Below are 130573 nucleotides of genomic sequence, written 5' to 3' on the forward strand. Positions count from 1 at the left end.
GAGGCTCCGGCCCGTGCTTGGTCGTCAATTACCTCATTGTGGATCTGCCAGGGCCAAGGTGGCCGAAACTGCCCGGGTGCTGGCCGAGGGAGCATTTTGATCATCTTAAAGCGGGGAGGGGAAAAAAGACACTGATTTTTTTAAAAAATCGCTGTCGGGATCGCTCTTCTGCCTTTATTTTATTGTTTTGGACATTTTCGAGTGCCGTGGTTTGGACGGCGCTTTTTGTCTCATTGCTGGGTTTTAAGGGTTTTTTTTCCTTCTTCATCCCTCTATGACCACTATGGAATTCTAATTTGAATCATGTTTGGATTGAAGCCGCCTCTGTATTACTTACCAGGTAAGTGAGCTGAGCGCCTCCCCGAGTCCCGCGCGGCGCCGGCGCGTCCCGGACCGCCACCCCACCCAACGCCCCCCCGCCAGACGCCCCCGAGCCTGGGTCAGCGCGGTGGGCCCGCCGAGCCCCTCGCGGGCTGGCGCGCGCGGCCCGGCTGCTCCCGCCGCGGTCCAGCCGGCGGTGTGTGTGCTACGTGCGGCGGGGAGCGCCCACCCGCCCGCCACCCCCACCGAGCTGCTGCCGGGGGTTGCGCGTCTCGCTCCTTTTGTCTGCCCGCCCGCAGCCGGCTCCGCGGCGGCGGCGGCGCAGCGAGCGGCCGGGCACTCAGACCTTCCGAGGTGAATTAAGCAGCGGGTGTGAAGTTACTTTCCTGCAGGCCGACGCGATCGGGTGGCATGCGCCCTCCCCCGTCCTCAGTCCCGCGGCGTATTTTCCTCTCCTTCCAGCCAGCCCCGCGCGCGGTCTCTGCGCGCACCCGCCCCCGCCCCCCTTCCTGCCCGGGATTCCCTGGAAGGTTCTGTGCCTGCCGAGGTCGGAGGAGGGGGCCGGGGGAAGCTCTGGAGGGTGGTTGGCGTGGCTTCCTGTTTTCCTAACCTTCTTGCGCGCTGACAGAAGCCTGCCCAGTAACTTTCTGTTTCGGGGCAAGTCGAGCTTGCAACCCAAAGGGGAGCAGAGGGGGTGACAGCAGGGGGTTTGGGGGAACCTCTCTTGAACTCACCTTAGTTGAACTTTGAAACCTTAAAAATAATGACATGTAGGCTAAAGGGAAGCAGGCGAGCTAGGGGTTTCTGGCGAGGGAGGTGGGAGCCTCTGGGATACCAGGGCCCCACCCGCCGCCCTGTTGTCACTCCCCTCCAGACCCTCCGGGTCGGAGTGACTCACCAGGCTTGCCCCCGGCAGGGCCACGTGACCTGCAGGTCAGGAAGGCAGGTCTGTGTGCGACCTTGTTTTAGGAATGAACTGTTTTTATTTTCCCTTCCTTAATTTGCGAGTTTCTTTCATCTTTCCTGGGCGTTGACACAGTTCCTATGGAAGTTAGAGCACCCATGGATCTGGGGGTGGGGAGACCTCCTGTTAGGGCTTTTAAAATTCTGCAGAAGGGGCCACAGTGGAGGTTTGTGCCTGAACTGTTTTGCTGGGGAACGTGGTGCACGTGGCCCTGGTGTTGGGTTTTGGTTCTTTCCCTCTGTGTTCAGAAGCCCCTGTGACTTTGGCTGAGGCTCCCACAGGCCCTGGAGTCCCTGGGGCGTGGGGGGAAGGAATGGGCCTGGGCAGGACCCAGCTTTGCTGGATCTGGCCCTGGCTGCCCTGAATTAGGGCAAGCATTTTCACCAAGTTGAGAGTGCAAGAGGAGGGGGGGGGGGGGGCGGGGGAGTAGGAAGGACTTTTCTCTATTATGTGTGAAATGTGGACACTTACTCTTTCTGAGTTTCTTTGTGGCCGTTTTAGGTCCCCTGCCCTTTCCAGGAACTGACAAGGTCTGCATTTCATGCTTAGTGTGTACACATCGCTTTTGTAGGAAGGGTGTTTTTCAGGGTCTCCACTTTCTTCTGCATCTCTTTTGCCTTCACTGCCTGAATGCAAATCCAGCATTTGTCTCCCCCCCCCCCCCAAACACACACACACACACACACACACACACACACTGCCCTTAGCTGATTTGATCCAAATTAGAACTGGAATCCCCAATTGACAGGAGGGTTGTGTTCTAACCCGGGGCCCAGTCCTTCCCAGCTCAGAGCCTGATCCATGGGAGCTGAGCTGTTGGAAAGCAGGGACAGTTCTTTCCTCTTTCTATCTGCAGCGCTGCCTCCCTCCAGCCCCCACCCCACACGCTTGCCTTGCCTTGTAGACACCCCAGCACAGGTTTGTGGCAAGAATGAATCTTCTGAAGTACAGGGCATCTTAAAAGCACAGGTGCTTGTAGTCTACATCCCACTTCACCTGCCGTTGGGTGGCTGCTGGCGCATATTTATTCATCAGGTGACCGACCACTTTTCTGTTTACACTGGGACTCTCTTTAAGAAAAGGAGGAAGTGTCAGGCTAGGAAATTCAAAAGCAATGAAGGGAAATCAGCCCTGGCTGGCGTCCTGGCTGGCACAAACCCTCAGCAGCGGGACTGGACCTCAGGGAGGTCAGGAGTGTGGAAGGTCAGGGCGGCCTAAGTCAGTGTCTGCCTGGAGCAGGAGGTGTGTCCCCCACTAGAGTCTTCTCTTTTTTAATCCTCCTCCTAGGATTTTGGACTTTATAATTTTGATATAATAGTGTACAACAGTGATTTTCAACCTTTTTTTATCTCATGGAAACACACACACACACACACACACACACACACACACTAGTTACTAAAATTCTGCAGCACACCAAAAAATACATCCTTTGCATATCTGACCAAAAAAAAAAATAGGTATAATTGTGATTCATTCACATGGATGGCTACTGGTGTGTTGACTTTGCCATTTTTTAATCTAAGGGAAAAGACGTCAATGCCCCTGACTAAATAGTCAGGTGTTGCGTGTTTTAAAAGATCTTGCGCACACCATTGTGCCACGGCACACCGGTTGAAAATCACTGGTGTAGAAGCTTGACTGGGAAGAGCCAGGGTCAAGTACTGTTGCTTCTTGGGCTTCAGTTAACTCATCTCAGAGTAGTAGCTGTAATCGTGAAAGGAGCGGCCTGTTTCTCTTGACCACTGTCTGCCCCCCTGGCCAGGGCTTCACAGGAATTTCTCCTGTAAACCCCTCTCTCCCTCCGAGATAGGTGCTGGTGCCTGTCCATTTCACAGAGGGGGAAAGTGAGGCTCAGAGGAGCTCAGTGACCTGCCCCGCTTGGAAGTGGCGAGCTAGGACCTGAAGCCGGCTGCTGCCCACCGTGCCGGCCAGCCCAGGTGCTGTGGCTCTGTGGCCTCAGGGAGGCAGGGCCTTGCCTGCGGAGACCTGATGCCCAGGTTCTCTCCCTCTGGGACCTGGTCCTGTCCCCAAGGCCAGCTCCCATCACAGAGTCTATAACTCAGGGAGCCAGGGCCCAGAACCTGCCCGTCCAGTTGCTCTCCCCATGGCGGTTCCCAGTCGGGCTGGCACCAGGCACAGGACTAAGGCTGGGCAGTGGAGGTTTGAAGTTCAACTCTGACTCTTTAAGACATGACATTGGGTGACTTGAGCTGCTTGCGCCTTGATTTTCCCGTTTGTAAAGTAGGATCCATAATTGTATCGGCCTCAATATCAGTGTAAGGCAGGGGTTGGCCCTCCGAGGCCTGCTGCCTGTTCTTGTAAATAAAGTTTTATTGGCACACAGCCACGCCCATTCTTTTATGCATTGTGTGTGGCAGCCTTTCTGCTGCAACAGCAAACGTGAGTGGTTGCAACAAGGCCTGCCATGCCTAAAATATTTATTACCTGGCCCTTGACAGGGAAAGTTTGCTGACCTCTGGTTAGGAGATTAAGTGAGTGAATCCTTGCAAGGCACTGAGGACAGTGCCTAAGACGGAGTTAGTGCTTAGCAAGCGATAACTAGAGTAATTATGATCATGAAGGCAGAATTATTTTCAGAGAATTATGGGCTTCTTCGTGGCTGAGCCAGGACTTGAAGTCAGGTCTTTCGACTGGGCTCCTGGGCCTCACAACAGTGTCTAGTCCAGCCGTGGGCAAACTACGGCCCGCGGGCCGGATCCGGCCCATTTGAAATGAATAAAACTATTGAAAAAAAAGACCGTACCCTTTTATGTAATGATGTTTACTTTGAATTTATATTAGTTCACACAAATACTCCATCCATGCTTTTGTTCCAGTCCAGTTTAAGAACCCACTATGGCCCTCGAGTCAAAAAGTTTGCCCACCCCTGGTCTAGTCTCTGTGTGTTCACATTCACTGGTTGGGGCGGAGGGAATTGTTATCCAGCCAGGAACACTTCCTGCGTCAGGAGAAGGAGGCACGGGCTCTGGTGAAGGGAGCTGGGACCAGTGGGTGGGTGGGGTCTCTAATCTTCTCAGACTTTCCTCGGTGCACGCACCCAGTTACCCATTTTCCTGAACTCCACCAAACTTCAGGCTCCAGGGCAGGCAGGGACTGTGTGTGTGTGTGTGTGTGTGTGTGTGTGTGTGTGTGTGTCCTTCATTCTTGGCTCAGCGCCAGACCAATAATAACAATATTAAAAATAAAAATAATGAGGAGGAAGAATCAGCTACTTCTTATATGGTGCCTGTTCCAGACCAGACATGCTGTTAATGTAATCCCACTTGCTAAAGAAACTGAGGCACAGAGGTTGAGGTCATGCAGGCAGGCAGTAAACGCCGCGGTCGGGCTCTGACCCCAGGCAGTCTGGCTCCAAGTCCCTGTTTAATAAATATTTGTTGAACGAGTGAGGGAGGGAATTGGCCGTTGGTGTTGGCGGTGGCGCCCTGGCGGTCCCCTTATCTTGTTCCTGGAGTTCGTGAGGGAGGGCTCCTCAGCTGTCAGCTGACCCCACCCCAGCCCCATGCTGAACTCTGGATGACCCTGATTTCCCCAAGGGATTGACTGTCCACTACGGGAATCTTCAGTAAGGAAACTGAGGCCCAGAGAGGGCTGGGGCTTGGCCCAAAGCCACACAGCCTGTTGGTGGCTGCTCTTGGAGAAACTGTGTCTCCCCAGAACATTTTCCCTTTTACCCAGCTGCCTCCCAAGGGTCAGCCTGGCCTGAGCCTGTCTCTGCACAGTCTTTGACCTGCTTTCGAGAACATTGGTCCTCCCCTGCCTGGAGCTGAGGTGCCTCTGAGAAGTGAACCTTGGCCCAGACGGCCTGTGGGGAGCTGTCTAGATTTTTTTTTTTTTAACCCCCCAGATTGTTTCCAGAAAGCCCCAGTGTGAGGCTGGGTGTGGGTCTCTGGTCAGGCCCACCTGGGTTAGAGAGGCAGGTGAAGGTGAGGACAGGCCGGAACCCCGAACTCCTGACCTCCAACTGCTGGCTCTGAAGTCCCCTGGTGTCACTTGGGGAGCTGAAGCTAGGAGGGGTGTCAGCGGTTGCCAGCTGTGACCTAGCTCCTGCCCAGCTGGTCCTGGGAAGCTGCTGGGTCCTAAGAAACCCGCAGCCATGGGCGGGCTCCGGAACCACCCAGGCCAGTTCTGGGAGCAGGTTGGGCCTAATGGGATCCGAGTCAGATAAAAGGACAGCATTGCTATTTCAGTTGTGATTGAGAAAGCTGCTTATTTACAGCTCAGAAACTCAGCGGGGACAAGCATTTCAGCGCTCATCTAGCACTTTCCAGCCAGTCACTAATTAATCTTCCGATACCCCTGAGAAATGGGGAGGGGCCGCCACATTTCCATCTGTCAGGCTGGGAAAGCCAGGAGCCCTTTTGTCCCAGCTTCAGCCCAGCCCTTCTCCAAGGGGCCTGGTCTGGTTCCCACCCCCCTGCTCAATTTGGTTCTCATTAAGATTTTTTTCTTGCTTAAATGTGTTGTTCTTACTTCATGGGTGGGAATCTGATATCACCCCATTGGAAACTTTCCTGCTCCTTATCTTCTTGACTCTTGGAGTCAGAAGTTTCTTTTAAGCTCTCGGAGCAAACAGTCATTATGATACCTGGATTCCTGCCCTAGAATGAGGCAAGGATGGTTCTCTTCCTTCTGTGCAGGAGGAAGTGGGGCGGGGGGGGGGGGGGGGTCGGAGGGGCAGCTGGCCAGGGCCACCCAGCTCCCAGAGACAGAGCCAGCAGTGGGAGGAAGTGTCTGGACTTGGGCTCCTGTTCCAAGGCCAGTGCTCCGTGTCACTTGTCCATCATCCCCCAGATGTGGACATGTGTGAATGGAGCAGCCCCACTGTGCTTCCTTCTCTCCAATGTCAAGTGCAAATGGGCCCTTTCAGCCATCTAGTCTACCCTGGCATTTTTCACCTAAGAAGACAGAGACCTCGCTGACTTCTAATTCTCTTCCTTAGACTTTGGCAAGATTATGTCGGTAGATGTGGCCTCTTCATCTCCTAGGGCAGTGGTCGGCAAACTGCGGCCCCTTGAGTGTGGCTCTTCCACAAAATACCAGGTGCGGGCGCGCACGTACAGTGCGATTGAAACTTTGTGGCCACACTCAAGGGGCCAAAGAGCCGCATGTGGCTCGCAGGCCGCAGTTTGCCGACCACTGTCCTAGGGTATATCCTGTCATACTCTACTTCTCAGGAATAAAAGTCAGGCTTTTATAACTCCTAAAAGCACGCCCCTCTTAGGGGTCCTCTGCAAAGCAGTTTTTCATCCCTATTTGGAACTGCCTCTTCTTGGTGGTCTGTCTAGCTACACAATCAGAAATTTTGAAGGCTTGGGTGGAGGCTGGGGGAGTACGTTAGAAGGGAAGAGGGAATTTGGGGGTGAGGGAATAAAAATAGATGCAGTGCTTTTTTTTTTTTTAAAGAGCTCCATATAGATTTAAAGTCTTTTTGTTAATTTAGGAACATAAAACCGTGTGATGTATAGCTTGGTTTGCTCGTAAAATTACTAAGTGTGGCATATTTAGAGCTGTGAAAGCTTGGGGTAAAAGGGAAAAAAAAATCAGTGAGAAATTTTTTACAAGTCTTTTGGGAGAAATGCATTTTTCTGGCTTTTTCCCACCAATGCCAGGCCCTCCACAGCTCAGGCTGGGGTTGATGGTTGCCCTGAGCCTGCATTATAGCTGTGGTGGAAGCTGAGGGCAGTGTTGGGGTGGGGCTGCCCGGTTTGAGTTAAGCCAGGCCCTGCTCTCAGCCCCATAGTGTCCTGAGGCCAGGCCGCACCTGAAGCCATGACCTTGAGGGCTCAGTACTGCCCTGTCTTCCTCCCGCTCCTTCCCGCAGCGAGACAGGAAGCGCCCTCTGACCAGGCCTGGACTGCTGCCCAATGGGCAATTGGCCACTTGCTTAATGGTCTGTGGGGTTGGGAAGTCATGGAACATTGGGCTCAGAAGGGACCTCAGAGGTCAGATGGCCACCCCCCTTTCCCTTCTCTTGATTTGGTGGTCTCTTAGGCGTCTCCTTCCTGACAGACCTGTTATGTCACCATAGGTTGTCAGAATGTTGCTTTTTACACAGAACACACACATGCATTAGACCTAGTTCTGTGCTCCTGGGACACAGAACAAACACATCTGTCCCCTCCTAGGTAGCAGCACCCACCTTCTTCACAGGGTGCCTGGCCTTGTGCTGTGTTGACCAGGCAGGAGCAGGGAAGGAGATCTGTATCTTATCTTCAAGTTGCTTCAGGAGCAAATAGGGCTGGAGATGAGCAAGGACAGATTGCTCTGGGATCTCTCGGGACTACCTTGGTGGAGGAAATCTAGGAAGGCTCCATAGAGGAGGTGGCATTGGTGACGGGCCTTAGAAGTGAGGAGCGCTCTGGGGAAAGGAGGCAATACAGTAAGGAGGGATGAACAAGTATAGTGAAGCCACTCTGAAAATACTCAGCATGTGAAGTTCACATCAGGCATGTGGAGAGCTGGGTGCTGGGCCATCCTGCCCTGTTGGGGGTGTTGTGGATTGAGTAATCCAGGTGACAAATGCTGGTGCTGAGGGGCCTGTGTAGAATTTTCTGGGAGTGCAGAGGAGGGGATGATAGGGTTTGAGGTTGTCGTGGAGGTGGTGTCCGAGAGGCCACAGAAAGGAGGTGACATTGGAGCTGGCCTTTCTACTCTGGGGGAAAACCTGAGACCTCCTTTACCCTTGCTATACCTCCACTTGAGAAGCAGAGCCATTGCTTCCACCCTGCTTCTCAGCAGCTCCCTCTAGTGGCAGGGCTCTGCATCCTTGAAAGAGTCTGAGCAGGGCCCCTTCCAGGCACTGAGCAGCCAGGACGGCACCTCAAGCAGAAGAAACGGCATCACTCGCCATCAGCAGCTCTGAGCTCTTGGGTCTTTCTCCCATTGTGCCCGGCCCTGGAGGCCAGACAGATGCATCAGGACCTGTCCTTGGCCTCCGAGCGCAGGCAGGGCAGACAGGGCCCAGCTGGTGGGAAACAGAGTTAATCCCCACAGGGGGCTGGGCCAGGGCCCTGGGAGATGGTGGCCTTCACACTGGGCCTCCCAGGAGAGGCAGGAAGGATAGTTTTAGGGGGAGGGGAGAGCTTGGCCAGAGTAGAAAATGAAGCCCATGGGTGGATGTGAGTCACATTCTGGAGGGTCTTGAATGCCAGAAGGCTATTGACACGAATTTGATTCTGTTGTAAGCGGGTAGGAATCCCGGGCTTTAAAGCAGCCATCTGATTATTCAACACGTGTTTATGACATGTGGGCACTGGCCCAGGCACACGGAAATGTAGCTGCAAAGCCCCCAAGGGCCGCACTCCTGTGGAGCACCTGTTGCAGCAATAAACACATTGAGCTTTGTCCCACAAGGCAGGCTCTGGAGAAGAGGAGAGGGGAAGAGCAGGGGTCACTGGAGTGTGGGCAGATGCTGTTTTATCCAGGGTGGCCGGAGACTGGAAGAAAGGGAAGTGTTAGCCCTGACAAGATCTGAGGGAAAGTGCCCAGGCAGAGGGTCAAGCATATACAAAGGCCCTGAGGCCCCGAGGATGTCTGTGCACCCTTGTGGCCGCAGGGGTATGAGCCATGGGGAGAGGGGTAGGACATAAGATGGGAAAGCTGGAAGCAGAGGAGGCAGAGATGTGACTTGCCCTTCAGTGGGCCCCTTGTCTGGCTGTAGGGCTGAGATAGATTCCAGGTGGTCAGCGGGGCAGCAGGGAGACCAATATGAAGGCTACTGTCATTCCCCGGATGAGATGGGCCACAGGCTGGATCAGGTTGGCAGTGTGGGGTGGGGGTGGGAGCCTGGAGGTAGAGATGGGCTGTCCTGTCTGTTTTAGGAAGGTGGCTCCAACAGCCTCCCTCGTGGAAGCAGTCAAGGGTCTCCTTACAGTGATGGGGTCCTGCAGGAGGAGGGCTAGGGCAGGAGGCCTCTGAGCGTGGGGTCTGTGAGGGAGAGCATGAGTGCTTGTCATGGCTGAGGACCTGGGATGGTGAGTAGAGATAAGGTAGAGAGAGCAGAGGCTGAATGTGGGCTAACACCTCGGTGGTTCCCAGACTGGGGTTCCCGGGCTAACAGCATCGGTAAAAGCTGGAGCTGTTTGAGGTGCAAATTCGCAGGACCCTTTTGAGACTGTGGTGGGTTCCGTGGGGCCCGGCAGTCTGTGTGCTCGCAAGCCCTCCAGGGGATTCTCATCTCCAGGGGATTCTCATCTCCAGGGGATTCTCATGCTCGCTCAAGTGTGAAAACTGGTCTAACACTTTGGCCTGACTGCCGACACTGAGCTGGGGTGACAGAGCCTCTAAGAAGTTGAGAATGGGGTTGTAACTTTTAGAGGAGTCCTTGGTGAGTGAAAGAGCAGGGATGTGAGATACCTGTAAGGCAGTGGTTCTCAACCTGTGGGTCGCGACCCCCTTGGGGCCGAATGACCCTTTCACAGGGGTCGCCTAAGACCATCGGGAAACACGTATATAATTACATATTGTTTTTGTGATGAATCACTATGCTTTAATTATGTTCAATCTGTAACAATGAAAATACATCCTGCATGTCAGATATTTACATGACGATTCATAACAGTAGCAAAATTAAAGTTAATGAAGTAGCAACGAAAATAATTTTATGGTTGGGGGTCACCACTACATGAGGAACTGTATTAAAGGGTCGCGGCATTAGGAAGGTTGAGAACCACTGCTGTAAGGCCTCAGGCCAAGGAGGGAGGGAGGAGAAGAGTCAGGAAAAGTCCCCTAGAAAGGAAGTGGTAGGTGGGGGCTCGAGGCCCGTATTTCAGGGGGAGGTGGGTAATAGGCCGTGGTTCCTGGGGTGCCAGTGCAGGGTCAAGGTCAACAAACTTCTCCGATGCTGCCCTGCTGGTTAGGAGCAAGGAGGCTAGAATAAGAGCACTGGATTCTATCCTGCCTCTGCTCCTGATTGGCTGTGTGGCTCTAGGCAGGTTACTCACCTTCTCTGGACCTCAGTTTCCCGGTCTGTTCAGTGGAGCCAGTAGTGCCTCCCTCCTGGGATTGTTGTGAGCATTTGATGAGTTAATCTGCGGAAGCCCAGGCCAAGCCCTGTAGACCATTAGCTTGGATTACTGTTTGGATTAATAGTTCCCAGCTGTGGGCTTCATGCTGCCCGTGTCCTGGATTCTGGGCTGGTGTCAGAAGAGGGGGCCCTTCCCGAGGGGCCTGGCTGAGTCCTCCCTGACAGGGGTTGGTGGCTGAGGCAAGGCAGACATTGCCCATGAGGCTGGGAGGCCAGTGAGGGTCGATTTGCTCAGACTCCCGAAATGGCTGTCAGCCAGCGGGACTGTGCACAGCGCCCTGGTCACAAGATGGCAAGTTCTAAATAAGTAAAGAAGAAATGGAATCGCCTTGATTAGATCATCCTGGCCCCTTTCCCACTGCCCCTCACGTCATAAAAGCTGAATGGGGTGAACCCCCGCCCCTGAGTCTAAGTGAATGGCGGGTGTCATTGCCCCACCATCTTCAGTGGAGTTTCACTTTAATGAATTCCTTCTTCAACCTCCCCACCCCACCCCCCCAAGGACTCCAGTGTCACCCTCAAGCAAGTGACAGACCCTGCCGCCAGCACCCCGAGGCAGACAGCACCTTGTCTCATACACTGGGGCCGGCTTTGAAGCTGCCCGACACTGGTCCCCACCCCCTTGTCACTCTTGTCCTATAATTCATTTAGGATTAGCTTTCAGACCTCCTCGACAGTCCTAACTTCTGTTGTCTTGGTAACTGTGTCAACCGTTTGCTGGTTTCCCGTGATTATCTGACAAGAGAAAGGGGGGCAGGCAGGGAACATAAAGGAAGGGGAGGAGGAGATAATGCCTGGGTCTTAATTGAACTCACTGGAGGGGCCCAGTGGGGCTGCCTGCTGGAGAGCAGTGGAGAAAGGCCTGGGTGAGGTGAGCAGGCCAGCAGCTGTGTGGAGAGGGGGGCAGCTCACACAGGCGTCTCACCGCTGAGGAATGGGTATCAAAAGTATCATCAGCCTTTATCTTGGATCTTACGGGCCCAGGGACAAAGGTGTCACCCCCCTCCTCTTCATTTCCCTTTAGGGACGTTTTGCTCACAGGCAAATTTCAACCACTCTTTCCTTCAGCAGTAACTGCCTGCCCGTGGGTAGGCAGGCCAGATGAGCAGTTGCAGGCTCATGGGTGGGTCTGCAGGGGACCAGGACACCCCGGGGTGGAGGGAGACAAGCATAAAACAATGTCATTTGATAGTGCTCACAGATGCAGGAATTCAGAAAGGGCTCGGTGGGACCCGGCTGGTCTCTGCGCCATGATGCCGGGGGCCTCAGCGAAGGTATTGGAGACGGGAGGGGATGCTGACGCTTGGCTGCGACCTCAGCTGGGCGCTCAGTCCGAGCACCTCCATGTGGCTGGGCTTCTTCGCAACATGGTGGCCTCGGGGAAGCGTGTACTTCTGACTTGGCAGGTCAGGGCTCCAAAGAGGAGGAAGCTACAGGACCTGTAGGACCTACCTCAGAAGTCCCCTGGTGTCGCTATGCCACGATCTGTCCGTTACAACTGCGGGCCAGCCCTCCCACATTCACTTGGAGAGGAGCTAGGCTCTGCCTTTTGATGGGCATAGCAAGGGGTTAGGCTAGGCTCTGCCTTTTGATGGGGCATAGCAAGGGGTTAGGCTAGGCTCTGCCTTTTGATGGGCATAGCAAGGGGTTAGGCTAGGCTCTGCCTTTTGATGGGCATAGCAAGGGGTTAGGCTAGGCTCTGCCTTTTGATGGGCATAGCAAGGGGTTAGGCTAGGCTCTGCCTTTTGATGGGCATAGCAAGGGGTTAGGCTAGGCTCTGCCTTTTGATGGGGCATAGCAAGGGGTTAGGAGAGCATGAGGGATGGAGACGGCGTTGATGCTGCCTCTTTGGAAAATGGTCTGTGACACACACCCCACACACCTGCCCTCTCCATTTCCAGGTAGAAAATGGCCTTGCCTTTACCAGAGAAGATTCTGTTCTTTTCCAGGCACAGCTTCCGAAGGGCCCCGAGGATGCATGTGGCGGGGCTGCAGGCACAGGCCTTGGTGCTCTGGTGGGGCAGCTGGGAGGCTCCCGCCAGGTGGTCTCCCTTGGCAGGGAGGTCCCCGATTTCAGGTTCACCAGCCAGTGCTGTACGGACAGGGGTTCTCTCTCAAACTGAGGGCATTGTTTCTTGTCGATGAAGAAAGTCCAGCCCCTCACCAGAATCAGTGGGAAGACCAGAGTGCCTTTTGGGGTGCTGCTAATGAGCTATGTCTGATTTTCATGAAACTCTGTGGTAAATTATTAATTGGTGCCAGAAATGAAAGTGTGGAACTGGATAGGGTCATGAATATTCATCTGGACTTCAGCACGGGGCGGGGGCGGCAGGGGGGGGGGGTTGATCAGTGGCTAGAGCAGTCAACTAGACTCGTGACCCAGATACAGGCGAGTTACCCAGGAGGAGGAACCTGTCACTCTTCTCCCTCGGGTTCTTGGTCCAGAGATGGGGCTGATAACTCACAAATCACTAGCACAGTTGCATCGAGACCATACTGGGACCTGCTTGAGAGCGGGGAGTATCAGCCAGATGCTTCCTGGCCCCCAACTTTCACAGCAGACTGTTGGCGTTGTGGAGTTACTGGTGATGGTGATGCCTGCCTGGAAAGACTGGAAGCCCCCATCCCCCTGCCTCGGTTCCTCTCTAAGGCCTCCTGAGGCTCAGTACCGGGGACCCCATAGAGAGGAGGGTCCCCTTTTGATGAACCTACTCTGCATAGCAAGCTAGCATCTCCAGCGTGGTTCTGCTGGGGTCCGCTCCTCCTTGACGGAACCAACTTCCTTGGGAGTCAGCGCCCTGCCCATCTGTCTGCCTGACCTCTGCCTCTCCTCTACAGGCTGTTTCCGCTGCCTGGAATGCCAGCTCGAAAGTCTGGAAGCCTTTGTGGGCTAACCCCCTTTTGACTAGCCTTTCCTTCCTCTGTGATTTTAGGTTATGATAATCAGGAGCGACTTTCCAGCCTAACTCTTGGTTTATAAGGCAGCATAGCGTGGTCGCTGAGCTCATGAACTCAGAAGCCATTCGCTTCTTGTGAGGTCTCAGACAGGCCACTTAAACTCACTGTGCCTCAGTTTACTCATGGCTCAAGTGCAGAGGGTTATGTTTCCTGACTGTGAAAGTAGGTTCTCCGTGCTCACCTGCTAGGGATATTGTGGTTAGTGTGATTGTGATTGTCATCGTCATCTTATTTCCTTCGGGGATCAGAGCTCTGGGGCAGGCCTCCCAGGCACAGGGCCCTTTGCTGGCAATGGCCGTCTTGTGTTAATGTGCGTTTTCCCTGCTTCTTGGGAACTGATGACTTCAGTTCCTGCAGCCATCGTGACCTGCCTTTGGGGAAGGCCTCCGAGCTGCGCCGGGCTCCTGTGGGTTTTGACGGGGCTATCACCTGCTCTCATTTGTGTCACAGCCCCTGGAGACGGCCTCGGTGCGGAGCTGAGGCCACTTCCTGCCTGAGCGCTGGGGGTGGAGGCAGAGGTTTCGATCCCCCGCCTAGCAGAGGAGGACACAGAACATCGAGGTTTCTGGCAGCTTCCGGGGTTACAGCCAAGAGAGAACTGTGGCCCTGGGCTCCCAGACTGAACTGACTGTTCCTTGCAGTGAGCTTTACAGAGAGAAACGGCTCTCGGGCAGGCTGGGTGTCCAGATGGGATTCAGTGTCGCCTGTGTGAGTCCCAGACACACAGGCTGGTTCTGGGGGCCGCCTCCAGGGTGGAGCTGTTCTGGATGGCCTTGGCACTCGGTCAGTGTCTGCCTTTGAGGCCTTGGCGTCAAGAGAGATCCTCAGAGCCCGGAGTCGTGGGAGGCTGCCAAGTGTGTGGTTGTGAGAGGGACCACCACGCTGGGGGAAGAGAGGCCTCCCACTCGGCCCAACTTTACCAGTGATTCGGGGGGGTCTTTGGGGTCCTGCAGGTGGGCTGTTAGCAGGCTCTTGGAGAACTGACACCTGCTGTGTGGAAAGCGGTGGCCCTTAATCCCTGCCTGCAGAGAGGTTTGTGAAAAGCTTGTGAGGTTTTACGTGGCTTATTGAAACCAATAACTCCACCTGCCCGCCTTTCATCCTGGTGTTTCATGCCTCTGACTCGGGGCTCTGTCACCTCCCAGGTGCTCAGGCTAGGAGAGAGGCCAGGCAGCATGTCAGACCGGTGGGGCAAGCCGAGTGGAAGGAATAATAAAGCAAATAGCCCGCAACCAATTTTGTTCTCCTTGCCCTGGTTTGGAAAGAGATGTTGGCTTCTTGCAACTGCAACTGCCAGGGCATTCCCGTGCACCTGCTCAGGGTGCCAGGCTTGGGAGGGGCTGAGAGGAGGATCGAAAGTAAGTCACAGGTTATGCCTTCCAGGCAACTCCTGGCCACCTGGGGAGGGGCAGGGCTCAGCCATGAGTGGGCTACACGCTTCTGAGCTTTGGAAGGATGCAGATGGCTCTAGGGGCTTTAGAGGATGGGAAGTTCCCATTTGGCTGGAACAATCAGAGAGGGCTTCCTGCAGGAGGTGGTATGAGAAGCAGGTTCTAAAGAGCTGGTGGGTTTGAAAAGGGGAAAATAGGGGAAGTGTGAAGGGAGGAGACAAACTGTACTGTGCCCTCAAATGACCTGGGACTGTAAGGGGCAGGTTTTGATTCAAGTGGGCCTAGGTGGGGCCTGACAAGCCACACGGGGACTTTCCCTCCCTTAAGCTGCTGAGGTCATCTGCACCCTCCCCAGGTCCAGGTGGCACTGCTGTGGCTGGTCTGTAGGCTGCACTTTGAGTAGTGAGGGTCTAGACAAGGAGTGGGGACACTTTTTTCTGTCAAGGGCCATTTGGATATTTATAACATCGCTCGAAAGCCATACAAAATTATCAACTTAAAAACTAGCCTGCTGCATTTGGCCAAACGTTTAATTAACTCACCCCCAATACCTTGGCAGGGCCAGACCAAATGATTTCTCGGGCCTTGTACGGCCCTCGGGGTGCACATTCCCCACCCCTGGTCTAGACCTAGCCACATGTGACCGTTGAAACGTAAAATTAAATAAATTAAAATGAAACGAAATCAGAACTTCCGTTCCTCAGTCACACAAGCGCCCCATTTCCAGTGCTCGGTTGCTGTGTGGGGCTGGTGGCCACCACACTGAGTTTGAGGCCATAGGGAACCCCTGGATCGAGGAGTTGTCCCACCCATTACACTAAACGCAGGAAGAACTGAAGCAGAGGGCCAGTTCGCAGGTGACAAGAGCCCAAACAGGCGAGGTAGGGCCGGAGCCATTATGGAGGTCTGGCTGGCCGTGTGGTGCCAGGGAGGAGGTGGAAGTGAGCGACACGTGTGGAGGCTGGAGGGCCGGTGTCAGTGCCCATCAGTGAAATGGGGAAGTGACTTGGGATGGGGGTGGGGCCAGAAACCACCAAGTGACAGTTTGACGAAGGAAAGAGTGGTTTCTGTCGTAAAATGGCATGGGATTTGGGGGCCTGGTGGTCGCTGGAGAACAATCCTACTGATCTCTGCGTGTATGTGTGTACACACATAATCTCCCGAAGCGAGGTGCCTCTCTCACACACACATGCACATGCACACCCTGGGAGGCCCAGGAGGACAGGGCACCCTTTACTGTCCAGGGCAGAAGACGTGATTTGTCAGGAGCACCACCCTGATAGAAGCTGTTCTGGAACCCAGCTCGTCTCCCTTAGTTTCCAGGGGCTTCCCCAACCTCAGGGGTCCCCACAATCTCAAGATCTCAGTGACACCTTCCAAGTGCGAGAGAAGATCCAGGATAAGCTACCTGTGAATCATCTGGCGAGGGGGCCTCCTGGAAGGGGCGTGGGGCCTGTCATGTCAGGCATTCCACACAAGCAAAGGCCTGGATGCCAGGGGAACTTGGACTGAAGAGGAGGTTTAAAATATATATATATATATATTGATTTCAGAGAGATGAAGGGAGAAGGAGAGAGAAACGTCAGTGATGAGAGAGAATCATTGACTGGCTGCCTCCTGCACATCCCCCACTGGGGATCAAGTCTGCAACTCTGGCAGGTGTCCCGACTGGGAATTGAACCCTGACTTCCTGGTTCATCGGTCAACACTCAACCACTAAGCCAAGCCAGTCAGGCAAGAGGAGGTGTTTTTGTTTGTTTGCTTGCTAATCCTCACCCGAGGATATATTTCCATTGAGTTTTAGAGAAATTGGAAGGGAGGGAGAAGACAGATAGAAATATCGATGTGAGAGGGACACATTGATGGGTTACCTTCTGCATGCGCCCCAACCGGAGGTGGGGATCGAGCTGAAACCAGAATCGTGCCCTTGATCAGAATCGAACCTGGGACACTTCAGCCTGCAGGCCAATACTCTATCCACTGAGCCAAACCGGCGAGGGCCAAAGGAGGTTTTGATTGTGTTAGAGACAGGCGGGGTTCTGGGCATGGCAGGTCTGCTCATGGGGTTGCCTGAAATCGCAAGCAAGGAGCTTAAGTGGCTCCATATGAATGATTCATCCAACCTTAACAATCCCTGTCAAACAAGTACTGTTATCACCAGCCCCGTTTGCAGAAGAGGAAACTGGGCCCAGAGAAGTTAAGTGAGTTGCCAAGGACACACAGCTAGGCAGTGGTAGAGCCAGGATTTGAATGTCGATGTCCTGATTTCAAAGGCAATATGACTTCCCTGTGTTCCAGCCTCTCCATTACATGCCCCTCTACCCCAATATCATGGCACAAAACACACAGAACGTAGAGGCAAACATACCTGCTCGAGTATGGAGGCTCCCAGCGTTTGACCTCACACAGGTCCTTTCATTTCTCTGAGTCCCTCTTGGGTTTTTAAAAATTATTGAGATAAAATTAATACACAATAAAAGTCACACTTTAAAGTGAAATTCAGTGGTTTTTAATTCAGTCGCAAAGTTGTGCAACCATCACCTGTCTAGCTCCAGGACAGTTTTTCACCCCAGAAGCAACACTGTACCCATTCGTAATCACTCACCATTTCACTCCATTATCCAATCCCTGGACAAACCACTAATGTACTTTTCATCTCCATGGATTTACTTGTTCTGGGTAGTTCATATGAGTTTGCACCACAGACTGTTTGTGGTTGTCTGTTTCTGGCTTCTATCACTTTGCATAATGTTGTCAAGGTTCATCCCATGTTGGAGGTGAATCAGGACTTCATTCGTTTCTACGGCTGAATGATATTTCATTGTATGGGTGGACCACATTTCGTTGATCCATTCTTCATTGATGGACATTTGGGCTGTTTCCACTTTTTGCCTATCTATACTAATAAAAGAGTAATATGCTAATTAGACCAGAAGACCTTCTGGAGACCTTCTGGACGTCCTTTCAGACAAAGCTATGGTGGTGGGGCTGAGGCAGAGGCAGTTAGGGGCGATAGGCTGGCAGGGGAGAGCAGTTGGAGGCAATCAGGCCATCGGGGAGAGCAGTTAGGGCAGCGGTTCTCAACCTGTGGGTCGCGACCCCTTTGGCAGTGGAACGACCCTTTCTCAGGGGTCACCTAAGACCATCCTACATATCAGATATTTATATTATGATTCATAACAGTAGCAACATTACAGTTATGAAGTAGCAATGAAAATAATTTTATGGTTGGGTCACAACATGAGGAACTGTATTTAAAGGTCCAGAAGGTTGAGAACCACAGAGTTAGGGGGATTAGGCTGGCAGATGGAGGCGGTTAGGGGCGATCCAGCAGGCAGAGTGGTTAGGGGTGATTAGGCAGGCAGGCCAGCAGTTAGGAGCCAGTGGTCCTGGATTGCGAGAGGGATGTCCAACTGTGGGGTCGGGCCTAAACCGGCAGTCACACATCCCCCAAGGGGTCCTGAATTGGAGAGAGTGCAGGCCCGGCTGAGGGACGCCCTTACCACCACCGTGCATGAATTTTGTGCACTGGGCTTCTAGCCCTATATAATAAAAGCATAGTATGCAAATTGTCTCTTCCACCCGGACTTCGTCCGGGAGTTCCACCAGGGGGTGGGGCCGGCTAGGGGAAGGGAGGAAGTACCTGGCCAGCAGCCGGCAGCTGCTAGGGACCCTGTCAGTGCACAAATTTCGTGCACTGGGCCTCTCGGTATGAATAATGCTGCTGTAAACACTCATATACAAGTGTTTCTGTGGATGTATGTTTGTATTTCTCTTGAGTGTATACCTCAGAGTAAAGTTTCTGGATTAGATGATAACTCTACATTTAAACTTTTGGGTAGCGGCCAGACTGTTTTCCTGAGCCTCCGTTTTCACAGCTGTAAAATGGGGCCATGTCCCTCAGATCTACTGTTTTTCTGCATCGAGTGACACGTGTTAATTGGAAACACTAAGGAGCTAAGTGAAGACTTTTCATTGCTGTTATTGATAGCAACACCAGGGCCATCTCCGCAGGGGAGGCCAGAGCAGCGGCACTTGCTTTGCCCATCTCTGCCCGGGAAGCATTTTCTCTCCTTTGGCTCAGAATGGACTCATTGTAAATGTCATCCTTCATGTGATTCTGGGGAACTTCCTGGGAATTCAAGGGAAATTTCTCCAGAGCGGAGTCCCATAGAAAAAGGAGTGAAGGCTGGGACACAAAGGTGACCTCTGCCACCCTCCTATGGGTGGGATTTTCTGGACAACTTGGGCAGACGCAGCATTGTCTCCTTGGCCAGGGCAGCATCAGTTCGCCCCAGGAGCTCAGGTCCCGGAGGGCTGGTTTCGGAGAGGCCTGGTCTCCATGGGGGGAGAAGGCGCCCAGGCCTCCTCTCTGCTTCTGACACGCAGCCCTGGAGCCTGAGTTTTTCTTGGAGGGTGTCCAGCTAGTGCAGAGCTGGCCTGGCCCCTGTGCTCTTGTGGGACAGAAAGGAAGCTATTGAGGGCCGGCCATGGAAGTTGTAAACGGGACAAATGGCCCTCGAGAATGCTTTCCCTCAGCTCTACTATGAGCATCCAGCCTGGGAAAATCCCAGTATCTGTTACTTAGCTGTAGCCCAGAGAGGGCAAGTGACTTACGCAGGGTCACACAGCAAGTTTGAGCACAGTGAGGAAAGCTTCTCCTGATACCATTCTGTGCCTTTTAGCAGCTGCAAAATCCTCTCCTGCCCTCTGAGATAGCCTCTTCTATCCCATTAAAACCCCAGGCGTAATCCCTACAGGTCAGCAGTGGCCAAAGTCCACGAAGCTGCCCCTGGCTCATCCTGACACGGCCTCAGGGTCAGGGGGCCACCGAGTGGCCTTACAGAAGAGATCCTGAAACTACATAGTTCCTTTCTGGGCCTCTCTGCCCCGCCTCGGAAGGCTCCTCAGCCGTGATACCGAGAGCCCGCTGGCGAGCAGGTTTGGGAACATGGCAGATGTTCTTTAGAAAGCACTTGCCACAAGGTTTCTGGGCCATTAAATAAAATGGAGATTGGAAAAAAGAAAAAAAAGAAAGAATGAAAGCACTTTCCAGCTCTGCTGAGGTTTGGGTGGGTTTCTCTTTTGCTTCCTAGAAGGTGGGCCCCGAGGGTTCTCCTCACCCATCTGCAGCTTGAGTGGGAGGCAGCCTGGCATTTGTCCTTGCCACCGTGGAGACCTGCCATTGCCCCCCCCCGCCCCCCCGCCCTCCTTAGCCTGACAAGGTTATCAGGATCTGCTGCGGGGAGGATGTAACCCCAGGGCCCCCCTTTAGATTTATCAAAGTGCTCCCTCCTGACAAGGCCTGCAGCAGCCCCTTGCCCCGGCAGCCTGCAGCTTGCTTAAAAGGTTAATCCCCTCCCTCTGTGGCTGCTCCCTGCGTCCCCTCTCCCCCCTCCCCAGCTTTTTACGCTCCAGTTAATTAAATGTGGCTGACTATTGTCAGAAGACAAAGTTGGATATTTATTACACCTTGGCACTCCCGAATGTCAAAGGCGCACACAGTTGGAAGAAATACTGGCAGGAATAAGCCGAGCATATGTCTGCAGGGTCCAGGGCGGGCGGGCTGCTGCCACCGCGGGTGACCTGCAGTTCTTCCAGACCTGGCTGCAGCTAACCGCTCTCCAGCACCGGGAACCCCCCCACGTGGGCTTTCCTGGGGGCTCTGGCGGAGCCGCAGGGAGCTCCATTATCCGCATAAACATCCTGGCTCCGGAGATTATTTCCCTGGGAGGAATTAAAGGTGCTGTAACAATATATACGGACCCTCTTTTCGGTCATCTGGTGCCACCAGTGCGTGTGGTGTGGGCGAGGGAGTCGTGCCCTCGTGCTGTCCCCTGCTTGGGCCTTGGCACTCTTGCTCTCTCACGCGGGCACTGCAAAGCAACACGGCTGCTACTGGGGTTTTTTAATCATGGAGGGGGGATATGAACTTGTTCCTTGTGTAGGTCTCCCCCTTAATAATAATACTTTAAAGATGTTTGACATCTGTAACTAACAGCTGGCATCCTGTTATGGAAGAATGTCCTTTTATTTCAAAGCAGGTTGAACTGTCATTAATAGTATAATTAGGTGATTATCACTATATAGCAGAAAACTGCTTAATTGCAGAGATCGCTTTTCTAGGATTCCGGTCTTTTTTATGGTTATATTTGTTTTCGCTGTTTGAATTTTCATGATATTTTAGCATTTGGTACGTTGCCTCGTCTGTGTGTGTGTGTGTGTGTGTGTGTGTGTGTGTGTGTGTTTTCTTCCTATTTTTTAATGTGTCTGACAGCTGTCTTGGGAGCAGTTGGTCCCAAGGAATCTAGTATTAAAGCAGCGATATGTTGGGGGCAGGGGGGTGCGGGGGGGAGGGTAGGCTACCTGGAAGAGGTTTCTTACCCCAGGCCCTGTTTAACCTGCTCTGTGCCAGACTGCAGTCCTGCGGGAGCAGGTCCGGGTCCCAGGTGTCCTTTGATTTATCTGCTCTCGCCGAGGATCACAGTATGAAATTAGACATTTAACCCCAGAGCCAAGGTTGTCTGTTAAGGGGCCCCTTTTACAATGCAATTTATTTTTATGGCATGTCCTTAATACACAACGTTACCGAATGTGTCTGAGTCGCATGGATTCCAGAATGAAAGGCACGTCTGAAGGGAGGTGGTCTCAGATGTAGCTGGAATTTGCAAACAAATGAATGGGTTTTATGAATCCAAGAAGAAAGAGTTCGCCTTTCTGAAAAGGACTTTGAATGAAAAAGAGGTTGCCTTTTAAATCAAGCAGAAGCCGGGCCCTGGCCCTCTCTCTGTGGACACCCTTAGTCTTGGGCTGTGTATGCACAGTGCTGGGGGGCTGGATGCGCAGAGTCTTGAGCTGACCTGAATGTCTTCAGCCCCAGTAGACCCTTCTGCCCCTTTTCCAAGACCCAAGGGTGTGTGATGGGTATGAAGGCAGTTTTAATGCCTGCTATAGAGTTTGTGTGTGTGTGTGTGTTTTAATATTTTTTTTATTGATTTGAGAGAAAGAGACATCAATGTGAGAAACATCCACCGGCTGCCTCTTGCACGCCCCCTACTGGGGATCGAGCCTGCAACCCAGGCATATGCCCTGGCCAGGAATCCAACAGGTGACCTTTTGGTGCACTGGACGATGTTCAACCAACTGAGCCATACCAGCAAGGGCTGATATAGAGTTTTAAAGCTTCTCTCTTTCCTAAGGTAGGAAGAGAGCTGATGGCAGTTGTGTCCTGGGGTTGCAACTTGGATTCCCGGCTTGCCTTGGCCACACCCGTGTGACCTTGGGAACCTATGCTTCTGCCCTGCTTGGCCACTGCGACCCCAGGGACATGCGGCAGGGCCCCTGGTTTGTCACTGGACTTCCACTGCATCCCCAATCCCTTTTGTGCAAAGCTGCCCAGTTTATACAAATGAGCAGGCCCCTCCCTGACGTCAGGTCCTGGGTGGACACGGCTTTGTCACTCCAGCCGCGTGTCCTGGAAAAAAATCATAGGTTCTGGAGGTGGGATGACCTGCTCCACCGCCAGCCAGGAGCCCAGCTAGTCGCAGACACAAGTCCCCCCTCTGAAGTCCTTTCCGTCACACATGGTGGAAGCAGAGATGCCAGCCTGCCCAGTGATGAGGGCCTCAGGACAGGGACAGCAGGACCATGGCGAAGAGCCTCCAGGGAAGTGGGCTGTGCATTCAAGGCACTTCCGCTTCTACCTGCTGTCACCGGCATAAGGCCCTCTGAGGGCCAGTGAGAGAGAGCAGAGCAGGCGAGAGGGGTGGCTGTAGGGAGGACCCCGTCCTCCTGCCCCCAGCCCTGCCTTGGCAGCTGGGGACCTCTGAGCACCTACTGTACGTCCCCTGCTGAGTTGTTAGCCCAGTGTGTCCTCTCACCACCCCAGCATTATCTCATTTCACAGAGGAAGGAGTTGAGATCGGAGAGGCAAAGTCACCTGTCCAGGCTATGACAGTGGCACAAAGGTCTAGGGTCACTTGGCAGGTCCACATCACCCAGCTCAGAGAGCGGAACCCTTCAACAGGCAAGTCGAGTTGCGGGCACTGCCTTTGAGTCGGAACTGATCTTCCTTTTACCTTTGCTCAAAATTTTGGGGGAGGAGTCAGAGTCCCCCCCAGCAGATTGGATAAAGGCAGGGATTCAAGGTTGTTCCTGGCCTATCACACAGCCCCTGGGGCCTCCAGCACTTTGTAATTCTCAGCTGAGCCTTGCAAGCTGATCAGAAGCCCAGTGGGCCGACTGCTCATGGCAGGAGGGCCGTTTGCGCTTCGCTTTGTTCCCTGGGGGCAGCTCAGGACTCTGCACGTCCAGCCCCCAGCAGTGGCACATGCAGCCCAAGACTAAGGGGAGCCTGGGGTTAGCACCAACCACGGATGTCAGATTGCTGGTGCTGTGCTGTGTGACTCTAGGCGAGTCCCTTCCCCTCTCTGAGCCTCTCTTTCTTAGCTGTTAGCCACCTGGTGTTGGGAGGCTGCCGGCCTTTGTTCTCCTGGGGCCCAAGAGGCTGGTGAAAGGCCCTGTGATTCCTCAGATAAGTGCCGACTCCTCCCAGCCCCCCTCCTGTTGGCACCCAGTGGGCTGTGATGATAGGCAGGAGCCTCTCCCAGGACTGTTGACACCTGGGAGGGTAGCTGGGACAGCTGCTCCCGCACAGCTGCCCCTGGGTTTTATGGCCAGAGGATAAATAACCCTAATCAGTTTTTTTCACCTTAATGCGGTTGATAAGATCCATAGTATGGCTGCGGGTGGCCCCAGGGTAGACCAGCTGTAAAGTCACTTGAGGCCACAGCCAAGCACCTCAGCTCCCAGATGACAGACAAAGGCACAAGTTACCTGGCCTGTGGTCCCTTTGTGCCAGGGCTGGTGCCCATTTTAAAGCCAGGCCAACGGAGGCTCAGAGAGCTTTCCCCCACTGCCTGCCTTGTGTGCTCACCCTGTTGCTGACGTTCTCTCCTTTGTTCTTCACAGCAAGTTCCGTGGTCACTGGTACTGTTTTATGTTGCAGGGAGGAACAGAGGCTTGGAGGGCTGACTGCCTGCCAGTGAGAGGAGCAGGACATCAACCCAGACCTGCCATTCCCTGAACTGCAGGCTAAGCTGACCCTTTAGTCCAATCAGGTGGCTCCCCTGTCCCAAACTCTCTTTAGAATAAAAGCAGTCTTAACGGCACCGCTGTGCTCCAGCCACACCCTCACCACAGGTGGGCCCACTCAGGACCTTCACACACACTGCTCCCCTCCCCCCCCCCCCCGCCTGTGTTCTTCACACACCTGACTTGCATTTTTTTAAAAATATATTTCTTTATTGATTTCAGAGAGGAAGGGAGAGGGAGAGAGAGAGAGAGAGAAACATCAATGAGAGAGAATCATTGATCGGCTGCCTCCTGCACACGCCCCCCCACTGGGGATGGAGCCCGCAACCCGGACATGTGCCCTTGGCCGGAATCGAACCTGGGACCCTTCAGTCCACAGGCCAACGCTGTATCCACTGAGCCAAACCGGCTAGGGCTGACTTGCATTTTTTGTGTATTTCATGGTCTCCCAACAGGACTGACTATAAGCTCTGCCAGAGCAGGGAGAGATCTGGTCTGTCTGGTTCACAGAGCGCCCTGGTGTTAATGCAGTGCCGGCCTGCAGTAGCTGCTCAGTAAATGCCTGCAGCTCACAGTCAGTATGTGGCTCCACATTTGTTCTCTCTGCCTGTAGGCTGCCCAAGAGGGGGCCTGGTGATGCCAGTTTGCAACCTCCTGGGCTCAGGGAACCAGAGTAGGCCAGGGGGCGGAGCCGGGGGGCAGGAAGACCCTCCTCTTGGGTGGGGCTTAGAGAACTAGAGAGCCCTCCCCTGGGCAGGGCTTCTGCTTTGTGGGTAGAATGGAGGTTTTTACAAAAATCTAACCCACCTACTTCCTTTGAAATTCTGGTGGGGGCCAGCTTGAGGGGGGGCAGCAGTCACAGACACTGCAGCCTTTGTATCCTTGGAATCCTTCTGAAGCCAACTTGCTGGGAAGGGTGCTTTGTATTGTAAATTTCCACAGAGTAATTATGTCTTAATGTATGATAATCCGGCCTGGCCCTGTTGCCAGGCAGCCTGTGTCAGCTGTGAGCCTGGGTCGCTGTGGGCATGGCGGCCAGGGTCAAAGTGACATGTCCTGGAGATCTGGGGACATCAGGGGTCTGGCAGGGTCCTGCTGTGTCACGACCTGGGGCTGGGGTTTGGGAGACCCACTAAGGGTTGGTTTCTGGCATGGCCGCTCATTCCTCATCCAGGTGCAGAGGACATCCCCATCTCAGCTGCTGGCCCAGGGTTCCCGTGGCAGGTTTGTCTGTGGTCTGGGCCATGAAGAAAGTCACAGAACTACCAAGTCTTAGGTCAGAACCGGCGCTGAAAGGTCATCCAGGCTCAGCTTAAATACCTCCATGGATGGGGAGCTCATTCCATTTCGTGGATAAATAGTTATTGAATATTTACTGTATGCTGGGCACTGGGGATCCAGGACTGAACAAAGTGGGGAAAAGTTCCCGATCTCCTGGACCCGACATAGTAGTGGGGGGCAGGGGGGGGGGTAGACCATAGACGAGATAAGTAAGACACCTGTCAGATGGGATAACAGAGAAGTGATACAACAGGGAGAGGGGGTGGGGGATGGGTGGATGGAGGTGTTTTGACTGGACAGCCTGGGGATGTCTCTTTGAGTAGGAGCCTTGGTGAGAGTGAGGGTGCCACCTCCAAAGCTTCTGGGGGAAGAGCAGGCAGTGTGAAGGGAATGTGCAAAGGCCCTGTGGCTGAAACTTGGCCCAGCTCCTGGACTACTGTTGCCAGGTCCCCTGGCTATAAATGTCCCTTTTGTAGATGTTTGTAGAGCTTCTATAAGCCCAGGGGAAGCAAAGACAAACAGGAGGCAGTTTGGGGCCGCACTGGTATTCCAGCCCCGCAGTAGAAAAAATTGTGAGAGGGAGACAGAGATGAGCTCAGATAGAGGAAACAAGAAAGGAGTGTAGGCAGGAGCCGTTGGGGGCCCTCCTTAGAGATGCGAGAAGGCCTTGAGCAGCAGATGGTCATCCCTGGAAGCTGGGCAGCGGCTGAACCCCAGGGCAGTGTCTCTCTGCCTCCCTGTTGAACTTGGGTCCTCCTGCCGATTCTGCCCCTACGGGATTAAGGCTAAAGGAAGCCATGAGGGTGCGGCCTTGATTCCATCGGATTAGTGCCCTTAGGAGAAGAGACACCAGAGAGCTCCCTCTTCCCCTTGCGTGAGGGCACAGAGAGGTGGTGGCCTCTGCACTCTAAGGGGAGAGCCCCCCCAGACACCAGTCCTGCCTCCAAACTGGAGAAAACAAATGCCTGTTGTTTCAGCCCCCTCCCTAGTATGTGGTTTTTTAGTTAGTTTGTTTTTTAGTAATTTTACTAGTTTTTTAAAAATTTATTGACTTGAGGAAGAGAGAAGGGGGGAGAGAGACATCGATTTGTTATTCCACTTATTCATGCATTCGTTGTTGATTCTTGTATGTGCCCTGACTGGCGATGAAACCTGCAACCTGGTGAATCGGGATGACGCTCTAACCAACTGAGCTGCCCAGCCGGGCTGTTTGTGGTATTTTGTTATGGCAGCACTAAGGCCTGGAGATAACCCTGTGCATGTCTCTGTGTCCTGCCAGGTGGGGTGTGTGTGTGTGTGTGTGTGTGTGTGTGTGTGTGGTGGGGCGGGGAGGGCGGAGCTGCCTCTGCCTCCACCTGGGCCTGACCTGGAGAACAGTTGTAATAAGGATTTGGTGAAACACCTGTCGCCGGGATGGCGGCCTCTCCTCTTCCCAGTCCCTCTCTGTTCTCCATTAGGAACTGGAGTTGGGGGGCAGATGCAGGCCGTGCCCTGAGAGGGGAGCTCTTAAGGGGAAAATGAAGCCTCCTTGCCCGGCCCCTCCGTGTGGACTTGGCATTCACAGCATTGGTGGCAGATTGCGGGGGTCCAGAATGTTCAGGAATGGACACAAGGCTGTCTTGGCCGGGCCGGGGCCAGTGCCCTGGGAGCCCACAGAGCCTGGGGCTGGGACCAGAGGCCTGGGCCTCCCCAGCTCTCTGCTGAGTCTGGGTGGGATGGCACTCACGGAGGCCAGGATACATCTTCGAATTTGGGGGAGCTGGGAGGGGCCGGGATGGTGGGCCCGCTCCTGTGTCTGAGCCACTGTTGTGGGAAAGGACCCAGGCAGGTCGCTGGAGAGCCTGGTCCTGAGGGGTCTTTGTTCCCTAACTTCATAGAAGTGTGTGTGCGTCTGCATGTAGGCGACAGGGACAGGCATCGCCAGCTACTGTGGCCGTCCAGTGGGACTGAGCCCTGCTTCACTTCCTGTCTGATCACAGGGACTAAACGCAGTGAGTCTGGGAGCTCGTAGACTGCCCCGATCTTTCTACACTGAAGTTGGTGAATTGGTCCCACCTCTCACCTTCATTCAATGGGCCCTTCCCTCAAGCAGAGGGGATGGGATCCAGTCCCGCCAGTGGTGCAGGAGTCACTGGCTGAGCTTCCCAGACCCAGCTGGCTGCATCCGAACCTGGTTTGAAAAATACACACCCAGCCCCCACCCAGGTCCCCGACCACCCAGCAAATCTGAGGCCCTGAGTCTGCACTTCTCAAAGCCCCCCACCCCGAGTGGATGATCATTCAGATTTAGGAAGCGGATGCTATCAGGGTGGGGATGCCTGGGGTTGGGTGGGAGACTTTGCTCAAAGTCTGTAAACCAGCCCTGGCGTCCTGTGCTCACTCCTCCCTTCCATTAGTGGGCTGTCCGCACAGATCAGCAGGGAAGGGGCGGGCGGGCGAGAGCAGACACAGCCTTTTCTGCGGGAGCCCTGGTGTCATCTCACTTAGAACTCTGAGCCTGGCAGATGTAAGAGGATGCACTTAGCACCCCGAACAGGGCTCTGCAAACACAGTCCCTGCTCCCCTAGGTGTCAGCACCCCCCAGATTAATGTGTCCCGGCAAGAAGGGAACGTGCCAGGATTCCCCGGGACCTTGGCTCCTTGGCACCTGCGGGGTGGAACTCTGCTGCAGAAATTGGCCGGGATTCAGGGGGGGTCAGGAAGCCCCCACGTGTGGGGCTGCTGCAAGTGCCAAGTGCAGGAAAGGAGATGGTGTTCTTCGGGCCTCTTTGGAGGCTGGCCAGAGCCCTGTCACTTGGGCAGGGTGAAGCTTCTTTGGCCCAGAACCAACCAGGAGGACCCCCTTGGTTAAGGGAGGAGTCCCTTCTGGCTTGCACTGTCTCTAGGGGGCCTTCGGGAGCACTGCCCGCCATGTACCTGCCCAGGGGCGCCCTGAGCCCAGGCCTCCCCGTACTGATAAATTGAGCTTCTGTTCTGCACGGTTCAGGGCGCTGGGGATGGGGAGAGGCCATTCTGCACAGCTCCCCCCTTGCCTTTTAATGCCTTTTTACCCCCAGAGCCCGTCTGCAGAGCCTGCGGTTGGTCGGCTGCCTTGTCATTTAGCTGTTCCGAGCCAGCGATCGGGAGGCAGCACAAACTGTGGCATTTGCTGAGCATAAAAATTCAATTAATTCCAGAAGGCAGATTAAATATAAGTGAGTTTTAATAATTTGCTGTAAAGTCGGAGGATTACTGCGGGCAGGAGGAGGGAAGCCACACATGCGTGCGGGAGCAGGTTGGCACAGCGGTGGGGATGCCAGCTGGGGACGCTTCCTGGAGCCCCTAATTCCTCCCAAGTCGTGTGTGCCCCACTGCCCTGCAGCCACCTTGGGAGCATGGTGTCAGGGGGACTCCAGTTGGAATTCTAGAAGACAGCGGGCGAGGCTGGCCCAGGCTTCCGACACCCCCACCCCTCATTCCCCGGGCTGTGCCGGGGCATCGGGCAGCAGTCCTCAGCCGGGGTGTCTTTCCAGAATCCCCACCAGTGACGATGTGTGCCCAGCATGGGCAGCTTTGGCCACATGTGCCCTGAAGTCGGCAGTTCTTCCAGCAGCCCCCTTTCACCCTAATTTCACATTTCTCTGCCTGCCTCTAAGGCCCCTCAGTCCTGGACCAGGGGGTTTTGTTGTCCTAACTTTTTATAAAGTAAAGTGAGATCTAAAAGGGCCTGTGGACTCCTTAGACTGTAAGGCTTTCAGTCCCCTGGCACCCCACCAACACACATATACATACACACATGCACACATCTCACACTCGCACATACATGTGGTCACACCTGCACTCACACGTGTAGCCACACACGTATTCAACTGCAGCCATACTTATCCATGCACACACATGCTACATAGTCACACACATGTGCATGCACACATGCATGGTCCTGTCCGAAAAAAATAAGTTAGTCACCTTCCCAAGTTCCCTCTAATTCAGATGCATCTGGGAGAAAGCATGCTTTTCATGCCTGCCTTTTGTCTTTTCCCACTGCCAAAACACGCAAAAAAGGGAGGCCTAACCCCCTCCCCATTTTCCTTCTTGTGCCACCAGAAATGAGGCCTGACCCAGAAAAGGCAATTGGTGGAGGGGGTTGTCTGGAGCCTGCCTCCTGGCCAGCCGCCTCTGCCCCAGGGGAGGGAGGGAGAGAAAGGAGGCAGGCAGCTTTTATGTAAAGACAGTGATGGTCCAGTGAGTACAAAATGCTATTTCAAAGCCAGCGTTCATCACTACCACTTCCCACTGTGATCTCCATAGATTTCTTTGTCTCCTTCAATTGGCCCTAATTATGGAACGGAGGCTGCCTGATCAGTTTCATTCTTGTCATGAAATCCTGAGGGCATGCATGGGGATGGGGACACAGGCTCGCCAGCTGCACAGCCTGCAGACCGGCCGGGGTCTTTGTGTGCGTGCCTGTGTGTGCACGCCTCTGTGTGTGCGTGCACGTGTGTGCTCCCCCCACTTGTTCCCCAGGATGCCTGGCTTGTCTGGGCCCCTGGCTCCCTCTTTTTGGGCAGGAGGGAGTTCCCAGTGGACCTCCCAGCTGAGAACTGGCTAGTCGGGATGTGCATATGGTAAGCAGGCTGGGATGCTGGCTGCCACCGAGATGAACACCTGCAAAGATGAAAGCCACAGCCAAACGCGGCATACCCTGCCTTCCCTCCGCGCTCCCTCTAATGCCCTAATTATGCCGTGTTTGTTTCAGTAATTTACACGCTCTGGGTACTGATCCATCAATAATGAATGTATTACCTGTCTCTGGGTAAGGTTTGGGAGATCCAGGATGCTGCTTTGAAAATGTCTGCAAAGCAGGATGATCGGGGAGGCAGAACAACCCGCCCCACCCCCCCACCCCCAGCCCTTTTCTCTCCAAACGCACATTCTTTCTCGGATGGCAGTATATTTGGCAAAAGCCGTCTGAGGCTGGTACTTGGTACTGCTTTTCCATTCCCCCTTCATTTTATGCCTTTTTAATATTTAAAGCCATCATTGGGCTGCGCAATAAAATTCTTTCAAATCAAATTTTATTCTCCAATCTCATGCTCTGGCTTCCCTCTGGCCGGAAAAGTTGGTGGGGGCCGTGCTGGCTGAGCCTGGGTGTGGGGGGCGTTCTGTTTGAATGAAGCTTGTGCCAACGCGGAGGCTGCCTTACCTCTTCCCTCCCCCCTCTCCCCTCCCCCCATCCCACATCCGCCCCAGACCCTCATGGAAATAAAACAGTGGGGTCCACAGGATCTGGCTGTCACTAGTGACAGGCCCACCCAAGACAGACCGAGAAGGGCTCATCTTTTGTGGGGTGGGATCCTCTCCCCTTCTTTTTGCTGATGGGAAAGAAAGATTTCCCGGGCATCTTTTCAAAGGCGTTGGGGCTAAGGCGTGATGAACCATGAGTGGTTTGATGAAAGAGGGGAGAGCCGTCCGGTCTCCACCTGCTGTTGCCTTAGGAGGACAGGACAATAACATGCTCAGCCCCCAGGGCGCCGTCCTTCGCAGCTCTGCCTGCCAAGTCCGCGTGATGCTGTCCGTGTGCTGCTGGCATCCTGGGATCTAAAGGTCTGTCCCCATTGGTCCCCCAGGGCTGCGGAGATCAGAGGCCTGTCCGGGATGCTCTGCGCTCTGCCCTGCTGCTCTGGCTCTCGAAAGGGCCTGGTCTGCCTGGGGCTCTCCTTCTCCCTTTCCCCTTCTCGGAGGCCCTCCTGCATGGCGGCCAAGGGCATCTTCAGGATACCCAGGGATGGAGCCCAGCGTGGGGGACCTGTGCCAGGGGACACATTTAGGGACCACAAGGACTGCAGGATTCCCCACTGTGTTGGCGGCAGTTGCTCCAGTCTCTTGCTTTGGCACATGGTTAGTTTGGGGTGTTTTTCTGCCCAGCTGTATCTTTACTTGGGGTTGGAGTGGAAGGCCATATTTTTTTTCACCTTGTTCCAGCCCAAGGCAGGCATCAGGAGAGCCCATCCTGGCTCTGCTGCCTGCCTCCCATGTGGCCCGTCCCTGGGCCTCAGGTGCCTCTTTGGAAAGCTGGAGGTGACGACACCAGCAGCAGTCCTTTTGGCCCCTGAGCTACACCTCTCTTGGCTCAGGGGTGCGGTGTGGTCCTGCAGTAAGGAGCACGGACTGGGAGCCTGCTGGGGTTCACCCCTGGCTCTGCCACGTGTCTCCTGTGTGACCTTGGGCAAGTTACTCAGCCTCTCTGTGCCTCAGTTCCCTTGCCTGTAAACTGGGGGGAATGGAAGAACCTAGCCCATGGTGGGATTTGAGGCTTTGCAAGAACTAAATGTAAAGTGTCTAGAACAGCAGATAGCCATGCTATCAACAATAAATTTCGCACCCATTACCTGTAGGGTAAGATTTTACAGGGGAGGAACCCGAGGCTTACCCAGCTGCTAATTGGTTTCAAATCGGATGGCAAGAAAGGGGCCAGTCCGCTGCATGAGCGTCCTGGGGCTGCCATAACAAAGTGCCACAAACCGTGTGGCTTAGAAACAGAACTGTATGGTGTCACCCCTCCAGGCAGGAGTCCACAGTCAAGGTGGCTCTCAGTGGGCTTGGTTCCTCTCGAGGGCTGTGAGGGAAGATCTGTTCCAGGCGTCTCTCCTACGCTTGCAGACAGCGCCTTCTGTTTCTCTCTTTACATCATCCTCCCTCTGTATGTCTGCGCCTAATTTTGTCAATAAGGGCCCAGTCACAAGGGACTTGGGCCCACTCTGCTCCACTATGACCTCCTCTGAACGAGTAATTACATCTGCAGGGACCCTATTCCCCTAGGAGGTTACATTCTGAGGTCCTGGGGGTTAGGGCTCATAGTTCAGCCCATTGCCTTAGACCAGAGGTCCTTCCAGCTCAGGGTTCCGGCCAAGGACAGTTGTCCCAGTGCTGGGAGAGGGGAGACCTTCCCCCGGGCTCCTCTCCTGCCTGCTCTTTCTGTGATCTCACCTGCCTCCCTGTGGGCTCTGTACCAGCTGGCCCTGGCGGGAGGTGGGGGGGCAGGGGGTGCGTCTTTCAGGGGCTCTGGAAGGATGGATTCCCTCCCTCTGGGAGCCAGGCCACACTGGCTGTCCCACCAGCAAGCTACATGGCCAAGAGTCAGAGCTACTCCCAAAAGGTGCTCACAGGCCCACTGGGCTGTCTTCATGCCCACTGTCCTGCCAGGGCTTCACATATGCAAAGCATCCCCTCTGCCCGCCTCTGAGACTGTGCGCATGAAACCCTGGCCAGAGACCTGCGAAGGGGCCGCTTTCTCCTTGTGTTGCAAGGACCCTTCAAGCTCCTGCCCCCTCTCTTCTGTGCAAGTGAGCCACTCCTGTCCCCGGGCCCTACTGAGGCACCTGCCCCAGATCACTCTCCCGCCTGGGGCGGGGGTGGGAGAGTACCGGAGCTAACTTTTTAGTTTTAAATAATTCCAGTAAGCAGCAAGGGAGAACTCGTGCCTACAGCCGCCAAGGGTCTGGGTCTAGCTGGTTTTTGTTGAGCTGCCTCAGTGCAGAGTGTAAATTGGAGTCTCTCTCTCTCCTTGGGCTTGCGTGACCCCTCTGGGCATGGAATTGGGAGGGCACCTATACCACTTACTGCCTGGAGAGGACGGAAACAGGTGCCCTTGGCCGGGGTGGGGGTTGCAGGCTCCTGGTCACAGCCTGGATGCTCTGGTGGGATGACTAAACCCCACTTCTGCCCGTGGCTGGAGGGCTCTGCTGCAGAAAATGAAAAAAATAAAATAAGAGCGTGCTGGAGAAATAAAGGGGAAAATAGCAGTGTGGAGCCCCAATTGCTAGCAGATGGTGCTGGTATTAGGAAAATGAAAATACATGCAGTAAATTTGCTATTTGCCAGTGTTAATTTCTTATCCCAAGGTAGAGCCTTCCCCCTGGCCCTAGCCATGCCATCTGCATGTTCATAAAATACATTACAGTGGAATTGATGGAGCGGCAGTGTGCATGTGGGGCTCCGGGTGGTCGGGCTCTGAGGGGGGTGCGGGAGGATGCGGATGCACCTGCCGGGGTCCTGGGGACAAGCCTGTGTGCTTCCTACCTTCCCGTGCACGTGGGTGCAGTGGGGGCTGCTTAGGTTAGGCCCCTGGTTGGTTTTACCCCTTCACTGAGCAGAGGTGGGGGGCGGGGTGGCAGTTAGGACCCACGGGCTCCAAGGAGACAGTACTACCAGGCTGGGCATACGTGGCCTTGGTCCCCATCTTCCCCACCCAAGCCTTCCTGGATTCTCCCTTGGGTCCCTCCCCACGACGGCTGCATGTCTGGCAGATAACGAGTTAAGGGTTTGCAGGACAGGCAGCCTCAACCCGGCTTCGGCCTCTGGCCTTGCTGGACAGATTGTTCAATATCTTTGTCATCCCTGTAGCTGCCCCTCTGTAACCTGTCACCTGTCATCCCCCCGGCTCTGGACAGAGCGGGCTGTCCCCCTCCCTCTCCATCTCCCCCTTCCCAGCGGCCAGGAGGGTAACTGGTGAGCCCACCTCTCTGGTGGCAGGACGGTCCTCACCAGCTGCTGTTCACGGGGCGCCCCTCTCCCCAACTGGTTGCATTCCTCTTAGTTCCCCATGGGGGGGGGGCGGGTAGACCCAGGCGGCTGCCAGGGAGAAAGGAGCCCCTTCCACCCGCTTTTCAGGGCATAGCGTCCCCAGTGGGGCCTCGGGGCCTCCGTGCAACTGCATTGAGGGTGGGCCTTTGAGCCCCTCCGGCCCCTGGACTTGAGGGGACACAGCACACACCCAGTGGATGACCAGTGTCCCCCCATCGTCCCACCACTCCCCCCGCTCCCTGCTGTGTGCTCTGGGGGCCGGTGCCCCCGCCTGGGCCGCTCCGTCTGCTAATTACCAGTGTGGGAACAGCGTTATGGTCCTCCGGGGCCCTGGGAGAGCCCCCCACATCTGGTCAATTAATGCTGAATCTGTAATTCGGATGACATACAACCCCGGCCAGCTCTCCAAATGAGGCGATTAAAAGGCTCTTCCCCTCCTTCGCTGGAGAACAAGCAAAACGGGGCCTTCTTTATTCCTCGGGATTGATGGGCCCTGCCCGTGACCTTTGCTAGGACAAGAAGTATTATCAGGAATACTTCTGTATTTCCCGACTGTGCAGGCTGCATAAATCTCCTATCAACTCGGGCAGGCGGGGAGAGCTGCCGCCGCTGTTATTAATACGCGCACTTTCCTGGAGGAGGACGGCCTTTGTCACGGGAGCCCAGGGTCGGGGAGCAGGAGGGCCAGGGGCTCCGGTGACACCCTCCCCCAAACCACGGTCACTCAAGAAGGGGCACAGTTGCCCTGACACTGGCTTCCCTTCCCCTGTCCTCCGGGGTGCCCTGCCTCCCCTCTCCTCCCTCCTCCGCCCTGCCCCCACCCTCCTCACCAGAGCTTAAAGAGCGGCTCGCCCCAGATGTCTCATCTCAGGGTTTGGGCTGGGAGGCTGCTAGTGCCTGCCCTGAGGGCGAGATACCCAGGATGCTGCCCTGTGCCTCCTGGGGGTGGCTTCTAGGTCAGGCAGCACCCTCCCTGTTTGTGGCGGGGGTAGGGAGGTGGGGGAGGCCCATGTCCGCCACCACTGAACTGCAGACCTGCTTATGGGCTGAATTGGGTGCAATTCAGTTGGGTGCAAAAGAGAGGGCAGTGGGCCAGACGCCTGGCCTGGGTGGGTGGGGTGGCTGGGCTCGGTCATCTGACTCTGGAGGAGCCTGGCCAGAGCCTGGTGCGTCCGTTTCCCTGGCCTCTGGGGAAGGGTGGGCCCCTGCTATTTGTTTACCGATTCTCAGGGGAATAACACGTACGAAGCAGCATGTGTGGGCGTGTGAATGAGCATGTGGAAGTGTGTGTGTGACTGTGTGGTTGTCAGTATGTGAGTGTGACGGGGGGGGGTGTGCGTGTGTGTGGGTGGGTGGACAGCATGTGGGGAGCCCAGAGGACAGGCACCGGAGTCTGGCTGTTGTTCCTCAGTGGAAAGCAGCAGCCCTCAGGGTCGGGTCGGGGTTCACGCCCTGACCCCACTTCACCGGCTCGGTGGCCCTCAGCAGCTCGCTTTTCCTCTTCCCCTGTTTTCCAGCCTGTAAAATGGGGACACTGGTATCCCCGCGGGCCCACAGGGTACAGTGGGATAATACTGCACAGCTCGACAGTGAGGGGCCTTAGGATGGTATTCCTGGGGGACGGGACAGGTTCACAGACCCGGACTGAGGATGGTACGAGGCTGGGTGCCCTTCTGGGGACGGTGTGAGGCTTTAGCCAGGCCCTTGGGACAGTCCCTTTGTCCTGGTATTTGAGGCCAGAGCCAGGTCACACCCTGGGTCGCAAGGGCCACCTGAGACCCAGCTGGAGAAGGGGCCCAGCCGCCTGCCCTTTCTGCCGTGTTCTCCCCAGTGCGTGAAGACCCTCTGGTTGATGGCACAATTGGGGTCATCCTGGCCATCTGAGCAGGAGGCCTCTTACTTTCATCAGATCTCAAGAGAGCGCCTGACCTCAAAGTGCAGGGCCCTGGGCTGGTTTATTCCAGGGATCCTGGAGATACCCTGGGAACTGGAGATACCCTGGGAATTGCCAGTTTCCCCTGAACTTACTAAGCTCCCTCCCCTTGCCCCACCCCACCCCAACCCCCTACACACACACACACACACACACACACACACACACACACAGAAACTGAGGGCCTGACTTGGGAAAGGACAGGTGAGGACAGACAGTACAGATGTGAGATGAGTCTGGGACCCCCAGAACGTCCCTCACTCCTCCCCTGGTTCCAAGGGCTGCAGAGTTTTGTTAGGAAATTGGCTTCTTCATAAAGGGAGCCATCTCTCTCCTCCTTGTCTCACCGGGTCAGGCGCTGGGGAGGGTCCTGGGCAAGGTCTCCCGGGCCTCCCAGTGCCACGGAGCTGGCTGTCGGTGGGAAGGGCCTCCCTGCTGGGTGGGGCAGGAGCTGTGCCCCCAGAGCCTCAGCATGGAGGTGGGCCCTGGCCTGGCCTTGGCAGGCTGGGTCAGTGAAGCCGGCTGCTGGCAGCGGTGCAGGGAGCACTCAGACTTCCCCAGGACCTGTCTGCCACTCACACAGCACTTGGTTCTTAGAAGAGGCACTTCATCCATCCATTCCTTCCCCGAGTGAACAGCCAGGCGCTGCTCTGGGTGCTGGGTATGCATCCCTGAGGTCCATTTACCATGATAGAATGTTCTAGATCTGTGATGCCCGAATTGGTGATGATTGAGGACCCAAAATGTGACTCGTGTGACTGAGAAAGTGAAGTTTTCCTGGTTTAATTTATTTCCATTTCAATTTGTGGCACCTGTGGCAGTGGCCACACCTGGACAGTGCAGCTGCACTGGGAAGAAGAGCGGTGGTAGGAGCAGGTCTTCGTGGTTTTCCCTTTCTGACCCCCCAGACCGCGTCACAGGGACCTTCCCGTGTGTCTGTGGGAGGGTGTTGCTCCGGGCACCTGCAGGGGGGGGGATGGGAGGAGCATTTCTGACCTTAGCCCCCTCCTCTGCTTAAACACAGATGCACAAAGTCACTCGCTGCAGCAGAAGGCAGCTCCTGGAGTTGGGACCTTCTCTTAGGATGGTTTTTATGTTTAACATCCAGCCCAGAGCTTGGCATTTCAGGAGCCGCTCAAATATCTGTTGAATGAATGAATGAATGAATGAATGAATGACAGTCCCAGCTTTGCCATTGACCAGTGGTGTGACTTTGGGCAGGTTACTTAACCTCTTCATGCCTCAGTCAATGAGAACAATAGCAGCGATTCACAAGGTTGTTGGGAGGCTTAGGGTAGGACACCCAAGCCTTAGGAGCCGGGTCTGGCATGGGCACTCTGTAAGGTTTTGCTTTTATTAGTAAGAGAGGGAGCCAGTTTGAGTGGTGGGTTCAGAGCATCTCCACCGGCCACCTCTCTCTAGGTCCCTCCTTCCCCCACTCAGCCATCTGGGAAGACCTGGATCGCATGTGGATATTAATGAGTGTCACCTGCACTTTTATAGCTGCAGGGAAATGAGCGATCCTCACCTAGTCCCTTTGTTCGGAGACTGAGCCCAGAGATTCCAAGTGACCTGGCTGGGGACACTCAGCTTCTTGGTCCATCCCGGAGCTGGGACTGACCCTGGGTGTCTCGAGTCCTGATCTAGTGGGTCATTGTTGATGGCTGCCATCTACTTAACCAGACCAGTCCTCACTGGGCAGATCTGCCAACAGCCTCCTGCCCAGCGAGGGCAACCCTTGGGAGGGACAGGCTCAGAGACCGTCAGAAACACCCTGCCCTGCCCGCTCCAGCAAGGAAGCTGCCCTGGCAGCTGGGAGCGCAACGCAGCTCTGGAGGTTGGCCTGGCCTAGTCACATCCAGCCCTTCCAGCCTCTCGGCAAGAAACGTAGCCTCACTGAGCCTCGGTTTCCTGATCTGTAAAACGTGGCCACTTCTTGCTGTCTCAGAGGTGGCAGGGAAGAGAGAAGTACTTCACTGCAGAGCGCTGAGACGGGCTGTGCCGCGGGAACCTTGGGGAGGTCGCCAGGATTAGAGGGCCTGAGTGGAGGTGCCCAGTCCCCTCCCCTCCCCTTCCCCTGACTCCCCAGCCACCCCTCACAGACCTGGAGTGGGGCTGCCCATGGCCTTCCAGTCACCCTAGGGATGCCTCCCTCAAGGGCCTACTGATGCCTGGTTCTCTGCAGCCTCTGTCAGGCCACCAGCCTTGACTTCCCCTCTCCCAGGGGCCTGATGTCATCACATAGGAGCAGCCTGGCAGCTTTGAGGAGGGGAGGTACATTCCCACAGCCAGACCTCCTCCCTCCCTCTCGCCCCCTACCCTTTCCCCTCCATTCTCTCTCTCCTTCCTGCTCCCCACCCTTCCTGTCCCCCCTAGTCTCCCCTCCCTCAGGCCCTTCTGCTCCCCCCAGGGCTGCCCTGTGCCAGCTCCTGCCTGTGTGAATGTCTAATCTCCAATTTTATTCGCTGGGCTCTAGCCCATTTGCATAATCCACATAGTCACCCTGGTTTTAATTGCCCACAACTCTGCAGAAAGATCATGTGGTTAAGTGGTAAATCATAATTAGATAAATAATTGGTTTGGCCACAGCAAGCTGCTTTTGTTACACCTGCCATCTGCTGGACCCGTTTTTTCTTCTGGCCAGAACAATGCGGTTCTGATGACAGGGCATGCTGCTTCTCTCTTACGGGGGTGGGGAGGGGGGCTGGAGGAGGGCCGGCGGAGGGGGGTTGAATGGAGGGGCTCGGAAGCAGAGCCTGGAAAATTGCCCGGTTGCTGGGGTCCCGCCTGGCCTGCGTGTATCTCTCTCCCTCTGCCTGAGCTGGTGCACCACACACTCGCCATTCATTACCCGGCTTGGTTAATGCATCAGAGTGGCAAATTTGACTTCTTCGCAGAAAAGGAAGGGAGGGAGGAGAGGGGCGTAGGGGAGGAAGGGAGCAGCAGGGGCTGCCCTAGACCTGGCCTGCCCGAGGCTTGTCCAGTGGCCCTGACAGCCAGGGCAGGAGGCTGGCTGTGGTGGGCCTGGGCCCAGTCCCAGGGGGCTGGCAGGGCAGGTGGGCAGAGGTCAGAACCCTCAGATCTCCCTGCCCACCACCGTCAGCTTCTCCATCTGCTCTTCGCTGGAGGGGTCTTCATTATCCGTGTTCCAGGCCCCATCTGTGAACCCAGGAGGCTCCAGGGGACCTGGGATCCTCGGCTGGCCAGGTTGCCCGGCTGGGGCCTTCTGCAGGGCCTCACTCACTGCCTTTCTCCTGTCTCTTCCACTGAGCTCGCCCCCTGGACCACCGGGGCTGCTGCAGATTGTCCTTTGTTCACTCGTTGCTGCGTGCATTCATTCAGTCATTCAGCAAACGATTGCGTAAAGACTAGAATTCACGCCTGCGCGTCAGACCGGGCTGTGTGACAGTTTCGTGACCGCTTTCAGGAATTGCCGGTGTCATTTACAACATGCTGAAGAAAGGGCCAGCGCTCCAGCGGCTGAGTGGGACACCAGACCCCCTCACATGGCCCCTGGCCCCCTCAGCCATCTCAGAGGACAACTGCAAAGGCGAGGGGAGTGTGTGTCCCGGCTAACAGGCAGGGAAGGGGCTCCTGGGCAACCCCCGCTAGAGGGATGCTCTGGGGCTGGGGCAGCTCCCCACGCAGAGGAGGGGTGGCCTGGCTGGTCCCACTTTGGAGATCTGTTCTTCCCAAAGTTCCCCCCAAGTGGGCCCACTCATATGTGTCGTGCCCACGTGAGGTGTGGAGTGAGATGTGCCAGCCCAGCCACCTGCCCCAAGATCAGTGACAAAGCCGCGATGCTGATTGGGGGTAACCTGGCAGTAGGCGGTGCCCCCAAGCCCCTCCCCACCCCTCCATCCTCCTACTCCCCTAATTATTTTTCTTGGATGTTGTGAATTAAATCTTCCAGGAACCACAGGGGACGTCTCTGGGTGAGGCCCGCTCGCATCTCGCGTGCCGATAGAAGTTGTTAAATGAATAATGCTGACTTACGCCGGGGACCCAGCTCTCTCTGAATATAATTCCCCTTCCAGTTACCCGGAGCTTCCTGAGGAAACTGTAAAATAATAAACACACCTCCATCAGAGGCTGGTAATGTCGCCACGAATTCTTTGGGGGAGAGAGGCAGGGAAGAAATAAATTAATTTTTAAAAGAGGATCATGCCACAAGTCAGATGACAAAGCCAGCTGGTATAATGGGGAAGGGGTGAGCCCCAGGGCCCCCCTCAGTGGGGCTGTGGCCACCTGTTGTCCATGTCGATTCCTGGGCTCCACCCCAACCTCCCCCCAAGTTAGAATGTGGGTGATGGACAAGGGGGCGGGGGGTGGCCCCTGACACTCTGTTTTAACCAGGTGCTTCTTGTGGAGGCGAGGTTGGGGTTAATAGGAAGAACAGTGGATGAGTCTTGAGAACTGGCCTCCTGTCCTCCTGTCCGAGATCTGTCCTGGCCAACTGACAGCCGGCGCTCGCATTTCACTTCTCTGGCCAGCTCTCCATCTGAGAAACTGCCAGAAATGGGTGGAGGCGGCGGCGGAGTTGGAGAAACACTTAGAGCGCAGGCCCCTCCCTCCCTCTTCCTCCTTCTCTTCCTTCCTCCAAGAGCCCAGCCAGCCCTGACCATCTGTGATGCTTACAGGCTTGTCACCTGTAAGACAGGTGAGCTTGTCGCCCCAGCCTGCGGGCAGGGCTCTGAGACTCGCCCCTCTATAAAATAGTTTAGGGGGGCGGTCCTCCCTCCTGTGACCGTGGTCTGGCTGGTGCTGGACAAGGTCCCCTCAGGAGCATCTGGAGCTGGGACCACGCCCGAGCTCCCTGTGCCTGGGAGGGAGGGGCTCCGGGGGTGTTGGAAGCATGTCCTCCCCCAGCTCTGTGCTGCGGCCAGAGAAACACGGGTCGCCTCCGAACAACAACAACGCGGCTTCCAGCAGGCCCTGCTGTGCCTGCCACCTCCACCTCGGATTAACAACAGGTGGGGTCAGGCCGCGTGGGGACCTTCCCAAGGTCACGCAGCAATTTGCCCGCCGAGCCAGGAATAGAACTCCTGAGCTGGGCTGTGCTAACCCTGGGCTCAAATTGCTAGCCAGGCAGGTCTGTGCTGGAGGGAGGGAGCCCGAGTCCTATACTATGTGGGCCAAGGGGAGGGGCAGGGCGCTGTCATCCGGAGTTGTTGGTGAAGGCCAGCCCAGAGCTTTCTTCTGTGTCACTGTCATTCCTGGGAGAGGGGACTGTTTTGAACTCTGGGTGCGAGGTTGGTGTTGAGTGGGGATGGCCGAGTTCTGAGCTGGCAGGGCTCTCGGGTGTGCCTGTGTGTTTCTCTTAAGATCATCAGGGAGTCGTTAAAACAAAACAAAACAAAAACCCAGCATTTGTTTTCCTGGTGACTCTTTGCAGAATACTCTAGCTGCTCATTGGGGGAGGGGTTGGCGTGGCATCGCAGATGAAGGTCTCTGTAGGGGCTGATGGGAAAAACCTCTGGGCATTCCAAAAGGAGAGGCTCCAGCACGCATTCCAGGCGCTTCCTGCATCCTGGTTTTGGCTGGATTTATTTGGGGGTGGGGGGATGCAGTAGCATTTGTTGCCAATGAAGGTTTGTGTCCTCCCAGGGCAGTGGTTCTCAACCTGTGGGTCGCAACCCCTTTGGGGGTCGACCGACCCTTTCCCAGGGGTCGCCTAAGACCATCGGAAAACACATAGATAATTACATATTGTTTTTGTGATTAATCACTTTGCTTTAATTATGTTCAATTTGTAACAATGAAATTGGAGGTCACCACAACATGAGGAACGGTATTGAAGGGTCGCGGCATTAGGAAGGTTGAGAACCACTGAAAGGGCTTGTGAAGGTCCAGAAATAAGCAAGGCTTGTTTCCTCTCCACCAGTGGCTGGGCCTCCTGAGTGCAGGGCAGAAAGTAAAGAATACTAAAGTCACCCCTCTCCCCCCCCTCCCCCATAGGAGGCGGAAGGCCAGCTTCACCAGCAGTCTTAGTCCCACAGAGCCACATCCAGGAAGGCTACCTGGAGGAGGTGGAATTTAGGCCAGGGCCTGCGTGGAAGAGGTATGCAGCAAACAAAGAGGGTTTGGGAAGGGTTGGGGAGTCTGCACCTGGCATCAGGTGCAGCCTGAGCAGAGATAAGGAGGGAGGCTCTTAATCTAAATTAACCTGTCAAGAGAGGGTGGGAGGACACAGCAGAGCCGGGAAGGGTGGTAGGGGCCCTGTGGGGCTAAGAGACCAGCAGACACTTCTAGAATGGCCTGGGGGGGGGGGAGGTTAGAAATGGGGGGTGGCTGGTGCATGCGTTTGCAAGTCATGACAGGAAAAATGGGAGTGCACAGACTTGAGGGGCAGAGGGGGAGACTTAAAACAGGAGAGGAGCCTGTCCCCATGGGAAGGAGGGGCGGAGGGAGCAGCCCCACAGAAAGGGATGCCGGAGGCGGTGCAGCCACTGGGGTCTGCCAGGTGTTGCAGACTGAAGGAAAGGAGAAGACAAGGTGATGTGGAGGGCCCTGAGGACCTTTGGGGGCACCGTCACAGTAGGACACAAGAGCCAGGGCACGGCAGCAGAGGCTGGGCCTGCAGAAGGGCCTTTGGTGATAGGGAGGAGGCTGGAGCTAGGAGGAGGCTGCCACCCTGGGTAGGAGGTGTCTCTGGATGGGGGCTCAGCAGACTGGGGCCAGAAGAGCCACACAGGAGAGAAGACGAAGGCCCTTCTGGGAGCAAACGGGTAGAAACTGACAGAGGGGATGCACCATACAGCAGCGCCTCCAGGCTGACCTGCAGCTTGGGGCCCTGCAGACACCCAGAGGATCTTAAGGCAGCCAGCCAAAACCTCAGCAAGAACTTCCAACAGTGAAAATGATGCTTTTAATGTAATCCTTTCTCCTTGATTATTTCCATTTGGGAGACCAAGTTCTAAAGACATAAATACACTAAGAGCCGGAGTGAGTGGCTCCTCGAAGCCTCGTGCGTGAGATAGAGGAGACCAGGTCCCCAAACGAACCTCTAGTCCCAGGCCCCTCCTGCTGGCCTCGCAGGGGCCCAGGCCAGGTGAGGGCCAGGCCTCTGCTTGCATCAGGGCCTCCTGGTCTGTGTGTTGCTTGTCCAGTCAGCGAGCCATAAAGGCAACTGGGATTTGATTGTCCAGTGGCAGTTTAGGGTTTTAATGATACGCAGTAGACACTTAATACAGAAATGTGTCAGGAGCGCAGTAAGGATGGGAGCGGGGCTAGAGACGGAGGGCAGAATTAGGGTGCAGTTCTGGGATGAGGATTCCTAGGTCCAAATGCCTGGCACACAGTAAGCACTCAGCAGACCCCAGCTGCTGCCAGGGCTGGAGATGTGGCACATGGCACGGAGGCGGTGGGTTGAAGGCAGGAGGAGAGGGAGTGGGAACACCATGCAAATGTGTGCAAATCGCAGGCCTGTATGTATGTGCGCGCCTCAGGGCTCTTGGATACTTCAAGAACATTGAAGGCTTTTCATTATGCAAAGAATATTGGGGGATGCGACTCCCCAACAAGTTCCTGGGGATCCCTTCAAGTTTGTGTGGGTGTAAATGGAGACCCGCGGGCCCTGGCCAGCCTGAGGTGCTCAAATATCTGGTCCTGTGACTTTGCCCCAGCCTGGTCCCACCCAGATCTGTCCTGGACCTTGGGGTGACTTGCTGCCCCTGGCCTCTCTGGGTACCCTCCTGGGCATGTGGCCCGTCTGTGGTGGCCTGGGTCGGGGTACCCTCTGAGCTGACGGACAGACCAGGAAGAAAGAGGAAAACCCCTCAGCCAGCATGAGGATGCCTGGGTAATTTTTATAAAGGAGGGCTGTTCCCTGTTGAGGGAGCCCCCAGATTTCTGTGTCCACGAGGCGTCCAGGCTCAGAGGCAGAAGTATGCCCACTGTGGTGGTAGATGCGGCGTAGGGTTGTGGAGGCATTCTTTTTTTTTTTTTTTTTTAATATATTTTATTGATTTTCTACAGAGAGGAAGGGAGTGGGATAGAGAGTTAGAAACATCGATGAGAGAGAAACAACCATCGATCAGCTGCCTCCGGCACACCCCCTGCTGGGGACGTGCCCGAAACCAAGGTACATGCCCTTGACCGGAATCGAACCTGGGACCCTTCAGTCTGCAGGCCGACGCTCTATCCACTGAGCCAAACCAGTTAGGGCTGTGGAGGCACTCTTGCCTTACCCCCCTAAGGGTTCACATTGGCTTTAGGTCAGGGGCCCAGGGTTGGGGATCCATGACTTCTAAGGGACCTAGCTTCCCCGTGCCACCCCCTGCTCCCTCTCTGCCCCCCAGGCCTGCCTAGGTCACAGCTGGCCTCTTTCCAGCTCAGTGGCCAGGTGGCAGGAGCCGGCTGCAGCCCTGCTCAGAGACAGGTGTGTGCCTTTCGGTGTCATGACCTCCAGCTGCTCCGTGCTCACAGGGCCAGGGCCTGCCCTCCCCCTGGAGCCAGAGAACTGTTGGTGAGGGCAGAAATGGCCTGCAGCTTTGGGGGTGGGGACACTGCGAACCCCCACCTGGAGGGCTCAGAGGTCAGGTCCACAGAGACAGCAGAGTGCGTCTGTGTGTGTGTGTGAGGGAGTGGGAGGCCAAGTGTGGAAAATGCCCTGGAAGCAAAATTCGCTTAACATGACTAGTTTCTCTCAAAGTGTTCCTGAGTCCGCAATGCAATGCGGTGTGAAGGGGGGTTTCCAGGGGACGCTGCTCGGGGCTCTCAGGGGAACTTCAGGCCCTGCCCCATCCCTCCCAGGACAAGCAGGGGCCTGCAGATTGGATCTTTTTAAATATATTTGTTATTGATTGCAGAGAGGAAAGGAGAGGGAGAGAGATAGGAGCATCAATGATGAGAGAGAATCATTGATCAGCTGCCTCCTGCATGCCCCTCACTGGGGATCGAGCCCACAACCTAGGCATGTGCCCTTGATCAGAATCGAACCCAGGACCCTTCATTCCGTAGGCCGATGCTCTATCCACTGAGCCAAACCAGCTAGGGCAGACTGGATCTTTTTTAAACATTGAGGTGAAGTTCACATAACATGAAATTAGCCATTTTAAAGTGAATAACTCAGTGGTATTTCATATTCACCACGCCGTACAACCGCTACCTCTATCTTGGCCCCAAACATGTTCTCACCCCAAAAGGAAACCCCATACCCATTAGTAGTCACTCCCCGTTCCTTCCTCCCTGCAGCCCCGGCAACCACTAATCTACTCTGTCTCTTCGCATTTATCTATTCTGGACTTTTCTGTGGATGGAATGATACAGTATGTGGTCTTTTGTCTGGCCTCTCTCAGCATACAGTCTCCAGGCTTCATCCATTCTGTAGCGTGATCAGTATTTCATTCCTTTTTATGGCTGAATAATACTCCATTGCATGGATAGACTACCGGTTTTCTTAAATCCACTGTCGGTGGATGGATTGTTTCCACTTTGGGCGATTATGACTCATGCTGCCATGACCTCCGTGTACATGGTCTTGTGTAGACCTATGTTTTCAGGTCTCACTGTTTGTCCATATTGGACTATGTATCAGGACTTCGGGCTTTTTAGTGGCTAATACCCCATGGTATGAATAGACGTACATTTGTGTAGCCATTCGCCCGTGGGGGACGTTCAGGTTGCTTGGGAAATTTTTAAGACACATCTCTGAGAGGGACGTCTGACTGGATGTTGTCAACATTAAACTAAAGACACAAGCAAGAGGCTGGTCCCTGCTGGGCCCTCCCCTTTGGCTCTCCTCCCCTCTGTCTGGGCACACGGACCTGCAGGTGTCCAGCCAGTAGGACCAGAACGGCGCTCCGGTCAGTGCTGGCATGCTTCTTGAAGTGCGTGGGACTCGTGAAGGGGACAGAAGGACATTCCTTCGAGGACATGTGAGAGAGAGCAAACCAGTCCAACGCCGCCTCGCGCCAGGCCCTGACACCCGGTGCTGACGGTGCTGACTGGCCTCCCTGCCCATCTGCTGTGGTGCTGATGAGTGCTTCCTCACAAACCTTGTTATTTGCTGCTGCCCCTCCATCCATTTCCTCCTCACACCAAATCGAAGTAATTCTGTTGAGCTCCAACTGTGTTCCAGGCACTGTGCAAGGCTCTTTCTAGTCTACTGTCTTGGGTGGTCCTCACTAAAACAGGGGCGGGGAGGGGGGGGGGGCTTGCAGCTCAACAGCTGGCACAGCCAGGCGGTGGGCAGTGGTCAGGCAGGCTCCGCCCAGGGGCCTGTCCTTAGACCCTCTCCCCTCCACCCTGTCCCTCCCAAATGCAGTGTGGGCTCTCGGAAGCCACGTTTTAAATTTGCTTTCTGGATGGTCATTGGATGAGGTGAATAGGCAGACGCCCAGGCGGTTTTGTTTAGGAAGAGATAGCGAGAAAGCCTGCCGAGGGTGTGGAAGTAGTGAAGTGGCTGGAGAGGGTGGTGCTGTAGGGGGAAGAGTGAGGTGAAACTGGGTTTCACAGCTGATCTCGGCCTTGACCGCCAAGCTATTTCCCTGACGGGGACAGAAGTCTGAGGAGGAGAGAAGGCCTGCTGTGACACTGGGAGAGGGGATGTTTCTGGCATGGTTTCTGCTTAGCTGACGTTGTTGAACATTACACGTGTGCCCTTTGATTTGGGCCACTGTTCTCGACCGCCCCCACCCCCACCCCACCCCGGAATTTTCCACTCCTGCCCTGGAAGGCAGAGCCGGGAGTCCACGCCGGTTATCCCGCTCCGCTCGGCTCCGTGCAGGCCTGCCCGGTACATGGGATTCTCGCTGAGGATTGTGAGTCCTCTGCGATTTCGTAAAACCCTGCCAAAGTAAGACCACTTAGGGACATATTCTCTGCTGACTTTACATCACAAACGTTGACAGTGGGGAAATTGAGCCAGGTTTCTCTCCAATATGAAAAATGGGAACTAGGCATGCGAGGAAATGAAAACCCGGCCCCCTCACCCCAGAGAGCAGCGTGGAGGCGGTGTCCTGGGAGCCCTGGAAAGCCGGTAGACTTCTCCATTTCCTCCTCTGGGCGCTGTGGGGTGGCACTGACTATGGAAGGGGCTAAGGGAAGAGTTCAGGGGAGCAGGGCCACTAGAGGTCAGCCAGGGGCCCCTTCCCTCCGGAAGCCAACAGCCAGGGGGGAGGGACAGTGTGTGGAGAGGGGCCTGGGGCTCTGCCCAGGCAGCAGGGGGATGGGCATGGACTCAGCCAGGCCACCCCGAGGGTGTGGGGCCCTGATCCTCAAGCCCAGTTTGGAAAGATCTGGGGAACCCTACAGAACACCTGAGACCCCAGGTGGGCGGGGAGCTAGGGAGGGTTTGTGCACCTCCTGTGGCAAGGCCACCAGGCTAGCGTTGGCCGACTGGAATCCGGCATGGGTGGGGGTCACTGGTGACAGAATGCCAGAACTACCGTCTCAGGGTCTCTGTGGACCCCCAGCAGCTTGTGCGGCCTCCCCCAGGAGTCCCTGCTGCACCCCTTCCCTCCACACTCTCCCAGCCTTGGCCTGGCCCTGCATTTAAAGTTTAAAGGTTTTAAATGCAAATATTTCTCTTTTATAGATGCCAGCTGTCTCCAGAGAGCACGTTTCCTCGCTGCTCAACTTTATTGTCCAATTAGCTTCCTGTATCAGGGTACTGGAGAGCCTGGGGGGCTCAGAGGGGGGGCCGGAGAGGGGAGTGGCTGACGGGGGAGGGAAGCAAAGGCCCCTGTGGTGGTTCCAGAGCTGGAAGCTGTCCCCCAGGGTACCGTGCCGGGGCGGGTTGGGCGGGTTGGGGAGCCGGGTCAAAGGGGCGTGGGTGACGTCCCCCCCAAGGTTGGGGGTATCTTTCAGATTCCGGGTTTCAACAGGAGAGGCAGGAGCTGGGGCAGGGGCAGTTAGTGGCAGGGGAATTCTTTTCTTATTTAAAAAAAATAAAAGCAGCCGGCCTGGCACACACTGGCTTCCTTTTAGTGCCTCTAAAGTGTCTCCCTCCGCCCCTCCCGTCAGCTTTCTAGCCGTGCTGCGGCTTCCCCATTCACCCAGGCTCGGCTCAGCGGTGCTCACAAAGCAAGGCAATTAGAATTGAAAATCTATGCAAAACAGCTGTTAACTGATTGTAAAGGAGTGCAGCTGGGTGCTGGGTGCAGCTTGGGAGCAGTGCTGAAAGGGCAGGAAGTGTTGGGGCGGCCCGGGGTTAAGAGGCAAAGGCCTGTGCCCTCATCCAAGGGATTGCCAGGTCTGAACCTTGCCTGCTCCCCTGGAGGTGACCTTGGCTACTGGAGAGTGGCTGAGATGGTGTGGGTACCCCCCCTCCCCCTCCCCCCTCCGTGCCAGGCCTGGCTGTGGCCCCCAGCCTACTGGAGGATCTGGCTCCTCCCCAAGGAGGGCAGGCCCGGTGAGGGAGGGTCTCTGTTCTCCCCTAGGCCATGGTTCTCTCCCTCCATGTATCCATTCAGCAGTTCTGCCTGGTGGCTGGGGCTGTGTCACAGCTATGAGACTAGAGCACCCACTAACTCACGGGGGTGGGTGGAACCTGGGGCTCCAATAATCCCAGCGCAGCCTGGACACTCTCCCGCACAGCTTGTTGAACCCAGACAGTAGCTCCGTAGGGTGGCCTGGGAGTCTATTTCACATGCACGCACACACGCACACCATTATCTAAGACCCGTGGGACCCACAGCACTGTGTGATCACTATCTAAGAGTGGAACTCTGCAGCTGGAGAGATGAGTTCCAGAGGCGGGATGGGAAAAACCTTCTTGGAAGAGATAAGATTTAAGCCCAGCTTTGAAGAGTGGAGAGGATTTCTGGGCCAATGATAGCTGCTGGAATAAGAAAGAGGACCCAGGAATATAAGTGGTGGGGGTTTGGCCGCTGTGCAGGAAGGAGGGCACTGGGCAGACCCCCTGCCACTCAGCTCTGGGGGGCGGGGGGTACCCTCTGGATGTGGCTCCCCTGGGTGGGGCTGGTAGCCTTGGAGTGGGTGGACCACTCACAGAGAGGAGCTGTGCAAATGTGGGGGTGCCAGGCTCTGAGTGATGGATCCCCACAATCCCCCAGAAGGGAGAATGATTTTCGGACACTGGGGCAGCTGCTGGAGATGTTCCCCAAAGAGGATCTTAGACCTGAAAACGCTTTGAGACCTGTAACACCGCTACCAGGTCTACCTGCAGCAGGTTGTTAGAGTCAGTGCCCGGTATAGGTGGACAGTCAGGGTCTGGGTCGGGCGTGGCTCGAATTTGTGTGTCCTGGGCCAGTTAATTACCTTTTCAGGTCTCCTCACTGGGCTTTGTAATGGAGGTCATGCCGGCCACCTTGCAGGGCCTCGGAGGATTGAGTGACATGAGGTGAAGAGCCTGGGCACATGGCAGGTGCCTGGTAAATGGCAGAAGGGAACTTCCCTTCCTACCCACACTGGAGTCCAGGTCCCTGGCGTTGATCTGCAGATCCAGGTGCTGAAGGAAGTGGCTGAGGTCATGATGGAAAGGTGACATGCAGTCCTTATGTGCTAGGAACAGCTAGTGAGAGCGGAGAACACAGATTGTGAGTCCTGCTAATCCCAAAAGGACGCAGAGGATAAAGAGCAGGACGCAGGATTCCCTTCCCTGGGGTATCCAGGGCCCATCCCACCTGTACTGGGACTCAGTGCGGGGACAGTCACAGATGGTGTCTACTCTCCTACGAACCTCACCTGGTTAGGTAGGTGCCCAGGTGGTGGTGGTGGTGATGGGTTAAGTCGCCAAATCACCTGTCTTTCTTGCTGCCTCTAAATGCCCCACCCGTCAGCACCTCCTGCCTCTTGCCCTAGTCCAGCGGTTCTCAACCTGTGGGTCGCGACCCCTTTGGGGGTCGAATGACCCTTTCACAGGGGTCGCCTAAGACCATCGGAAAACACATATATAATTACATGTTGTTTTTGTGATTAATCACTATGCTTTAATTATGTTCAATTTGTAACAATGAAATTGGGGGTCACCACAACATGAGGAACTGTATTAAAGGGTCACGGCATTAGGAAGGTTGAGAACCACTGCTAGTCTTTTTGGGCAGCTGAGGCCAACCTGGCACTTTCAGTTCTGTATCTGGGAAGGCTCCTGCCAACAGAGTCCACATTTGTTGAGCAAACTACATGCCCTCCGTCTTGGTTACAGGCCTCCCTATCATGTATCCTTTCTGGGCATACATGTCAGAGGCCCCTTTTTCAGTTCCCAAGGGGGTAGGTGTAAGGGGGCTCCTGGGGCTTATCCTGAGGGCTTTCTCATCATGTAGGACTTGTAGGTTTCACAGGTCCCAGGGCTCATGGAGGTGGGGCTGGATTTTGCAGGGGTCCACCTGAGTAGGTGCTCAGAGCCAGTAGAGGGCTTTTGGATGACTTCTTCCTGCTCTAGGAGGCACAGCTCAGGTTGGTAGGGGTCTGGGGTGTGGGAAAGCACGTACCAGCATCCTGTTGCCCCTGGCACAGAGGAAGCAGGACCCTGGTAAACAGGTGTCCCTGCTCCTGGAGATGTACTCACGGCCCCCCGTATGACTGGCCCCCCAGCACCTGCCCTTTCATCCAAAACCTTGTTTCTCTGTCAGGTTACCAGGCAAATGGAAATGAGGGAGAAGGTCCAGGAGAGTGCTTTGACCAGAAAGGACTCAGGGCTAGCTGCAAGGTGGGAGCTGCTGAGGAGAGAGGAGAAGGAACATGCCTGGAGGGAAATGGAGGGCAGCCAGCCTGAGCCCCCAGTAGAGGGAAATTAGGAGTCAAGCTACAAACCTCGTTAGCTAGGAGCGCGCAGGCTGCAGGGGAGCAATTCCCACCCTTGAACTCGGAGGCCTTGCTCCCGGATTACTAATTTCCTTGGGCCTGGCGTACAGACAGTGAGTGTCATCCATCTCCCCTGTGCCAGCCAGACGGTGGCCGCCAGCATTTTCTGGGCAAGGCGCGCACACCGGCTCGCTAATGCCCCCTAGCGGTCGCTGGGGGTTCCTGCAGCATCCCACTGCCTCTGGCGGCTGTGCTGGGTAGGGGAGACTCCAGGTGTGAGCAGCTCCAGGCACAGGCAGCTCCCTGGGTACCCGTGCGCACGTGACCTGGAGCAACTCTCGGCCCCAATTTCCTCAACTGTGAAACGAGATCCGACCACCCGTCTCTCAATCCAGTGGAACCAGATGTCTACAAGGAAGGGAGGGATCTGCCAGCTCCAAAAATTAGCTAAATGATAACCCGCAGCGTCCCCGCCCCACAAACTTGCTTGGCCATTGTGGTCATCCTCAAACAGGTGGAAGAATCGACTCCTCTCCCTACCAAGGCCTCCCCAGGGATGAAAGGAGATAAGTGGGAGCATCGTGTCCAGGTGGGGGGAGGTTGGGCCTAGGTATACTGACCTGGGGACAAGGCAAAGAGGAAACACCGGGCCAGGTGCGAGTTGTTCATTTGCATGTTACTCCCCTCCCCCCGCGAACTGTAGTCCTGGTTGGAGAGGATTGGAAACGACCCATAGGGTTTTAATTTTGTTTTTAAGGAAATAGCCTAGCAGTAGGAATTGCCTCCCAACGTCTTCCTCCCATCCTCCCCCCCCCCCCCCGCTTGACTCCCCGCGGGGATGGAGGCACCCCTCCCCCTCCACTCTGGCCGCGGTGAATCTGCCGGCCATTGCAGGGTATAAATTACCGGAGGCCGCGCTGCGGAGACACCGTGTGGTGGGTAAATAAAAGCATCAAGAGAAGGCCAAGACCCAAAAGAGCGAGGTGGGTGATGAAGGGGAAGCGCTCTTCCCGCGCCGGGCCAGGGCTGGCCGGAGCCCGCAGGTAGGAGCTAGTAACAGCCCCCCAGTCTGGCCTCGCGAGTCCGTTTCCCTTTTCGTTTGTGGTCGGCCAGGAGCCTTGTGCAAGGCGGGAGTCCGACCGTGTGCGCCCCCACTCCCAAGTGCCCCAGCATGCACTTGGTCTAAGGTGTGGACCAGGGAAGTGGGCAGCTTGGGGGCGCCCGTCAGGGTCTTGCCCCTCGCCCCGCAGCGGGCACGCCGGCGGGTTCTGCACCGCGCTGGCTTGGGCCCCAATGCTCCAGGCCCGCCAGCGTCATCGGGAACAGATGGATGGGGGGTGGCAGGCGCCCAGCGCTCCCTCCCGTCGCAATCCGGGCTGGCGCGGGGAGAGGGAGGGAGGGAGGGAGGAGAGCGGGGGTGGTTGGGCCCGCGGGGACGGCAGCATGAGCTCCTGCCAAGTGCGGCGCGGGCATGTCCCGGGGCAGGTTTGGGGCTGGCAGAAGCGCGGGCTGGCACCGGGCGCGGAAAGTTGAAACCCGCAGCGCGGCGCTTGGGCGGCCGCTTGGGGGGCGGGGGTGTACTTGTTTGTCTCCCAGCTTAAAAGTATGAAAGTTGTAGATCAGAGGGTTTTCAAAGGAGGGTGTACGAGGAGACCCGGGGGCATCGGAGCATCGCTGAGAGCTGTGGACGCACTCGGGGTCAGAGCCCGGGGCGCTGGAATACGCGGAGGTCGGATCGCCGCGGGGAGTCTGCGGCATTAACCAGGCGCTTCCCGGAGACGCGGCGGCGCGGGGGTGGGGGTGAGGGGGCTCCTAGCTCGCGGGCGGCGCTAGCCAACGGTGGGGGCGGGGCGGAGTCCGGGGACCGGGAGGCCGAGGCCCGCAGGCATCCGCTGTGCCGCCTGTGGGTGCCTAGGAATTTCAGGACGCTCCCTGAGTCATTCCAGTCTGTCAAGTGCCTGGGTGAGGTAGGGTGCGGGGGTGCCAGGAATAGGGAGGTGCTGCGCTGGGGCCAGAGGCCCAGTGGGTCGTGCCAGTTTCTGGAGGCGGACGGCCTCGCCTCTGACCGCAACCCCAGCTACTTAATGATCCCTCTGGTCGAGCGGCGCCTCCGTGGACTCTTCGGCCGCGAGGACATTGTGGCCTTCCCAAAAGTTACGTAAGACGGGGAGGGGGGGTGCCCTGGCCGGTTGCTCAATGGTTAGAGCGCGGACCCCCGCAGACCTAAGAGTCGCGGGTTCAATCCCCGGACAAGGGCACGTACCTCGCGGGTTCCCCAGCCCCGGTGGGGCGCCTGCGGGAGACAACTCATTGATGTGTCTGGACTGGATGTTTCTCACTCCCCCTCCTCCGTCACTTCCACTTTCTCTAGAAATCAATGGGAAAAAAATACACTCGGGTGAGGATTTAAAAAATGATTTAAAAAAAAAACACACAGGAGAGGGGTTAGTTCCTAGAATTTTGAGAGTAAGGCGCAGAGGCCAAATTCTTGAACATTCAACCCTTTCATGGTGGGGCAACAAGGTCACGCATTTGGGGGTGGGGTGGGGAGAAATGTACCCAGCCTATCTTGTGCCCCTCCCCCTGTCAACACGCCACCAAAGTTGCACTGCAGAGCATGTGAGTTTATCCGTTCGCCCATTGTACCGGGCACTGTTCTAGGCGCCGGGGACGCAGTCACAAGACCCGCAAGGGTTCTGCTCCAGCGGCGGGCTTGTTGGAAGTGACTGCTCCCCACTTCTGGAACCCAGTGGCTGGTCTTGGACATCTCTGAGCAGTCGAGCCAGGGGCTCCCGGGAACCCGAGGGTGGCACTTCCCCTACCTGCTGGTGTCCTCGGCTCACCTGGCCAGCCTGGTTAGGGAGGGGTGTGCGCCCGCGCGAGTGTACCCGGCGCCCGTCGGTGCGCGCGCGCGCGCGCGTGTGTTTGCGGCTGAAACCCGACACCTCCCGCTGGCTGAGGTCAGGGAGCCGGGAGCGAGCCTGTGGCCCGGGAGTGGGCGGCGTTGTGCTTGGGTGTGTCCTCGGCAGCCGCGACAGCAGCAGGTGTTTCTTGGCCTGGGCCCCGGAAGCTCCACCTCCCCAGCGGCCCGAGCCGCCGCCGCCGCCGCCGAGCAGCCCGGGGTGAGATAAGCAGTTTAGACAAACACTGGACGACGGTGGCTCCAGCATGTGTCAGCCGAGGCAGAGCTGCGGGGCCCTGGTATGAAAGGTGAGAGCAGCGTGCAGGGCAGGGGGCGGGGGGTCTCCCCACGCCCCCCAGCGTCTCCACTCCAAGTTTGCGGGTTCCGCGGGGGTGGCCGCCAACGGCTCCCGGGCAACTTCCCCTGGAGTGTGAGCCTTGATAAGAGGGAGCGGGCGGGCGGGCAGGCGACCAGAGGCCCCCACCCGCCGCGGGTCGTAGCCTGGGCGGCCTGGCTCCAGGCGGGGCCGCGGGCCACCGCGGGGCGCACGCTTGGTGGCCGCGTTCGGTGAGGGGCGCCTAAGGGCGAGCGGGTAGCTGTGGGGGGCGGGAGGGCTGTGGGTGAGCTGTCGACACTCGGGAGCCGGAGTGAAAACTTTGCGGCGGCGGCGGGGGAGGGGACAAGGGGGGGGGCCCGCGGCAGGTGCTGATGGCGGCTGCGTGGGGGGGGGGTACGGGGGGAGAAGCGGTTCGCCGGCTGGGGCCTCGCGGTTTAGGTTTTTGTCTGGCTCCCCTCCCCCTCGCCGTGGAGTGAGGAGACCGCCTGGAGGGCGGGACTGCAGCCTCCCGGTCTCCGACCCCCACGCCCTGCCTCCCTAGGGCGCGCCCGGGACGGCCACTTTTCTCCTCCCTTCTCCCCGCCTCATTGGAGCGGTTCCCTGCCCCTTCCCTTGCCGAAGATGGCTGCCCGGCCTCGAAGGTGGGAGGGTGATTGCATCCGCCGCCCCCCACTCGCACTGCCCTTTTTCCCTCCCCAGCCCTTCCTGCTCCGCCTGGATGCGCCTCCCCACCCCCAGCCCTCCCGGGCCGGCGGCTGTGCTGATGGGCGGCGAACGGCCCGACCGAGTGGAGCCGATTCAATTATATTGCAGCACCAGAGACACCTCCTCGGCCGCCCGCCTGCCTCTCAGCAGGCTAATTAAATTCCCTTCGTGGAGGCGGAGCGGGCGTTGGTCTTGCCCTCCCACCTTCCCCTTCCGGCTCTCGCTCCCCTCCTCCTCCCGAGCTTGGGGGGGGGGGGGGGCGGCGGGAAGGGATCACTTAGGCTCCAGGCTCAGGTCGTGGGGAAAAGGGTTTCTTGGATGGGGGAAGGGATGCGGCCCACCCCCACTTAATGGGGCGGAGGGCCCTGGCCCCCTTCACGTGGTGGGCTGGGGGCCCCTTGCTGGAGCGCTGCCCTTTGCGTTTTAAGGGCTGTGTGCCTGGCCCGGAGCACCTGCCGGCCCCCAGCTGGGTGGTGGAGTACAGCCGGTATTGAGTCGATTTGGCTCTTGTTTGTAAACTAGCCTTTGTCTCCAGAGTGCGTCTAAATACATTAAACCCTTGTTAACCCCTGCAGTGCCTTATGGGGGGGGGTGGGGCACACAGGTTAGGGTTTGGAAACAGAAAGCGGGACCACCAGGTGAAAAAAAGGGCTCCTTTTGTGAAAGGCGCTGGCACAAGGCTTAGTGGACTCTGGGTGGGACGCTCCTGGCCTACCTCAGTTTCCAGGAGCCTGGAGGGCGGGGCTGAAGGTCTTGGTGGGACACTGAGATACGTACCCAGTTGGCTACTTGGGCCTTCTCCCCAGGGATTCTTAAAAGGCAAGGGGTGGGGGGTTGCTCTGAAGGAGTGGGGGGCAGGTGAGCAGCCGGTCTCTGGACATCCCTCCATGTTACTTAAGCTTGGGGCACGCAAAGTGTGGCTCACCCTGTGTTTACGGGCCACCTCCACCCGCAAGGACGGCGGAACCTGAGGCACAGGCTGCCACCTGACTCAGCCCGGCCACGCCACAGGTGAGGGGGCCCAGGGTGCGGGCTCCGACTGGCAGCTGTGTGTCATCCCAGCTGCTCTCTGCGCTGGGGAGTTGCCACCCCGCCCAGGAGGACTAGGAAGCACCCAGGAGGCTGTCTCTACCAAAGCAACTGCACTGATAAGTCACAACGGCCTGGACCAGCGAAGCCCTGAGCTCTGGGGGGAGGGGGCGATGGCCTCTGCGGGGGGGGGGGGGCCTGGGGGGAGGACTTTTGTCGCTTTGTCTGGAAGGAGGAGGCTGCATCAAGGAGGGGAAAGGGGGCAGCTAGAACCAGCCAGAGTTTTGACACTTGGTGGTTGTCTTTCGGTGGGACCTGGGGTCAGCCCCACCTTAGGCGGCCTGTCCTGGTTCCAGCCACAGTCATATCTGTGGGGCCAGTTTCCGAACAAGGCAACAGGCTGTTCTCCACAGCACACGTCCTGACCTGTAGGCGACAGCTTTCAGAATCCTAGCTTGTCAGTGTTGAAAAGGGTTTATAGATCCCCCAGCTTGGTTTTCTGAAACGGCTGGTGACCACATCTCCCCAAACCTAGTTAAGCCAGAGGGGATGTTCTCAAAGCTCCCCAGGTGACTCTAATGCACAGACTGGACCTAGAACCAGTCCCCTGACAGATGAGCAGACGGAGGCCCAGGCGCAGGGGGGCCAGCACCAGAGCTCACAGCAAGAATTGGGCTCCTTTGGGAGCTCCAATGACCTTTGCAAAACTGTCCGCTCGGGCAGGCCTCTAGCTGCCAATGACTTCCTTGTCTCTGGGGGAAGTTCAGGAGCTACAAACAGGTCGAAGAGAGCCTTGTGGTTTCAGAGTAGAAGCCGCCTGCCTCTGGGCTCAGCATGTCTGCCCAGATGAACCAGAGCAGAGTCTATATAGCACCTCTCTGTGGCCGACCTGTGGCCTGCATCTCCAAGCTGGAGACCTCCCCAGCCCTCTGAGGTGTTCCCCTTCCCCTGCTCTGAAAGAGGAGGGGCCTCTGGGCCCTGGCCCCTACTCAAGGGGTGGTACTGACAGCTCCTACCTACTTTGCCAAAAGAACGAAGGTGAGCAAGACGTGGCTGCTGCCTCTCTCCTTGCCCCAGGAACTCGTAGGGGCTTGTGGAGTCAGCTAGCAAGGCCGGTTTTTCCTGGCCCCATCTGAAGGCTTGGAATCCCCGGCCTGGGTTACTTGAAGTCCACACCAGGCTGGGGTTGGGTGGTAGCACGTTAATTGCCTCTGTTATGGCAACACAGCAGTCTCCAAGCCACAGGGCTGCATGATGCCACCTACCCCCTCCCCTGGTGCCAGGAGAGCTGTGTTTTTAACCTGCAGGGACCCACATTTTGGGTCACATTTCAGTGCGATCGCTGCGCTGAAGACCACCCTTCCAGCTTGAATTTCTCCCCTCTTGCGGAAAGCATGTGGGTCGCTGGCTTCACTTCCCCATGCTGGTCTTTCTCCCCAGCTGTGGCCACAGGTGGGAGATGACGTTTCAGAGTGGTGTCGGTGAGAATTTATCGCGTGCCTCCTCTGAGCCCAGTCTGCACTGGCTGCTGGGAGGTGTACAGACAGATAACACAGGAGTGTGTCCAGGGTGGCCCATTGCACACCTGCCAGAACTGTCCTGGGGCACTTTAATCTCCAGTCTGCAGCTTCTGCCCCCACCAGCCTTTTCGCTTGCGCCTGCCGGGTGAAACCACAGGCCTTCAGACTCGTGTTCCTGGCCATGTCTTTGCTCAGGCTGCTTCTCTACCTGGAATTTTCCAGTCAGCTCCAAATCCCAGGGGTCCCTGTGCCAGCCCTCCCTTCCTGGTGCTCTGAGCAGGTTCCCAAGTTCAAGTTGGGGCGGGGGGGGGGGGGCGGGGAGCTACTGAAAGGAAAGTGGGAGGGCGGTAAGGGGAGGGCAGAGGGTTTGCAAGCAAGCATCTGTGGAAAAAAGGAGAGCTGGCTGAACCTGAGGCTTTGTGGGGCTCCAGTGGGGTTTGGGGGTTTCTGACAGGTGACTTTTAACTGAGAAAGGAGTGTTTATTCTTGGCTGTACTTCAAAATCACCTGGGGAACCCCAGGCCAGGCTGGACTTGTGACCAATTAGGCTTGAATTTTTAGGGGGTGGGGCACAGGTGTCTGTATTTATAAGCCCCTGCCCCAGGTGACTGCAGTCAGAAGCTGAGTTACAAGGGCCTTCTGCTCTGGGGAGGCGTAAGTGGTTTCTCACCTGGGAAGCCAGAATCTGCCCTTTTTACCCCAGAATTGATTGGGGCAATCCAGTGAGCTAGAGCAAACATCCCCTTGCGACCAGGCACCCTCGCTTAGCTAGGGGAGGCGGTGGAAAAACACAGTGGACATGGAGACTTCTGATTACCCACAACCCATTGCCAGGTCACTGGATGGCTCTGGCCTTTGTATGAACGGGAGGTAAAAGCCTGACGGTAATGCTGCTTACCTGGCCCAGGTGAGCAGAAGCCTTTCTTAAAGGGCCTTCAAGTGCAGAGTTATATTTGGATGGGTGGCTTCTGTGTCTGTCTGGCATGCTGGCCAGGCCTTCTGATTCTGGAACCGGTTCCTCCAGCTGGAGAACTTGACATGTGCATGAGGAATTGCACGTTGTAGTGGCCTTGAGGCTGCCAGAGCTGGGTGGGGCATCCCGCAGGGACAAATGATGACATAGACCCTCCTGCCGGAACAATCCTCCCAGCTGGGTCCCGTCTGTACGATGGGGATAGAGGCCTTCTCTGCATTCATGGGTTCAGGTCTGCCAGTGTGGAGGGCTGACAGTTCATCCTTGTCCTCCGTGACTCTACTCCCGTGGGACTTTAACGTAAGAGGCCCAGAGACTGCCTGTGCCCCTGACCCTGCGCCTTGCAGTGTTGGAGGTGGGGAGGGGCTGCTGCCACTTTTCCCACCAAGACCCAAAGGCTCAAGGTCCCAAATAAGCCCCTGCTGGGGCCTCCCCTGCTGCCAGGGTCTCAAAACCATACATGTGCAAACACGCTTGCACGTGCCCGTGCACACATACCTTTTCCAGCCACCTTGGTGGTTGCACCCTGGGTCTGGAGGAGGGAGGCACTTTTTCACGTGACTGCCCTTCCCCCAGCTCTGCCCTTCCTGTGCTCAGACCGTAGGTCTGTGTCCACCGGCAACAATAAAAGAAATTGACCCATGAGCGCTGGTCAGGGCAGTATTGATGTGGGACAGGTTAAGCCGTCCCGAAGGGAAATCTGTGTGTCAAGCCGAAGAGGGGGAGGCCTGCCGGCAGGGGCAGGCAGGCACCTCTTCGTACTAACTGCAGTCTTCACCCCTGAGGTCCTGGGCACCCTGACAGGCCACTCAGCCCTTTGGTAACAGAGGGACAAATGCCGTCGTGTGATGCGTGCCAGGGTGTGCTGTATGGGCCAGGGCAGGTCTTGATCTGGGTTAATGAGTTGTCCTCGGGATATAGCGACCGGGTGGGCATGTCCCTCCCTGTCCCCAGAGGTGCCGGGCTGTTGTGTGTGCTCCGGAGGTGGTGGCCTCACTCCCTGTTTCATCCGCCCTTGAGATGGGTCTGACTTTCAAGGTCAGGATCATCCCATAACCACTAGCTAGGAGAAATGGGGGTCCCGTGGGGCTCCTCTTCCTGCCTGAAGTCCAGACAGCTGGTAGTAGTAGAGAGAGAACGGAAAACCAAGGGATGAGTGGATTCATCCTACTGAATTCCCCCTGTTCTTTGAGTGCAGTTTTGTAACTTTCTTGCCTGTAATGTGTGGCTTTTCCCTACTCACTTTTACTATATGAGGACTCACTGGACATGGCCGCTGCTATGCTCACAAAGTTGAATACGGGTAAAACTGACCAGTGTCCCAAACTGGTCAGATGGGAACACTGGAGGGACTTCTGCCCAGAGGATGAGGGGCTCTGATCATCCCCTGCCACCTGACCAGGGTATGGGACAGAACTGAGGCTCCACATTGGCCCCACTCTGCCCTCGGCCTCCGGCTCTTAAAGAATTTCTCCTGGACCCTGCATGGCCCTCATGGGGAGCCAAGGTGTGGGCTGAGGTTGTGTTTTGGAGACTGACCCTCAGGCCTCTTTTTTTAACATATAAGTGAAAACAGCCTGTTGCAAAAAGTTGGGCCTAAATATATGTCTTACAGAACTTTATAAGACTAAGGAGGGCTCCTTAGTGGGGATGCCAGACCCTGAGCCTTGACAGACACAGGGAGTGCATTTTAACTAACTAGCTGGTTCCCAAGTTGGATCTGGTAGAACTGTGTTCCTCTCCCTGGCTGTCCTGTGTCTGGTGGGGTGTCAGTGGGGTGCCAGGGTTTCTGCAGCCAGGGCCCTCCGTGGACTTCGGGCTTTCGTTTCACAGCTACCAACAGTGTCTGTACCATTGCTGGCAACGCCCCTCACAAGCCCGCGTGGGCAGGTGCACACGGGTTCGGAGAAGAGAAGCAGGTGGGAAGGCTTGAGGAAGCTGCCGGGTGCTCCAGGAGCAGTTGTGGGGATGCATTGCCTGCCCACCCGCAGCCAGTCCCCCAGACCTTTATTGACCTGCCCCATGCTGGCTAATTGGGGCCTCCACGGATTCCAAGAGGGGAAGAAAACCCTGCATCCAGTAAGTACCGTGCTTGAGGTCTTTTTTGCATCCACAGCAGGTCTTGGGGTGGGCTGGGTAGCTCTGAGGTATGATCCAAGAGAATTTGGTTACAGCTCCTGGAGCGGCACCTGTGAGACCGCTTTCGGATCTGAACATCCTGCCAGTGTTACTGGAACCTTACAAGTTCCCAGTTGGAGCTAAAGGGGGGGTGTTTGTTTATTTTTGAGCGGAGTCCAGAATTATTTAGACCTTGGCAACTGGTGACAGACTGTTGTGGCCAGAAAAAGGTGACTGACCAGCCTGCTGGGCCTGTGGCACAGTTGGGACTAAGGAGCTCACAATCATCGTTTGTGTCTGTTATGCAAGCTTTGCCCGGGTGGCTCTGCTCCGCAGCCCGTTTTGGCTAGAGGGTAGTTGGTTTTTCTTCAGGGGGACAGTTACTGATGTGGGCACAGTACCCAGGGCCTTGAAGACGGTAGGTAGATGAGCCCAGGTGAAGAAACATCATGAAAACTTAGAGTTTTCTGAATCTGACCTTTGATACCCTGTATGCACTCAGTCTGGGCAGAACATGTTAGGAGAGGGTGTTAATACTCGGGGTTTGATATGTAAAGAATCCGTGTTATAGGAGTCTGTAACCTGGGTTCATGGATGCCTCACATATCCATGGGGTTTACAGGTGGGCTTCTGTGAACTTAGTAAAACTATATACAGAATTAATTCAGTAGGAGTATTTTTCTGGTGAGAAGTCTGGTCTGCAAACCATCTTGAGAATGGATCTTTTGGCAAAAGCAAAAACCATTTTATAATTTGAGTCCTTGCTTGAATGAACTAGCTTTAAAAAATATATATATTCTTCTTTACTGATTTCAGATAGGAGGGGAGGAGAGAGAGATATAAACATCAATGATGGGAGAGAATCATTGATTTGCTGCCTCCTGCAGGACCCCTACTGGGGATCGAGCTCACAACCCGGGCATGTGCCATGCATGACCAGGAATCGAACCGTGACCTCCTGGTTCATAGGTCAGTGCCCAACCACTGAGCCATGCTGGCTGGGCTGAGTGAACTGGCTTTGATTCAGGCGACACCCACCTGTGCTTGGCACGTGCCAGGATCACGGCCTCCCGCCTGATGGCCCTCACCCCCAAGGCTGAGGGTGGAGGCGATGACCTCTTCCTCCTGAATCTGGATTGAATTCAGATGTTGACATGTGAGCTGAGGGTCCCGGCTGCTGTATTGTATTAAGTTCCTCCAGATGCTGCTCATTGCCTGAGCCCACGAAGGGTTTTGGAGCTGGCGAGGCCGCCTGGCATTGAGCAAGCAGACCAGCAGAGGTGATAGGGAGTGGTGGGGACTTGGGCAAACTGGAAACCTAGGGACAGACCAAGGGACAACTGCCACTCTCAAGGTCATGGTTTTGTGGCTTCTGATTTTTCAAGAGAAACTGGAAGTCTTCATTTTAACTTGAAATTTTCTGTTTTAAAATGTTTTCCATTGATTTGCACTTAAACAACATCACTTCAGGCCAAATAAAAAAAGATCTGTGGGTAAAGGGAGGGAGGCCCGCTGAGCTTTCCCTGCCTTCTCCCAGCTGGTCTCCCCCCTCTGGAATACTAGAAGCGGAGGCTTGGCCATTCAGTGACCTGACGGCCCTGCCGAGAAGCCTGGTAGGGGTCAGGCAGCAAATGGATCTCTGGCTGGTTTTCTGACCAGTGATCCAGTCCCTGCCTCACTCCTGGGGGTGCCTGCCATTGGGATTCTAAAGCTCCCAGCTGCCCGAACAGGGATGCAGGCGGCACCCTTTTCCACGTTGAGTCTCGTCACCTGTGAGGATGTGGCTGGTGTGCATGCTGGTCCCTGTTCTGCCGCTGAGCACCTGAGGGCTGGGAGCCAGGTGGAGAATGCCCCGCCGCACAGCCACAGACAGCGTCTGTCAGCCTGCACCCAGTATCAGAGGCACAGTGCTCTTCCGGCAGGTACACTGCACTGCTCTCCGCTAGAATGGCTTCTTTCAAAGGGTCGGGCAGGAGCTGTTTGAACTCTGATTCCTGGGCCCAGCCTCCTCTGCAGGGAAAAAGCAAGAAGTGGGGGGCCTGGGACTGGCCTTTCAGGTTATAGTGAGGACCTGGCCCCGGCCCCTGCCCTCCTGGCCTGCCAGCAGCTCTGTGGAAACTGGGAGACATTCAGTGTCTACCTCCTGGCCAGGTTGGGCTCCTCTCCCTTGGGACCTCTCATCCGCATTGGACACCTTTGACCCCCCCACCCCCACCCCCTTCCTGCACTCCGCACCTCCGGAGTCACTGAAAGGGCTCCTTTGTGAGCGAGGCTCTGCTTGGAGGTGGCCTGGTTAGCTCAGGTGCCACAAGCTCACACCGGGTCGCTGCCAGGTTGTGTCCTAGGCCTTCTGTGGCTCCAGCATGGATTCGAGGCAGGAATGTGGGGATCGGGGGGGCGGGGTGGGGGGGTCCCACGGCCAGGTCTTCATCTTACTGCCTGGCTGGCTTTGTGTCATCTCTGATTCTCACTGGTGCCACCTGTAAAATGGGGGCAGTGCATAGGTGGGCGCTCTCACAGGACTGGGGTCTGCCCTTGGTGTGCGTAGGGGCGGGTGGGGGTCCTTTCCAATGTCCTCTCATTTTTAAAAGGACAATTCTAGTTCAGCAAGGAAAACTGGGTTCCCATCCCGGCTCCTCAGCCTCTCAGCATGCCACCTTAGACAAGGGTGTGGCCCTCTCTCTCCCAGCCTTGGTTTACCCCTCTGTAAAGTGGGGGTAAGAGGCAGGATACACTCATGGTAGGGGGCTCCTCGGCCCTGGGACCGCTAAACCCAGCACGTTGGATGCAGGGGTGATGGACGGGTGGGAATCGGGCCAACTGGGATCAGTTCTTGGCTCTCTGGGTTCAGCAGTGTGACTCTGGGTAGCTTGCCTGACCCCCGTCTGCTGGGGTCTGTTCATGGCCTTATTATGGAGGGTGGCTGATGCTCGGGGCAAAGTGTTCCGGAATGAGCAACTGTTGTCAGGGAATGGCTCCCAGGGAATGGCTCCCGGGGTTCAGGATGCTGGGCTGCAACCATGACCTGGTCTCTCAGCCTTTTCTTATCTTTATTGTTCTCTTCCTCGAGGCTGCAGGCCCTTCCAGTCCCCAGTGGCTGCCGGTTTCTGCCTCTTCCCACCCCTCTCAGGATGGCCCTGCCATCCCCGCGCCTCTCTGAGCCCTTCATCTGTCCTGCCCAGGCTTCGCCAGACGCAACAGCTTAGAATAATCTGTCAAATGTCGCTGCCATCTGTTGCCTGACTTCCGTCTCCTTCGCCTCCACCGGAACCTCTGGGACTCCCAGTCATCTGTGGCCTTGAACCTCAACCCCTAGGCTGTCCTTAGAGGCCTCTGTCAGCGGGCTGCCCTGGCGCCAGCCCTGTGCCCATCACTGTCGTGCCGCCCACTTTGCGGCTCCCACCCAGGACACCTCCCACCGTGAAGCCGCCTGGGGCCTGGGACCTGTGGATCTGCCCCTCCCTCCCCTGCCCTTCCCTCCTCTGCCCGCCCCTCTCCTTCTCCCCCCTCCCAGGGGTACACTCACATTGAGTGACACCCTAGGGGTCTCTCCCGAAAGCTCAAATGTTGCCCCCATCAACCCCCATTTGTTGCAGCTGTGGGGGCATCCTGGGGCCTGGGCCAAACCCACTCACGGTTCCCTGGTGACCCCAGAATTAGCTTTGCGAACAGCTCACCCTGTGGCGCCCGCTCTGTGGGGGTGGCCTTGCTTCTGGGGGTGGGCTCCCATTCTCATTGATTAGGGTCTGGCAGACACTGTCTGCTCACAAGCTCCTGCCTTCAGCATCTGTAGTGACTTAATAAATGCTGCTGAGTGACAGGTCTGCGCCACAGGGAGGATGGCAACCTTGTTGTAAAATGAACGGCCTTGTTACTCATTTCACTCCTGGGCCAGGGTCCCATGCAGACACACAGACTGGCCTCCCTCCCTTCTCTCTCTCCACCTCCCTCCTTTCTCCCCCCTCCCTCTTCCCCTCATCTCCTCCCCCCCTCCCCCTCTGCTCACCCCCTCCCTTCTTTCCTCTTCCTCCTTCCCCTCTTATGTTCTCTGGGTCCTTCTCTCTCGTTCCAGGTCAGGATCCAGGCCATCTGCTGGGCCTTCCCCAGCCCCAGCAGTGGCCGAGGGCCTTGGCTCAGCCTGCCAGCTACTCGGGGCATTAGCCTTGGGGAGTAATTCCAGGTCAGGGACTCAGGGCGAGAAAAAGGCCCCAATCCCCTTAGACACCTACAGCCTGAGGGGGTGTCCTCAGTAGAAAAGGAACATGAAGGCCTCAGCAGGCCACCCCTGTGCATCCGGGAGCAAGGGGACCTTCCCCGCTCTCCCGCCTCCTCCCCCACCCCCAAGAAAAATTGTTTCGTGCGAGTGCGCGCAGAGCACCCGAAGGCAAATACAATAATGAATTTATTATGAAGCCACTCATGCTCCTGAGGTCACGTGGCACCGCACAGCCTCCTGCCTGGTCTGTACGGGGTGCCCCGGCCTTAGGGCTGCAGAAGCATCCCCCTTTAGGTGGGGGCACAGGGGCCCCGAGCCAGGGGGGGACGCCCTCTATTTGTTCACAAACATTTCTTTCTGCGGTAATGAAAAATTACCAAGAGGGGTGATTAGAGAATGCAAGTCCAGATTGCGCACCGGCCCGAAAGTGAAGCCCCCGCTGGGCCCAGCCTCGCGGGGTGTAATTACCCCAGGGGGAGCCGTCAGGGGCAGGGGCGGATTGGTGCTTGAACCGGGAGCCAGCAGAAAATTCATCTCAGCTATTAGCTTGTAATTACAGAGCATGGAGGGAGCAGGCCTGAGGTCTGGAGCCGGGAAGAGCGGGGATGAAAGGAAGTGGTAATTATGGGGTCCACGGGAGGCCGGGAGGGAGGGAGGGAGAGAGGGAGGCTGAGTGCTGATTAATAAGGCTCCTCCACTGTGGGGCGGTGGAGGGAGCAGGAGCAGGAGCGGGGGCCGTTCAATGGTGGGGGGGGGCCTCCGCGTTTTAAACCGGCTGTCGGGAGCCTTGGACAGCGTGCCCCCCGCGGGGTCTGTTCTGTAGAACACAGCGCAAGGTGGGTTCCAGGAAACCGCCCCGGGGGTTCCAGCAGGCCCGCCCCTCACACTTGGATCGTCCTTTCTTTTTTACCCTTCTATTTTTTTTAAGCTTTGTGCCGCTTCTGGTCATGTTAAAAACGCAGGCAGAGGAGAGAAACGAGTATTGATTAAAGACACCACAGTTCGTTAGAGGGAGCAGCGGCCAACGCCGCCCCCAGGTTCCAAGACTGGGCGTCCGTCCTGCCTCTCCAGACCCTGGCCCTCCGTGGAGTGGCGGCCTGGTCACCTGTGGGTGCTGCTAGCCCGGGGGCTTTCCCTCTGCCCGCCTCGGCCTCTGGCAAAAGCACGTGGGCTCTGGGCTCTGTTGGGCAGGCCCGAGAAAGGTCCGGGGCGGGGCGGGGGGGGGGGGCAGAAAGCTGGGGCTCAGAACGGTTGAAGGGGTCCTGGCAGCTTGAAGGGGCTCAGGAGCTGTTGGATTTTGCCTCTGGGGGTCTGGCTGTGCTGGCTCTTTCCTCCTGTGGAGAGGGGACAGCTGAGGGGGGCAGGAGGCCCGTCTAGAGACACCAGCCTGTGATGCAAATGGGGAGGCCCCAGGAGGCCACGGAAACCAGCTCATTCTCCTGCGGAGTCAGATGTGTCGGGAGAGCTTGTACAAGGCAGAGAGGAGCCGGCCCTGCCTCCCCGGGCGCCCCCAGCCCCAGCCCTCATCCATCATTGGCCTTCGCACAGCTGAGCTCATTCCCAGCTGTTAGGATAATGAATTTACATGAGCTGATAATGTAGACAAGAATTCAGTCAATGGCCAGAAGCGGCAGAAGTTAATAAATACCTCTCTAATGAGAGCAGGGGGAGTAGGCGCCCCAGGGCTTCCTAAGGGTGCAGGGGCCGCCCCCAGGCTCCCCACCCCCACCCCCCGGGCCTCCACAGCCACAGTGCCTGGCCTCAGCCAGACAACAGCTGTGTGTGGGAGGCCCAGGTCCCCCTTTCTGGGCAGGACCTGGGGGGCAAGAGCAGCAAGCAGCCCTGAGTGACCCCCGGCCTGCACTAAGGAAGGAGTGGGAGGTTCTCAGAGCCGTCAGTCCACAGCAGGTCCAGGGTGACCCAGGGTCTGTGGCCCCCCCAGTTTGGCCTGGTCTTTCTGTCCTAGGTGTGAGGGAGCTGCCATCCGGTGGTGGTGTCCCCCGGACCCCCTGCTGGGGCACACATGCTGAGGAGGAATGCTAATTTTAGATGCCTAATGAAGCTGCTCATTTGGAATTCTATTTTAAGTGACCTGACATCAGCAGAGCAGCTTTCCTGGCTCATAGCTCTTGGAGCCCATGGCTGACACCATGGCAGGGACACTGGCTATGGGGGACCCCCCAGGAACCCAAGGGGGCTATACATGGGGACACAGGCCACTGGCCGGGTTTGGGGAGCAGGTGCCAGCCTTTGTCTGAAGATGGGGAGGGCAGGTTCAGTGTGGGGAGGAGGGGTGTCACTGTCCGGATGCCAGCGGGAACTTGATGATGACATTCAGGTGGTGGCTGACCCAGGCGAGGAAGGAGAGGCAGACCTGGCTGTTGAGGGGGGCTGTAGGTGAGGGTTTGGGTTCCAGTTCCAGCAGGGACACCCCAGTTCCCTTGGCTTCTGCACCTGGCTGGCGGCCCTAGTCAGGGACACCCCCATGCTCCTGTTGGCTGTGCCAACTTTATGCAGGCACGTCTCCATCTCTTTGAGGGCCCTGTGTTTTGAAAACCTGGTTCACTGCAGAAATACTAGAACAGAGAGAGTTTAAAAAGGATAAAAAAGAGATTTGCTCCTCTTGCTGCCAACTGAAGATACCCACAACTGGCCATAAGGGACATGAGACATTTTGGGGTCTGGCCTGGGATTTGCCCTGTGGCACCACCTGCCCATCCAGCACCTCTGTGCCATCCTGCCCAGCACTGGCAGCTGGCAGTCACAGCATGTTCACCGGAGTTGCCAGCTGGCCAGCCTGTCACACGGCTACTGGGCAGTGACCTCACATCTGCTCCCCGGCCTCTGGGACTGGTCATTGGGAGGTGCAACAGTTGCACTGCCCGTCCTCGCCTCCCAGCTCCTCCTCCCTGTCTGTCGTGGCAGTGTACATACGGGGTGGGCCCCGGGGCAGGGCAGAGCCGGCCCCTCTCTCAGCCCCAGAATGGGTCTGGATCTGGGCCCTGACCTTGTAAGTGGGATGTAGGTGCTGTGATTGAGTAACTGGTCTGCTGCTGATCATGTTAGCCCTTCCATCCAAGCCTGCCCTTCCCCGTCTGTAGAATGGGCACAAAGACTCCTTTGTCTTAGGGTATTTGGGGTTTAAAGAGGTGGCCACATCTCTAAAGAGTGGGGGGGGGGGGTGATTGATGGCATCAGAGAGGACTCTGGATAAAGGCGCATAGTAATTCTTTGCAGATGGTTGGACCTCTTTTTCCATTACAGCTGATATTCAATATTATCTTATTTTAGCTTCAGATATACAGCATAATGGTTAGACGATCAGATGGTTGAACTTCTTGGGGTTCAAGAAAGAAGGGAGATAGGGACAGATTGAGAGGGTGGGCCTTGATGAGACAAGTAGGCAGTGACACTGAACGGATGCTGCATAGCAAACTATCCCAAACTTAAAAACAGCCAGGGGCCCGGGAGCAGCTCAGCTGGCGGCTCTGGCTCAGTCCGCAGTGAGGCTGTCATCGAGCTGTTGCCTGGGCTCTTGTGTCTTCGGAGGCTTGATGGGGGCTGGAGGAGCAGCTGCCGGGACGGCACCTCACACAGCTGTAGACGGGAGGGCGTGGCTCCCTGAAACGCTTGAGCATCCTCACAGCGTGGCCGCTGACCACCCTCAGCTCAAGTGATCGGAGGGAACCGAAACCTCAGAAAGCGAAACTATCAGGCGAGCTACCGTGGTGAAAGGTATTCTAGCTCAGGGTGCGTGTTTACACCTTCGGTCAGACTTCACAGTTAGGTCTCAGACTGGGCAGGTGGTGTCATTGAGTGGTTAGAATGCTGTGTCTGAGCCCAAGAAACGGGGTTCAAGTCCCAGATGTGCCGCTTAACGGTGTGGCCTTGAGCCGTCTGTATGGCCTTTGCCAGCGTTCAAACAGCTCCTGGCTTTACTTTCCCCACTTGCACGCTGCTGGCTTCTGAGCGATGCCTGAGGCCGTGAGGAGTGGGCACAGGGAGGGATGGTAAGTGGTGGCTCTGCGGCTGCGGCCTCTCCCGGGCTCTCCTGAGAGGTGCCCCGAGGATCTGTGTGGCCTCTGAGGTTGCTGAGATGTCCCCTGGGTGAGGGAGCCCTAGGGTCCCTCCTCACGCACCTCACTGCCAAGCGGCCCTGGTAGTGCCCTTCCTCTGAGCTCCTTGTCAGGACCTGGTGAACTTGAGGCCCTGCCTGGGGCCCCAGACGGGCAGGCCTCCATCGTATGCCACTTAGCATCTGGAGACAACCCCCCAGTTGGTGCATTGAGAGTGGGTGCTGAGCAGACCCTGAGGACTTGTGGACTGCCCACATCAGCGCTTGTGCGTGGGGACACATCCTTCTTGTCCCCTGTGGGCAGCAGGACAAGAGCTCTGGTCCCCGGTGTCCTGAGTGTCAGCCTTCAGCTGCCGCTGCTGCCCGCTCAGGGTCATGGCACTGGCCCTCTGCCCGAGGCCTGCATGCCAGGCTGGGCCTGGCTGTCCCGAAGGCCTGGGGAAGGCAGCAGCAGGAGGAGGGGTAGCATTGGACAGACTTCTAACACCGCCTCACCTCTGCCCCTCGAAGCCCCAGGTGGGGCAGTAGGCAGCCTCTGTCCTGGTTTGCTGAGCCTGACCTGCGTGGCCTTGGCCAGACCCCAGACCCGTCCGGACCTAGGAGCAGGGTTTTTGCCCCAGTCGGCTGATGGGCTGTATAATAACAAGCGATCCTTGGTATGTGCCTGCCCAGCACATAAATTAGCTCCTTGAGTCCCTCCGGGACTAACCTCAATGAGGTGGACTTTCTCCTTATCTCCATTCTGCAGACCAGGGGATTGAGGCTCAGAGAGGTGGAGTGACTTGCCTAAGGGCTGCAGGGCCAGGTTAAAACCCCAGGCGCCTGGCCGCTGAGTCAGTGCTGAGCCCTTACACCAGGCCCCTGCTTTCTGCTGACTCGTGGCCTTGGCCGCACCTCCCATCCTCTGTCCCTGCTGGCCATGGGAGGGGGGGAAGGACACTAAAGGCAGCCTGAGGCCAAGCTTCCGGAGCACGTTGTCCATGTGCTCACTGGGCCTTGAGTGGCTGGCTGGGCGCCAGGTTGGCTGAGAAAGGACTCTTGTCAGAACCTGTGCTTTCTGGCCATCAGGCTGCTAGGGGCAAGGACCCCGGTTCTTGGGTTTCTCTGCTGAGTTCTAGGTGACTGGACATGTGGCTCCCTCTCCCCACCCCTCCCCCGCCCTTCCAGAAAGAGGAGGACACCAGGGGTCAGCCGCGGGTCGGTGCCGTGGGCACTGCTGCCCACGTGACCCGCCGGCAGCTGGGAAGCCAGCCTGCTGGCTGTGGGCACAGGGGCTCTTGAGGGGGTCCTTTGTTCCCTAAGTACAAGCCCTCACCCGAAAGAATGGTGTTCCCTCGAGCTTGCGCCTGCCTCAATATTGTCTTTTATGCGTCAGCTGCTTCCCCCGCCCCACTGCCACCGCCATGCACCCGGCCCTTGCCGAGACATTTTTCCTGCCCAGCGGGGACTGATGGCACCAGCATGGCCTGGCTCTCTGGGGCTCAGGGTTAGGGCATGGGTTCAGGGGAAGTGGGTGGGCTGGTCTTGGGGGCCTGCCCCTGTGGGGGACCCCTGTGCTCAGCTGGCCGCGTTGGGGGTGGGGACATGGAAGCAGGTTCCAGTCAGACCCGTTTAGACTTGACACAGAACCCTGCAGAAGTGAGGTGGGCTCTGGGTCGGGGCATCACAGCCTGGGGCGGGGTGGTGGGGGGCCTGTTCCCATGCTCCTGCCCTGTTGTGTTCTTGGATTTCTGTGGTTGAGCTTGCGCCACCCCCACGCCCATGATGCCAAGAACCTCCTCCCTAGACGACCCCGCGGCCTTGGGGGTTGGAGGGTAATTTGCTCCTTCCTGCGCATGACCTGTTGCCCCTGCCAGCTCCGAGGCCGCGGCCTCGATTTACGCCCTGGAATTGCACCGCAGCGAGGGAGCAGGGACTGGGCCTGGGCAGGTGGCCCCAGAGGCAGGAAATGTTCACGGAGAACTTATTTATGGCATCCTCTCCCGCCCAAGACGGAGCTGGGCCTGATTGATGGGGCGTGCGGGGCAGGGGGAGGTTCCGCCTCCTCACTGACACTTGAATGGGACTGGAAAGGCCGGGCCTGTGATTAGGTGGCCAAGTCCTCCCGCATGGCGTCGGAGGTCACCCTGGTGGGCGGCAGCTCCTTGGCCAGCGTGGCCTGGCCCTGGCCCCCTGTGGGGAGGGGGTTTCCCCGCCGATGACGGTTAGATCTGCAGTTCTGAATCTGGAGCTTCTCCAGGCGGGGTCTGCGCCCGGTGAGGGAGCACGGCGGGGCCTGTTCGCTGTGCTCTGTCCCCCACTTCTCCCTCCATCGCTGACGCGGCCCATCCTGCACAGGCTATTCTCGGGGGCACCTCCGCAGCTGGAGACCATTCAGGATCCCTGGGTGGCTTCGGGACTCAGGCGGGCATGGTGGCGACAAACAAGGCCTCCAGCCACCTGCCACCTCCGTGCACTGGCCCGCGCCCCCAAGATCTCTCCCTGCCCAGCAGGGGACCGAGGGCACCAGCATGGCCTGGCTCTCCGGGATGTGTGTTCAGGGGAAGTGGTGCACTGGTCTTGGGGGCCTGCCTCTATGGGGCCCCCATGCTCAGTCAGATACCCGGCCTGCACTGTCTGAGCCTCTGTTTCCATTTTCCTAAAACGGGGACGGTAGCAGTGCCGGCCTCACCAGCTGTGCCAGAGGCCTGTCAGGAAGGTTAACCGTGAGTTGCTGGCCTGCTTGTCCTCATTATCACTGTTAGTCGGGCTGGCCCTTCCCCTTGCCTCAGTCTCCCTCCCCCAGCCTGGCCTGGGATGATTTCTGAGGCTGTTGCGTTCTCCCAGGCCTACCCAGTGGCCCTGGCAAGGTTGTAGGATGGTGCAGGTCGAGCCATTGGGGTCCTTGTTCTTTCATTATGGATCCAGGCGGGTGGGGGTGTCCCTGGGCCCTCGGGGCCACTGGCTGGACTCGCAGCCCATTCTCTCTGCAGCACTGGCTCTGTCTGCTCTGCCTGCCTATCCTCTGGGGCCACCCAGGCTGCTCCTGCTCCCTGCATGCCCCTGCTGGCCAGACCCCTGAGCCCCGGACCCCGCTCTGGTGCTGGCCTCCTGCTCTCTGGGTGACCTCTGGTTCTTCTCTTCCTGTTTCAGGCATGAGCCATGAGCCCAAGTCCCCTTCACTAGGAATGCTTTCCACCACGACCAGGACCACCGCCACCGTCAACCCCCTCACCCCCTCGCCGCTCAATGGCGCCCTGGTGCCCAGCGGCAGCCCCGCCACCAGCAGTGCGCTGTCGGCCCAGGCCGCGCCGTCTTCCAGCTTTGCCGCTGCGCTGCGCAAGCTCGCCAAACAGGCAGAGGAGCCCAGAGGTAAGAGGCGCACGCCAGGCCACGACCGAGGGAGGGAGAGGAGCCCCCGTGCCTTCCTGCCAGGCCGCTCGGCTCCTGGGGCGGCCCGGGAAGCAGCTGGTCCCACGAGCAGGAGCCAGGGCTCCAGTCCCCGCTTGGTTTTCTTGTGCTGGTTCTGTCTGGTGGGAGCAGCACCGTGAGCTGCAGGCCCTCCCGGACCCCTGCCCGGACAGCGCGCCCACCCAGCCACGGGCACCTCTGCTTGGCTTCTGCTTTCGCTCTGTCCTGCCTCTGTCCTTTCTTGGGTCCAGGAGCCACCGTGGGGGGGTCGGTGGTGGGATGTGCACCTGGCTGAGGAAGGTGGACCTGCTGGGCCACCGGAGCCCCAAGTGGCCTCGGGAGTGCTGAGCCCTGACCCGCCTCCCTGGAGCCCCTGGGAGCCCACTCCCCAGGTCACCTGTCCCTAGAGAGCCATGTGGCTCCAGGCTCTGATACCCACCCCAGTGTGTCAGGGAACAGGCTCTGGAAACTTGAAAGATCCTGGAACAGGGTTTCTGGGGCATCCCCATCTCACTGAAGCAGGGGTTGCTCGGTGGCATGGACAGGGGTTGGTGTCCCCAAGCAGTCCAGAGCCCTTGCTTCTGGTGTCTTGGGGGCAGTGACGTGCTGCGTGACACTGGCAAACGCGGACCCTCTCTGAGCTTCCCTCTTGTTGTTTGAACCCTGAGGCTCTTGGTGCCTCTGGCTTCGGGCACTCCTCAGGATGAGCGTCCTGCTGGCCCGTGTTAGTTGTGGGCAAGGGCAACTGGTTCGACGAGAGGGGGAAGGGGCGGTTTTCACCGAGCTGCCGGGAGACCTGGGCCCATGCGGGTTCTGGTGCAGGCCTCTTAGACACCCTCTGGACTTACCGCTAGGAGGCGGGGGCCCACATCTGGGGCAGAGAAAGTGGGTACTCTGGGTGCCTCTGCCTGTCGTCTGCCTCGCCCCAAAGGCCCCAGACTTGGCATCTGGGTTCCAGGGCCCTCGGGGGCGCCCAGGAAACACGTGCGCAGGAAGGAGCTGTGTCGGTTCCTGTGGGCTCTGTGGCCTCAGCTCAGTGGAACAGACACTTGCCCTGACCTGGGCTTGCTGGGGGTTCTTCAGTTCTGGGATCTCGTCTCTTCCCAGGCCCCTTGTACTACCTGGTTTTGGGATGGAGGAGGATGTGTGGGGGAATGAGCTTAGAATTGATGGGCAGGATGGCATTGGCCCAGGAGGGAGGACACTGGGGCCTGCTTTCACGTCCACTTGCTGAGGGCTGCTCCGTCCACTTGGGCAGTGCAGCTGCCAGCAGACCTTCCTCGTCGCTGCATGCACACCCCTCCTCACCCTCCACGCCGGCCTGGGGACCCCATGGCCACTTCTGAGCGACAGGCTGCAGGACGTGACAGCGTCAGTGCCAAGAGGCCTGGCTGCCTGGGGTCACAGTGCACCGCCCAGCTGAAGAGCAGGTGCCCAGAGGAGGCAGCGAGCTGAGCTCTCTGCCTGGACCCAGTGAGGCCCCAGACCAGACAGCCGGGCAGGCTACAGGGCGCCCGGGGAGCCGCGCACATACCTGGAATTGAGGCTCGGGGTCTCCTCAGAGCCTGTGAGAAGCCCCTGGGGCAGAGTTTGCCCAGCAGCTCCCTGCTTTGGCCGTCTTCTCTAAGAGCGTTCCAGAAGACAAAGAAACGGCTGGCGTGGCTCTCCAAGCAGCGTGTGGGAGGACGCTGGTCCCCTGGGCTGAGTCACCCCGTGTCAGGGCTTCAGCAAGCAGCTGTGTCCACTCCCGGCCCGCCGGGCTCGAGTCCCAGAGTGACACCCACATCTGCAGAGGATGTGGCAACGAGAGGGCACACGCCCCTCCTTGCCAAGGCAGGTGGTGGAGAGGCCTGCAGATGCGGGCCCACATGGAGGCAGGGAGCAGGAGCTGCCTCAATGGCTCTTTGGCTCCTCGCCAAGGCCCTAGGCTGGCCCAGCGTCTGGCGTGAGTGGCGGCCCAGGAGGCAGCCGGTGTGCCAGAGGCTGCTGGGCCTCGCTGGCTGGGAACAAAGTGTGCTGCTGACGCGGGTCAGGCTCTGTGGCTACAGCCGGGTGTTTTGTGTGACGCCCTGAGAAGTGTCGGTAGAAGGTGACCCACGCTGGCCTGAGCTCTTACCGTCGTCACAGCGCGGTGTCTGCCGCTGATTTCCTGAGGTGATTCCCCTTGTTCTGCTGAGAAAGCTGAAGTCTGGGTGGGGCTCGGCATCTGTGGACCTTGGAGCAGTATGTGGACCCCAGGATGCTCTGATGTGTGTGTGCCTGGGCCTCGTCTCCTTGTACCTGGCTGTGGCGGCCACAAGCAAAGTGGAGTGCTCAAAGCCGTGGCAATGAGCTCAGTTTGCAATCCTCCACCTGGGCAGCCCTAGTCGGGGCCTTGATGTAAAGAAATGAGATGCTTAGTGACCCTATGGTACCTTCTCTGGGTCATACCCCATGCCCGGCCCCATTTTCTCACTGAGTCACCCTTGCTCTGGCCTTGCCGTCTCCATCTGCAGAAGTGGCTGGCAGCCCAGGTTGGTCCATGGCGCAGCCGGAGAAGCCGCGGCCAGAGAGGTCAGGTTGTAAGCTGCTGCTGCTGGCTTTCCGAGTGTCTGGAGAGCGGGGTGAGGAGCACCGGCCTGAGCGGCGACCTCAGTAGGGAAGGAGGCCCCTGTGCCCCCCTGAAGAGCTCTCAGTAGTCCGTGCCTCCCTGGAGGGTGTGGGGGAAAAGAGTGGGCAGCTTCTGGAAGCCGGGGGCAGCGAGGCACAGGGATGCAGGACACAGCATGTCCCAGCTCCCCTGCTCTGCCTCTCCTCCCTGGCCGGACAGCCAGGGGACTTTGGGTAGGCTTGGCAGTGGGCGAGGGATTAGACGTGTTCATTTTTTAAGATAAAAGTCATCCTGCAGCGGTTCTCAACCTGTGGGTTGCGACCATCGGAAAACACATATAGCATATCAGATATTTACATTACGATTCATAACAGTAGCAAAATTACAGTCATGAAGTAGCAACAAAAATAACTTTATGGTTGGGGGTCACCACAACATGAGGAACCGTATTAAAGGGTCGTGGCATTAGGAAGGTTGAGAACCACTGCGAGGGTACAGCTCTGATGTTTCGTGTATTCAGAGTTCTGTGACCATCACCATTAGTTCCAGCACATTTTCGTCACCCCTAAAAGAACCCGGGACCCATTGGCCGCCACTCCGCCATGGGGGTGCTGGCCCTGTGGGTCACAGCCATGTGCTGCCTTCCAGCCCCTCCACGGTGCAATGCAGGACTTCGTGCCTTCCCGCGACACGGCGCCCCTGGGCTGGGTGGCACACACCCCTGTTCCCTCCTTAGTCGCAGCAGTGATGTTTATTGAGCACTGGCCACATGCTGCCACCCACCCTCCCACCCCGTGCTCAGCGTAGCCCTGGCCTCTGTTCTCTGTTTTGTTGGTGGACGACATCATCGAGCTTGAAGCTTCCCAAATCATCAGCAGAGAGGACTCGTGTCACAGGACACTGCCACCTGCTGTTTCTCCCACCAGGCCAGGCCTCGTGTCTCTGAGGGGGCCCCCTGGACAGTGGGGTAGGGGCCCTCATACTCCCGGAAGTGCTGGCATCTCAGCACCTGGGGATTGAGGTGGCTCAGGACCCCATGGTCGCCTCCCAACAGCACCATCCCCGCAGGCAGAGGTGCTGGAGCCAGAGCCGCTTCCAGACCTGCACAGGCCCCCGCCCGCCCCACGCCACCCCGCAGGCCCCATGGAAAGCTGACTGGCTTTGGCTTTGTCAGCCCCAGGCTGCCCGAGTGCCTGTCCCAGCCTGGAGCGCATCCGGTTCACCTTTGACCCTCCCCGCACCCCCCGCACCCCTCCCCCGCTGTGGACGTGTCATCTTATTTTGAGCCGCGGACCAAGCTGTCCCCCCTGCTTCTCTGGCTTGTAATGCTTTTCCTCGTGAGTGTGGTTTAAAGCTCCAGTTCAGAGGCAGCAATCTGTGCTCTGCGTCTGCTCTGCCGGAGAAAGGCTGTGGGGAGTCACCCCTCCGTGGGGAACCTTATCTTTCCTGAGACTCCCAAACGCGCATTCTTTCCATTGCAGCAGAACCGGCCTGATCAGTCCCCTGTGGCCAGTGTGGCCGGGCGCCCATCCCTAGGGGCCGGATGCCTGGACCGCCTGACCCTTTACCCACCCCGGGGCGGGTGCTATCGGGCGATTAGTGGATTCTGGTTCACGTCCTGGCTGTGCGACCCTGGCCCTGTCACCTCACCTCTGTCTTTTCTCAGGACAAGGGTAACATCTACCTCGTGGATTCTGATGATTCAGCAGGAACACGCTAGCGCCAGGCACAGCAGCTGTGTGGTGCGAATGACGGCCACCAGTGGCGCCAATTCCTACTGCCACCCCCACCCCCACCACTAATGCCACCACCCTCTCCTCTGCCCCCTCCCCCTCCAGAAGCCCAGCCTGGGGCTTGAGGGCCTCCCTGGGAGGGGCCTGGGAAGGAGGTGCCTCCATTTGGCGGGGGGCAGGGGGGGTGCTCCTGGACACTGGCAGCTGGGCCCGGGTCTCGGGCTGGCCGCAGTGAGAGGCAGCGCCTGGCCGGGCTGGGGTCAGCCACTGCCGCCACAGCTGGTCCTGCCTGTGCCGATGGCATGGGGTAGTCCAGGCCCAGGGCGCCTCTTTCCTTCCCCAAGTCCCTGGTCTTTACTCCTTGGGAGAAAGGGGCCCACGGAGTGACCCAGCCACACCACATTCTGGAAGGAGCCTCAGGCTACAGGTTTGGGTCTAAATCCCAAGTCTGGGTCTGACCCCAATGCACCCATGAGACCCTTTGTCAGTGGCAGGCCAAGGGGCCCCACCTTGGACTGAGGTGTCACGCAGGCAGTGCCCCTGATGTCTGTCATCAGCTACTGGAGCCCGCCCCTCATTGCCCTGCCCGTCAAAGCAATGTCTCCGGGGCCACTCGGCCTTTCCTCCGCCCTGGAAGCTGCTAGGCCAGTTCCAGCCTTGGGCTGGCCTCCCCCCTTGCCAGGCCCCCTCCTAGAACCTCTTCTGGACAGAAACCATGCCCCCCATAGGTGTCTGAAACCCCAGTTTGGGCCTTGGAATGAGGCCCAGGCAAGGAGTCCCAAGACACGTCACAGGTCATGGCCCCTCTCAGCCTCCTCCAGGGCTGGCAGGGCCTGCGGGTGTCCCCAGCCGGCCCATGGGCTTGGAGGTGCTTGCTGAATGGCTGAGTGAGGGTGCAAGACAGTTTGTTCTCCCTTTGGGCCTGCCTGGCCCTGGCTGGGGCCTGATAGCTGCTCGCTCTGCTCTAGGAACCTCCTCAGCCTGACCCTTCCTCTCTGCACCCCACAGAGGGCGAGTCTGGTAGCCTGTGTCCCCGCCGTCCGGAGCGTGACAGGGCGGCTTTCACAAGCTGTGTGGCAATCTGCTCGCCTCCGCCGCTGAGGCACCTCCCGTGGGGCTGCCGCGCTGGCCGCTGAGAGCTGGGGCTGCATAGCCGAGGGCCCCCGTCCTCAGCCACTGGGGGCAGGTGCCCGAGACACCCGGGGCCTGTGCACATCCGGGGGCACATCAGGCCAATCCCAGCTCATCCACTCTTGTCCCTGCACGTCTTGCAGAGGCTGATGGTCACAGCACACAGCTCCTCGGCCCCTGGAGAGCGCCTGGGGCTCGGCTGTGGGCGTGGGATCTCCTCCGGCAGCTGTGGCCTGGGGGCCTTCTTTGTGGCCAGGTGCTGGGCGCGGTGGAGTGAGCAAGGGTGGGCTCTGAAGCCATGTGGGCCCATCCACGTCCCATGGCGTCTTCCAGCGGATCGCGTCCGCGTCAGGCGTGTGACGTGGCTGCCCTGAGCCTGTGGGACGGGCGAGCGGCCTCACCCCGTGGCATCTGCACTGAGCACAGGCACCGGTTTTGTCGCCTGTGAGAGAAATGACCAAGCTACCACGGCTTTCTCTGGATCAGACATCAGGAGGTTGACAAGGGTGGCGATGGTGGCAGCTGGACTTGAATTTCTAGCTGTCGTTCAGGTCCAGAGCCCCGAACGCTGGGTCCCCAGCCAGCTTCCTTCCCCAGTGTCAGTTGGCTATCTGCCTCGTCTTGTCCCTGGCTTTGCAGGCGGGTCCGGTTACCATTGAGCCCCTGGAGCCGCCTGGAACCAAGGTCCGGCCCCGGGGTCCCAGGGCGGCTGGGAGCGCCCTCCCTCCCGCTGCTTGCGTTTCGGGCTGTGACTGCCTCCGCGTGCCCATCGCTCAGCCAGCCTGAGGGGCCTCTCCTTGCTGCTGCCACAGAGCAAACGGGGAGGAGAGATCCCGCCTGGCACCCCCTTTGCTCGCGCGTGTGTGTCAGCCGTGCGGCTGGCAGTCTTGGCGAGGTGGCATCTCCCTGTGGGTGTCTTCAGCCCCATCTGTCTCTGCACAGGTATGAGCTCCGGCAGGGGTGCCCTTGGCGCCTCTCCCTTCTCTTCTGTCTGCTGGGCTGGGATTCTGGAGGCAGGTGGGCAAGGGAGGCCGCACCGGGGAAAACGCAGCCCTGGGAAGGGGCAGTGGGCATGCCTGGGAGCTGAGCGCCGGCGAGATGGGAGGGAAGGCGGGGGAGCTGGGGGAGGCGAGCGGAGCAGTGGGCTGGCGGGTGATACCTGGTCTGGATATCAAGAGCGTTGGCCTCCCCTGGCCGTGATGATGCAACAGCGACTTTCCCTGTCGCCCTAAGCCCCTCTGCCTCCTCGCCCCTCTTCCCTTGCCTCCCTGGTGTACCCCTCTCGGCTTCTGCACCCTAACACAGTAGCATTACCCCTCAATTCAGGATCCCGCTGGCCTTCCAGTCCTGCTCACCAGCTAGGCATTGGCCCCTGGAAATGCATTTGGTGGTAAAGATCTGCATCTCACGCTTGCTGATTTGGGTTTAGTGACAGTAAGTCAGGTGCAGGAACGTGCTGGTGGCCGTGGAGTGGAGTGGGGACTCCGCTTGTCCCCCTCCCCTCCCAGCCAGTGGAGAAGCTCCAGGTGGCAGGTGGGAGTGTCCTGTCCCGGCTGTCCGCTCTGGGCCAGGGCTGCTGTGAGTCCAGAGGGTTCCCACCCCACTCCCACTACCCTGTGCTTTTGACGGGGACTTCACCTCGCTGACCCCACGCTCCCGTTCCCACCGGCACAGGTTGGACTTCCGTTCAGGGCCCACTGTTCCCGTTTCCGTGGGGACCTTTCAGGGAAAGGAGGCAGAACCCAAACTGGGACAGTCCGGTCCGGTGTCCGTCCCACTCCGCTGCCTGCTGGCCGGGAGGCTGCCTTTGGTCCCCACCGCCCCTTTGGACCTCACACATGAAGGGGTCCGGCTGATCGATGGCCAGACCCCTTTCCGGGTCCAAATGGCATGAGGCCACCAGGCCAGGGTTCCTACATCCTGGGTGGGGCTGGGGCCTGCGAAGGAGCAGCCTGGAGGGAGAGGGCCTTATGGGAGGCTGTCTCCCAGCGGGTCTGCTGCCCACACCAGACCGAGGGCTCACTCAGCCCCGCATCCACCGGTGGCAGCCAGGGTCATGGTGTCCCCAGGGTCGTGACGGCCTGACAAAGTTCTCACTGCGTAAGGTCGGCCCAGAGACCAGAACAGACGCAGAAACGGGAGAGCGGAGGGGCCGGGCAAGCAGAGCACAGCGGGTCCCCGGGGTCCCTCCCCCCCCCGGCTCTGGGTCTCAGGTCAGGCCTGCACTTGGGCAGCTCAGCCGGAAGGGACCCGTGCTGCTCTGCTGCTCACTGGCAAATCGGCAGCAGCTGCCTCCTGCTGGCTTCCGAGCTGCCCATGCAGTGCTGCCCGCCAGCCCCACGTGCCTCTCAGGATGGTGTCCCAATGGTCCTTTTTTAGAGAAAGATCACGTGGTCGCCGTCATCTCTCTCCTCTGTCACGCCCCCAGGCTAGGCAGCCTGACTCAGTGCAGGGTCAGGCCTGGGGTGGACAAGGGCTATTTGGTGTGACTGCGACCAGTCCTTGCCCTCCGCACCCTACAGTGTCCCAAGCCAGGCGGTCCTTAGTGACACAGAGATCCTTGTTAAGGGCATGCAGTTGGTGCTCAATAGTTGTTTGCGTGGCTGGTGAAGTGCACGTCGAGGAGAGCTGACAGGCTGCTGCAGTGCTGCAGCTTTGTTTCCAGGCCTCCCTCCCCTCCCCTTGTGGCATCTTTGGGGTCTCAGCTGTTAATTACATGTGCCCAGGCGGCCCGAGGCGCTAATCCTCGAAGTCAGGCAGCAGAGGTGACACTGAGTGCTCTGCCTCTTGTCATCTCCAATCCGCCTGCGTCCCCTGCCTCCCGCCACATGCCTCCAGTTAATTACAGCGATCGCGGCCCTGCCGCCGCCCAGAGAACAGGGTCGGGTGGCCGCTCACTAATTGGCGGGTGCGTGGTCAGGGATCGATGGCGTGCTCCGCTGGCTACTGACAGCCCGGCCCCAAGGGATTAGGCACTAATTGTGATGGCCTCCCAGGCGCCCCCCACCCCCAGCTCCCTCATTCTTAGAAAGGAGGCTAATCCGGAGACGAATGATGTAGGGTGGTGTGCAGGGAAGAGCGCGGGCAGAGGCCAGGTGGCCCTGAGTCTCCCAGGCAGTTCCACTATCCCCTGGGCTGTCGGGTGCTCCTGCTCCCCAGGGGGAATATAGGCGCCTCCCTCCCTGAGGCCCAGAAGCTGGTGCAGGATGGGGCTCAGGGTGTCTGGTCTCCTCTTCCCTAAGCCCTGCAGGACAACAGTCTATCCGGCCTTTGACCCCAACTTGGCCTCCAGGCAGCTACAGCCTCTGCCTTGATGGGTGGGGGCTCTTGGTGTGTTTGTTTTATTTCTTTACATTTTTGGCTCCAGAGCATGAATATCCACCCTCCCTCCACTCACAGGCAGAGTTTAGACAGGGTCGCCCAGAGTGCAAGCTGGGCGCACAGTAGGTCCTCCGGGCAGCCAAGTATCTGAGGCTTTATGCGCAGTGGTCACATGAACACCACTCACAAGGTGATACTCCCAACCATCCGTTGATGATGATGGATCGAGAAAATGGGGTCCCTTCATACAGTGGAATATTATTCAGCCATGAAAAGAATGCAGGCCTGACACAGAGTGTGGTGGGGTGAACCATAAAAACATCATGCTCAGTGAGAGAAGCCGACACAAACGGCTGCATGTCGTATGGTCCCATTTACATGAAAGGTCCAGCATAGGTAAATCCATGGGACAGAGAGCAGATCGGTAGTTGCCAGGGGCTGCAGGAAGGGGAGAGTGCTAATGGGTAGGGAGTTTCTTTTGGGGGTAAAGAGAACATTCTAGAATTGTGGTAATGGTTGCACAGTTGTGAATATACTAAAAACCACTGAATCCACAAACTTGATATGGGGGGAGCGGTTCTTTGGTCTGGGAGTCATATCTCAATAAAGATGCCACAACCCAGGAAAAGGAGATTGGTAGAGATTCCATGGAAATTCCTTTTTTAAAGAGCAAGATCCCTGCCTAGTATTTTGTATTTTTCCAAAAATTTAAATGGGCTTTTTATCCAAATACTAGGCCCAGAACACGAAATTCATGCACCGGTAGGGTCCCTAGGCCTGGTCAGCGATCAGGGTCAATCTGTGGGGCCATCGGGGAATCCCCTCCCCCACAGCTGGCACCCGCCTTGGCTGGCCTGGGGCCTGCAGGCTGAGGGCAGCTCCTGTGTTAAGTGTCTGCCCCCTGGTGGTCAGTGCACATCATAGCAACCGGTCGTTCCACTGGTCTTTCTGCCGTTCGGTCGATTTGCACATTAGGCTTTTATTATATAGGATAAATACCTACGAAAGAGTGCACAGACCATAAGCGTCCAGTGAGACGAATTTGCAGAGTGAACCACAGGCCGGAAACAGTGAGGCCCCGCCCCGCTCGGGGGGGGTGGGGGGTGAACAGCAGGTACAACTGCGTTCAGACCCTGTAGCTGCGTTTCTCGTTTTTCATCTTCACTCGGTGGTGTTGCTGTGACTCCCTCTGTGCCTGAGGCTCTGGCCGCTTCCTGCCCTCTGTGCCTGCTCTGTCCTGACGCCACTTTGGTGGACGCCAGCCCTGTTGTGCCAGGTACAGACTCAGGAGCAGAATGCCAGGCCAGGCCCTGGGCAGATAACAGAGCCTGAGGAGACGCAGGCTGTTTCCCAGAGTTGCACAAACCTGGTGAGGGTCTGGGTGCCATACCCTCCCAACTTACCACCAGGATTTCCCCCATCGGCTGTCAGAGTGGACGGCAGCCCCCGGCCCCCGGGAGCCGCTGGGTCAGCCCCAGCTGGTTTCAGAACCTCGGAGGCCTCCCCGCAGGAAGCAAGGCCGCTCCCGTCCTGCCCTGTTGGCTGTCCCCTGACAGGAGGCTGGGAGCTTGCCCCCGCTGGTGGGGGCAGAGCTGGAATCTAAACCCCGTGCTTGGTTCCAGGGCTTTGCACAGGCAACTGGGGGTTGCCAAATTTTAGGGTGTGGGCCGTGGTTGCCCATCCGGCCGGGCACTGACGGGTGGGAGCTGGGAGTGAGGGGCCTCCTGGCCTGGCATTGTTCCAGGGTTGCTGAGCTGGGCAGCTCTTGGGGCACAGCCTGTGGGCTGGGTGGGGGCAGATCTGGCTGGACGGGTGTCTCCCTATAGGGCTGCCCCGTACAGTCGTGCAGGCTGCGCACAATGCGAGGGAGGAGCCACACGGAAGAGGCTTGGGCGGGAGCACCTTGCTCAGGGCCGAGCTCTGTCTGTCCGTGGGGCCTCCTCTCTGAGGCCACTCTGCCTCCTGATCACGTCCCTGAGGCCGCACTTGGCCGGTCGGGGCCTCTGGGTCAGAAGGGAGTGAACCACGGTAATTCCTTCATCTCAGTGATACCTTGGCAGCTGCGATCGTCTGCGAGCCCGTGAGCCGTGGGCCGCCCTCTAAGCTAAGGTTTTATTTGGTAACATGAGCGTGGCCACTGGAGATAGTGTGGAGACCAGCGTCCCTGGGACCGACACACGTTCTGAACAGACTCGGGGAGGATGCCTGGCAGCTGATGGGATTTCTCCTTCCAGAAGGGGAGGCCGGTGCTGACACCTGCTGCCGCCGCCGCCTCGGGGCTGCAGGTGCCCCAGGTGGGGCTCTTAGAGACAGAGGTGCCCAGTTGTACACCCTTAGAGGGGTCAGCGTTTGCCCTTTGAGTCCGGATGTGAGATGGGCATCCCCAGGCTGCTACTCAGGACTGTCAGCAGCAGCCTTTATGCCAGATCTACCCAGACCAAGGCTGATACCCAGAATCCATACGAGAAGCGTTCAGGTGCCAGCTCTACCCCCCTGGCCAGCAGAGCACACAGCCGCCCACGCTCCTGCAGCCCTGTGGCCATGCCGTGGGGCGGCTGCGTGCACAGTGCCAGTGGTGGGACAGCTGTGCCCTCGCCTGCCTGATGCCCGGCACTAGTTGAATCTTGGCTGTGATGTGATAAAGCCTGGGGGTCTGGGTCTGAGATGGGGCTGGAGGCCTGAGCCGGGCGCTGACCCGGCTGAATCCACGCTGAGGCGCTGTGTCCTTCTCTTGCAGGGTCTTCACTGAGCAGTGAGTCGTCCCCGGTGTCCTCTCCAGCCACCAATCACAGCTCCCCTGCCAGCACGCCCAAGCGCGTGCCCATGGGCCCCATCATCGTCCCCCCCGGGGGCCACAGCGTCCCTAGCACGCCCCCCGTGGTGACCATCGCCCCTACCAAGACCGTCAATGGCGTCTGGAGGAGCGAGAGCCGGCAGGTGAGTGCCGGGGCGCGTGGTGGGGGTGACCACAGGCCCCAGGTGTGGGAGGTGGCCTTCCACAGGGGAGGACTGGATTGCGGGTTCGAATCCCTCACTCCCAAACCCCTGCTCTCCTGAGCTTCTGTCTTCTCTGCAAAACGAGGTGACACAGTACCTACCGGGGGGTCCATGCAAAGTAAGTCCATTCGTGGGTGTGATTTTCCTCCAGCTGCCACCACCCAGCACCACAGACGGGCGCTTCCAGGTGTCCTCGCGGTCCTGGAGCTGGGAGTCTGCCATCAGGTTGTCGGGGGGCTGGCTTCTCTGGGGGCCTCTCCCTGGCCTGTCACAGCGTCTTCTCCCTGTGTCTTCGCCCGGTCTTCCCTCTGTGCACGGCTGTGTCCTAATCCTTTCTTATAAGGACACCAGTCATGTTGGGTCAGGGCCCACCCTGATGACCTCATTTAACTTCACCGCATCTTTAAAGGCCCGGTCTCCAAATACGGGCACATTCTGAGGTCCTGGGGGCTGGGGCTCCCACATGAATGTGGGGGGACGTAATATAATTTCTCCCGTAGCCCCTTGTAAAGTGCTTAAAATGGTGTTTGCATATCACCGGCACTTGTTAAACAATAGTTATTATTATTACCTGTTGCTCAAACAAGGAATTGAAATGGAAAAGCCAGCTCACATTTTCACGTCACATTTTTGTGTTTCTATCCTAACTGTTGGCACCCATCGAGGGGGCCCTTCCCAACACGTGGGGTCCCTGTGTGTGGCCGCTGCCAGGTGACCTGCCTGTGCAGACGGAGCTGGTGGCCCAGGGCTGACCCCTCCCACCTGCTCTCCCCCCACACCTGGTGCTCCCAGCCCCAGGAGCCCTTCCTAATTAAGAACACTGTCACTGTGCTTCTCCTGGATTCTCCTGCCAAGCTCCCTGAGGGATGGCACCACTTGGAAATACTAATTAAACCACAAAGAAAGCAGAGGGGAGGGGGGGTCTCCCACTTCGCCCCATCCCAGCGCTGCTCTGCGGGGAGGGGCGTGGGCATCAACGTCATCAGGCTCCGTCTTGTTTTCTGCCCCGGAGGGTGGGGGTGGCACCCGCCAGGCAGGCCCTGACCTACGGGGAGGGTCCCCAAGGCACCCATGGACACAGCTGTGGCCTGGGACCCCAGGGTGTGGCCCTGCCTTGCCCCCACGAGGCCCCCTGTGCTGTGACTGCCTAGAGCAGGGGTGGGCAAACTTTCTGACTCGAGGGCCACAATGGGTTCTTAAACTGGACCGGAGGGCCGGAACAAAAGCATGGATGGAGTGTTTGTGTGAACTGGTATAAATTCAGAGTAAACATCATTACATAAAAGGGTACAGTCTTTTTTTTTTTTTTAGTTTTATTCATTTCAAACAGGCTGGATCCGGCCCGCGGGCCGTAGTTTGCCCACGGCTGGCCTAGAAGCTGCTGCCTTGGCGTGGTTCGTTCGCGCCACCCTGTGCGCAGCTTGGAGACTGAGGGTCAGGGTGGGGCTGGTAGGCAGATTCTGGCCAGAGGGGTTAGGAGCAGCCACAGCTGCCCCCTAGTCCTGGTTTGAGGGAGGACAGGGGGTCTTTCCCAGAGTCTCCCTGGCGGCCACCTGGCGGTCAGCCTTGACCTCCGGCCCAGCCACCTGGCTCAGACAGCTGCGGCTCCTCGCCTCTCCCCTAACTCACTCGGGTCCAGGTGGTCTCTGCGTCCTGTTGTGTCCCTGGCTGGTGACGGCTGCCACAGCCCCAAGTGTCCCCTTTGCTCCCACCCAAAGGGGGCATCTTCCCACCCACCAGGACCCAGGGCGCCTTGTGAACAGTCCCTTCCGCTGCAGGCCCCGCCCCGGCTCCGCGCCCAGAAACATGTGCTAACCCCAGAGAGAGGGCCGGGCCATAGATCTGCTCCAGCCATTGGCGGGTAATGAAACACTAATGCCGCAGGGAGGCGGGAGGAAGGGAGCTGGATTAGCGGCTGATGTATGGCTCATCAGCTCAGCACAAAGGCTCAGGGAGAATGCAATCCTTCTGGGGAGCGGGCTCAGGGAGAGGCTGAGGGCCGGAGAGAGGAGCAGCTTCCTAAAGTGTAGCCAGGAGTCATGGGGGGCCTCCTGCGTGGTGGGGGGCCAGGGGCTCTGGGCCCCTTCGCTGGGGTCACTCAGGTTCCCCAGGTTGTCGGAGCTTGGAAGGGACAGATGAAATGAAAAATCGTCTATTTTAAAGCTAACAGGGCATGTCCTGTCTGTCTGACTGGAAGCCTCTCTAATCACCAGAGAATGAAGGATTTGCCTCCCTCCCTGCCTCCCCCTCATTCGTCTTTTCTTTCATCGCTACAGCTGCGCCTGCAGCCATGCAGCCCTGGTGCAGAAATAAAAGCTGCCCACAGATGCTCCTCGATGCGTGCCTGGCTGCCGGGGACAGCAGGGGGAGCCCAGCCGGCACTCTTGGGGTGCCTTGGGGTGGCAGCTGAGCCTCCTAGGCTCGGCCCGGGTTGGGGACTGCTGTCTGGGCCCATCCCACCCTGGGCAGCCCTTGTGCGCCCTCCAAGCCAGGTGACCTCATTCCCAGCTGCCTGCCACAAGCTCAGCAGGGTACCAGCCAGACAGAAGGCACGTGGGTCTGGCCTGCTGAACCCACCCTCTGCCACCTTCCCCTCCACCCCTGGCCTCTCCGACTCCTTGTTTGTCTCGGCCAGGCCGGGGCAAGGTGCCATCTGGCCCAGCTGCCTTTCAGCAGGGCTTTGTCCCCTGAGGGGAGAAGGAGGCTTTATTCCGTGGTGGCCCCCGTGCGGGGTGGGCCCCTGGAGCTGGTTGGTGCAGGGACGTGGTCCCTCCACGTGGCAGACCTTGCACTTCGGCAGGCCTGGCCCTGTGCCGGGCAGGGTGAGGGTGTGAGGGGGAACCAGCAAGCCCAACCTGGAGATGACCCCTCAGCCTCAGTGTGGATGGAAGTGCTGGGAGTGGGGGTGCCTGTAGGCTTGGTGGTGCAGTGCTGTGTGAGCCGCTCCCTAACCCCCATTGCCCCATACTTCACCCATTTCCTGTCTATACCTGGGCACCGTCATTGCTGCTCTATGAGCGGGCACGGCAATTGGCACATTTGACAGATGGGGAAACTGAGGCACAGGGCAGTTATATAAGGGGTCATCCAGGACCAGACAGAAGCCATCTCCTAAGGTGACCCAGGAGCCCCCCTCCTGTCCACGAAGGCAACTGGAGGACCCTGAGACCAGGTGCCAGCCCCTGCATGGAAGTCCCTGGAAAACCGGGAGGCAGGAGTTGTGGGCTCCGACTGACCCAGGGCATGGGTGCGTGTGTGTCCTATCCGTGGCACCCACCACGTGAACACCCTTCTGGGAAGGGCAAGCCAGAGTTCGTGAACCCGGGAGGACCTCGCGCAGAGGGGCGGGCGAGGGCGCTGCCACACAAGGGATGGGAACAGATGTTGCTGCTCATTAGGAATTCCAATCAGCAGCCTGTCTCCTTCAATTAATTACCGCTGCTGTGCCTTCCGGAGGCTGAGTGCACGCGCTGCCTGGCCCGGCCTGTTTGGGGAATAGGCCTGATGGACGCGTGGGCCCTTCTCCTGAGCCTCGGCCACCCCTCAGGGGCCTGCCCCGCGGGGTCCCGTTGGCCAGTGCGAAGGTGGTGGGCATCCGCGGTGATCCGCCCCTCACCGCCCGCCCGGGGGTCGTTAGATAAACGGGGCTCTGACACCTCCACCTCCTGATCTGATGACGGTCAGCAGAGCGGGGAGAGCAGCAGCTGGAGGATCAAGGGTCGGGGTCTCCTGGGGTCAGGCCTCGGGTCCAGGCGTGCCACCACGTGTCCAGTGGTCATTCCCAGATATGCTCCTCAGCCTGCCAGCTCAGCAAGACAGTCCGCGGGTCGTGGCCTCCCTCGTTTTCGGGGTGTGTGGCATTTAGTGGCAAGGTGGAAACACTGGGTTTGGGGTCGGTGAACTTGGGCTTGTGCTCTGGGAGCGCCACCTGCTTTCTCCGAGCCCCGTTGCTGTCTGGTCAGTAGTGGTCGGACCTGCCATCGTGCAGATCTGGCCACGAGGAGGAAGGCCTGGTAGGAACCGGGCTCGGGAGTCTGGCCGCAGCGCAGGGCAGGCGGAGTGGAGCCAAGCGCGGGCTCAGTGATGGAGCCCTCCCGGGGGCGCTGCTCCCGGATCCCGAGTGAGCGCCCCTGGCTGCTGCCAGTGCTCTCTGAGCCTGGCTGCACGGCTGCCTTTCAGCCACAGAAACCACAAGACAGTCAGAACCTTCGATGGTGTGGTTCCTGGGGCTGGACACCTGGATAAGTGCGCAGACCGCCCCTCTCTGGCTGGGTGGCACACTGGCCCTTGGCCCTGGCAGGGGCCTCTTGCTCCCCCTTCCTGCCGTGGGCCAGCCCTTTCTCTCAGTCCCTGGGTTCCACCTTCTCTCTGTCCAGGAGTCTGGGGCAGGTGGGGCTGCAGCCCATTGCCATCTCCCCCCTCGGTGTGTGCGAAGGGGTCCCCAGGCAGGTCTGGCCAGTCGGGGCCCTGCAGCTTCCTGTTCTGGTTGGTGCCAGGGCCACCGCAGGGGTTGGCGGGGAGCAGCTCGGGGTGTTGCTCTCCAGGGCAGTGCCATCTTCCTGAGGCTGAGTCACTCTGTGGGCACCTCGGGTCATGGTGTCTGTGGGGCAGGCCCGCAGCCGTCAGCACCTCGAGGCCTTGGCCCCCGGGGATGCCTGTGAGCATCTGAGGTCAGCGGGCAGGGCCCCCTGCTTCTGCTCCGCCTGCTGCTTGCAGAGCTCACTTCCTGGGAGAGCGGGTGCGGGAACCAGCTGCATCTCCCTCCTCAGGTTTGGGCTCAGAGTAAATGTGGCCTGTGGGACGTCCATGCTGGAAGTGTGTGGGTGTTTGTGCGGGGCGGGGAGCCCCTCTCTGCGCCCTGTCCGCTCGTGGACACTGGGCGCTCATCGTGGTGCCCCCAGCAATCCTGGAGGGAGGCTCTGCCCTTCCCCATTGCACCCAGGAGGGAACAGCCCCCCAGGGGGGTTTCAGTGCAGACCTGTCCCTCATTGGGACCTGTGTCTTCCCTTCTCACCCTTCTGCTTCCAACGCCACGTGTACCACAGATTTGGGTAGAAAACCTTAAGGAAAGGACTTTTCTAGAACGTGCACTACACCTGTGGCTGTTCTGTGAGTCTGCAGGACGACCGGCTGGTCCTTGTCGGAGGCCCTCCCTCACCCGCCCCACCCTGACCCACTGCTCTCTCTCCCCCAGGACACCAGCTCTCGGGGCAGCAGCAGCGGTCGAGAACGCCTCATCGTGGAGCCCCCACTGCCCCAGGAGAAGGCGGGGGGCCCGGCCATTCCCTCCCACCTGCTCAGCACCCCCTATCCCTTTGGCATCTCCCCCAGCTCAGTGGTGCAGGACTCCCGGTTCCCACCACTCAAGTAAGTGCAGATTGGGGGCTTGGGGTGGCTGCAAGTGCTCAGGGTCTGGGTCCCTGGGGCTGAGCCGGGAGCCGGGAGCCGGGAGCCTGCACCAGCTGAGGCTGAGGACTGCCAGATGGTGGCTGAGCCCTGGGCCTGCAGCCGGTCTGCGCCTGCTGTCCGTGTCCATGCTGAGATGATGGCTGGCTCTCCCATTCTGCCTACACCCTGTCCTGGTTCCTGGGACAGGGGTGCCTCTGGGCTGCAGATAGCAGACATGTGCCTGCTGGTGCAGACAGCGAGGGGCCAGGCAGGCTAGGAGCCAGGCTGCCCACCTCTGCGCCCTGGGCCTCCTGCCAGCACCGGCATCTCGTAAGCAAGAGCCGGAACCCGTCCCCAGAGACTCGTCCTTCTGAGGGAGGTGGTGGCAGGGGAGGCTGACCCCTGTCCCAGCCTGGAGCGGGCCCTCCGCTCATCTCCTTCCTCTGTCCCTGCTGCAGCCTCCAGCGGCCTGTGCACCACGTGGTGCCCCCCAGCACGGTGACCGAGGACTACCTGAGGAGCTTCCGGCCCTACCACACCGCCGAGGACCTCCGCATGTCCTCCCTACCTCCCCTCGGCCTGGACCCGGCCACTGCTGCCGCCTACTACCACCCCAGCTACCTGACTCCGCACCCCTTCCCCCACCCGGCCTTCAGGTGAGCTGTCCGAGCCCACCCTCCACGGTCCCCACTGAGTTGGGTCCAGGCTGGTCTGCTCATGGCAAAATGGAACCTGGTCAGGAACATGTTTCTCATGTCCTGGGGTCCTGACTCCCAGTGAGAGCCTGGGGCAGCCCCCCACCCGTCCACACTGGCCATCAGGGTTTGCCCTGGTGGAAATGCCCCACTTCCTGCCTTTATCAGTGGCTCCCCAGGCAGGATTGCTGATCAGCAGCACCAGGTTCCATGGCGAAGAGAGGGGCTCCCCCGCTGTGTGCCACCCAGTGGAAGGTGGGGTCGCTCTGTAGACGCTGCCCAGTCCAACGGGGCTGTAGTGACGCGCAGGCTGCCGCCCACTTGGGCCTGCTGGTCAGACCCGGGGAGGTGCTGGCCCGGCTGAGCCTCTGGGTGGCAGGCAGTGCCTTGGTGCCCCAGGCTGTCGGCATCCAGGGGCCTGTGTCGGGGGGCTTCGGGGCTGGCCATGGATGTGCCTCAGCTGGGCCTTTGTGGAGGCTGTGGGGTCAGCCTTTATCCCTTTAACTTTGGTGTTCACTGGCCTGTCTTCTTGGCACAGGATGGACGACTCCTACTGCCTATCCGCCCTGCGGTCCCCCTTCTACCCCATCCCTACCCCCGGCTCCCTGCCTCCGCTGCACCCCTCGGCCATGCACCTTCACCTCTCCGGGGTCCGCTACCCCCCGGAGCTGTCCCACTCGTCCCTGGCGGCACTGCACTCGGAGCGGATGTCCAGCCTCAGCGCCGAGAGGTAAGTCACGTCCCAGGCCAGCTGCCCCGGCCCCCATGGCAGAGCGGAGCTAAGCCCGAGACGGGGCCTGGCTTGGCCGCTTTGTGGCTAGGTGGCTCCTCAGCCACTCCTGTCCTCAGTCGCCTCGCCCGTAAACGGGACAGTGGCCGCTGATGCTTCTGGTGACTGTTGGGATCCCCGCCTTCTGGCAGGAGCTCTCAGCGAGGCCTCGGGCGTTAGTACACAACTCATGTCTTACAGGCTGGGTTCCTAACGCCCCGCGCCCTGCAGGTTAGAATGCTGGGTTTCCATGGAAACCTCGGGTGTGGCTGTCAGGTCCTCACGTCTGGGAATTCTGTCACTGGGCTGTCCTGGTCCCTTCACAGTGGAGCTCAGGCTCCCTTTCCGCTCCCTCAGGCTGCAGATGGATGAGGAGCTGCGGCGTGAGCGTGAGCGTGAGCGTGAGCGTGAACGGGAAAGGGAACGGGAACGGGAGGCTGACCGTGAGCGGGAGAAGGAGCGCGAGCGGGAAAGGGAGAAGGAGCGCGAGCGGGAGAAGGAGCTGGAACGCGAGCGCGAGAAGGAGCGGGAGCGGGAGCTGGAGCGCCAGCGCGAGCAGCGGGCCCGGGAGAAGGAGCTGCTGGCCGCCAAGGCCCTGGAGCCGGCCTTCCTGCCGGTGGCTGAGCTGCACGGGCTGCGTGGCCACACCTCAGAGGAGCGGGTCAAGTCCGCGGAGCAGCTGACCCCAACCCGAGCAGGTACACAGGGTGGTGAGCCCGAGGGACAGACCTCGGCCCCCGGAGGTGGGCTGGCTGTTGGGGTGTGCTGGCAGGTGCTGACAGCTCTCCAAGGGGCAGGCCTGACTCTGTAGCTTCTGCCAGCTCCATGCTGTAGACTCCCACCATGGCTGGTTTAACATTTTATTTCATTATAAGCATACTAGAGGCCCAGTGCACAAAATTCATGCACTGGGGGGATGGTTATCCCTCAGCCCAGCCTGCACCCTCTCCAATCTGGGACCCCTCTCACAATCTAGGACTGCTGGCTCCCAACTGCTGGCCTGTCTGCCTGCCTGATTGCCCCTCACTGCTTCTGCCTGCCAGCCTGATCACCCCCTAACCACTCTCCTGCCAGCCGGATCACCCCCTAACCACTCCCCTGCCGGCCTGATCACCCCCTAACCACTCCCCTGCCGGTCTGATCACCACCTAACTACTCCCCTGCCAGCCGGATCACCCCCTAACCACTCCCCTGCTGGCCTGATCAATGCCTAACTGCTCCCCTGCCGGCCTGATCGTCACCAACTGTCCTCCGCTGCCGGTCATCTTGTGGCTCTGGGCGCCGCCATCTTTGAGGGTGGGGCAGTCAATTAGCATATTCCCTTCTTATTGGCTGTGGGCGCCGCCATCTTTGCAAAGGCGTGAGGGCCAATTAGCATATTCCCTCTTTATTAGATAGGATGTATCTAACTTTCAGTAAGGGTTTATTTAACAACTGGCTTGCATGATTTATAAAACTGTGACAGTCTGCTCTGGTGAGCCAGCATGTGCCTGCCAGCACCCCGTTTCAGGTCGGTTGGCCCTGGGCTGGGTGGGAGCAGCACCTGCCAGCGGCCACCTTTCCCGTGGGACAAGGCATGCTTCCCCAAAGCATCCACAAGGCCCTTTCTGGTTGTCTTGGTCCTGGGCAGTCAAGTTCAAGAGAGAAAGAGGCAGGAGCCACCTGAGCCTGGCGTGTAGGGATCCTGCTGTGATGTGACGGCCTCTCTCCTCCCACAGAGAAGCTGAAGGACGCGGGCCTGCAGGCGCCCAAGCCTGTGCAGCACCCCTTGCACCCGGCACCCAGCCCCCATCACACCATGCCCAGCCTTCTCTCCAACCACGGCATCTTCTCTCTGCCGGGCAGCAGCGCCGCCACGGCCCTGCTCATCCAGCGCACCAACGAGGAGGAGAAGTGGGTGGCGCGGCAGCGGCGGCTGCGGCAGGAGAAGGAGGACCGGCAGTCGCAGGTGTCGGAGTTCCGGCAGCAGGTGCTAGAGCAGCACCTGGACATCGGCCGGCCCCCAGTGCCCACGGAGCCCGAGCACAGGCCCGAGAGCACCAGGTAGGGCTCACTGGGTCAGGGGGCATGGGGAGGGGCATTCGTCACATTTACTGAGCGCCTGCGGTTTACCCAGCATCCTGCTGAGTGCCTTCACGCACTGCATTTCGTTTTCATGTTCTAACTGCTGTTTGCCCACGAGGAAACGCAGACTCTGAGGAGGGAGAGGAGGTGCTCAGAGGCTCCCTGTCCCTAAGGAGCAAAGCCCACCAAGCCAGGGTCCAAAGCAGGGATCTGCATGGCATTTCAGCAGCACAAGGGAGATGCTGTAACTGATCATTATAGGCTATTCTTTCTGTCTTCCTCTGTTTCCAAGTGGCTGAGAAAGGGACCACTTTTAACTTTTAAGTAAAAAATTAATTTTTGCTTCTGTAACAAAACATACCCATTTCCTGGGCCCATTATCAAAGAACTCCCCGGAGGCACTTTTGCTTGTCTCTGGGCCCCGCCTGCTGACACTTGTGACCTTGGCCCCAGTGCCCCCTCTCATAGCTGCCCCCTAGGCCTCCTTGCTTCCACCTGTCTGTCTGGCCGTCATCTGTTCCCCACCTTCTCCCCATCTCTCCAGGGTTCATTCCGACTCAGAGTTGGAGACCCCGCCGAACCTCCGGAGCCCTGTCGGCCTGGCTTAGGGACTCGGGGACACCAGCTACTGCCCCTTCTCGGGGCCTCAGTTTCCTCCGCAGTGCACAAGGAGGTTGGGCAGGGAGATTCTGAGCATCCTTCCAGCTCTTGATAGCCATCGTGCTGCCCTGGAATAGGAAGCGCTCGGGTGCCTAGGCATTTAAATGTCCACTTGCTCCCTCCCTCTTTCCAGCAGCTTTTGGCTGACATTTTCTTACTGAGTCCTGGGCGTGGCTGGCCCATCCAGCAGCCCTGCCTCAACATCCAGTGTTGACTGGGCCAGCGAGGGGATTCGCTTGGCCAATTGGGTGTGACTGGGAGTGAACCGGAGGCTGACCCCTGGCTGGGTTTTCCCGCAGCCTCGGGCCTGCTCTCTGCTGCTCACGTCCCTGTTTCCCTGAGGCCACAGAGAGCCTGAGTCCTGTCCGTTTTCCAGCTGCTTTCTGCTCCTCTGACTCCCCGCTCAGCCAGGGGACTGGGAGAGCAGCCAGCACAGGTTCCTGTTCCTGGTAAAATCCGGAGCGCTGGTTCCCTCAGGCATCTTCCTCAGCTCAGGGCCACAACCTCCGGGTGCAGCTGTCAGGGCCCCAGCAGGAGTGGCCTCCACCTCAGGGCTCCCAGCTCTCACCCGGCCTCATGGTCCCCGCGGCAGCAGGTGGCACGCTCAGCCTAACGACAGCATGAATTTGACAGTCTGACCAGCCCTTGTGCTCAGAGCTAGAAAACCATTTGGTGCTTGGCTCTGGCGCTTGAAATATTTATTCTGCTAATGGGCTTTATTCCTTTGTTGTTTGCCTAAGGACACACAGCTTGCTGTGGTTCCCTTTTGTACTCTGCCGACCAGAGGTGCTACGGCGGCATCAGGGACCTCTCCCAGCCTGAGTCCCACCCCGGAGAAACTAGAGGGGGCGTTTCGGCAGTGGTGAAACGTCTCCTTACTTGGCCAGGCAGGGGGAGACCTGACAGTCTGGTCATGTACCTGCAGTGCCCTCTGCCTCTACCCCTTCCATCCCTTCCAACCTTGCCCTGGTCTCCTGGGCAGCATAGCACTTCCCTTAAAAAATACTTTGGAAAAACCACCGCAAGTAGCCTTTGGTTGGATCTTGTTTAAATGCATGACGGAGAGAGTCATTGAGGAGGACTGCGTGGCAAAGCTGCTTGGTCCGATGGACATCCTGGTCAGGCCCAGCCCAGGGGCTGCTGCAGTTCTCACGGGAACCACTGGGGGTCAGCAGTGGCTCAGGCCCACCCTGGCTGTGAGGGTCTTTCTCCCCCCACCCCCACCCCGTCACTGGGCTGGGCAGCCCTGGAAGCGGGTCTCTTTCTCTCTCACTGTTGTCTGCAAGGACAGTGTGGAGAGAGGAGTTAAGGCCACCGTGAAGGCAGCCAGCCCACCCTCTGTTATCTGCCCACTGCTTGGCATATCGGGAGGTGGGTACCAAGAGCAAGGTCACCCTTTTGGCGCCAGAGTCCTGTCTTTTTTCTCTGTGTAATGGGATTCCTGTGGAAAACAAAGATGAGGCTCTGTCCTTATGGGAGGTGGTAGGGACTCAGGAATTGGTGAATAGAATGAGCTATTGTTAGGTTTTGGGTGAGAAACCAGATCGAAAGGGTCTGGCCTGGGCCTGAGACCATCTCTGTGCCCTCAGCAAGCAGAGTCCACCCACCCACCCACCCCCAGCCTCCGTGTCTTTACAAAAGCAGGTCTACACACACTTGCCTCAAGTTGTTTGGAGAGAAAGTGGAGTCTTGGGAAACAGCCAGCACTCAGGTGAGGAGTGGAAGCTGCGTCCTTCCCTCCAGGCCCTGGCCAGGTGGCTTAGAGAAGGAGGCCTCTGCGCCCCTCTGGCGCCTGGCTCTCGAAGGGGGCTCCCGTCTGGGCCGTCTCTGCAGCTGCCTATTACACCCGGGCCCCGGCAGGCAGCCTGGGAGGCCCATTCTCATGACTAACGGCTTGGTCTGTTCACTCCCTAGGCCGGGACCAAACCGTCATGAGCCGGGTAGCCGAGACCCCCCGCAGCACTTTGGCGGGCCCCCGCCCCTCATCTCGCCCAAGCCCCAGCACCACTCCGTGCCCACGGCCCTCTGGAACCCGGTGTCCCTGATGGACAGCACCCTGGAGACACGACGGGCCCCCGAGAGCCACCCTCTGCACGGCCACCCCGCCCTGTTCGAGCCCGGCCGGCAGGCGGCAGTCCCGCTGGTGAAGGTGGAACGGGTCTACGGCCCAGAAAAGGTGGAGGAAGGGCCCCGGAAGCGCGAGGCCACCCCCCTGGACAAGTACCAGCCGCCTCCACGGGAGTCAGGGAGCCTGGAGCAACAGGCCTTTCCTCACGGGCCTGGGCCCTTCTTGGCTGAGCTTGAGAAGTCCACCCAGACCATCCTGGGCCAGCAGCGGGCCTCCCTCACCCAGCCACCCCCCTTTGGGGAACTCCCGGGACCCCTGAAGCCGGGCTCACCCTACCGGCCCCCGGCACCACGCGGCTCTGACCCCGCCTACATCTATGACGAGTTCCTGCAGCAGCGCCGGAGGCTGGTCAGCAAGCTGGACCTGGAAGAGCGCAGGCGGCGGGAGGCCCAGGAGAAAGGTCCGGTACCCGCCACTCAGCCCTTCCTACCACCCCTGCCTCCCGCTCGGGGTTTAGCAGCTCCAGGGAGCAAGGGCACTGGCTTCTGTGTAGCTACCTGATACCTCTGCTGGGAGATAGACCCAGGGCCTTTGCCTGTCTTGCTGAAATGCAAATTGTCCCAAAAAGCCAAATCAAAGCCTGTCTGTAAAGATGGTTCCACAGAAATGCATGATTAATAAATGATGAACAGAGGCTAATAAGGCAGTTTTAAATATTAATAGTCCATCATAACAAGGAAGGAGGCTATTGAGCCCAGCAGGGGTTGGTATAGGGAGCTACCATCAATTGCAGGCATTCAGGCCTGGGCAGGGCGAAAGCAGGAAGTCTGGCCACCTCTTTCCTGCTCCTGTGGGGTTGCGGGGGGCTCAGCCAGCAGCGCCCTGAGCTCCCCAAAGAGCCAAGGAGAACAGGTGAGCCGGGTGAGAATGACTGTCTCCACCTGCAACCCCCATGTGACCAGGAGGGGCCAGAGGCCCAGACCAGTTTCTCATCTCTTGCTGGAAACTGGGGTCCTATGCGAGTTGTATTCAGTCTCTTAGCCAGAAGCTGGGGCCGAGGCCGAGACTTCCTAGGTGGTTGGTCTAGGCGAGATTGAGGGCCCAAGAAGGACTTTCTCCTCTATCCACCTTGTGAAGGAAGAGTGGGGAGCCCCTGGGTGCAGGGATTCTGCTGCTGTTCTCTGCACATTGAGTTTGTGTGCATGCTCTGTGCCTTTGAGACAACGGGATCTGAGTGTGCGTGTCCCCTCCTGGGTAATGGACCCAGATGGCCACAGCAGGAGTGAGCTGATGTGCATAAACAGTCTTGGGTTGCCATGGACACAGCCCCAGTCCTGTGTGACGAAGGGTCCCCTGCTGGGGATGTGTCAGCCCAGGAATTGCCTGGCCACTTGGGGGCTATGGGTCTAAGCCAAGCCTGGTGCCTGCCTGCTGCCCCTGCCTGCCATTCCTGAAAAAGTTCTAGGCCTCAGGGCTAATGCACATTTTCACCTGGATTGAAAGCAGTCGAGGTTTCAGGGTACTAAAAGGGCCAGCAGGGCCTGGCCTGATGGGCGGGTCTGCACAAAGGTCACAGAGGTGCCTGCCCCCGTGTCCATCCACTAGAGAACGGAGTGTTCTTGCTCAGCTAAATACAGCTGTTCTCGTCACCAGGGTACTACTACGACCTGGATGACTCCTATGATGAGAGTGACGAAGAGGAGGTCAGGGCCCATCTCCGCTGCGTGGCCGAGCAGCCGCCCCTCAAACTGGATACATCCTCCGAGGTACGGGTCTCATCACTGCTGTGTCAGGCTATGTGCCCACATTAGCGCCTGCCTCTTGGCTTTCCCACTGTCCCAGTAGACCCCACATCTGCTGGGCTCTCCCTCGCTCCTCCAGTCCACACAGACTGCAGGTGCCTGGGCGTGCTGTCAGGGTCCCCCTCCGAGGCCCAGCACAGAGTTGGCCATGGTACATGGGCTTGGGGGACCCCAGGAGGGACCCCTGGGACAGTGCAGTCACACCACTGCTGGTGGTTTCAAACTCATTTGTTTTCTTTCCCAATCTAGAAGCTAGAGTTTTTGCAACTTTTTGGCTTGACCACCCAACAGCAGAAGGAGGAGCTGCTGACCCAGAAGCGGAGGAAGCGCCGGCGGATGCTGAGGGAGAGAAGCCCATCGCCCCCGACGATTCAGAGCAAGCGGCAGACGCCTTCACCGAGACTGGCCCTGTTCACCCGCTACAGTCCCGACGAGATGAACAACAGCCCCAACTTCGAAGAGAAGAAGAAGTTCCTGACCATCTTCAACTTGACCCACATCAGTGCCGAGAAGAGGAAAGGTAGGGCCTCGCCTGGGCCTTTTGGGGGTGGGGCTCACTAGGAGCTTCTGGAGAAGCAGGTGGGGTTCATAGGCTCCTGGGGATGTCCAGGACCCACGTTCCAGGCAGAACCTGAAAACACTTTGGCCCGAGGCGCTCTTACCGCCTTTGGGCTCCCCAAGGAAGCAGCAAGCAGGCCGGCCCCACTATCTCCGCCTTCTTCCATCTGAACTCAGATTGTCCCACTCGAAGCCTGTTTTTCCATTTCATCTGGAGTGGAAGAGAAACTTGCGAGTATTTTGTTCTGTATGTAAAGCTGCTCTTGTCACTTGTCACTTGAGAAGGCAGGTTTAGCGACCCTGTTGGTACAAGGCGCAGTGCTTCCTCCTGTGGCAGAGCACTCCGGCTCATGACCGGGCGTTTCCTCTTGCCGGGCCACCGGCATGGCCACTGGGCTTCGTCTCTGATGGCAGGAGGCTTGGGTGGCCTGTGGCCGCCAGCAGAGCCGACGCGCATTGTGAGTGGGCAGCTTGCCCTGAAAGGTGCTTCCAGATCGGCCCTGTTGGGACTGATGCTTGGGGCTGGAACACGTGGTGTGGAAGACATGGTGTGGCGTGAACGCTTTCTGGGGATGTCCGCTTCCTTGATCTGCCTCCACACGCTCGCTTAGTGCCGGGATATTGGTTGACGTGAGAACTTGGCCTGTCTGGGGTGCTCGTTTGCGCACTTCCACGTCCCCCTTGCTGATACCTGTCACCTCTCCCTGGAAGGAAGTCAAAAAGAAAGCAAAAGTGTGTTGGTCATTTAGTTGCTTCTACTTACTTCGCTGTTGGGGTGTAGCATTTACTTTTTGTCTTTAACCAACAAGCTGGAATTCTCACGTTCACCTCGAAGGGGCAGGGACATGTGATGAGCAGCACAAGTCTCTGGGAACATGCACAGTTCTGTCGTGGAAAGTGTCTTTTTCCCTGACTTATTCTAGAGGAAACCTTTTAAGTCTCACCAAGAAGTGCCACTGCAACAGGAATTTGTGGCATTGAACATCACAGGAGTCTTCCTTTTCCATACAGGGCAGCTGTCGTGGGAATTGATGCCAGGAGGAGGAGGGGGAAGAGAACGCGCCTGAGAGCAGCCTGCGCTTCCAGGGGTTGCTTCATTGTGTTGGGGCCAACATTTTTGTCTTTTAAATAAGAATGCATCCTCGGAAGTTACCGTGGGAGATCACAGCTCCCCATTTTGTCGCATAGCTGTCATCACCACACACACGGCTATTTTTGGAAAACCTCTGAAATGTTCCGCAGGGAAAGCTGAGGCATCTGGGCTCACTCTGACACCAAGGTTTCTTCCTTTAAACACCACCTGTCCCAGTGGTGCCAGCTTTGTGTTTTTTCTTGGTTAAAGGACTTGCACCTGCCAGTCGCAGCCTGGGCTAGAATCCGCCCCCCTTCCCTCTCAGAAATAATGCAACTGTCTTGTTAATCTCAGGCTGCTTTTCTCATAGACAAAGAGAAACTTGTCGAAATGCTCCATGCCATGAAGCAGAAGGCACTGTCAGCGGCAGTGGCAGACTCTCTCAGAAACTCTCCGAGGGACAGTCCTGCTGTCTCCCTGAGCGGTAAGGCCCAGGGCGGGAAGAACGGCCCCATCCGCCACTGCCCAGGACCGTCCTGTGGGCTGCCCAGGGTCAGAAGCGACTGCTCAAGGTCTTCATCATGAATCTTTCTTCCTGGAGATAGAGTGCTTCTCCCTCTCTCTCATACAAGCTTCCTCCATGATGGTGAAGGATCTCCTCGGGCCAGAACATGAGAGCTGAAGTCAGGGCTCAGAGAGTGAAGGGGAGTGTCCAGGCTTCTGGCGGTCACTGTAGTTGTAGCCACCGTCCGTCAGTCCAGGGGTGGCCCAGGCCACCGAAGCCCTGTGTCCCAGGTCTCGGCACCTCTGCTTCGGCTCTGCTGCTGCTGTCTGCCCTTCCTTGGCACTCTCTTGCGTCTTTCTTGCTCATTCTGCCTTCCAGGCCTTTCCAGCATCTGCTTTCACACCTTCTCTCTCTTATGGCTTTGATTGCGGTGTTGCTGAGTGGAGCAGATCTTTATTATCCAGCCCTGTCCTTAACTCCTAACGCAGTCTTTCTTGTCGGGTCGAGTTGGGCTATATAACTTCTTGCCTTTTGGATGACCTGAAGTGACTCGTTTCTTCCTTCAGATTCCTTTTCTTCCCAGATGCCTTCCTGGGGCACCTTCCAAGGATGGACTTGCTGCTACCACACCCCGTCCTCAGGCCACACCTGTGCACTGACATTTAATTAAACGGCTCTGAGTCTTGGTCCTTTGTACTAGGTCTTGTTAAGTGTAAGCCATAGAGGTCAGGGCCCGCCTGGTCTCTTGCAGCTCTTAATATTTTCCTCACTTTCTGTCTCTAAAAGAACCAGCCACGCAGCCAGCCTCTCTGGATATGGAAAAGCCGGTGGGTATTGCTGCTTCCCTGTCTGACGTCCCAAAGGCCACAGAGCCTGGGAGACTGGAGCAGCTCCGGCCACAGGAACTGTCTCGAGTCCAGGAGCTGACTCCTGCCAGCAGCGAGAAGGCCAGGCTGAATGAGGCCCCCGGGGGCAAGAAGAACCTGAGCATGATGCATTACATCAGGGGCCCCGCCCCCAAGGACATTCCCGTGCCCCTGTCCCACAGCGTCAACGGGAAGAGCAAGTCGTGGGAGCCCTTCATGGCAGAGGAGTTTGCACATCAGTTCCACGAGTCCGTGCTGCAGTCCACCCAGAAGGCCCTCCAGAAGCACAAAGGTAAGGCGGCTGCCCGCCCTGGGTGCGCCCCTCTGGCACATCAGTGTTCAGGAGGCACCTGGGGAGGTCGTCAAAGGCAGAATCCGCCTCAGCAGGTCTGGGTGGGGCCCGAGAGTCTCCACTTCCAGCTGGTGCTCGAGTGATGCTGCTGGGCGGGGACCACACTTGGAGAAAACTTAACATGATGCCACCTGAGTTTAGTAGAGGCACTTCTTTTAGGAAGGCCAGGCGGGGTGGCTTTCTGGCAAAAATAGGGTCCACGTGTCCCACAGCTGAGGGTTTTCCCAGTGTCCCCATACAGACTCACCTGGAGATCTCCCCATCTTTGAATACTAGACTCAGTGGGCCTGGTGAGCACTTTGTGATCTAATGGTTGTGCTAACACCTCATGTGAGCCCCCATATTCACTCTCCCAAATTTTGGTGAGAGTCACTGATGATTGGAGAACAGGATTTGCTGTATTTCATTTCCACTCTCCTCCCCAGGGAACGTAGCCGTGCTGTCCGCAGAGCAGAACCACAAAGTTGACACGTCCATCCACTACAACATTCCTGAGCTGCAGTCCTCAAGCCGGCTCCCTCTGCCCCAGCACAACGGGCAGCAGGAGCCCCCTGCCGTGAGGAAGGCCCCCCTCACACAGGAGACGGACCAGGACTCGGAAGAGGAGGAAGAGGAGGAGGATGGAGAAGAGGATGATGAGGAACCCCCCAGGCGCAAGTGGCAAGGGATTGAGGCAATTTTTGAAGCGTACCAGGAACATATAGAAGGTACAAAGGGGAGGGAGGAGCAGAATGAGGGCCCAGTAAAGAAAGTCAGTGAAAGTTTATAGACCAATCAGTGCAGGACTTCACTGCCAGCATTAGGGACAGTTTCTAAGGGACAGTACTGGCAGATTTTCTGGGGCACTAAATGCTAATACTAGAAGGTGAATTTTCCTCCATTTTGCCCATTTTAAGAACTGTTCCTCAGGCTTCTGTAGGTGCCCAGGCTTATTCCACGTGGGGCAGGGACATGTGGTAATTCCTCATGGGCAAACTTGAGACCATTCTCACCGGAGCTATGTACAAGGGTCCTGGAAAACGCAAAGCTCATTAATTTAGCTGAGCTCCGAATAGCCAGGCCTGATCCCTGTGTGAGCCTGCCTTGCATTCGAAGTGTCTCAATGCTGGCGGCACCTTCCCTCTCAGGCCAGTCCTTTTTGTGCATGGAAGCAAGCCCATCAGCCACCAGAATGTTTTATTCTCAACTGTGGGTGCACACTCCACCCCTGCTTGGTGGAACACATCCTGTGGCACACCCCTCCCACACTGGTCTCGTGTACTGAGTGCGGGGGTCACAGGCTTGCACGCTGGTGGAGCTCTGGCATTGCTTCCAGCACACAACCGCCCTTCTCTGCACCTCATTTCCCTTGAGATGCCTGCAAAGGCCCCTTCCAGCTTAGTTAGAGACTGTGTGCTGTGAACTTGATGCAGGGGACGTGGAGGAGCCCAGCCTTTCCCTCCAGTGAAACAGGCAGGACGAGGAGCAGAGCACTGGCGGGCACTCTGAGCTCCTGGTCTCTGTCCTGCTGACATGGTGAGCCCCGCCCCTCTGCACTCCGTTGAGTCCTCACTGCAGTGCCGTCAGTTTGACCTGAGTTGAGAAATGCAAAACCCAGGCTGCCACCTCCTAATTAATTCATTTCCATATCACACAAGTTTTATCAAGTATTACTATGTTGTAAATATAAACATTTGATTAGGAATAGCATAATCATTTCAAATACTTTGAAAAGTCAGAGACAGACTAACAAAGGGACAACCAGAGTATCAGTGCCTACTGTTCATTCCATTTCCTCCTTCAAATGGAATCCTTTATTTGAATGTGTCCATCACTTCTTGCCTGTTGCTCTTAAGTACATACATATGTATCCAGAAGCAATGTATAGCATTATTATTTACTTCAATGGAATGAGGTGTAGCCACTTTTTCTGGGTTGATGTTTGTTGGTGACTTGTTTGGGAATTCCTTCCCTACCTCCAAGGACATACTCTGCATTTCCTTCTGAAAGTATTCACGTTCTGCTTCTCTTATGCCTAGAATTCACTTGTGTAAGAAATTGTGTAAGGTAGAAATATAACCTCATCTTTCCTGCCTGGACAGCCAATTATCCTGGCGGTTTCCAGGATGCCTCTTCCCTCTGGGCATGCCCATCATGCAGCATCCTCTCCTGTGCCCAGGTCTCTCTGGTGCTGTTCTGCTCCACCCGTTGGGGTCCTGGCCCGTCCCTGTGTCATACCATATCTTTGCAGCGCTCTGTTGTCAGGAGTAACTCACCCTGACTTGTTCTTCTCTAACAGCTCAGCTGTTCTAGGCCCTTTGTTTCCCCGGTGAATTTTAGGATCACCTTATTTGTTCCGCCCAATTGAATTCACAGATTTGGGAAGAATTGACATCTTTAATAGTGATATTATTCCACTTATGAATAGGATAGTGAATTATACTAAATAAATTTTGCTCTGACTTTTCTCCATGAGTAGTTTACTTTTATTAGATTTAGTTATCACTTTGATATTGTGGGTTTTTAATTTTTGTTAGCCCTTCTTCCTTAGGTAATCAGAATCAGACCTTTTGCAGGTTAAGTTTAGTTCTTTCCTTTTGAGTGTTTAACTTTTTCTCATATTGCATTTCCTAGAACCTCTAAGCCATTGAATTAGAGGCACACTAACTAACTGGGCTCTTGTCTTGTGAAACTTTAGAAGTGGTCTATTAAGCATCTCATTTGCTGCTGAGCTTATGGTATATGATCGTCAAAGGTTTAACTAATGCAGTTTCTGTACCCATTGAGATGATGACCCTGCTTTTGTTTTCTAATGTCATTTCCTCCTTGCTGAATTTAACTTGTTACTTCTTTTAAGGTTTTAAATCTACTGAAGTGGTATTAGGTGCTAATTTTATTGTATTTATTTTGCTGAAACTGTTCTAGTTTCTATAAAATTAGTCTGGCAGCCTTCCCTGGTTTTTATTCTTGGAAATACTTTGTGTGATGCAGGGATTTACCCTTGCAAGTTTGAAGTCACTCTTCTGTTAAAAGCAGGCCTGGAATCTTTCAGAAGAGCAGATTTCATTTTACTAATTCGAACTCCACTTTGAATTTCTAGGTTTATTCTGGCTATTTCTACCAGCTTAAAAACTTCCAGGACTAACACCAATATTTTTTATCTTTCTTTTTGAAAAATGTACCTTAAGGCCATAAATTTACCCTTAATTTCTTAATCTGTATCCCTTAAATTGCCTTTCGATGCTCGATCCTTTGATTCCACTGGGCTGGATTTAATTTAGTAACACTGACATATTTACCAGCATGATACCAAGAACTTGGAGCCTTATGGTCCCAAGGAGAGTACTATGCTGGCTGCATGAGAGGGAAAACAATCGCAGAGTCTGTGATCCCTGTACACAGAAAATACATCAACAGCACTTGTCTTTTCAGAGCAAAATCTGGAGCGGCAGGTGTTGCAGACGCAGTGCAGACGGCTGGAGGCCCAGCACTACAGCCTCAGTCTCACAGCGGAACAGCTCTCCCACAGCATGGCGGTGAGTCTTGGGTCGCCACACATGAGAAAAGGAATGAAAATCAGCACCAGAGGAGGTTTTCTTAAAACACACTGTGCTTCTTCTGTTTAACCTTTGGGTTCAAGATTAGCCATACAGACAAGTTTTGAGGGACAGTCCTGCTCTTAAGAGTTTAAAGCTTATAGTCCTAGGGAAGACGTTCAAGGCTCAGTTGATTACCCTAGCCAAGGAGGGAGGCATCACTCATTTGCAGAATATTGATCCTGGAAGAATGAAGATGCAATATTCCTTTTGGGGAATTATTTATTGCCTTTGTCAGTCTCCCCTGCTGTGATTTGCTAAGGAAAAAGGAAGAAAGATTTTACTGGAGTAAAGTTATTAAGGAAAACAAACCACCTCCTTCCTCTTTGCAGCCTGGCCCAACAGGTCGTCCAACTATGACATTTGGCAAGCCCCAAGGGCTTCCTCCCAGTGGGGACGTGGGGCTTATCTCAGATCAGGTCTGCACATCTTGGCCACTCCTACGCAGTAAAGGTTTTAATTTTTAAAGCTCAGGGTCGAAGCTGAGACAACAGTGGACACTGGTTCCATGAGAGCAGGTATTGTGAGAACCCAAGACTTAGGAAGAACCAGTTCAGCCTGCCCCCAGAGGCGCTGTCAGAACACTGAACTGGAAGGAGGAGGTTTTCAAAGTGGCCTCCAGCACGTTTCTGCATCACATACAGTTCCGTGAAACCAGTTTGTTTAATGCAAATCTCTCTCTGCAGGAATTGAGGAGCCAGAAACAGAAGATTGTCTCAGAAAGGGAGCGAATCCAGGCGGAACTGGATCACTTCCGGAAGTGCCTTGCATTGCCTGCATTGCATTGGCCTAGGGGTTACTTTAAGGGATATCCTAGGTGACGGTTTCCCTTGCACTAGGCCGAACCTATAGTATAGAAATATTATCTATTTTATTACCTTGAATATTTAATATTTTTCACTGGGAGGTTTGAAGCTTAAAAAAAAATAATAAAGAATGTGCCATGCATGAAGCAAAGGATTCCAGACTCCAGAAAAAGAACGAACTCACCTTGACTTCAATGCAACTGAATCACCTTTGTAATTCAGCGAGCAACCAATGTAGGACATCGCCCATATATTTTTTTAAAAGGCAATTTTATTTCTTTCCCCATGTCACCGTTTTAAAATCTGAAAATGAAGGCTCCGTTACCAACACTAAAACTTTTATCATTTATAGCCCCTGGGTGCATAAGATTGGATCAAACTGCTTGTGTTCTGTTTCTTGTGTTGCCATATTACTATGCCTGAAGACCCAAGTTTGCTTTTGCTGCAGCAGAGGGTCGGTCTCATGCCTCCCCAGGACTGAGACCTGCTTCAGCTGAATGAAGGTGGGGTGCATTTTAAGTGAAGGGCTTATTTGTTTTGGTTACTTTTCTGCAAAATTTTCTTCAAAGCAACAGTACTAAAAGTCTCACCAATAGCAGGCTTTTCCCTGGAAAAGCTCTCACCTAAAGATAAAGCAAATTGACAAACTGAAGGTACCTTTTTTATTACTCCATGGGGTGGGGGGGAGTGTACAGAGCTCTATGTATACATATATGCACACCCACCAAATTGTTGCTGCAGTGGGGGGTGTTTTCATACAAACAAATTTTGAGAGAAAAGTCAAAGGTGCTTCAGCCTTGTACTGTGTATATATATTAAAAAACAAAGTTTTGTATGTTTTTATTACTTTAATTATTGTTATAAAAGGCCTGCCATTTTTAATATGTGGTTTTGGGGGATTTTTGTTTGTTTTCCTGTTTTGGGGTTTTGTGTTTTGTGTTTTTTTTCTGGGCAAAAAAAAAAACAACAAACTTGCTTTTAGTGTTTGTACTGCTGCTGGTCAGGACATTAAATATTGAAGTGTTTTTAAAAATTAAAGACGAAGAAAAGTAAAAGAGCTTACCACTGGCGCCTATGCGATCACTTCATTTTTGAGTTGCACCAGAAAATGATGTAGAAAGCCATGCGTTACTTCTGACCTCCTTCCCTACCCTCTCCCCCCAGCTCTGGACAGCAAGTAGCAGTTACACCTAGTTGCTATCAGTGAGGAGGGGCTAGTCTATGGTGAACAAGACATACTGGGTGTGCACCTGTGCGTGCGCCTACAGGCATGGGGCTTTTTGCAAAAGAACCTTTCAGGAAGTGAGCAGTTTGTGATAGCATTCTAAGGTGTATTACAGCAGTCTGAGAACAGGTGCAAAGTAGAAACTCTAGAGGCTTTATTTAGATGCAAAGCTTTGTAAAAGCCTAAAAGTAGGATAAAGGATAAACAATGTCTGAGCTGAACTTCTCCTCCTTTTGAACTGACTGTGACAAGCACAGGAGCAGCTAGAAAGATAATCAGATCAGTGCAAAGCAATGGGGAAATTTTTCCTTCTTGTCCCAGTTAACTGCTCATTCAGGCAGGGTTTAATAGATCAAGCAAGTATCTCTTGCCTGAATGGGCTTGAACCAGAGGCTAAAGCAGCCAATGGTTGGTCTGCCAGGGGAGAGGGGATGGGAGGAGGTCTGAGTGTGATCACGCCTCCCCTTTACCCAGGGGAAGGGCTGGCTGACCTTCATGAAGGCTACTCACTGTGATCAGTGGCCGCACCCTCAGCCCCAGACCTTAGCTGTGCAGAACAGCTTGCTGGCAGATGGCATTGTGTCGCTTTATCTGTTCCCACACAGTTTGCTTTGTATGTCTGCCAAGAATCTTCCAGTTATTAGCAAACTCAGACAAAAAGTGCCGCCAGTATTATCAGCAGTCAACAAGCGCCTTCCTCTCCACAGAAACGATTTGACGAGATCTAAGGGCTGTTCTGTGGCCTCCCCTGCAAAGACATTGAGAGATCAACATGTTCCACAGGTGGGGACAGGTGTTTAGAGGGAACTCTATTGCCAACAATCAGGGCAAAATGTCACTGAATTTCTCTTTAAAATCTGCTTGCTGCTTCTGGTCTGAAAGCTTAAGAGCTACATCTTAGCACTTCACTCCCAGTCCTCCTTCGCCATCACAGAATGTCTGAGTACTAGTAATTTTGCTGATCAGCTTTGGTAATGGCCTTGGCTTAGAAAAAGAAAAATGTAGATCTAATAACTTGATGGGAAAGAAAAGCAGAGCCCCATTCCTCCTCCAGCCCAGGGGAGCTCCCTTGGGGTTTGTTTAGTTGTCAGGGAGGACGTCCCTGCGCTAGTAACAACTGCTTCTTCTTCCCATTGAAAACGCCACTCTCACCCTGCACTTGAGCTTCTGTCACTCCGTCACACCAAACTCCCACCCATCTCTAGAGATCCCTGCATATTCTTGGGCTTAAGAAGTAATATGACAATCAGAGAATATAAATATACACCAGAAAAGGCAGCATAATAAACTAATAAAAAGGGAAAGTGTCTTTTGAAAACAAATGCACCACTAAGACATAGTACCCAATACTGGGTTTTCCATCCAATAATTAGTTCTAAAATCTTAAAACACATTTTCATCTCATCTAATTTTTCTTTTCAGTTTGGGCTTAAAAATGGGCAAATATGTGCTCTCTGAAGATTTTGTTCAGCTATATCACACTGAGTTTAAAAGACACAGCTCAGAAGAACACCGAATTTGCTCTAGAATTGATTTTGCAACCCGTGTCAGTCCTCCACGGCCTCATGTGCTTCCTACAGCACCGGCAAGAGATGGCTGTTTTGTTAAACTTGTGAGGGACACCTTCCAAAGCCGAATCCCCAGCTTCGCATTTAATCAAATATTTAGGGACAAACCAAGAGCGTTCCTCAAAACTTGGATCTACATACCTGATCATTTGAAAATGCATTGGTTCTCTGTTTCATATAATCAGAGCCAAACTCACAATGAAAACATTTCATGATATAATCCATTGCCTAACATAAATGGCCAAGGTAGGGTTTTCAACAGTTTTAGTCTACATTCTAAAGGAAATAAAACACTAAATTGGCATTAACCTTCTATTAGATAATACCCTTAAGGAAATTCAAAGGATATTCAGCAGTGAAGAATTATAACACAAGAAATCTTACGTTTGTACATGGAACGGTATTTCCTAAAGGCTGCCTAATCTCAAACATTACATCAAGATACTCCCTTTCCCCCTGAGCCATGTGTTTTTAAAGTGTAGAAAATTCCAAGGATCCACCACAAGATGGAGATGATCAGCACAAGCCGATTCTGTTACTCTTAAATAAGTGTATATTAGCCATTTAGCAGCAATCCCTATACTCTTTCAAGTAACCAAGCTATTGACTTTCTTACTACTTGCAGTAGCCTGTCCCCAACTTTTGATCCAGCACTTAACTTAAACTCCTTAACTCTGCCTAGACCTGAGGAAGACCATGCTAATTGGTTGTGTTACTTTGTATGTACCCTGTGTTTAATTGCTAGAACAGTAAACCAGTACATGGGAGGGAGGAGAAACAGTGCCTCGGTCACTCTGGGGGCAGTTTAGATGCTGTGAAATTAAACCTGTTCTAAGTGTACTTGTTTGAATTAATTGTATTGTAATATTATTTGTTGAATGTAGTAATTAGGTATTTATGAATATATTGCTGTAATTTCTGACAACATCCAAAAAAAATAAAATCTTCCTAAATCATGTTAAGAGGAAAATCTCTTTTATGCTATAATAAAAAGACCAAATTTTTTTTATTTTTTTTTTAATGCTCAACAACTATACAGCTTTACAGGTAAAATGTGAAGACAGATCCAATGTACCTCAGTCAGGTTTTAGGAGAAAGGTATTAGGGGCTGATCTGAGCTACACAGGATTCCTGACCCTTCACAATAAGGTGGCTTCATTCAAGAAGATTCCCCGGATTAAAATCAGAAGGACTCTGAGTAAAAGTGACAAGAAAAGGCAAGTCCTGTCATATGAAAGCGGTCCTCTAAGCCAGCGGTTGCCAACCTTTCAGACCTCACAGACCACCGGTTGTCAACCACTGCTCTTAACAGTCACCTTAACTGATAAAAACAAGTCTTCTGTATCCTAATCCCTCTGTTCCTGGCCCTTCCGTGTTCAAACAACCATCAGCTGCTTGTTGGGGGGACATCTAGATGGATAGCAATGAGGAATGGAGAAACCTGAAGTAAGTTTGGACTTTAAACACTGAAGAGCAGATACCAGCAGGTCTCGTCCAGGCTCAGCTGATCACATACACTCTTCAAAAAGCCCTTGAGATAGCATGTGACAGTCAAAAACCACCAGGTTACAGAAACTGCCACTCACTGTATGATTCTAGACCAGCGATTTTCAACCGGTGTGCCACAAGCATTTTTTTAAACATGGAATACCTGACTATTTAGTCAGGGGCACTGACCTCTTTTCCCTTAGATTGTCAAATAAAAAATGGCAGTAGCCAACACAATAGCTGTCAACAGTGTGAATGAATCAAAATTATACCTATTCTTTTTGGTCAGATTGGCAAAAGATAGTTTTTTTTGGTGTGCCGCAGAATTTTAGTAATTACGTGTTTATGTGTGCCATGAAATGAAAAAGGTTGAAAACTGCTGCTCTAGACAATCTTTTCCCCTTTCAGGGCAATAAAATTTCTATGAGCAATTTAGCAATTCCAAAACGCTATATTTGAATTTTTTTCTCTTAGAATTTACCCTTCTTTGAGCCACTGCTCCCTATGACCATCTTACCCTAAGACCCATCAAGAGCAGTGCTATAGGCCCAACTCTTCTTAGCACTGTGCTCCACTCACATACTCAGATATCATGGTCAGTTTTTAAAGCAGCCCTTTAAACTGTAACCAGAAATAGCAAAGATAACAAGAGACAACCAGAGTGTTTGAAGTTTACAACCTGCTACACACCTCAGTTTGGCCTATCATTATCATTTTAGCCACATGGCTTAAGCAGGAAAAAATAAACCCAACAGATTGGGTTGATTCCATCTTTATTCTGCATCAGGGGTGGGGAACATCTAGCCTGTGGGCCTTATAAGGCACTCAAAATCATTTGGTCTGCCCCTACCAAGGCATTAGGGGTGTTAATTAAATGTTTGACCAAATAGAGCAGGCTGATTTTTAAGTTGTTAATTTTGTATGGCCTGCAAATGATGTTATAAATATTCAAACGGCCCTTGGCAGAAAAAAGGTTCCCCACCCCTGGCTGAGATCAACCCCTGTCGGCATCACAAGCCACCATCTGCCATCCTCTATGTGAGCAATCTCTAGATTTAAATTCAGCTAAAAAGATCCATATCAAAACAACAAAGTCCTAGGGCCCCATCACCATTTGTATCTGTCTTTTCAAAGCAACATGAACACTCACCCACACATAACAGTTCCATGCAGGAGACCTGAGACTGTGCTAGGGAGAATGGCTTGTTTGTTGAAGCTTTTTCTTTCCTCCATAAAGGAGCAGTTGGCCTCTAGAGACAGATGTGGAATTAATGAATATCTTAAGAACTAAACATTACCTGTTGCTTTCCAACAATGTTATAAATCCATTCCTTGCTTCATTGCACGTTTTTCTTACATTCAAATGGTTCTAGAAACCCAGCACTGAGTACCTCTATCATGTCCTGAGCACTCACACATTACCCGGTAAGCCTCATGCCAGCAGACACAAGGCCTTTACAAATCAAAGGTCATTCTCTAGAAGTCCTGAGACTGGGCACTTTCAGAAGGTTGCAGGTTTGTACGGAGTTTGTACATGTGATTGAGAGCTTGTGTGAGGAATGCCCCGCTGGTGTTGATCTCCATCAAGGTCAAATTATCCAGCTAAAATACAAGAGAAAACAGGGTTGGTTGAGAAGTTTCTGATTGAGAAAAAGTAAAAAATCTACTGAACAAAAAATAAGAAACCAATAATTTTTAAAAGCACAGCCAGTAATTCCTGCTTGTGAGAGCCTAAGCAGGCAGAATGCTGTCGGAAATTCCTCAGCAGTACACCTACCTTCGCATGTGCCTCCTGCTGCCTCACAAAGCTGTCAGCAGATACCCGGAGTTTGGCTATGCGAGTGTCCCACACATCCTTGATCAGGGTGCGGATCTCATCTGCTTTTGGAATGTTGTCTGAAGCACTAAAGGAAACAAATAAATTGCATAAGGAAGCACTCAGTAAACTAAAGCAATATCCAGCTAAAAGTGGCTTTAAAAAGAAAAAGGTTGTTTGGATTCAGGTAAAATACACACACTGTCCTAGACTCAGATTTTGTTTTGCTTTGTTTTCAATTTTAAAATGTAAGGATTCCTAGCAGTTAAGCTTGGTGCCAAGAAAATTCAGCCATGATCCACAGTTATGCTCATGTAACCTGTCCCCTGGCGGGCAGTGGCACAAGGACTTCTGTTCCGTAAAATAATTAATAAGAGAATAAACTCTATGTTGGACATCCTGTGTCTCAGGATAACTGAGTGCTCTGTGCTATAGAATTTCCATCTAGAATGAATCTGTTTCAAGGCTGGTTCAGAGGTCATGACTTCTATTGCTCAGACCTCATCGGTTACCCAAGGGCTTACAACCCACCAGGGAAAGACAGCAGCTCTATGCCTGCCATGTGCTCAGCACTACACAATACTTCTATCCTCGCAAAAGTCCTGAAGAGTAGACATTGGCCTACTCTACAGAGAAAACAAAAATACATTTACAAAAATCACAGAAGAAATTGCAAATTAGCATAACCTGAGCACATTTTACATAATGAATTCTGGGTAAAAGTTTGAATTGGAGTCAGAGAGAGATAATCAGTCTTCCTGTGTGAGATTTTTTAAACTAATCTTTGAAGGAAAAGACAAACTAGAAGATAAAAGCAGAAGCTCACATCATCATCACCAGGCATTCTAGGATAAGCTGCAAATGACCTCTTCACATGCTAAAATTAGCTCAAGATTAGTAGATGGATAATCAGTGGTATAAAGTTTATGTAGTGGATTTTACTTAAAGACCAAACATCTGGATCCTTTGCTCTGAACAGCAGTAAAGAACAAAGAACCCAGCTCCTTGAACTGCAGAACAAAGGTACAATTAAGTCCCTCAGCCAAATGAATTCTAAATAATTCTAAGACAAGAGTTTCAATAAGAACTGCATACATAATATACGGGACGGGCCTCTGCTTCCCAATTCTCCACTCCGAGTTGCTCTCCCCACTGCCACAGCAGCCTTTCTCAGATCCATAGGTGGCACACTCCTTCCTGAACACCCTCCTGGGGCCTCCAACAGAAAAGCCTCAGCTCTCCCACCCCATACAGTCTGCATGTGTCCCAACAGCTCTGTTAGCCAAACACACCATGTCCTTTCACACCTCTGCCTTCTCCCCCAGATTTTCCCTGATCTTTCCAGCCCAAGATCCCTTCTCTGATACCACCAGGCATTAGGGTTGCATCCCAACATACTCTGAACGGTATTTATCACGCTGCAGTGTAACCACGGGGTATCAGGGTCACATCTCTCCCCCACTAAACCAGGAACTCAAGCCCATTATCACTACCTAGTTAATGCTTAGTAAGCTGTGAACTGCAGCCTCATATGAACTGAAGGACCAAGTCTGTGTTATGTACCTTGAATTTTCATTTGCATCCAAAAATAGAGCTTACGCTACAGCTCCCCAAATTTTGTTCTAGTTCTACTCTTGAATCCATCAATTAAAAGGCATCAAAAGCTGTACACTTTGAAAATTACTTTCTAAGTATGTCCCAAGCAAAATGATCCACTTTCCTGCCTCCTCCATTGATTCCCTCCCTCCCTCATTCCTCCCACCCTTCCTTCCACAAACATGTGAGCACCAGGCATTGTGCTAATACACAAAAGACACAGTCCCTGCTCATTAGAACTGGGGGTGGGGGGAAGAGCATAGCCAGACAAGAGATTAAAAAATTTTAACTGACAAATGCTATGGAGGTGTACAGAGATGCCAAGATGACACGTAGGACAGGAAAGGAGTACCTGTTAGTCTAAACCAGCAGTGGGCAAACTACGGCCCACGGGCTGGATCCGGCCCGTTTAAAATGAATAAAACTACTGAAATAAAAGACCGTACCCTTTTATGTAATGATGTTTACTTTGAATTTATATTAGTTCACACAAACACTCCATCCATGCTTTTGTTCCGGCCCTCCGGTCCAGTTTAAGAACCCATTGTGGCCCTCGAGTCAAAAAGTTTGCCCACCCCTGGTCTAAACCAAAGGAGGGAGCAGGGAACAGATGAACTTACTAGCAAAGGGTACAGTATATGCAAAGCCCTGAGGTGAGGACCTTGGTATGTATAAAGAAGTAAAAGAAGTCAAAGTGAGCTGGAATTTAGAGTCAGCGGGGAGAACTGTAAGAGAGTTATGAGAGAAGGAAGAAAACCAGCCTATGCAGTGCTTTGAATACCATGATTAGGACTTTAGACTAAACCCTGGAAAGGCTCCAAGGAGTAGGAGAATCATATGGCAGCTTCACCTTTTTTTTTTTTTAAATATATTTTATTGATTTTTTATAGAGAGGAAGGAAGGATAGAGAGCTAGAAACATCAATGAGAGAGAAACATCGATCAGCTGCCTCCTGCACACCCCCTACTGGGGATGTGCCCGCAACCAAGGTACATGCCCCTAACCAGAATTGAACCTGGGACCCTTGAGTCCACAGGCCAATGCTCTATCCACTGAGCCAAACCAGTCAGGGCTGGCAGCTTCACCTTTAAAGGGCCATTCTGGCTGCAATGTGGAGAGTGAATTAGGAGCTGATGTGGAACCAGAATTGGATGTAGGGAAACAATTTACTACAGCACATTTCTGCCAATAGTGGGCTTTTCTTATAGTTCAGGATCAGAGGCAAATGTGAGTCCTCTGGCCATTCATGTGACAGACATGCAAGAACTCAAATGCACATAACCAAAGAATAAAAAGGGGTAAAACTCTAGTAATAAAACATATTTATAGTTAAGATAAAGGCTACTGCTGGAAATGATGGAGGTTCATATTGGGTTCAAATGTCAAGTGATAATCCTATCTAATAAAAGAGAAACATGGTAATTAGCCATACATCCGCTACCCTTCCCATTGGCTAATAAGGGCGATATGCAAATTAACTGCCAGCCAAGATGGCGGCCGGCAGCCAGGCAGCTTGAAGCTAACATGAGGCTTGCTTGCTTCAGTGACGGAAGACTCCAACATTCCCCGCCTGCCGCTGCCGGCCTCTGAGCTTGCAGTTTGAAACATTGTTACAAATATAGAAGCTAAACAAAACCCCAGAAACCTGCTTTCAGCCAGCCAGGATCTCAGAGCTGGAGTTGATACAGTGTTTTGATTATAGAACCCAAACAAACCAGATACCTGCTTTCAGCAGCAGAGGCCTCAGAGCTGAAGCCAGAGCTAAAGCTGGCCCAGAATAAAAAAGAAAAGAAAAAAAGGAGCGGTTGGGAGCTTCAGTCACCCGCCAGCCTGAAAACAGCCCTCAGCCCCTCATCCAGGCTGGCCAGGCACCCCAGTGGGGACCCCCACCCTGATCCAGGACACCCTTCAGGGCAAACCAGCTGGCCCCCACCCGTGCACCAGGCCTCTATCCTATATAGTAAAAGGGTAATATGCCTCCCAGCACCGGGATCAGCGGAGCCGAGAGGCCTCCCGGCACCAGGATCAGCGTGACAGGGAGCAGTGCCCAAACCCCCTGATCGCCCTGCGGCTCTGTGTGTGACAGGGGGCAGGGCCACAACCTCCCTATCCGCCCTGCTCTGTTCGTGACAGGGGAAGGCGCCCCAACCCCTTGATCAGCCCTGCTCTGTGCCTGATATGGGGGAGCTCCCCAACCCCCTGATCGCCCTGCGGCTCTGTGTGTGACAGGGTGCAGCGCCCCAACCCCCCCCCCCCCCCATGGGCCCTGCTCTGTGTGTGACGGGGTAGAGCCATAACCTCCCCATCGGCCCTGCCCTGAGTGTGAGAGTGGTGGTGCCCCAACCCCCTGATCGGCCCTGCTCTGTGGGTGATAGAGGGCGGCGCCCCAACCCCTCCCCCCCCACAGGCCCTGCTCTGTGTGTGATGGGGTAGAGCCATAACCTCCCCATCGGCCCTGCCCTGAGTGTGACAGTGGCAGCACCCCAACCCCCTGATCGGCCCTGCTCTGTGGGTGATAAGGGCGGCACCCCAACCCCTTGATCCGCCCTGCTGTGTGTGACAGAGGGCGGTGCCCCAACTCCCCTATCGGCCCTACTCTGTGAGTGACAGGGGGGAGCTCCCCTACCCCCTGATGGGCCCTGCTCTGTGCGTGACAGTGTACAGAGCCCCAACCCCCCTGATGGGCCCTGCTCTGTGAGTGACAGGGGGTAGCGCCCCAACCCCCTGATTGGCCCTGCTCTGTGCGTGACAGGGGGTGGTGCCACAACCTCCCCATCGACCCTGCCTTGAGTGTGACAGGGGGCGGTGCCCCAACCCCCCAATCGGCCCTACCCTGAGCGTGACTGAGGGTGGCATCGCAACCTCCCGATCCGCCCTGCTCTGTGCATGACAGGGGGCGGCGCCCCAACTCCCCAATCGGCCCTGCTCTTGAGCCTGACCAGGGGCTGCACCTAGGGATTGGGCCTGCCCTCTGCCACCCGGGAGCAGACCTAAGCCAGCAGGTCGTTATCTCCGGAGGGGTCCCAGACTGCGAGAGGGCACAGGTCGGGCTGAGGGACCCCCCTCACCCCTGAGTGCACAAATTTTTGTGCACCGAGCCTCTAGTCCTATATAATAAAAGCCTAATATGCTAAGTGCCCGACTGTTCATTTGACTGTTTGATCAATCGCTATGATGCACACTGACCACCAGGGGGCAGACGCTCCAACCAGTAGGTTAGCTTGCTGCTGGGGTCTGGCCGATCAGGACTGGGCAAGATGGGCCAGACACGGCCTGGAGTGCTCCCGTGGTCCCTCCCAGGCCCCAATCGTGCACCGGTGGGGTCCCTTGGCCTGGCCTGCGCCCTCTTGCAATCCAGGACCACTCGGGGGATGTCAGAGAGCCAGTTTTGGCCCAATCCCCACAGCCCAGGCCGAGGGATCCCACCAGGGCATGAATTTGTGCACCAGGCCTGTAGTTAAGAGATAAAATGAAAAGAACCAAGGGATTTACTAGGAGAGGGAAGGGTGGAGAAAAGGAAAAATGAGGAAGGGAGAGACTTCAGGCAGTGTGAATGGACTCCCAGATTACTGACCTGAGGAACTAAGTGGACAGGAATATCACTTACCTTGGTAATGAGAATGAAATAAAAAAGGAAAGGCAGGGATTAAGGGATGAGAACCATGAACACGTGGACTCTCAGTGAGATTACTTACTGATTTAACAGGAGTTTGGTCAGTTCCATGTAGTAAGGGCTAGGCATAGGGGTAAAAGTTTCTTCCATTCGTTCATGATCCCTTATCTTCTCCAACTTTTCTGAAATTTAGAAATGAATACATTTTACCATCACTATAACCAAAATGTTTTTTTAAAACCGAATTTACCAACTGCCTATATTACCTATTCGATCAACTGACAAATACATTAAAAACAGTTTTTGGACCCTGCCAGTGTGGCTCAGTGGTTGAGTGTTGACCTATGAACCAGGAATCATGCTTCAATTACCAGTCAGGGCACATGCGGGGTTGCAGATTGAGTCCCTGGTGGAGGGCGTGCAGGAGATGGCCAATCAATGATTCTCATCCTTGATGTTTCTCTCTCTTGACTTAACACATTGCGGACAGATCACGAGAATTCTCGTGTTTTCTGTTCTAAGACTTGTGGCCAATCACGATATTAAAAAGATATTAGCTTGTAAGAACATGTAATAATAACTTCAAAATGCAATGGGTATTTAATTTTAAAGCGTGCCTTTAACATTTATGTAAAACGTTTTTTGTACTCGTTCAATAGAAACTTATCTGGTCACTGGGTAAAGCTAGCAATAAAACTACTGGTCCGCAATTAATAGCCTGAGAAAACTTCCAGTCCTAAATCTGAACTGCCCACTGTGCCTAAGGGATACACACAGACACGACTATGCTGTGGAGTCTCACTTTAAAGGACTGACCACCCATCTCCACGGGGCCCTTGGTATTATCTTGCAATCCTATGAAACTCCCCTGATCCATTCACCCTCTCACTTTTGATCATGCCCACCCTCTTCATGCCTTCTCTCCTCATCTCACTGCCCCAGCCACTGCCTTGCTGAGTGCCCACATGCTCCTGTCACCGCATCTTCCTAACTTCCCTGTGTCTGTCCCCATACACAAGGGCCAGCCTTCCAGGTGTGCACTGGGCCCTCCTCTCACCTGCACAGATCACCACTCCAGCATCAGTCTCTCACTCTTGAATGATCATGGTTTCTCCTTACTATGTGACATTCCATCAAACATGCTGCAACATCTCCCATCTTAAAAAGAAAACCTGCCAGACCGGTTTGGCTGCGGACTGAGGGGTCCTGGGTTCGATTCTGGTCAGGGGCATGTACCTTGGTTGCCGGCACATCCCTAGTGGGGGGTGTGCAGGAGGCAGCTGATCAATGTTTCTCTCTCATCAATGTTTCCTTTCTATCCCACTCCCTTCCTCTCTGTAAAAAATCAATAAAATATATTTTAAAAAAAAGAAAACCTGCCCTGGCCAGTGTGACTCGGTTGGTTGAATGTCATCCCATGCACCAAGAAGTCACAGGTTCGATTCCCAGTCGGGGCACATGCCAGGGTTGTGGATTCGATCCCTAGTAGGGGCCACGCAGGAGGCAGCTGATCAGTGTTTCTTTCTCTCCCTCTCCCTTCCTCTTTGAAATCAATAAAAACGTGTGTTTTTTAAAGAAAAAGAAAACCCTCCCCTGACACCAAGTCTTTCCCCAGCTACCAATCCATTCATCATGCCCTTTACACAAAACTGAGTTGTCTGACATTGGCATTAACTTCCCCTCCTCAACCACTCAGATGTGTGTGTCTATGCTACCCCTTCACCAACATAGTCCACCAAGGCCCACATCCTCCCCTGGGCCAAACCCAAGGGCTATGTCTCAGCCTCCACATCTGATGAGGATCAATCCTCTCCCTTGGAGTGTATTAGTTTAGCTTCGCGAACACCAGAGTTCTCATCTCATCAATACTTTCTGGCCTTCCTGACCTCTCAACACTGGTGCAGGGCTCACCTAAACCCACGTCCCATATGATCTCTTCCTGCCTCATTAAATACCATCTATGTGCTCATGATAAATTCACATCCCCAGATCAGTCCCTCCTCTGAATTCCTGACTCAAATACCCCACTGCCCATATGATTTCCACGTGGATTTCTATCAGGCACCTCCAGTGTAAGATGTTCAAACTCCACTCCTAGGGTCCACTTTAGCCCACACACTGCTCCTGCAGTCTTCCTCATCTAAGAAAACAACTCCATTTCCTTCCGGCGCTCAAGCCAACAACCCTGGTGCTAATCTTTAATTAACTCTTCTCTCTCATACTCCTTGGCCAGTCCCTCAGCAATCCTGCTGATTCTTCCTTCAAACTATGCCTAAACTCCAACCACCACTGCCCACCTCAATCAGCTGCTCCAGCCACTCCCAGCTCTAGCCTGGGTAACTCTCTACTGCTCTCTCCCCACACACTTATTCTTTGCACAGAATATTCACTCTTTTCTTTTTTAAAATCTAAACCAGAGTATGAAACACCTCTGTTCAAACCCTGCAATTCCAATGTTGGCCAGGGTATGGAACACTGGAAACTCTTGGACAGTCCTGGTGGGGTTATAATAATGGCTCAACCCCTGTGGAGCACCGGCAGTTTCTTACCAAGCTAAGCACAGTCTGTCCATGACCCTGCAATTCCACCCCTCGAGGTATTTACTTACCCAAGAGAAATAAAAACATATCCACAAAAAGACTTGGACAAGATCAGTCATAGCAGCCATATTCACAATGGCCAAAAACGGGAAGTAACCCAACTATCCACCAACATCAGAATGGGCGAACATACTGTGGCATACTCACACAACGGAACACCACTCAGCAATAAAAGAGTGTAATGGCACTTGCAACAGCGGTGAATCTCAAAAACATTATACTGATAAGAAGCCAGAGACCAAAACTGACATAGTACTAGATGATACCATTTACATGAAGTCCAAGAACAGGCGGAACCACGTGGTGGGAGAGTCAGAGAGCATTGGCTCCTGGGCAGTGTCGACGATGGGCAGTGCTTCCAGGACTAGGAAGCACGCGGGCTGGGGCTTACGTGGGCCAAAGCTGCCAGCGCTGATCCTCAATGAGAAGCTTTCGGGGGATGCAGCCCTAACAGAGCCAGGTCTGCTGGGACTAAAAAGGCCCTTCAAAGCAGAAGGAACTGGGGTTCCCCACGATGTTTCAGGACCTCCAGGGCCACTCACCCCGTAGGACCGGGAGTGAGGCGGAAATGCCCAGTCTTTCTTAACTGCATGTGAGAGTCTGGCTCAACGTGTCCTTGCTTCTAGGAGGCAGGTATCCCCAAGTGATTCCCAAGGGGAGGGGGCGATCAAAATCACACATGGCTTTTCAAATTCTACAGGCATGCCTATGACCACCACCACCACCCCAATAAAATTACGACTATTTGCGATAATGAGCCACTCACATCTCTGAGATGGGAAAAAAGACCGCAAAGGATAAAGTCAGGGTCAAGTCGGCCTGCATCTTCGATGCATCATTTTCTTTTCCCTAACAACTTTATTGAGGCATAATTAACATACTACACAATTTACCCACTTAAAGTATACAATTCAATGGTTTTTAGTATATTCACAGAGTTGGGCAACATTTTCATTGCCCCAAAAAGGACCCGCCCCCCACCCCCAATCCCTCCATCCCCCTATCCCTAGGTAAGTACTAATTTATTTTGTCTCTGTGGATTTGCCTGTTCCGGATAGTTCATATAAATGGAATGTTACAAATAGGGTCTTTGCGTGTTCTTTTCAGAGAGCATAAGATTTTCAAGGTTCATCCACATTCCTTTATATGGCTGAATAATATTCTCTTGTACGGATTATTTTCATGCATTTTCTATAATGTAAGATTAACAACTTTGCTCAACATGTCAGTCTATATCTATAATAATAAAAGCATAATATGCTAATTAGACGGGACATCCTTCCGGATGTCCTTCCAGACGACCTTCCTAACGAAGCCGGTGCAGGCAGCCCAGGGAAAGGCCGCCTACTCTTGCACGAATTTCGTGCATTGGGCCTCTACTACGTATATATTTAAATTAAAATGTTTATTTTTAAGGCCTTATAATACTTTTAAATTTTAAAGCAAGGTGAAATAGCTTTAAGCACAAAATCTGAACTAAAAGCGGTATACACACCCCAAACTGACAAGGCCCTGGTAACAGCGGTCAGCTGGCTCTAAGGCGTGAACCTGGAGCCATTGGTTTCAGCTGGTCAGTGGGTCACGGCGTCATTGCGGAACCCGGGCACCCGCGTCCTTACCCACATCCATCCACTCCGGGGGAAGCAACCGGCACTTCTGTCTTTGCTTCAGGTTAATCGCCAGCCACAGAGGCACTTGCACCGGCAGGCCAGGGTTAAAGGGCCCCAGGTCGCCCTGCCGGAGGAAGCAAACCCCGGTAAGGCGAGGCAGAGCTCAGGCATTCCCGGACCTCCGGACACAAACGCACGCCCGGTGGTCACGCGGCGCGGGAGGCAGCCCACGTCCGCCCTCGCGCGGTGGGGCTGCCGCACCTGGCGGCCCACCTGAGCCCAGTTCCCGAGGCGCCGCGGGGAGGCCGCCCAGGAACACCGGGGAGGCGCGGGCGACCTCCAGGGGCTCCCCCGCCCACGTCTCCCGGCTCCGAACCTCGCCCCAACCCCGTCCACGCAGGGCCCGCGGGCTGGAGTCCGCCGCCCGGCTTCCCACCCGAGACGTGGGAACAGAGCAGGGCGAGTCGCCGCCCGCAGACGCCAGTTGCTGAGGCAAATGCCCGGCGCACCCTTACCCCGATGAGGTAGATCTTGTCCAGACTGAAGTTCGGGATAATGGTTACCAGCTCCTTCTCCGCCAGAAACTCCACCTCGGCCGCGTCCATAGCGGAGCAAGCCGCTACCCCTCAGCGTCCCTTAAGTGCCGGGGCGCCGCTTTCCCGCCACCGCGCGGAGCCCGCCCCCCGGCCGGAAGAAGCCGTATCCGACCAATAGCAACTCGGCGCTCTCCGCGAGCGGCGGGAGGCGGAGAGAGCGGCTGCTACGAGCCCGCGGATTGGCGAGCTTGAACGAGGCTAAGCGCTCATCCCGCCCCTCTTGTGTCCCGGCTCCGGCCCCGCCCCCTCGCTCACAGGCATGGCCACGCCCACTCCCGTGGGGCGGCCACGCCCTCTCCCGGGTCACAGACCCTACGCCCCACCTGGCGCCTGCCTGCCTGCCTTTCAGCGTCTAGCTAGCTAGCAGCGCCACGCTCCTGTGTTCCTTCACCCGCCCTGGGCGCCTACCCGCCTTACTCCTGGGTCACAGCATCACCTGAAACAGCCCGACCCCGTGAGAGTGAGGGAAGGCGTTTCCTTTCATTTCACAATCTTCTGACCTCTGCATACACATTGGTTAAAAAATCTTTAAAAATGTAGATTCCCCCCACCCCCCACCCCATCTTCCAATTCAGAAACTGCGGGGGAAGGGCTCCGAATCTGCACGTTGGCAAGCAACCCAGGTGAAGCTTATGAAGGGGCAAGTTTGCAGGCTGCAGCAAGTATGTATTGATGTGCTCATCTGTTTGTTGAACAGGTGCCCTCTATACATACAGTGGGCTTGTGTGAAATTTAATAGCACTGGTCCTCAATCTCCCCGTGTGTCAGAATCCCCTAGCGGCCTAGACCAGTGGTTCTCAACCTTGGCTGCACGTTAGAATCACCTGGGAATCTTTTTAAAATCCTGATTTCTCGGCCTCATCCTCCAGAAATTCTTTCTTTGTTACTAATGTTGTGGCCCCACCCCATAACAAAGAAACAGAATTTCCGGAGGATGGGGCCCAGAAATCAGGATTTTAAAAAGATTCCCAGGTGATTCTAATGTGCAGCCAAGGTTGAGAACTACTGCCCTAGACAGTGGTTCTCAACCTTACTAATGCCGCGACCCCCAATACAGTTCCTCATGTTGTGGTGACCCCCAATTTCATTGTTACAAATTGGACATAATTAAAGCATAGTGATTAATCACAAAAACAATATGTAATTATCTATGTGTTTTCCGATGGTCTTAGGCGACCCCTGTGAAAGGGTCATTCGACCCCCAAAGGGGTCGCGACCCACAGGTTGAGAACCGCTGCCCTAGAAGATTCTGAGTTAATATGCACACTCCTGGAGAATTGTGTTTCAGAGGTTGGATGGGACCAGAAAGTTGAATTTTAACCAGAGCCAAGGGAATTCTGATGGGATTCTAATAGGCCAGGAAAGCTTCCAGGGAGGTAAGGGAGCCAGTGCAGGACTTGTGGGGACAGGCAGTGGGCTGGATTTGAATTTGAAATCCTGCTCATTCGGCCCTGAGAAAAAGCATAGGGACAGGAGTATTCCAGGGTTCTGTATCCTGGCAGGAAAGCGGCCCCACTCCAGATAACCCCATGCTTTACTAAGCCCCCTGAAACTGCCCCATTTAGGGTTGCTGGGAAGATGAAATAAGACTATATTAAGTTCTGCCCACTCACATGGCATGGAACACTATGTCTGCTGTTTATCTGCAAGGGAAATTGTCATTTGCGGACTTGGAGATTACTGTCATTGTGTGTCATGTATTCAGACAAACTTTCAAAGGAAATAAATGGAAGAGCCTCTGGATGCTGTGTGACCCAGGGCAAGTGGCCATTCTGACCTCAGTTTCCTCATCTGCAGAAGAGGCAGGAAGAGAAGGAGCCTGGCGTGTGTAGGGAGGGGGAGAAGCTTTGGGCCACCTGGCCCCTCCTGAAATAGAAGCTCCCTCAGACATCTGCAGAGGGTGTGTGCCAACTTGTCTGGGTTTCGATTGATGGGAGAATGTTTTCTTCACTGGCAAATATTTGTGTTCCAAAGCTGGCGAGGCTTCCCTGCAGGCTTTTTGCAGCCTGTAAAAGAGCAAAGGAAAAGAGCTGGTGGGAAAGCCGAGGTTCAGAGAGGCCACAGCAGGGTGAGCAGGAGAGCAAGCAGAGCCCAGTGTCCACATCACCTGAGTCCTGGTGCTCTTGTCTGTAATGTGCAGACAGTGCTGCTGCTGACCCCACTGGGATGCTGCGGGAACAGGAGACAGTGTGTGCAGCATTGCACACTGCAAAACGGTGTCTTAGAGTCTCAAACTTGAGTGTATATCAGGGTCCCTTGGAAGACTTGTTAAATGACTTTCCTTCCATAGCAGCATGATTTGCAACAGCCCAAAGGTGGAAATGACCCAAATGTCCATCAGCTGAGGGATGGATAAACAAAATATGGTCTATACGTGCTGTGGAATGTTATTTAGCCATAAACGGGAACGAAGCACTGATGCCTGCTACAATGTGGGTGAGCCTTGAAAACATTATACCAAGTAAAAGAGGCCGATCACCAAAACCATGTATGATTCCTCATATATGAACTGTCTAGAGCAGGCAAATCTGCAGAGACAGCAAGGAAAGGAGTGGTTGCCAGGGCCGGGGGAGAGAGAAATGGGAGTGACTGTGAATGGGGATGGGGTTTCTTTTTGGGGTGGTGGAAATGTTCTGGAATTAGATAGTGGTGGTGGTGGTTGCACGCTCTATAAATATACTAAAAACCACGGAAGTGTACACTTTAAAAGGGTGGATTATTCCTCAACAAAGCTGTATTTACAATGCCCTTCCCTGAGCTCTAGGCTCAGACTTTCTAACTCAGAAACCACACACTTAACATGCTCCCCAGGAGGTGTTTATAGTGGGGAAACCTGGGGAGGGTAGCAGCTGCTCCAGTCCAGCCCAGCTCTGAGCCATTCCCAGGATCCAGCCTCATGCCTGGCTCTTAAAGTAGGGGCGAGGGGAGGGGGGGATGTACCGAGACGCAAACAGACAAGAGGAAAACAAGAGAGGGGAGAATGATGGAAGTGGGGTTGCTACTTGGGAGCAGGGGACAGGCCCTCATACCATTGTTTCCTGCTGTAAGAACTGCCTCCCCTGCAGGGCTAGAATGCCCCATGTGGTAATGAATTAAGAGTTGGAGATAAAATTAATGGGGTGAAGGGACAAATCCTTCACGCCAAAAAATTCCAGATGATGTATATAGATGCCCAGCCTTCAAGAAGGTGGAGCATTGCCAGCCATTGCCAGCCGGCGTAGCTCAGTTGACCTACGAACCAGGAGGTCACAGTTCGATTCCTGGTCAGGGCACATGCCCGGGTTGTGGGCTGGTCGCCAGTGGGGAGCGTGTGGGAGGCAGCCGATCAATGATTCTTTCTCATCATTGATGTTTCTATCTCTCTCTCTCCCTCTCTCTTCCTCTCTGAAATCAATAAAAATATATTTGGGGGGGGGGAACGTGGAGCATAACACCCCACTCCTAAAGTGTGGGCTGCCCAGAGCGACTTCCTTCCAAGGAGAACAGGATGGAAACAGGGGAAACAGAGTAACTTGACAGTGAAGAAACCTAATCAACATGACCTTAGCCAGGTCATCAAGGTCAACAGCAGTGATAAGCCAAGGTCAGGGCATACACCCTTGATATCATGGATGAAGAGGGCACTTTACCTCCCAAACCTACAACCGCAGTCTGATCCTGAGAAAAACATCAGGCAAATCCCAATTGAGGGATTTTCCACAAAACGCCTGACCAGCGCGTCTCAAAAGTGTCAAGGTCGCCCTGGCCGGGTAGCTCGGTTGGTTGGAGCATCAGCCTGATACCCCAAGGTTGTGGGTTTGATTCCGGGTCAGGGCACATACAAGAATCAACCAAAGGATGCATAAATATGTGGAAAAACAAATCGATGGGGTTTTTTTTTTTTCTCTCTTTCTCTCAAAAAAACAAAAACCTGTCAAGGTCATCCAAAACAAGGAGAGTCAAAAACTGTCACAGCCCAGAGGAGCCTAAGAATTCATGACGACTCAGTGTCATGTGGGATCCTGGATGAGATCCCAGAGCAAAAAAAAAGACATTAGGGGAAACTGAGGAAATGGGAAGCAAGTATGGACTTTAATTAATAATAATGTATAAAAATTGGTTCCCTAATTGTGACAAATGTACCAGAGCAGCATACGATTAACACTGGGTGGGCAGTATACGAGAACCTGCTGTACTATCTTGGCAACTTTTTTTTTTTAACTCTAAAGCTTTCCTTACCAAGAATAAGTTTATTTTCAAAAGCCTTCCCAGGCTCCCCTGGAAACCTAATACGCCCCCCAGAATGTGAACCTATTGCCCTCTTCAGGGTAGTTGGCTGCATAACTACTTTTGGTCACACAGAACAGTGCTCCAAAGTGAGCCAGCAACGCGGACTTCTGATGTGCAGGCAGTGGGTCTTCCTGCAATGATGAAATACTCAGTTTCTTTCCAGCCGGTAGACTTGGCCGCACGTGGAAATGGAGCATTTGCAATAGGACTGATGGGGGGCCGGGGTCCTCTGAAGGGTCATTTCCTCCTGCATTTGACGTTGGGCCAGCAGCCCGCCGATGCATCCCCACAGAAAGCGATGAATGACAGTGAAGAATTGAGGAGGTGGGTGAGAAGCTCCAGAGGCTCTCAGCCCTGCCTGTGCAAGAGACCCATCTACCCGATGCTGGGCCACCCCTGGACCCGAGGAGTCAGAACCCCTGAAGTGGGGCTCAGGCCTGGGCGGAGAGCCACTGCTCTGATAAACTGAGTCCAGCGTCTCTCCTGTGGTGGTGGTGGGGGAGAGGGTGACCTCAGGGAAAGCACTGACTTGCAGCTAGTGGTGTCACCCATCTAAGAAGCTGCTTGAATTACAGTGTGGGCAGCAGGAGAGAAATGCAGAATGCAAAACACCTGCTGGGTGACCTCCTTGCCTGGCCTCAGCTGGAATATGCCAGGTGTGGTTCAGAGCAGGGCTCTGCTAACAGGACATGAATGCCTCCCTCACTAACCCCCTCCCCCTCCCAGGGCTCCAAGGGGCCAGGAGCCACAGCTCCCGCTGCGACTTGAGCCCCTGCCTGAGTCTAGTCCAGCCGTGGGCAAACTACGGCCCGCGAGCCGGATCCGCCGTTTGAAATGAATAAAACTATTGAAAAAAAAGACCGTACCCTTTTATGTAATGATATTTACTTTGAATTTATATTAGTTCACACAAACACTCCATCCATGCTTTTGTTCCATCCGGCCCTCCGGTCCAGTTTAAGAACCCATTGGCCCTCAAGTCAAAAAGTTTGCCCACCCCTGGTCTAGTCTCTAATGCGGAGGTGATAACGTGGCCTCTGGCAGGACTGACCTTGGTGGCTGCGATGGGTTTGGGCTGCACCTATTTTGAATGTCATCGTCCCCTAGAGCCCATTAGGTTCTCAGCTGTGCCAACATGGCAGGTGGTGGCTCCTACTCTCAGCAGGAGCTGTTTCTTTCTTTTTAATTTTTCTTCATTGATCAGAGAGAGAGAGAGAGAGAGACATCAATTTGTTGTTCCACTTAGTTATGCATTCATTGGTTGATTCTTGTATGTGCCCTGACCGGGTATCGAACCCACAAGATTGGCATATGGGGAGGACACACTAACCAACTGAACTACCCGCCCGGGCAGGAGAGGTTTCTTTGGCTCATGGCTGCCCCAGGAGGCATTACCATCCCCATTGAGTGTGGTGAGAGGTGAAGCAAGAAAGACATGCAGTGGCCAGCTCTCTAGGGCCTGCTTTGTAAACCTCTCTCTCTTTTTTTTCTCTCTCTCTCTTTCCCTCTCTCTCATTTAAAGTTCTTTAATAGTCTCCACTTAATTGGCTTATTTGCTGTTAATAAATTGGCAACACAAGGAGGGGCCAAGAGTGTGCTTGCAGGCAGGCTCCTGTGTGTCTGGGAGGACGCCACGTTTGGGTTGAAGGTGGAGGAGTGGCATGAATAGCTCTGCACTCAGAAATACAACAGTCCAGCAGCAGGGGACTCACCTTAGATGGGAGGTTGTGAGAAGTCCAGGTGAGCAGTGGCGATGACCTGAGCTAGGACAGCGGCATGGGGACCATCAGGAGGGGTTGTCTGAAACCAGAGACGGGCGACTGCCTTCCTGTGTCTACAAAAGCCAGGTTCGGGATGCTGCTGGGCCCTACCCAGGTGGCCACAGGTATCTCTCCACCTATCTGTGGCCCCACACAGCCTGGCAGCACACCTTCCCCTCCCTGGAGGGCCTGCAGGCTCCTCGCTGCAGCTCACTGGCCTCCAGGGTTTGGCAGGGGAGCCATCATGCCAGCCGCATGGTGCACATCACGGCTGAGCCGGGTGCTCTCAAGTGGCTCCGACATGGTGCGAACACACTCTTGTGTCTTTTTGCCATCTGCTGCTGTCATTAAAAAATTACATTTCCATCTGTTTTCACACTTTTGTCCCCTCCCAGCCTTCCCTTCTGCAAGCATATAGCGTGGATCCCACGTCTCAGATCGGACATTGCTGGCCTCCTGGAAACTGGGAGCATCTCTGGGACACACCAGGGTGAGGGGTGACGGGCTTTGTCAGCGGCCAGAGCTGCGAACGTCCATCCGTCCATCCGTTTCCTCTTTAGTTGCCATTTACTGCAGCCCCTGCTCCACTACTCCCCCGCCTCCTCCCCACTTTTGGGGGGAACCATTTACAAAACGTTTTATTGTTGGATTTAATCAGTATGTGCAGCTTTGGCATTAAAAATAAATGAAAAATAAGCTGCAGACATTAGTAACCATCCCCCCAGGATGTATTAAAATGGAGGAACTGACTCAGGAAATAAGAATCAAAGAGCCATGTTTTGAGGTCAAGATAAATCGTCTTTCTAGACCAGCCCCACAGAGGCCCCCACCCCCACCCAGATGGCACCCTGACCTTTAATGAAGGGTCAAGTTCGCGTAGAACACAACGACCCCCGAGGTTGGTGGCTCCGGTGGGCCTGGTGGACCTTCCCAAGCACAGCCTCGCGAACACCAGCGTGACTGCCAACATTCTAGAGGCCCCTGTGAGACAGCCAGGCCCGTGGCCTGTCAGCCTCAGGCTGGCCGCCCGCCTGGTATCTTCCTGTTGCCATGGGCACTAAAAGCCTGGATGAAGCGGGGATTAGCCACGGCAGGTTGCTGAGGGGGCTGGAGGCCTCTGAGCAGTGCCCAGGGAGATGTGGACGGAGCCAGGCTAGAGTGAGCACCCAGCCCCAGCCCTGAGGCCCAGCATCCCCCCGGGTCCCAGAGGGAAGAGGACGGGGCCACAGGTCATGAGCAGAAGCTGTGAGCGCGCTTGCCTGGCCCGGCGCCTGCTCCAAGGGAACGTACTCTGGTAGCCGCTGGCCACAAAGTGAGGAGACACACGAAGCAGATTTGAACCCAACTAGAGCCTGACAAAGCCCAACGCCCGGCAGCCACTCAGCAGGCCCTGGCCCGGCCAGAGCCCGGCGAGTGAGAGGTCACTGCTTGTTGTTCCGAGCCACTGAGTGTGGAGGGTGGGGTGCCTTAGTCCCTCGGGCGGCCGTAACAGAATACCACAGACTGGGTGGCTCACCAACAGAAACCGTTTCCAGTTCCGGAGGCTGGAAGTCCAAGATCAAGGCACCAGCAGATGTGGTGTCTGGTGTCATGGCCCGCTTCCTGGTTCAGAGTTGGCCATGTCTTCACGTGTTTGTGGGGGACACACACGCTCAGTCTATAGCAGGGGTGGGCTGCTTAGTCCGCAGCGAAAAGAAAACGAATACACGACGTCACAGGTTCATGAGTTAAATACACATAAAGTGCTTGGAACCAGCCTGCACACAGCAAACAAATGAAAATCCTGAGCACCTCTGCAGTGTGAGAGCTGGGAACTGGTGTGCGGGGCCGCGTCCCGGACGCAGAAGCTTTATTTTCTAAGGGCCGTGTGTGAGGGTGCCCAGGGCTTGAGTGTGGGTGTATCAGCCCTAGGTCCTGAGCCCCAGCTGACGGGCACCCCTTCCTTCCTCTGATGACTTGCACATCAGTGATTATGAAAGAACTAGTAGCCCGTGCACGGATTCGTGCACATTGAAAGGAAAATAATTAGAAGAAATATTTTAATATTGCTATTTGCCCTTTCTCCCTCAGCGCCTGGGAGTCAGGCGGCGGCCCCGCCCCCCGCTGACACTGGTTGTGTCTGCTGGCGATTGGGTCGCTCGCACCACCTTGGCCTGGCACCACCTGCTCATGTGCTCCACCATCCCGCTATGATCCGGCTCTCCTCTGGCCCATCAGGCAGCAGCACCTCCTGCTGCCAGTGCCACGTCACCAATGCCCACCCTGTTCCGCGCTGCCCCCTGGTGGTCAGCGCACATCATAGTGAGCAGTTGAATTCCCGATCACACCCAGGGGACAATTTGCATATGAGGCTTTTATTATATAGGATGGAAGGGAGTCCTGCCCCAGGAGAGGAGAGGGTGCTGTGGGAACCAGAGGACAGAAGACTTTAATTACAGGACCCAGTGGGAGCAGCATCAGGTGGCAATGGACCCGGCTTTGCCAAGAGACTGGGCTGGTAAAAGGCAGCAAAGGCATTCCAGAGACAGAAACTGCATGAATGGGTGGCGGACTGTGGTTCCAGAGATGGCTACATCTCCCAACCCACAGGCTCTTCTTACCACGTGCCTGTGGCATCGCTCCCATTGAGAGCTGTGTGCGCCTCTGTAGGAAGCAGGACCCCTGTATCATTCAGGGACCCAGTGCAAAATGAACATTCAGGCCCTTGTTCAACAAGGATTAAGAATTTCTAGGGCCGTAACCGGTTTGGCTCAGTGCATAGAGCGTCTGCCTGCGGACTGAAAGGTTCCAGGTTCAATTCCGGTCAAGGGCATGTACCTTGGTTGCAGGCACATCCCCAGTAGGGGGTGTGCAGGAGGCAGCTGATCGATGTTTCTCTCTCATCGATGTTTCTAGCTCTCTATCTCTCTCCCTTCCTCCCTGTAAAAAATCAATAAAATATATTAAAAAAAATTTTCTAGGCAGCAATGGCAGAGAGTGGGTCCTTCTGAGAGTGAGCCCTATTGGATCGTGCCCATCGCAGGCCCATGGAGCAGGCCCTGACTGTGGGGCCCATCATACAATCCAGGCACTCAACAGTCCAGTGTGTGAGGAGGTTGACTGGCTCCAGACCTCCTATGGCTCCTTCCCTTCCCGGCCTCAATTCTTTGCAGTGAAGAATGGTGCCCAGAGAGCTGACCTCTGCCCGTGGTTCTAGAGAGGTGACTTCTAAGGCTTGGACTGCCCTGCCTGATAGGAGTGTCTCTGCTTCCCTGGACCATCTACAACCTACAAGGTGGGGTCTGGGTCATGTGGTATCAGCCTGACCTCTGAGGCCACCACGGGGCTGGTCAGACATGTCTACCTGACCAACCCCCAGTGAAAACTCAGGACACCAAGACTCAGGTGAGTGTCCCTGGCAGGCGCCACCTAGGGTGCGAGTGTCGCCATCGCTGCTGCGAGGAGTGAGTGCTGTTTGCGTGTGCCTTTCCTGGCTGCTCACGCCTGCCTGGTCTCTCCTGGACCCCACCTGTTGGGCTTCTTCCCTTTGCTGATTTTGCTCTGCAACCTTTTGCAGTAATAAACCATAACCACAACTATAATGGGCTTTTTTTTTTTAGTTGAGTCCTTCTAGCAAGTTATTGAATCTGAGCCTGGTCTTGGGCATCCCGGAACTGCACTGGCCTGTCCTCCACCCGTGTACCCCAGGATCACCTGCCAGATAGACTCCTTGCTCCCAAAGCCATGCCCCGCCCCCCCTCTGCTCCTGGGAGAACCCAACTCCGACAGTGGACAAACCAAAGCCAGGATAAGCCACACAGCTCGGATGAAAACCAAAGAAAACGAACAGAAACACTCATGTCATGATTAGAACAGTCTATGGGGAGAGGGGAACACCAACAATTTGATGTTCTTTAAAAAAAATACAAAACCATTGACAACAGTATGGTGATCGCCGTGGAGGGCGGTAGA

General features: G+C 55.6%; 2 protein-coding genes across 3 annotated transcripts; one reads left to right on the plus strand and one right to left on the minus strand.

Moving 5' to 3' along the window:
* Positions 1 to 303: 303 nt before the first annotated feature.
* GSE1 (Gse1 coiled-coil protein) lies at positions 304 to 105542 on the plus strand (the record flags this gene model as incomplete). The annotated part of the gene is made up of 16 exons (XM_081108118.1): positions 304 to 340; positions 71272 to 71490; positions 83042 to 83241; positions 88496 to 88668; positions 89148 to 89345; positions 89923 to 90114; positions 90511 to 90851; positions 91872 to 92196; positions 94792 to 95405; positions 96599 to 96711; positions 96997 to 97267; positions 98748 to 98861; positions 99669 to 100040; positions 100526 to 100807; positions 103512 to 103615; positions 104362 to 105542. 16 exons carry the CDS (start codon positions 304 to 306, stop codon positions 104494 to 104496), a joined length of 3690 nt encoding a protein of 1229 aa, XP_080964244.1. The 3' UTR covers positions 104497 to 105542.
* GINS2 (GINS complex subunit 2) lies at positions 105429 to 120664 on the minus strand. 2 transcript variants are annotated; one of them, XR_013996910.1, is made up of 6 exons: positions 120513 to 120602; positions 120007 to 120121; positions 115870 to 115969; positions 110540 to 110666; positions 109913 to 110364; positions 105429 to 106454 (listed from the first exon to the last, which is right to left on the minus strand). XR_013996910.1 is itself a non-coding variant. In XM_081108119.1 (5 exons), exons 1-5 carry the CDS (start codon positions 120600 to 120602, stop codon positions 110239 to 110241), a joined length of 558 nt encoding a protein of 185 aa, XP_080964245.1. In that variant the 5' UTR covers positions 120603 to 120664; the 3' UTR covers positions 108294 to 110238. The 2 variants fall into 2 exon arrangements, 1 of the variants encoding a protein (XP_080964245.1); XM_081108119.1 differs by lacking the exon at positions 105429 to 106454 and having other exon boundaries at positions 108294 to 110364; positions 120513 to 120664.
* Between the last annotated feature and the right edge of the window lie 9909 nt (positions 120665 to 130573).

Source organism: Myotis nattereri (genome assembly GCF_964212035.1).
Source record: "Myotis nattereri genome assembly, chromosome: 15".
NCBI lineage: Eukaryota > Metazoa > Chordata > Mammalia > Chiroptera > Vespertilionidae > Myotis > Myotis nattereri.

What these genes read in the sequence shown, in the direction of transcription:
- GINS2 (XM_081108119.1), bottom strand. Translation starts at nt 120,602, where the DNA reads ATGGACGCGGCCGAGGTGGAGTTTCTGGCGGAGAAGGAGCTGGTAACC. An exon ending in CCCGGAGTGGATGGATGTGG is followed by an intron (nt 115,970 to 120,006) that starts GTAAGGACGCGG and finishes TCTAAATTTCAG; the next exon opens with AAAAGTTGGAGAAGATAAGG. An exon ending in ACCAAACTCCTGTTAAATCA is followed by an intron (nt 110,667 to 115,869) that starts GTAAGTAATCTC and finishes TGTTTCCTTTAG; the next exon opens with TGCTTCAGACAACATTCCAA.